The 144,179-nt window shown below is 38.6% G+C and overlaps 1 protein-coding gene and 1 long non-coding RNA gene across 3 annotated transcripts in view; one reads left to right on the forward strand and one right to left on the reverse strand.

Annotated features, from left to right (window-relative positions):
• Positions 1–290: 290 nt before the first annotated feature.
• On the reverse strand, positions 291–110,929 carry LOC118218028 (corticotropin-releasing factor receptor 1-like). 2 transcript variants are annotated; one of them, XM_035400367.1, is made up of 15 exons: positions 110,229–110,929; positions 109,773–109,901; positions 76,030–76,117; positions 63,624–63,668; positions 60,686–60,805; positions 51,637–51,722; positions 36,619–36,725; positions 23,643–23,763; positions 19,688–19,841; positions 19,064–19,124; positions 16,621–16,693; positions 8,836–8,921; positions 7,548–7,683; positions 6,846–6,887; positions 291–3,281 (listed from the first exon to the last, which is right to left on the reverse strand). In XM_035400367.1, the coding sequence occupies exons 2-15, from the start codon at positions 109,833–109,835 to the stop codon at positions 3,141–3,143; spliced, it is 1,323 nt and encodes a 440-aa protein (XP_035256258.1). In that variant the 5' UTR covers positions 109,836–109,901; positions 110,229–110,929; the 3' UTR covers positions 291–3,140. The 2 variants fall into 2 exon arrangements, with proteins under 2 accessions (XP_035256258.1, XP_035256267.1); XM_035400376.1 differs by lacking the exon at positions 109,773–109,901.
• Positions 110,930–135,334: 24,405 nt separating this feature from the next.
• Positions 135,335–144,179, forward strand: part of LOC118219556 — an 11,872-nt gene continuing 3,027 nt past the window's right edge. Inside the window, exon 1 of the long non-coding RNA XR_004763795.1 lies at positions 135,335–135,466. This is a non-coding gene — a long non-coding RNA (uncharacterized LOC118219556). The remainder of the gene's footprint in view (positions 135,467–144,179) is intronic.

A 144,179-nucleotide genomic window follows, 5' to 3' on the forward strand; every position in this document is an offset into this window, starting at 1 on the left:
ACATGTTACAGAATGTGGGTTTTATTCTTGGCCCCAGACTGGAAGGTTTTTAGTAACTTGGTGGCAATTTATGGGTGTATAGATAATCTATAATCCACACAGGAATACATTTATATACTTAAAATGAAAATACCAATTTCAAGCAAAATCTGAAATGTGATAGTAGAAATAATAACTAAACAAGAGTATGCTTATTAATTACATTCCTTTGGCTTCTGAGCTTCAGTTAAGGGCCAAATTCAATGCAATCCCATGTTCTATTTTTTTTAATAAAATCACCAGCATTTTATTTTAGCTAATTTTTGCCTGTGGGTCCAAAGACTGCCTCTTAATCATTTCCCAGAATTTGTCTTCTTTTCCGGGGACAAATAACATTCAAGGTTTAAATTTAAAAAATAAAATCAGAAGTATTTCTCCCCACAAAGGGAACTGAAACCCAGTCCAAACAGCACATTGGTCTTCACAGTTAATTTTCAGCTCTTAAACACAGAGAACAGGCTTCAATCAGCATTTGCCCATGACTTATGATAAAAATTCATGTTATTTTCATCAGATAACTTTGTAAGTTCAACAGTTACAAAAATGTCCTCACCAAAATGTTCTTGTTGAAGAACAAAAATACCTGCACTTTTTTTGGCTGGACCGCAACAGCGGGGCCAGTCCTACAAACGTGAATGTCTGTGACTGACTGACTGTCTGACTGACTGAGTGATGAAGTTACACTATTGGTCAGCCGAGTTATGAAGTTACACCATTGGTCGGCCGGATCACGTGTGTTAGGTCCAGCCATATACTAGGTTTTGACCTGGTCTTGTTTTTTTTAAGGACATGTTGATTGAATTCTGGTCATAATGAGCCCTTCTTCAATCTGCCTCGGGCTCTGTTCCCTACTAAGGATTGAATATAAACCTTTACTAAAGTTCTTAGAATGCACTGTTGCTAATGTGCAATTTTATTTTTGCAAAAATACCACAGAGTGAATAATTGTATATGAGAGTTCAGTGCATCATTATGGGCCATACATGCCAAAATGATTGCCAAGTCAATGTAAAAGGTATATAATGTGATATCATTATACTGAAACATAGATTCACACCACAGCCATTGCAATTTGTTCAGTTCTCTTATTTGATCATTAAAAAGGTGACAAAATTGTTTTAAATCTGTCTTTATATAGTTACGTAAATATAATCATGTTGACAATTGTGTATATTTATATTTTTTTATATGTTTTGGCTACACTAACCTCATTTTGACATTGGTATTCAAATGATGCATGAGAAGTTATGCTGTGCCAGTTTTTTTTATTGATTCTGTGTTTTGTGCACAATCCTTCATCTAGGGAGCAGTGTGCTGCAGCTCCATTTCTCTTTATTTGTATACCGTTTTTTACAGACACTCGCAAAAATGCTTTGTGCAAAAACACGAAATGGAAAAAATTATGCAAGACTGAGCATGAACCCACAAAGGTCAAGCAGGTATATAAAAATCTCTTCAGTAGAAAGAAAAAAACACCCAAACAATGACAAAGAAGTCGCCGGTGGTGATGAAATCTTGAGGAACCCAGATGTAGATGGGGAGCCCAGCCTTGGCTGACTGGTCCGTTGTCAGTCGGTAACAATAGGGTAAATGATAAAATAGAGGATAGAGTTTAATGGTGGATGCTCCTTCCTTCAAGTAGTTTGGATCATTCATAAATCAACAACGCTCTTAATATACCATATAAACTATGAGGGTTTTGAGAAACATTTTAAATATCAACAGTGTGCCACATTACAAAAAGAGGATTTTTAAAGAGGAATTCAGTGCTACAAGGGTTTTGGGAAAGGGCCCAAGACAGTTTGACTTGACTTTCAAAGATTTGTTGTCCTCCACCTTAAATCATACCCTTTTGTGTATTACAGTATAATCCCACATATATGTTCCCTGTACATCTGACATCCTGGATTATTTGATGTCATTTGGACATCAGTGCATTCTCCCTTCCATAGGATAACATCTTACAAGATATTTTTAAAAAATTAAAGGGAAACACTTCAATATTTATTAACATGATTCTTCAAAAACTATATGAAAAAGCATGTAATGGGAGGTACAGTACATTTAAAAACCGAAAACCTTAATTACATTTTTGAGAGAAAAGCAAAAATAAATTCTCTTTTGGAGAGAGTAATGATTAGAGATGAGCTATCTCAGCTTTTCACCATAAAGGCCATACCCACTCTACTCTATTTGAATACACATTTGACATTTAAGATATCTGCATGTTTATTTTGAATTCAGTTATTCAACTTTTCACTTTTCAAACATACCTCAGGTCCCAACAGGATCAGCTATGTGGGATTATACTGCTATAGAAAATAAAACCCTACAATATTTACAAATTCAATAATATGCTATAATAGAACAATATGGTTTACACACAACCAGTACGCTGTGGGGAAAATCCACATTAAATATTTCACCTCATTGATAGGCGCACACATGTGGTCTGCTCCTTCAGCCGATCAGTGCAAGTTACAGATTTCGTGAACTGATGTGGTCCTGTTGACCAGACTTATATAATTCTGATTTACTATGGTATGTTTTGAAAGTGCTCCAAGTAAAAACAAAACAAACTAAAAAAAAAAAAAAAAACTACACATTGGTTTTCCTAAATTAACAGGAGGTATTCTATTCAAGTCAAGACCTACCAAGTTGACTTCTCAAATAGTTCCTTTGTATCCTATTATATATACACAACACTGTCCTTTGAAGAAAGTTGTTGTCCCAAGTCAATGTTTCATTATAATCAGGTCATTCGAGGGACTGCCCAGGACAAACTCTAATCCTCCTTAAAGGAATGCAGTAAAAATCAAAAAGCAAGAGAAATCCTCTTCAAAGGCCATGAATCAGCAGGCAGAAATGTCCTTTTGCATGCCCATCAATGTTCAAGCCTTTTTGGGACTGGTCTGCTTTCCTGACATCTTAACTGGCTTACCCGGTGGCTCTGGTCCCACCACACATATGGTTCCGTAAATACACAGAACACAGAGGCCTGTGAGGTCTTTATTCTGTACAGAATAGGACGGCGAGTTTCTCTGCTCCTGTTTCGGCGACTCCAACTGACTGAGGGGGTGGGGGAGTTGGGCGTTCTGTTCTCACACCGCCGTGGATTGTTTGATGCTGTGGAAGCTGACCCGGGTGGGCGAGGTGGGTATCGACATGGCACGGGCCACCCTGGCCCGGATGGAATGCTTGTCCTGCCAGCGGTGCCAGCGCTTCCTGACTGCAGACCGAACCTGCGAGTCAGAAGGACACGAGGCTCAGCGTGGCGGTCAAAAAGTCACTTAACCCTGTGAGCGTATCACAAACAATACGGTCTGGACCTTTCATTTCAGAGATTACTATGGGAAAAACATCTTTGCTAAATTGCTTTTTTAGCTGAGAACACTTAATGTTTGATTACTGTCCTATGGGTCTATGTGGAAAAAAAGGTCTTATTAGAACAGCTCCATAGACATATCGAGATTAGAGAGACATGCAGGAATCGGATGATTTGTGTCTGCACACTACTGTGCTGTAGGGTACAAAAATACTGTTTCACCACATATCTCAACTTTAACTTTTGTTACTAAACCATTTGTATGAGAGTATCTAGCATTTGTTTTGTTCACACTGGTTGAGGAAATTCACAAAACATGCGCATTTATATATAAACAAGTTTGAAAATTAGGTTATTTCAATCGTTTATATAAAACATTGGCAGCTCTGCAGATAGTTTCCTGTGTTATGTAAAGCACTAGTGTATTGACCGTGTTGGTTAATATACAATTAGCCAAAGCCTCAAGGGTTTCAGTTGCCATGGATTTTTCTGCTTCATTGCGCAAGGAAGACTCCCCTGGCTGAGCAGGTACCTGTGGACTGACTATGTGCTTCATGGAATAAGAGCAATGCTTTAGCACAATGGCTGTACAGCAAAAAGAAACGGCTACTGGCTGAATGGCACTTTTAAGGACACAAACTAACCTGCCACCCTTGTAAATTTAAACAGGATGCTACTGTGGCAGGACATGCTTATAATTTAGACTGGAGACTCCAAAATTGGGTAAACGTAAAATTGGGGTAATTGGTGTAAATGCACGTTGTATCGAATCTGTGGTGGGTTAAAATGACCATAATTTGTCAGAAATTAAAGAATTAAATGCTTTTATGGTTTTTCTTGACACTAAAAATCACAGCTCAGTTATATTTCATATTCTTAACTGCTGAAGAAAGGAATTCTCTGTTGTGACCTTTCTATTCTCTTATCTATTCTGACCAATATAATCAATAGTGGTAAATGAAATGTTTTAAGAAAGAGCAATGTATTCATTACATCAAAGGAATGATGTGGAATGAAATGTTTGTGACATACTGTGAAATAAGCATTCATTAATGTCTTCAGATAAGCGTACGGGCACTGCATGGGAGCAAGAGACTTGGATTAATTGTAAAAAAGATCATGAGGTAAGATCAAGAGGTAGTATCGAAGCCAAGCCAAGTTTAGTCATGAAAACTAGCTTTGTTGTGAGAGTTAAAGAAGGTATTAGCTACAAATTACAGAATATCAGCAACAACAGAAGCATCATTTTGTAAATAAATTAAATGAAAGCTCTGGGGAGTTTTCAATGACAGCCTGTAAACACATACCTGTGAAGACACACTGTATGCCTGGAAAGGCTCAAAGGCTTTCACTGAGTTCAGGTCACTAAACTGAAATCAAATCCTCTGGGTAATATGAAAGATATGTTCCTACAACACATATCAGTCAAGTGGATGTATATTAAAAGTAAATGACAAATTAATTTTCAATTATGTGGACGCTCTGTGAAGGAATCAGGTCACCTCAGGAAAGGGGTATATTACCTATTTCTGTGGCTCATTACATTCATTTGGCAGACGCCTTTATCCAAAGCGACGTACAAAAAAAGTGCATTTCATGGTCGTAGACAACTGCTGAACACGGGTTCAGTAAGGTACAATACTTATTTTGTACAGCTATTTCTAGCCGAGAACAGTGAACACTATTCTGGCCTAACATCTGCAATAGCATAGCCCTTGTTTTGGCAAAACTCCGTGGAACTATAGCTGTTGAGGACTGAAAGCCTTTGAATTGCTATCAGTCCTGTTCCATTATTCTATCTGGACAAAGCCTAGCAGTTGAACTACATATTGGAGAACCAATGAATAAAAACAAGACATTGTGCCTAACATTTGAGATTAATCCTGGGTTTGTTTTGCAAAGTGGATCTCGACTAAGCCCAGGATCCATTTGGTTTAGAGAGTGTGCACTCAGGCATTTAATTTGGTAGTCTGGCAGACTGTAAAAAGCTCAGATGCTGCCCTGCACCCCGAGAAAGAGTCAAGCAGGGTAACAGGGTATTCCTTTGGGTCTCAAGACTATACGAGGGCATAGACATCTTGATGAAATAGTCAGTCCCCCCATATGAACCCCGCCTGCATATGCCCGAATAAGGATGGATAACCAGGCAGCAAGGAAATGAATAAGCATGTATAAATGGATGAATGAATAAATTAATTAATGAATGAATAAGCATGTATGAATGGATGAACGAATGAATAAGCATGTATGAATGAATGAATGAATGAATGAATAAATAAGCATTTATGAATGGATGAATGAATGAATGAGTATGAATGAGTGAATGTTTTCCCTCCACACAGGAGGTCGGAACTGAATAAGTGGCCTGATTTATGGCCATTCCGCTGAGCAGCCACCCCCCACCATTACCAAGCTCATTACTCTCAAAGATGATGATGAAAGCGGCAAATTGATTGAAAAAAAAAGATTTTTAATCATTTCTCTTGAAACGAAAGAGAATCCTTAATGAGACGCTAGACATGTTTAATTGGGTGGAGGTGGAAAACCAGTGAATGGCAATTCTATTGAAATTCAGTGTAAGTGCTCCTCTTGATTCCAGTGACATTTTCTGTCCAGTTGGATTAAGAAGCTTTGCTATTATGAGTGTATCAACAAAAATTGTGTGAAACACATAAATGAAGAATCTTATGAGGACATAAAGCTATGACGACATAAAGCTGAGCCAGCTGAGAAAGGCACTTATACCAAGAAAATACACAAAAACTTGAACAGACCAGAGGAGAACAATATCAGAAACAACTCTCATTTGCTTTAGGGGATAAAAGCCGCAACAACTTTACTTTAACAAGTTCTTTACTCTTTGCCTTTGACAGACATTTGTATCGTCAACAAACTTTATAATTATCATAGCTTGCCGTTAGCCCTGCCTGTGTCATTCTGCTTGCTGATATTCTGAACCAAGAGACATCGCTTCCTGTCAAATGGTACTGAACAAAACATTTACACACACGCTTTGGTTGATATTGGTTTGCTGGCTCATTAAAATGAGATGCAGCAATAGATCAATGTAGTGGGGAGATTCCAGGCCTGTGCTCTTGAGGGAAATTACTGCAGTCATGTGAAAGGCGATTGACCCAGCAATCTGCTTTTATTTGAGTGTTGGAGTGCTTTCCCAGAATTAAAAAAAAATGTTCTCTTGGCCCAGAAATACCTGTTAGATTTAGCTCCATCCATTAATATTTAATGACAGGACGCTTTTTTAACGTATATTGACAGAAAAATGGAGCAGGGAAGGGTAGCTCAGTGTGATCCCATTGATTCCTCCCATTCACAAGTGTCAGTCAGCCACCTGAAAAGATCATCCAGCCATATGGCCTGAAGGTGGCAGTAGGGAGAAGGCCTGGGAGAGAACATTAAGAAAAGGCCTTGGAAATCACTGAATGAGAGGTGGTGAATCAATAGAGGATATGAATCTGCTTACCTCACTGTTCAGGAAGCAATAAAACACTGACACAAAGAAGCCCTGAGAAGGAGGGAGAGAGAAAAACAATATTAAAGGAGAGATTTACAGGGTCACCTAAAAAACGTGGGAGCGGAGGAAATTACTTTTCAGTCATTCTTTTTTCCTTCCAAAAGCTAACTGAGGAATTTGATCACTTGTTGACATCAAAACCGCCAGAAATATTCTGATTCATAAATCTGTACCCACAAACTCGTAAAGCTCTTCTATGCTGCTAAGGCACTGTTTGTGCTTGTAAAATTAATTGCATACTCCTGAATTGGATAAAAAAAAAATTATGATACTTCAAACACTGCTATTATATACTCTTTCACAAATCTCACTGTACAAAACCATTTCCCCAACTTTTTTTTTCTAAATATAGTGTTGTATGGTTGTAGAACAGTTTTGCAGTGGGAGATCTGTAATAAGATATTCCCTGTGTTTGGAATGTCAAAAATTCTTTTACCACTGCTTTGATACACTTATTTCTGTTTGATGAATGCTTTATTACAGCATGCCAATTAAGGCTTCCACTTAAAACAGGCCCTGTCTAACACATGATATTAATAAACATGCACTGTTCTGTGGCAAATGTAAAATTACAAATAGATTCACTTATACTTGTGAGAGCTGGAGTCGGACACAGACAGGTGTCTTACACCATTGATAGCATTTACTCACCTGAAATGACTCCAAAAATGAATTAAAATATATGAATACAATCTGTGAGACTTCATCCTCTCCGGGGTTGACAAAGAACAACATATACGTGATTCCAAGAAGGGGAAGTAGGACCAGGGTGGCCTTCACAGCTTTCCTGTATAGGAGGATAGGAGGCCCTTTTTACATGTTCATTAGTGAGATTTTTCACACCACATAACACTCAGGGAATGTTGAGCACACTCAAAGATCTTAATCAACCTAAACATAAAACTTTTCACAAAAGATAAAAATCAATGTTGCTGATCTACCATCTACACCATCAGTGGTGTGTGTGTAAATCAGTCTCGCTTAATCCTTGACAGCAACCTGTCCCACACCTGTGTACAAAGTTCCACAGGCACTCTTAAATCACTAGAGCTTTGTGTCATCTGCTAAAAATGCCTGGCAGGTCAGGCTTCGGTCAGGAATAACAGCTAACACTGTACAACAAAGCCAGCTGAAACTTGCTCAGCCTTCTAACTAAACAACCTTTCAGTCTTTTAAGTTCTACTGAATAATAGTGGGTACACTGAAATAAACACGGTAAAAGGGTAAATATAAATCCTCTACATGTGATAGAATTGTTATTATTTTTCATTCATTTTTAAATGTTCATTCAATAGTGCGAGCAAATCAGTTCTGTGAGAAATTTCCTTTTTTACTATACAGCAGGACCCTGAATCAAAAGGCATTGGAACTCCAGAAATAAATCTTAGAAACTGAAATCACAAAGCCTATAAAAACCACTGCATGAGCTAGTAGGCTGTTTTTACAGGTGTTTCAAGGACTACCCTCCAACAAGCCTTACTGTCAACTGATACATCCTTAATATTATATTCTCTTGCCAGCATTTTCCCTCAAAAATATATGATATTGATTTTTTTAACATACTAATTAGTTAGTCATAGAACAAATTGATTTTGGTCCTTAATTTCAACTAACAAATTTTAGTTTCCCAGTTCATTGTTCTGTTCTGAAATTCAGGATGTAGCTATTCACTATTTGGATGAACAGAATTAATGTTTGTTTTAGTGCATACATTATATTGTCAAGAATGTATCTGCTTTTACAAAATATAAAAACACAAGGGTTGCATCTTTGTGTCAATCATACGGTACATCTGTAAACCTTGCCTTAAGTTGTGATACAATTCTGTAATTATAATTTAAATGTCAGATATTGAACAAAAAGGCAAAAATGCCAGCTCTCGAAATGCATGCAGTCTGGCCAGAAGTAATCCCCCAGCTTTCTCCCACAGTCTCCTCACCTGTATTGTATGGTCTCAGAAGTGGTAGAGGCTCTGAGCTTCGTCATAAGAATTCTGACGATGTTGAAGAGGAAAATAAAATTTATCTGCAGGCAAATCAGAAACATTGTTTCCATGAATATATAGTTGGTTTTTTCAGTGTTTCATTTTTCACTTTGTAAGGGACATTAGCAGGTATTGTTTGATGTCTTGAAGCAAGGGCGTAATTTTATTTTGAATATTAGGAAGGTTGAAATGTACAGACCCCAAGAACTGCAACCCTGTAGGGTTGCCCAACCCAGAATAATTTTTTTTTTAAAGAACAGTTGTGAAATTATAATTTCTAGTGAATTCTAAGGGGAAAATATTACTGATTACTGATCAGCAAGACTGGGTGTCATGGAAAATATTGGATGAAATTGTGGAGCAGTCACAGCAACGTTGTCAAAAATCACAGAAATCGGAGAAAATGCAAGTTTTTTAAAGTTTTTTTTTTTTTTTTTAAGAAAACATGAATTTTCTAAATTCATTAATAAATCTCATGCGCAGCAGTGGGATACAATTGAAATAACATACGCGATTATAGCAACAGTAACAAGTGCTTGAAGTTGTACTCGAAATGCATTGCTTGGAAGTTTAACAAGACATCCACACAAGTTGGCTGACACTGTGTTTTCCTGAGAGCTTTGGTTTGGAGCAATCTATATAAAAGCACCGCAATACCCTGCAGAGACTGTCAATATTGGATAACTACAATAATTTTCATCTTATTGTAAAAAAAACATTTAACCAGACAAGGCTTTTTGATTTGAATTTTTGGAATCGTCTGAAAAGACCAGGGCTGAATCCAGGCCTGTATTTACTAAGACTAACTCTGATTTAAAACTGGAGAGAAATTATGCTACCCAAGGCTGGGAAAAATGGCAGATATTAGAATTTGGGATGGGAAATTTGGCAGGTCATCTAAACTTTTTACATTTCTCTATTTAGATTGTGTACACACACGTGTGCATGCACACACACACCACACCCCTTCCCAGTACTCTTAAATAGTTTCCTCTCTGATCTAAAAGGACATTAAAGGTAACAGTATGGTACCAACTATCTAATTGGTTTTAACTCATAGGGCAGGGAGTATTCAATTTTCTACTATTGTTCCCGAGTCTGCCATTTGGCTATTGTGAACTTAAAATAACCCAGAACACACAATGTGCTGTAGAAGTAAAACCAGCTTTTGAGACAACCAGCCATATGCACTAAAAAAATTGTTTTTGAAAAGCAAAAATTCTGAGAAAGTGGTACACTTTCGTATTTCCAAGCCTTTGTGTCTTATCACTTCACTTCCTCTCATCACCTCACTTCTTCTGACCTCATCTCTGGATTTCTTATCTCAATAACTGTAAAATAATAGATAAAATAATGTTAATGTTACTAGTTGGCTAGCTAGTCAGCTAGAATAAAATAAACTTTCCAACTGGTTAGCTAATGTTAGTTCGCTAGCTAGTGGTGTTAGCCAGCTATCGAGTGCGAGTAGGTCACCTACAGAGTATGGCAAATTAGTAAGCAAATTAGCTAGGTTCTACGGCTTGCAACATCATCCAAAATCATCCAAAAACTATAATTTCAGCAAACCTAGTTGCTAGCTAACTTACTCCAATAATCTCAGGACACAGTCTCACAATCACACACACACAGAAAAATACAGCTGTGTGCTAGGACAGACTGGTGCCAGTATCCCAGAAAAGCAACAGCCTTTGAGTGCACAGGGAGAGGCTTGCATTCCTACTGGCTGGGTACAACAAACGCAATGTTGCGCATACGTCAGCTTTTGAAATGAATAGAAATTCAGAGCCTGAATTACTATTCATTTCAAGTTCACAAGTTGACAAATGGAGCCAATTTGAAACGGAACAGCGTCCACTCTTGATATTTACTGTCCAGACTCCATCCCCCCGCTACCCCCTGTGGAAGTATGTTTCTCCTTCATTCTTTTAATGTTTTTACATTTCTTCTTATTAAAGATTGTACTGATCAAGAATATATTTAAATGTATGTGATTATGGGATGATCACTGAAGAACAGTAGGTATTCTGTGTTATGTCTAAGAATTTGTAACTAAGGAAAGACAGTGGCCTCCTTGTACACTGATGCATACTACCTAGAGAATCTTTGAACCCAAGTTTCAGGAGGAAAAATGTAAACATTTACTTAGAGGAATTTTGTAAGTAACTTCTGTTGGGAAACAATCTTGTGCAGAAGACCTTTGAGTTGCAAGAGAAGAGAAAGGATACTGACCTAGAAAGAACTGATTTGCTATATCTAGTAAATGTATAGATTATATTCTATTAAAATGAATGAATGAAAATCAGTAATTATTAAGTAATCACAGCAACGGTAATGATATAAACATAGTTTGTTAGAACATGGTGGTGTGTATATGAGTCAATATTTCATTTGGATTACAGCATGTAGTGAATGCATTGAAAGTGCATGTACTTTGGAACTGGAAAATTGAACAATTGTTAATCATGAGGACAAATACTTGTTATTCAAGTCATGCATATACATTCCTCTGTAAGTGTGAGTAGTGAAATATCTGTCATTGATTAAAATTGAAGATTATATAATAGTTATTGTTAAACTAACTGATGAAACATAAGTTTGACCTAGGCTGGGATTGGTTATTTTAAAGGGAAGATACATCAGGGTAGGAGGAGATCTGGTTGTATAAAAAGGATGTAAAAACATAATGCGAGGAAGCTCTCTGTGTCTTTATGGTACTGGAGACCTCCCGTAGGCCTACGTACATAAAAATAAATTATTGATTGAAGAGAATAAAAAGATTATTAGAAGAAATCATAATTTCTAGTCTTTATTCTTATATCGCCGACTCACCCACCGAACCTAAGAAGAGGTTTTCCTCCACACCCCCCATTTCCAGCCCGGGGTACATGAACTGTTGGAATGGCAGTTAGAAGAATAGCTACAGAAGATTTATTCAAATGCTCATGGACCACTTCAACAAAAGACTAGATGTGGTCCTAAAGGAAGTCTGTGTCCTCAAATTAAGTTTACAGTACACCCAGGATGATGTTGATGATTTGAAATTACTCTGATAACCTATTAATCAAATGCAAAGAGCTGAGCAATGATATCACAGCAAGAAGCTCAGCACAATGAATGGGAAAGCTGATTACAGTACTTCAAATAGCCAAATCAATTGGATCTTTGAAGGAATTCCAAATACAGGCCAAGTAGACTGTCTTGGAGAAAAGATAAGAAAAATCATCTCAGAAAACTTGATCAATGGCAGGTAGTACTGGAGCGGAACCACCAATCTGGGACACCACCTGGCAAAGGAGAAAAACCATGGCCAATTTTGGTTATGTATCTCAGCAAGGATAAGCTTGCTGTGCTTGAGAAAGTGAAGAACCTTAAAGGTACAGACATCTTTACCAATGGGGACTAATTACTAATTCTGATACTGTTCAGCAGTAATGCAAAGAATTGACTAAAGAGGCCAGAAAAAAGGGGGTATTGCTTATCAAAGATATACAGTAATACAGTATATTACAGCTGATTACTCCCTAGAAGCAATAAGCACCCCTCACAAAAGCCTAAGGCATAGGGAAGTGATTTTCCTGGACAGCAGACTGAGTTAACCAAGAGGTTTTTACATCTACTTTTCGTTTATACTCACAATTAATACAAAAAAGAAATGCTGAATATATCAAAATAATATGTATTTAGGTATTTACTATTCTCTTAGTAAAAATGGTTTTCACATAAAATATAAACTTCTCCCTAAAATGACTTCCTCTACTTGGACAACATGGATCTGTGATAACTGTGCCAGTTTGCTTCCTTTCTACTCACTTAATGATGAAGACTTTTTATTGAATTGTTGTCTGGTAGTTTGAACTCAATGCATGGATGCATAGGTTAGTAGCTGAAAAGTGTGTGTTTAATCCATTTGAACTGAGCATAGGAGAGAAAAAAAGTTTGTCATGATGTAAATTCTGACCCTGATATTAATGTTTTCAGCTAGCAATATTTCTCGTTATGATAATGAAAAACAACGTTTGGATGAAATCATTTTCATGTGAATCTAATGACGAATATATCGTCAGTTTTGTCTCTTAATATTCACAGTCAAAAATGAAAAGTCTTTGCTACTCAATGATCAGCTGCTTAATTCATAATCTTTCTGTAATTGCTTTAACTGAAACATGGCTTAATGAAGAAACTGCATGACTAGGCCAATATGACTTGTAATCATATAACTGTTCATGTTCTCAGACACATAAACTTCAGATGTATGAGTTAAGATAGCCAATATTGTTTGTTGTAATTTGGCCTCATTTTGATATCAGTATTTCATGCAGGGCTAGATTTAATTTAACTAATGATTTAGACACTGCTTTGTATGCATGAGTAACTTGGCATTTTTTGTACACTGAAAATGTTTTTGTAGAGATATTGTACTCTGTTATGACTTACTAATAATGATAATGCATACAAATTTATGAACCATAAGATAATTAAATCTAGAGAGAGACACATATACATTCTATCTCCAAGAAACACATACAGTAGGTGTAGATTCAGTACATTTCTTTCCATGAACTACTAATAAGTGTAAAAGTCATATTTTTAATGGATTACAGTGTTTGTAATGGGTTATTGTATACACGATAGACCTACTAATTGTTTGTATGTCGGTGGATGATCTATATGCCTAGCTAACGTTTAATTAGAAAAGTGCCATTTGCAAGGTAGCTACAGCAGCCTAGTTAAAAAGTAGTGAACATTAGAAACACCATAGCGAACAATTTGACCATTGTCCCTTTAATAAAATCGATAAATCTGCAGTCATGAAAACCATATGGCTCCCCCTTCATGACTTTTCCTAAACATATGTATTGAACATTCTGATATAATTTGAGTAGCACTATTGCATGAGGAAATAAAGTTATAAACATTAACTTAAATGGCCATGAACAGTCATTTATTATTTGCCTGTATGATTGATAATTTTGACCGCTGTTTGTAACGTTGTTGCAAAATGACTTCAAAAGCATCCAGCTGCAGTTCTGCAGAACAAGCCACTGGCTGGGCGAAGCCTGCAATAGTAGTCCAAGGTTTTAGGGCCTACCATGCAGTCATGTTGCTATCTGAGTAATGAATAGGGTTGGGCACCTAAATCCGGTAGCATGAATTGCAACAAAGATTTTGGTGATTCATTTCGGTGCTGTCTTCACTAACATTACACTCAGTCTGTCAACTCAGTCAGTGACGAGACAGCAGGTACCTTTAGCAAGCTAGCTAATGTTATACTTAGTCAAAATGCCAAAAGTGAAACTGTATAAAGTGTGGCTGTCTTTTACACAAAAGGGTTCAAACAAGGAGATGTGTCTTTGCAATTTAAAAAAAAAAAAAACATTCTTTAATGTTGTCATTTTCTCGTTATTTTAAAGAAAGTAGACTGCTGGTTCAGGCACTGTTTAGGTACCATACTGCTTCAAATGATACCCACCCTTAATCATTAAACTATTATGTGGGGTTGACAAGTGAAATGATTTCAGAAATATGAATGAGTTTGTCACAAAGATGATACCGCTGTAAAACCAATAGTTTTTTATTTTTTGGCAATTATTAGCTAGAAAGAAATCTAGCTTCCACACAAAACAAAGATGGCAACCACTATATTGTTCTATTGGCTGTTGGCATCACATGTGCACTACCTTATAAGTCAATTTTGCTGTCTGTTCAATTATGCTACAATTCACTCCAATGGGGATTGTAGGACTGGAGCATTTGTGATGATGAAATCAGTAGGAAAAAGGAAAATAGAAAATAACCCAAGTTTGGGGCTTTATTGTGTGGATATGTGAAGTTGTATCTGAATTCTGTGTGTTTGCATGAGGACAAAAGGTACAGAAGTTAATGTTCTTGAGGGCTGAGAGTCTTTGGTTATTGTGGTTATTTCTGTGGGAAACCCTGAAAAGTTCCAGTGCTGTACAGGTGTGGGGCATGCCCTGCCAAGCCATAACTTGGTGGATGGCATACCTGCCATCCAAATTCTCATCATTATTGCTGATAATTGCAAATGTTTTTATTTTTGTGTTGGATTCTGGACAATCCATTTGTGTATGGCTAAACACATTTTTGGATTCTGACATGTTAATTTGTTTGTGACTTTTTAAACATTTTAGGTGTGGTTTCTAAATAGGCCTAACTACCATTAGTAGTTTCTACCATACCTGCACCTATTTTTTTTTCTCTTCTAATTTTCTTTTTAACTGGGCAAATAAATAAATAAATAAGTAAATAAAACATTCAAAAATGTCAACAGGTAGTTTCCAGCTGCTTGGAAAAGCCCATGAGTGAATTACATTAACTATCTGAGGCATTTAAATCAATGAATTCCATCCAACATGGAAGAAAAGATTCCTTTACTTGAACAGACCATTGTTACAAATAGAACGTGCCGAAAGTGCAGTACTATAATAAATCATGGTTACCGTGGGTCTGTTTGTTTTGGTACAACACATTGTACAAAAACGAGGTTTGAGTTTTTGATGAGTGCCTGTTGTTACCGTAGTCGGAGAAGGAGCGTTTGGCATCAATACTGTTGACCAAGGCCGTCAAACATCTGATAGCAACAGCTGACAAGGACCAGAATCCTGATCCCAGCACATTCCAGAATCTGTATCCATTGGCGCACTTTATTTCTCCCAGTATTTTAGTAATAGCCTGTCGTTAAAATGCATAGTAGCACCATAGGCTACGTTAAGCTTGAACGCTACCATCCGAAACTGCTGAAAAATCACAGAGAGCAAAAACAAATCGCGGAAACGGCAAAAAAATGGAACTCATGAGACATGGGACTTCCATAACAAACACTCAGCTTTACTGATCAGTATATCTCAGTCATAAAATCCTCATCTTTATAATATGAAACGATTTTTCTCATTATCATGGTATATCATTGGGTGTTTATTTGGCCTGTTTGGTAATATTTTGGCAGGGTAGTAACCTCCCTTTTCCCCCCATAAATTGCGCCCTTGTCTTGAAGAATCAGCAAACAGTGTTTGATGTTGTCAAAATGGACATGCTTAGAATTTGAGATTTATTTTTTGCCGTGAAGACTCTATGAAATTTAAATCACAATTAATATTCATATGTAAAGAATAGCAAAAGAAAAAAAAAAAAAAACTTCTAGATATTAACCCTTCTATTGATTTCTCAGAGAACAGAATACTCATACTAAATACTATATGTTTAGAAATAACACATTTACGACAAAAATACATTTTATTATTTTTCCTGTTAATAATTTGGGAAAAGTATGTACACATTGTTATCTCATGGCTTAAGGAGCACTTTAAATGTAAGAAGTTAATGTACAGAGTATTTAAAACATTGCTTTATAAATTGTCAGTGGGTGCAATCCACAAGGTATTTAAAACTGCTTTAAATGTCTATGGATGTATTCCTATATATCTATGTTCATCACTATAATAGTATATAAATGAAACCAACAAAAATTAGTATTTCAGAAAATAGAAATACATAGGCTCTATAACAGACTATGACATGAGAAATTGATTCTTTAGCCTCCTGAATGGGTCCATATCATTGATGACCTCACTATTGAATATAACTGTACACACATTGTTGATGTAATCAACATGTAATTACTGGCTTGCGAAAAATGTTGGGGTGTTTATGGATTGAGTGAAGAAAATATGATGAAGGCTAAAATGTAAACTGTCACAAAAATTATTAGATTAACTTTCTTACCAGTAATACCAGAATCATGGGACCTTGATAGATGTAGTCTGTATATACTCCTGCTCTCTTGCCAAACCAGCATCTGATATTTTAGACAAGCATAGTCAGTCAAATTTATTTATGAGAACAAGTTATACTTTTTAAGGGGTAAGAAATACAATTTTTACATATCAGAATAAACTTTTGCCAATTGAATATTGGGAAAAGTACAAGATATTTTTATATTATTTTTTTTGAATTATTTTTTGGTAGATAAGGTAAGCAAATTAGGTACTATATGATTAATTTGGGCATTATGTGAATCACTTTATGGACTCAGTGAATCAAGTTTTTCTTGTTTTCATGTGATAAATAACTAGATGGTAATGTACAGAGCCATTTGGCAAAATATTATTTTTTGTTACATACAATTTGAAATGAAAATGACCAAATATATCTAAAAATCTTCTGTACATTAAAAGCTTCATTTATGAAGCTGAATGTGAAATAGTGAGGCTGTATCTATTTTTAAACTTGGCATATGGAGAATATATCATTTTGAAAAACTGGCAGTTAAAGATAATTTTGTGCTTTGTGTAGATGGTCTGGTGGTAAATAATCATATAAAATAACTACTTATGCTTATTTTGCACATTTTATTAAACTAGGCTAGTAATAGAAACACAATATGAGAAACTCATTGAACCCAAAACACCCGATTCACCTGTGGTACCTTGCCTTAAAGGGTATTAACAAGCTTCTCATCCAAAAAATGTTCTGCCTTTGTGAAAAAGAGTGAGAAATGCATCCAGCAGTTTTGTTATGTTAGATAAGAGTTGTTCTGTGAGTTACAAGGCTCCAGTTTTCCTGATTCAATAGCCCCTGTTCTCTGATCTAAACAATTACAATTACATCAAACACTTGGAGCAGTGGTGCCTAATCATGTGCCAAGGAGAGCGGAGAGTATGCAGGTTTCATTCCAACCAATCACATCTGCTGATTTCACTAATTAACGCAACTACAACCAGAGAGAAGGGAACTAATTAGTGAAATCAGCAGGAGAATGATTGACTAGAATGAAAACCTGCATACACTCAGCCCTCCATGGCACATGATTGGTCTCCACTGACTTAGAGTGACCCAAAAAAGAAACACTAAGTAAGTTGCAGGGGTTCAGTCAGTTTGTACATTTTACATGCTAAGTGAACACCACTAAAGAGAAGAACAATTACAATCATATAAGTGCCACCATACAGATGTATGCCTCAAGATCTGCAATATTTGTTTTGCTTAATTGAGTGCCATGACCTAAAATTCCTTCCCAGCTCTTCCAGTGCCTCAAAAAAATCTATTACTCAGCAACTCCAAGTAAGGCTTACTATACCAGTGTCATATCCCTGTGTCTGTCAACACTGTGATATAATTCATGATAAATAAAAGGAAAGTATCTGATTATATAATGCAACTTTTTGTAATATGTTGCCTCTTTAAAAACTGAATGGCACTCGAATATTTCAATGAAATGCTTGCATTCGTGCTTCACTGATAGTATGCTTTAAAACAGGCAATTGTTTATGCTACTCTTAGTGTCGTATCCATTCAGTTCAATGGTCAGTCTGTTAATCTGAGGTGCATGTCTTAGAGGTCCTAATTTTAATGATTTAATAATTGTACACCGCAAGAAGATCATTTTCAGGAACAATTTTCATGTAACTGACGTTACACAGCAGTGTGCCAACCGGGACTGTAACGTCACTAATCCCAGTCACACACTGCCCAGGCCCTCAATACAGCTCCATTTCCACACCCAGCTACAGTAATAAATAAAATTCTTACTGGACATCATTGTGGGACGTAATATGCTCACATCATATTTTGAAATACATGTTTTAATGTACTTTGAGGAAAGTCTAATGGACAGTTGGAAAGGCACAGCCAGTTGCATTAGAGGTCCTGATCAGTAAGGTATATGCAAAATGAATGTACAGTGCATGGGCAGGAATTACTATCTATCCTAAACTATATGGTCACCTCCTGAGGCCTCGGATCTCAGCAGTGCTCAGCTGTTCAGTGTAGCATGAAATATCTATTCCTTATTTTGATGGCCAATCATCACAGATTAGCTTTACAAGCAGAGGCTTATGTTTTCTTTTCAATAATTGCATCAATCCTGGATTGACAACAGTTCAAAATGTCTTTTCGAACAGAGATATTGAAAATAGTGGCTGTACAGGATGATGCAATAGGATTTCCAACCACCTGTTGCACTGTAATAAGCTCTGGGCTAATTTGAAATTGATTGTTTAATGGTCTGGCAGAGAATGCAATTATGTAAATAATTGAAACTAATGAACAACATCCATCTCTCTAATGTCAATAGTTATGAGCCAAGCCAACGGCAGGCCATCTTTAAGAGGTCTCTGAACAGAAATACCATCATCTGTGAAATTCTGAAATACGGTTTCAAACTTACTTTTCATTGTCATAATACAGCTTTCCAATAGCCCAGGCAACAATGATTGGAAAAGGGATGCCTGTAAAAACAAATTCATATTTAACTTAAAATTTTAAAAAAAGTAATTTTCAGAAATACTTTAAATGATGGTACATTTTGAAAGAATAAATTTAATTTGTCCTTTACATCACTCAAGCACCATGATAATATTCTGTTGATGAAAGATGCAAATGTTATTTTCATAACTTGTTTATGAGGAATATCAATATCAATTGATGAATGCTTGCTGTAGCTGTCAAAATCTATCAATACATTCTTTGTGTTATGAAAGTCAACTGAAAACTTGAATGATTATCCAGGCTAATCCTGAACACTGCTCATACCACACATTTTCTGAATAGGGACATAATAAAGCATTATGGTTTTTAACTGAAATCGTGTGATTCTACATTGTCCTTGCCACCATGTATGCTTTCCTTATGCGTCTCATCTGATTAATACCGGAAAGCTGAATGGAAGTTTGAATTCAGCCGAGTGGCTCTGACACTGTCTCCTCACAGTCCTCTGATCCTCCGTCAACATTCAGTTTAAGCCATCCGCAAGCCCACAGCATATGAAATGGGACCGGAGCCATCTACTCACACCACCCGATGCAGATGAACATCCACTTGCGCAGTTTGTCCGTGGAGTACGTCAGCACAATGGCGGTGTGCAGGTAGCAGCCCTCTCCGAACATCCAGAAGAAGTTAGTCACGTGGAAATAATTGTACGCTGCAGTGACCAGCCGACACCAGATCTTGGGGAAAGAGGGAAAACCACGCGACACACAGCAAACAATACAATGCATTACTTGAGAATATGCCGCGGTGCCCTAAGACGGACAAAGCCCACCAGGTCCGATCGAGCGGCCATTTCACATGGAGATTCAATGAAGGCATAATAATAGACCGTGTATTTGAAGGACACTGCTTGCAATTGAAACATGGAAATAAAATATTACCATGGCATTCAGGGCCAGGTAGTGGTGTGGATTGTAACTGAGTAGTGCCTCTATGGAAAGAAAAGGAAGTACTGTAGTGTAAAGTATGTACTGTATTGCTTTTTAATAATACAGTTGAATCACCTAATCTGGTTTCTTGGTTTAAAAAAGGTTGATGATTTCAAGGTGAAACAAACCCGAATTTGCTCTTTTAATATTCATTTTTAAACATGTGTAGAATATAGTTGTTTATCTTTACATTGTGCCCTTTCGAGACATGTATAGTGATCAAATACACAAACATCCTCTGGCTGAGATATGATGATGCTTTAACTACACCATAATGTGTTCATATTAAAAGATCATTTAGGATTATAAGCGCTACATTTTTACACCTTTATCCAGGTCCCAGAAATAAGCTCACATGGGCATATGCCTAACATACTGTAGGAAGATGCTAAAAACAGTACTTGCTTTTTTACATTATAAAACAGCAAGCTACTACTTCTCTTGTAGTCAGATTGAATTACACTGACTTCATGTTGATTCTCATGCAATTCAGCTTATCGGAATTGAGAAGATCAAGCCATTCATGTTTTTATGTTCCCTGATATTTTATTGATGGATAGTTTCAGAGCAGTAAGTAATAGCTTTTTCCTCAGGCATTCCATTTTGTAAATTGAAGAGGCTGGCTTTGACACAGCGAGCAAAGTGCTTCATAGGCCAGAATACCGTTGCATACTAGATGTGTTCTGTGTATTTTGAAATGGTGATACGTTGCAATGTGGGAGGCTGGCCCACTATAAGCCCAGAGGACAAAGTTGTAAAGCGCTTTTATTGGGCTCTGAGTCTGGACCATCTGAATGCGTTTCACCACGTGGCACAATAATTAGGGCAAGCCCAGGGACCACACAAGCCAGGGGCTCTGTTCATCCTATTTATTTATTTATCACCAGGCTTCACCACACTCAAATCTGTCGCCAAAACATAACTCACTCTTATCACTGTAACATCCTGCTGTGCAGCCCTGGCGTAGCCTGAGATAAGAGAAGTATAGCAGCACAGCTCGGTTTAACACAGGGACTGAGGAGTGAAAATTAATGTGGCCATAAATGTCATCCCCAATCTTCGTTACACCAATCTGAACCGGCTTCGTCCCCTGCCAACACTGCTTGTGATCCTCCCACCTTCGTTTATACTGTTGGACTCCAAAAATAAACCTTTTTCACTCATATTGTTTTTGGGGGGGTGGGGGTTTGAAGCTAAAGTCGAATGTGGTCAAGGTTTTTGAGGACAATTCGGCAATTTGAAGACATAACTGGAGATGGGAGGATGTGATAGGGCTGTTTGGTTAAGGTTGGATGGAGCACAAGCTCTCTCGCCAGGGAAATAAATGCCGCTCAATGGAAAATGAGATAACGTGATTGTTGTCATTCATCTCACTGAGGTAGGAAAAGCTGTGTACTTTGTGCGTGATTGTAAATCAGTGCAGACAGAAGAGTCAAATGAGCTGCTTAATGGTTCAGGAGGGGAGCTTTGTGTGCTGAACAGGGACAGATTCTCTTAAAGGTTCGCAAACTACATCTAGTCCCTGTCCTACTCATGTGAAAAATAGGCTTAAACCAACAGCCATTATGAGATGAAAGTTAAGTGGTGAAATGCTCAACAGCAGAGTAAGATTCACCTTTTGAATTATAGCTCCTAAATGGATGTATTTTGTCCAGCAATACTTGAATATGCAGTGTTTCATAATTATGTGAACATGACAGTTTTATCTTTTATCAGTAACAAAAACCTCCAGCTCCACACCTGCCTACTGAACTGTCATATGTAAAGAAAATGTCCAGCATTTAAAGGCCAGCAAGCTATTAAAGCTATGGAAACTACAGTACCAATTCAACCAACCAACATTTTTGTACTTATTTTTCTTCTGATAATGGCTCCATAATTAACACTTCAATCCTGATCAGGCTTTTTGTATTCATTTTAGGTAGCCAGCCAACTACCCACTAGGTAAAACAGTGAGCTGGTTTGTTAATGCAGCTGTGCTTATATGAAAATATACTGTATGTGTTTGAGGTAGTGCTAATGTGTACATCTAGCTACTGCTTTAGCTTTGCCAAATTAATGTCTGTTTCCTTCATTTCCAATAAAACAACGGTAGCTTATTCTGACCCATTTTTACCCCCAATTAAAAAAAAAAAAAATCCCCTGAATTTATAATGCACAGTTTCATTTGCAGGCACCAGTATTCTGCTGCTTTTTACACTGCAGTCCACCAGCTGATCAGCACTGTCAGTCTGTTTTATGGAACAATTCATATGCGTAGCCAGCTTTTGTATTTTGGTATCACTGTAATTTTCAATAAAAATATCAAGTTTTTTTTAGAACAAAGAAAACTTTTTTTTTGTCTTTCATATGAGCTATATAAGTTAATAAGCAGTGCATAGTGCCTTCATAAGTACTACATAAACATTCATAAATGCTTCTGCCAAAAATGGCAAATGCAAATCATGTGTTGTGTCACCAGAGATGTAACATGATATACAAGATAACACACACTATATGCCCTTTTGCACCTATTGACACGAGAATGTATGAATGTCTACACAGTGTTTATGATGGTGGTATGTGCTGCTTCTGAAGTAATATAAAAGGTTTGTAGAATGTTTTAAAAATGGTATCATCCCTGTTTTTCAGATACTCTCGTCATATCTAATGAAGTTTTATAACATTATGGCCCTTCTCTGATTCATATATAAATTGATTGGTTTACCACATTTAAAGACCCTTTGAACTATATTTGCATTTACGCCGATTTCTATTTAACACCAGTGCTGTTAATGCACACTAATTAAATACATTCCAACTATGCCATTAAATGGTCTATGGAAGTGGGACTTCATTATAGTTCATGGACTGTCAGTGTCTGACAATGTGAATATGTCCTAATTAGTCCTGAATGAATTTGGGTCTTTGTGGTCTACGACTAATTGCTTCTGAGTCCATACTGTGTTATCTGTTAGTAAACATCTCCAAATGACCATTCTTTCCAAGATCTCCTGGTACCTCTATGGTATTAGGCTTCAGATGATTTAATTAGCTCACCCTAGGAGCAGTGAAAGCAGTCTAGAAGCAGTGTAAGAGTAAGCTACACTCTCATATTTATACCCAAGAGGACTTAATGAGAACTCATTGATGGAGGGACATAAGTCTTGAAAAGAGAGAAAATAGTGTAATCAAGGATAGATAATACAAGATAATTCTGGCTGCTGGCACAAATGCTATATGCAGGGCCACAGAATTCAAGTTTAAAGATTGTTTTTGTAAGATTTTAATTGTACAGTATTGTTATTTATGTGTCTGCGGCGATCATTTCCCCAGACTGTGATCACTTCCCCCTACCCACCCCCCACAAAATCCTAGAGCCAGCTGAAGGTAATACCAACCAGATCCAGGCTCATTTGGGATATAATGCCTCTCACCAAAAGAAAAAGACAGGAATATTCAAAATACTGCAGATTCTGATATGCATTAAGTCGAGACACCAACTAAGTGATTGGTGTGCAGGGGAATGTGTGAAGCTGCCAAAGACCTGTGATCCACAGCCACACTCACAACGTTGCTCTCGTGCACTTCCGGGTTCATGGTCAGCTGGACAACAAACCAGATGGCGTTTCGCAGGATAAAAGCAGTGATCAGGTTCCAGTGAATGATGTTCCGTAGACATCTGATGCTCCTGTCAGCAAGGAAAAAAAGCAAAAGGATGAGCTTCAATCTAACTGCAGCACTCACCAGCACTCACCAGTCACAGAGCACAAAATGGCACATTTAATTTGAAAGGTCTGTGCACAATGATAAGAGGTCACTGGCACTTTCTGTGGGATGCTAAATGATTTCTGGCAATTGTAAGGATTTGTGCTTGCCTCTTTTCTTCTTGCATGTCAAGTCTCTTCCATTTCATGTCTGAGGCAAAATTACTGCGTCAAGTCATTCTTTAAGAGGCCTTGCATGGGATGTTCAAATAGATTTTATAATGGGAGACTGTCCCCATGTCCTTTCTGAAATGTTTTTTTTTTTTTCAGATTTACCAGTAATCACAGAACTGTCAATAATACCCTTTTCATAACAAAATACTAAACATTTCAGTTGTGACATGTTCTTAAAGGTTGTATGAGACTTCCAAACTGATCCATCCAGAGAGCGAGAGGGTCTCTTCGTTTTATGAATCAGATAAGTCAAAGATAAGGCTTGCCATGCTCAAACTGCCCCGCAGTGCTCATAGCTATCAGTTTCTCATTGCTCTCTACAATATAAATATTTCTCTAGTCATTAATTCCCAGTCATCTCATTCATTCTAAACATGAAAAAAAAAGATTTTCAGTATATTTTTTAAGGATGGCTCAAATTAAATGAGGAGAAATATTTTATTGGTAGGTTTGACTTCTAAGAATCAAGGTAAAGCCTATTAGTATTACAATATAGTTCAAGTTCACTCTCTGTAAGTATTTTTCAGTTTATACAGGCAAAGCAGAGAGGACCACAGATAGAGATGGGATAACAGTACAGAGAAAGTACCATGGAGATGCTCAAATCCCTGGTTTAAACAAAGGAATTTTTATATGGGTTGAGAATCAGCCACGCTATGGACTGAAACACACAAATCTCCCCCAGTAGTGTAGTTTTAATGGTCAATCTTAGTTTAATGACCAAACTTTAACTGTGGGTTGTACATGTTTGCACATGATAATAAGTGAACATTGTTTAACATTTCTACAGTAAAATATTTTCATAAATAGCAAAAATATAATTCATAAATAAATAAATAAATGCACCTATCCTTGACTAATTGCTGCCCTTTAGGATTTTTTTTCCCACTCGAAACTCTGTTCTTTAATTATAGCTGAGCCATCTGTGAGTAGGCACAATGCAGCCATTATAGACCTTTCCATCCTATTGTTCCCCTTCTCAACCAGTTTTTTTTTTTTTTTGCCACAATTGTAAAATTAACTTGAGGGCTCTCTCTGTCTGCTCCCCCACTTTCCTACATGAGGTATGACAGGGGACAAATCTATTTGTCTGAATGGGAAAAAAAGAAAATATAGTACAGCATGGTAATGCCGACCTTTTAGATATAACAAGATATGCATCTTGATATTTTTTAAATCAAGTTAAGACAAAGCATCTATTTAAAAATGGCAGGCCTCATTCGGTGTATAGAAACAGGTTGTTATGCATCAAGATAGCTGGGAATCCTCAGGATTAATCCTATAGGGTTAATCTCCTTTACTCATGCTCTGCTGGGGGTGCTCTCTATGTAATGAAGGCCCACTGGCTTGTTATTTTAAGGTACCCATAGAAGAAAATATAATCTGAAGCACCAATCAGCACATTCAGCTAGAAATCACTTCTCCAGCATATCAGCACAAATAATAGCCTGGATTCAATCAAAATGTGACACTCATTTTGTGACTCAATCTTTCTCAGAAGAAACATTTTTATATATATTTTTAATCCAAGTAATTTTTTTCTTTACAAATAGCATTTGGCATGGTTGGTAATCACCAAAATTAGCAAGAAAAATGTCATAGTTTATAAAGTAAAAAAAACATTGCAAGTCCAAAGTCAAGCACAAATATTGACTGAATAAGTTTCAGTCTGTTTCAGTCTGGGTGTGAGTATGGAGTTGGATATTTTGTATTTCATATTTTTTGCTCCTGGATATCAAAAGGGTCTTGCTGTACAATAGAAATATGAAAGGCAGTAGCATTGAACAAAAGCGTGTAGTGGTTTATTTTATTGACATTCTGCTCAGCTCTTCCTTGGGAATTAAGCTAACTTCAAATGTACTGGTGTCATAAACAAACAAGGGGTGACATTCTTGTCTTATAGAAAGACATGGCATGGGATGCAATTGTGGGGGGCATAAAGGCAATAAGGGCATCTAAAAAAATATAAACCACATTGCACCCAGTAATCCACTGTGCTCTACATGGATTAATCACTAGTAGGCTGAAGTCATTTCCTCCTTATGCAGTAGCTTTCTGGCAGCTTTCAAGTTCAGTATGACACCTTGACAAGAGGACAAATTCAGTACCAAACCATCAAGATTGTGCGGGGTGGGTGGGTGCAAATGGATTGTCTTCCGCACACCTTCATATTTTGGGGGCTATAGGTTCTTTGTCTTCTGTTTAACCCCTTTGCACACATGCCAAATCTGGCCAATCCTTGCCCATTTAGGGGCTACCCTATTTAAAGCTTTATAACTCCTGATGTGAGTATCACAGAGACTTGGCTTAAATGGAGCAAGACATTTGTACCATTTACAGTACTAACTTAGATTAGTTTATATTCATAATTTAGGCACACCATAAACAACATGTGTGGTATATACACACAACTAGGTACCCAGGCATCACAAATGAGCATATATTTCACAAATGGATTGTCCAAGACAATATGACCACTTGGTCTCAAAAGGGACATCTCTATGCTTAAAACCAGTAAGGTTGTATATTTAGGTGGTAAGGTTGTATATTTATTCCATATTTTGTCGTAGATATCGACAGTAGAATGACATGGTATAATTTTTCAGTGTTCAGTGAACAGCGTTTTTCACATCTGTACTGGCATACCTTCAGCTATTGGTGGCTTTATCTTGTTGCTATGATGGAATACACATTTTTTGTGGTAAAAGAATGTTTTCATGGATGGCCAGATGGACATTATTGTCCAGTGTATCATGTGTTGGAGATGAGACTGCAGGGAGGGGGTGCTTGGTAAATGGACAACCAGCGCGACAATGGTGGCGCTTAGAAACTCCGTCTCCGTCCCATTCCTCCCTACCTCCCTGTAGTCTCTAATTGACTATGTAATCTTAGGGTTGTAGCTAGGTAAGCTGTTTATCTTAGTTGACTTAGTTGAGTAGGCACAAGTGCAATTGCTTGTTTTATTTGCATAGACTGCTTTGTTGCTGTTTTTTGTTGTGTTAATCAGATTAACCTACAGGGTCCAAGTTAAACTACACGGTCGTTCCCTGCACTTCGGACTGTACTTCCCTATAGGGTTTTCAACACGCTTGTTCCTGGTTTTGGTTATACATTTTGTTGTATGTCACTCTGGATAAGCGCGTCTGCCAAATGCCTGTAATGTAATGTAAGGTAAAAGAGGGAAAAGCAAGCAAAAGGTTCTGAGCAAATTCTTTACAAAATCCACACTGCTTCCTCTGATGGATGTGCTGCCCACTCAAAGGGCAAAAGATTAGTCATATAAAGTGAAATTCCCTAATACCTTCAGCAGCACTGGGGCATCCCACAATAGATTATTCATGATTCTACTTTTAATTCACTCACCAAAAACACTTGACATTTGCAAAGGTCTATTTTTGTCCAGATTTTTTGTCCAGTCAGTGGTATGGTCCATTCTCCAGTCTCCAGCTTCATCATTCTCAGACCTACTTGTGGAATTTCATGAATTCTAAAGTCACTGACATTTTCTGTAGTAAGTGATGCTCACTTCTACATGAAACATCGAAATACTAGTGAGATCCAGGAGTGGAGTATTAGGTGGAAACTATATTGGTACACACCTGACATGGTCTACAGCTCTCAATTAAATTAAAGGGCAGAGCAGAGGAGTCAGCTGACCAGTGGTGGAGAAGGTGTGTCTTAAAATTACCTAGAAATGATCAAAGTCTTTTCCTTGGCTTCACTTTGTGTGAAACCTTTAAAAAAAAAGAAAAGAAAATTGTAACTCCAGGCAGAACCAAGATTCTTGTTAGCTATTCTGCAGTTATAATGATCGTGAATACCCCAAAATTAGGTCACAATACCATTTTGGAAGCATTTGATGTTGTGCAGGCACCAGCAAAATGTGACAGGAGCAATAAACCTTCTGACACTATGTGGACATCAGTGCTAATAGAACAGCAAGAGGGCAGGTTTCAAATGCATTTCAGACCTCACATTACAACGTTTAACTATGCAACACAATCTTTTTTCAATCAAATAAAACATCCTCAATAAGGTGAACTCTCCAGGGAATGGAATGTAAAGTCTTTGGTATAGTCTATATTTGCCTCACTTTTCATGTACAAAAGAACAAATGGAGCACGTCTGCAATTAAAAGGAGTGCTGCGTGTGAAAAGGCTCCAGCAAGCAGCATGAATTAATCCACAGGTAGGGACATTGCTATAGTGAAATATGTGAACGGGCTGCCTATGCCTATAATAAAATACCTATTGGGTAGTGTCAGAGCAGCCTAAAAATAATAACAATTACATCTAGACACAAACAAAAGTAACCCTCAGGGATGAATGTATGCCTTGCTGATGTAGTGTGACATTTCAGCTGTCCTCTGAATCTCTCCTGTGGCTTTTTACTATAGATTAAATGACTGCGCAAAACAGATTCTCCAGAATTAAGAGACAAGGCACTGTCTATGTGCAATTTCCTGATGTAGATATTAACAACCGTTTAGAATCTGTGATATTACATAGATTGCTAAATTATTTGGCTAGCTTTAGACAAAACACGATTTAACACACTCATACCTATGGTAAATTTAGAGTTTCCAATCGGCCTCTCTGCATATCTTTGGACTGTGGGAGGAAACCGGAATACCCGGAGGAAACCCATGCGGAAAAAGAGAGAACATGCAAACTCCACACGAAAAGGTCCCAAGCAGAAATTCGAACCCACAACCTTCTTGCTGTGAGGCGAGACTCATTGCACCACCATGATTATGTGAATATAATTAATTTAATGAAGTCAACATTGAAGCTCTGTTGATGAACTTTTAAAAGTGTGGCAATAACTATACCTATGAAGGCTTTAGGAGCCTGTATACTCCATTTACCAAAATCCATCTTTTTGTTCAAAACAACCCTTTTCAAACAAGCGACGGCATGCCTCCACAGCAAACTGTTTGCAAGCAGTTTGCAAGTTCACAGACCTCCCCCTGTCTGCAATTGGTTGCATCATGTTTGACCAGCTAGGCGCAGAGTTCAGCTTTGTTTTACAGTTTATTTAATTACTGTATTGTCTTACTTGTATGTGTCCTTTATCTCAACAAAATAGTTTTGCAACATATGGTTTCATAATGTTTATGAAATTAGGCTGCTGTGGGTGCAGAAATCAATGCTGTAAAGCTAGGAAGCAAGCGGCTTGGAGTGACATAAAATTAAGTACACTGCGTTCATCGTTTCATGTTTGCCAGTGGTTTTGTTGCCATCATTTGGAGTATACTGCCCACTTTACGCCATCGGTTAAACTGAACACTATGACAAGCCTACTTTTATTTTTTCAAGCATTAAATAAACCACAGAGACTTTGAAATCATGGACGTCCATCTGTCTGCAGTCAAAGTTCATGCTCCTTTACCAAACCATTGTTGGTTTCTGTGTTTGGTGCTGCGATTGTTGTCACTTCCTCGTTTTCCGATCAGAACTGGAGAATCTGAATCGCTCTCCACTAGCCTGGAGTGTCACCAAACAAACACTTTGAAGTCGTGATGAGTGTAGGTATACACCCTACACACGTTTGTATGTGCCGCCGTGTTCGGCTGTAGTTTGATTTCAGCCAAATTCGCCTTCCGCATTGAGGATGTGAGAGCAAGAGCGCAAAGTTTCTGGCCAATGGGGTGAGCACACAATGTACACCCAGCACTCACGGGACTTGTAGTACCATGTAGTATCACCACAAACTGACTTAACTATTTTAGATGCCTTTTGTAAACTACAATTATTTTTCATACAAAAAGTCACGCCAAAATGGCTAGTCATAGTTAACGAGTTACACGCCACTGCTGAATTCTACCAGCATTTTCCGAGTGAAGGGTTGTAATGTTAATGTTAAGCCCTGGCAACAATTAAGTATTGAATGACAGCTGAAGGGTACAAAAACAGCAAAGGCTCACATCATGAACTTAGTGATGTCCAAGAGTCACAGAATCAATTTGGTCATCAAATGTAAGGGGAATGAAACAAAATGTTGACCTTGCAATGCTGTCATTAACTTTTATTGATTGGAATTGATTGGAACATTGATTGAAATTGTAATATCGTTCAATATATGTTAATCAGAACAAATGTAATCAAACAGTCATTGTTTGATTAGTTAAGAGGAAAAACAACCATTTTGCCATGACGGCCCCAATACTTTCGCATTTAACTGTATATTTCTTCATGGTACACAAACAAAAATGTAATAATTTTGACTTTTGTACATTGTATTTTAATGCATATTTAGCTTATGTCAAACAAAAACCTTTGTGTCTAGAAAGTGTTCAGATAACATAAATAAATGAAGAAGTGGGGTTGAGTAGATAAGGTGCAGAACAAATCACCCCAAGCCATGTGGTTCTCACGGTATGAATGCACTTCCGGGGTGGGAACAGCATTACTGCATATGAAATAAATAAGATCACCTTTGTATGATGTTATGAACTCAGTCAGTCCAGTTAACGGTGCCACAATAGTGTTTTTAGAATCACAACAGGGGCACAACTAATACAATGACATATAGAGCTCATTAGCCAGCTATCTAGTGAGTCTTTTGCTCTCACTCCGCTTGTCCACACTCACATGTACACATAATACCACTTATAGGTGTCACGGTTGCGGAGGGTGGGATGCAATTGCGGACCAAGGGGATCTAAAAGTTAACCCCGAGGGGTAACCACAAAACCGCTGAGCGATAGAAAGGGACAGGGGAAATACCAAATAATAGAGAGCTAAATAATCGCTCCCTCCACTCACTGAAACTTCTGTCAGTGAAACTAAAAGAAATGAAACACCGCCGCAGCACAGAAAACAAAAGGAAAACTAAAGAGACGAGGGCAAAATGTCCTCCACAGCGCGGAGATAATCAGCTCGAGAAGAAACTAAATGGTGATCAAATCTGGCAGATAGGATCAATGCAGTAACTTCTGCTGATTCTTACACCCCTACACACCAAGAGCATGACAAACAATGAGTCTGCGCTGAACCCCAGAAATCAGGGGCTAGATAAAGGCCTCCCACACCTGACCCTCATCAGGGACAATTAACTCGGAGCAAGTGCCTGTGAGGTGCCATCACCTCACCATAGCACTCACACACCTGCCCCTCGTCAGGGTCAATTAACCCACAGAAATCAGAGTGAGAGGTGCCACCACCTCACAATAGGGCCATACATCCCAACCAACTGTTACAGTTGGCAGTAACATTTATATGATTACTTAATTATAAGTTATTGAACATCACACACATACTGCTGTGCCAGTCAGAAAAGAACAATGGACTCAATGGAGAGTGTGGCTGTATGCCTCAAAGGTTGGCACACTTTTTGATTCTTTTGCCATAAGTTCTGGCACTGTTTCTTCAAGCTAAAAGAAAAATTCACATGGCAAAAAAAGGTAATCATATATATACTGTGGAGCATAAAATGAATTACTGTCCGCAGAAATATTATAAGGTAATGTGTTATAAATGTCCCTGTAATGCTGCCATTAATCTGATCTCACGTAGGGGATAGGATAGCTGAATAGCAGCCGAGGGTAGGAGGTGGAGAAACAGATTTAATTTCATATTGGGGGACTGGTTTTCACAGAAGAGTGTTTGATTGCCGTTCTAAAGGCTCCGTGGCAGTCTGACAGTGCTTAATGGGCCCTTATTCGACATAGATGTTAGAGCAAGGGCTATGCCGATATGCCTTGTTTTAATATTGTTCCCCCCTATACAAAGATGAATCTCTCTTCGATTCATTTCCCAGGATAAAAGCTATAAATATGTATTGAGGAGCATGATTCCCTGGGATGGGGGGGGGGGGTTTGGGAGGGGTGGTGGGGTGGCCAGACTGTTGTCAGCTCTGGAGATTCTGCTCGTCATGTACAAAGGTGCTTGATTGGCAGGACTGTTTGCTGCAGATTACAGTTTTTAGAGGGTCGCAAAGCTGATCGGGTGCAGATTAGGGCTTCTGGTCACTGAGCCAATCCAGCACCGCTCACATTTTCTCTTTGCTCCACTGATCCGAGGGCAAGACGGCCCGCAGATCGCTCTACTCTATTTACGGATGAGGAAGCCCATCCCGTCTCACTGGGAGGGATTAACAGATAGCAGAATAGAAGGAAACAACTGAGCTCGACTTTCATTAATGAGCCATCACCATGATGGATATGAGCAATGACAAACCCCACGAATAACATGATGGCTTGCATTATTCCAGAGATTTGTCACGAATATCATGATTCATTTTTACTGACTAACCTCTATCACTCCTATTATTTTTTTGTAATGTAGTGCATTTCTGGATAAATAGCTGACAAATATGGCGAGAAGAAAATTGCAGAGCAATTCATTTTTGTACAGTGGCCTACTTCATAGGTATGTGCTTTCTTTTCTGGTCTGTTGAACAGAAGTGGGAGAGACCATACGCAGAGCCCCCCAAGACACATGTGACTACACCTACTAAGGCAAGTAACTGGCTCTTCAATTATTCATCTGTAACAGGATAGTGCATAGCTTCCTCTCCCTGTGACCCGATTAGCTCCCACAGCAGCTCTATGGAGACATAAAGCATTGTGAAATGAACCATTAAGATGAATTTGCTACTCTGTAAAGTGTCTTTGTGACAGTTCTCTGTAAAAAGCGCTATACAAATAAAATTGAATTGAATTGAATTTGAATTGAATAGTTACATTTGCACAATAAAGGAATAGGTTCACAGGGATCAAAACGAGAAGGAGATGCATCTATAATATGCAATTTTTCAACTGAAGGACAGCCCACACATAGGTTGAATAGTTTCTAAATCAAGGTATTGTGCTAGTTGACTTCCATCCTGAAGAGGATCCCAGCTGTTATCATGCTTTCAAGAAAACTAGTGGCAGTGTGGTAAAAACCCATATGTCTGAGGAATTCTTTAGTTATATTGTCCAATGAATTGTTGGGCAGCTGCATTCATGACATAAGAAGCACACAGTGCAATTCCTTCTTGTGAAAAACCTTGCCTGGGAAGGGGGGGGGGAAGCTTTTTATGTTTAGGATGCAATAGGCAACACATTGTCTTCAGCCTTTATAGGTAGTGGGACGTGTGGTACTACTTTCCAAAGAAATTAAAATGTTCTTAATGTTCCGCACATTTTCCTGTCTGTAAAATGCAATTGCATTTCCCCAATTGATATGAGACAAGGTAAGTGGCCATCAGTGGAAAATGCTTCCACATTTAAAAAAGCTAGAAGCCACCTGGATATTATGTGATGCAGAACAGTTAGAGATTTGTGTTGAATGAGCTGAATGACAAGGAAATCAGGCGAGGGACTCACTCTTGAATCCTTCTCCATTAGGGACCCTGTTTAAAAATGTTCCACCATACAGTTGTCTCCTTGGGAAAAAGCATAGCTGTCTTTTGCTTTTGGGCCGGTTATGCTGGCAGCATTGATGCATGCACAGAACGAGTCATGCAGGGACTGGTACAGACTCTTACTCATGTTCATTGACTCTCATTCTTAGTGAACAAGAATGAGAGTCATGCAGTGCAGTTTACTAAAACAGGATTTACTGTTAGTTCGCAAATAGTTGGCACAAGTTACAAAATCATTTGAAATAGACAAAAGTGCTGATTATGCCCTTATAATCTATAGGAAATGTATTCAAAAGAGCACAGTATTTAGCAGTGTGGGACAATCTCTAATGAATGCGTAGCTTTATTGGTATAGAATCTGTCAGGAAATGCATACTGAAAGCTTACTCTTTCATTCATGTTTATTTAGGGCACATTGTATCATGCAATCAAAGAGCTGGGCTAAGCTACAAACCAATTGGTTTTCAATGCGGTCATTTTGACTGGGTGAAGTTCTGGAAACTTAGTGCCAAACACTTCTGGAACCCAATAGTGGACTTGCATTTGTGTAGAAGTTTTCAACTACAAACACAACATTTTTGAAAACGGTTAAATTAGAATCACCCCAGCCAATCAAATAAATTAGGTGGATTCTAACATTTAACTATAATAACTGCCACTGTTGCCCTGCATACAAATTGCTGGATCATTTTCCTGTACAGAAAATAACCTTCATCAATGGCCGTATAGCATGCGATCAGAAATAACTGATGTTTCACTCCTAAATCATTATCTGTAGGAAGTACCTCTGTTTGATTATACAAGAAGATTCCCAACCACCTTAAGAATAAGAGCCAGTTGACCTGTAACACTGCTTTTGCTGTCACTGGTTTCACATTAGATTATTTGTACAGTACTCCTGAAAAGCTATGAATGTCAACTGTGTCTGTCTGTTAATCAATTTTAAGCATGCAGTCCTCTTTAAATCTTTATTTGTTTAGGTAATTCTTTTTGCTTCTTCTGCCATCCAGACTAGAATCTTGAGGTGACCATGTTGTATTTTCCTGGTATGTTTAAAATTAGGCCTGCATCCTCTGATCTGCAGTTGGTCACATCTCTTTAAAACACTATCTTTTTAGAAATACAAATGGCAATGTTATGTTTCTGAACATGAAAGCAATTTTACCAGAGCGCATCACATTTTCCTATGCATTTAAACATATGTTAGTCTCATGTTATACCATAATGTATTCATGAGATGGAAGTTCAGAGCTCTATTTGCATAATCTCTTGAGTGCTTCATAATCATACTTCATCATACTGTCACAAGCACACCTTAGGAAATAGGTAAAAGAAAAATATTCCATATGAGATATTCCATCTCATGAACTTTCTAGACTTTATCATGCGAAACATGAGGAAAAACTCCCGTGTCCTCCTTTTGCAACCTCTCATTTAACAAATGTAGCTGTCTGGACAATTTTTAATCTTGGTCATATAACAAGCTGTAGAAGCTCCTGATGAGGCAATTATGAGAAGCATTTCGTCCTTCGTCCCATTTGTAAACGAGTTTTGCTTTAAATGGTTGTCAAACAAGCCCAGGGATAGTCAGCCAGATATATTGATCCAAAAATAATTGAGCATAGCAAAGGAATAAGTATAAATAATGTGTGGGGACAGAGAACAGAGCGGGGTATTGGTGTCTGAAGAGCATAGCTAATCAAGACATCTGCCATAGGCAGTAATTTCACAAGCTTTTTGCACTGGGAGAACCACACAAAATGATTTGTTAGACTAATTTCTTCATAGCTTTTCTTTTGGTCAACAAAAAAGCTTCAAGAAGACAGTAGGGAATTTTAGGATGGACAGTACAGCCCATGTACTGGTTTTAGTATTTCAGTAAAAAGGCTTGCGAATATTCAATTCTTTTATTCATGGAGATCTTCCATGACAATCCCTTGTATCATGTATTAAATTTGTGTTTTGTCTTAAAAAATATAAATACAAAATATTGTTTTGTGGGCCTGTGCAAGCTGTTGCCATGAAAAACACACCGAAAAAATGTCTTTCACATGAATTTTACAGCAAAAGTCTGTAAAACAAAAGGTACCAAAATGTAAACAGCCAAAATGTAAGTGATGGTAACCTTTATCGTGAAACACCATAATGTATAAAATATTTGTTAGATATACTGCCTGCCACTGTATGCTGAACATATTGATACCATTTTACAGTAAAGTTCTGGCAACCCAGCTGCTAATATTTTATCATTATTTTATTTATTTATTTATATTTTTTACAGTGCAGTCAACATTTGGGAAGAAATAAAATAGTTCGGAATCTGGGGTTCTGGCAGGCAATGACCTCCCAGGTTTAAAACAACCTCCACGTTAACTGTAAAACTTTAAACATAAATATAAAAGAAATGCAATGGAATATAACTCTCAAGCTACCAACTGTATATCATAAGTTGCTTCATAATCAACTGAACTTCACTTCAGAATAACAGGTAATTTTTTCAATGAAAATATTGTAAAGCAGGAGTAAAGTTCACCCAAAGTGTTCATCAGACTGGACAATAAGTTACTTGGATTTGTGTAAAAACCACTCAGTCCACCTATCACAGTGAGTAATTTAAAACATTTGGTAAAAAAGTTCTGAGTCACTGTAATGGCATATATTTGATTAGTGACTTATTGCATGGTTCCTATCAAAAATGGAAGAATAAATTTGTCTGCTTATAAACTGTGACTAAATTAGTTATGTGCTTCTAAGGAAGGCTTGTGTATTACTCAATATGGTACTAGTAAAGTACAGGGAAGAAACTTTCACCAGGAGCACAATGCAGACAGCCACTGTCTGATACAAGAACAGGAACCTAAGCATATAATGACCATATTCTTTGAAATTGCATTTTCAGATTGAATCAGCAGATATTTCTTACTGTAATAAGGAAGTTACCTAAGAATGAACCGCTTAAATAAAATAATACAATCAGCAGCATAGATGAGTAATGAAGGCTTGAAAATAAGATGAACAGCAGTGCCTATGTGAAGGCAATCTTGATTTAACCACTCTTGTGAGGGTAAGGAGAAAAACCTACCTGAATCAATAAAACAAATATTTCTGGGAACATATTTCTGGGAACAGGTGTTCACCTCCTCCCCCAGCCGGACTTGGCCGGAGTTTGGACTTCCTGGACTGAACGTATGGGGAGAAGATAGTGTGGCAGACTGAGACCGTGCAATGACAGCGGACAGTGGAGCTGGCCTCACCTCAAGCGCATGAAGAGGATGAAGGCGAGGAGCAGCGCAGCCAGGGAGATGCAGTGGCCCAGGTAGTTTATAATCACCGCGATGTGGTAGTGCAGCTTGCTCTTCTTCTGCAAGGCCGGAAACAAGAGATGTGAAAACAGTACAAAGTAATAGCAATCTTCAACCGTATTCCAGTGTCTGTGAAGTATGCAAAGTCTCACAAAATTATATATTAGTAAAAGAATGTCTTCCACCTATTTTAGCGAGCGCAACATTTATGTCATCTGTTGATCAACAAGAAATATACAATTAAAGGTGTGATACCACAAGCACAGTTTACATGATTAAAGTGCCCCTGGCATATGTCAAGGAAAACTGCTTACTGTCTCAAATGACACAGAAATGACATTTGGCCAAGGTCCTTTTCATGTAACCAACTAATGTGGTTTCAAGTGCAGAATCTAGATTCATATTAAATGCGAGCTTGCATTGGTATAGACTACATTACATTTATTTGGCAGACACGTTTATCCAAAGCGACATACAATAAGTGCATATCGAAGGTCATTGGAACAACTACAATACACAGGACCCATAAGGCACAATACTCATTATGTAACAGTTACTCAAAGCTAAGAAGACATTAAGTCCAGTTCACACAGTACGCATAGCTAGGTCAGAAAGTAATGTTAAGTCAAACTAGGAGGCACAACAACAAGCTACAACATCAAGATAACAATACGAGTGCAATATAAGTGCTGGATGCAGGTACATGTAACATGAAAGTGGTACAGGACGTACATGTGTAAAATGAAAGTGTTACAGGAACAAAGTAGAAGGATACAAGTCATAAGAGTGATCCTAGATTGGGAGTGCCCTGCAGTGTGGTGATAGCGAGTCCAAGTATAGTCTGAAGAGATGCGTCTTCAGTTCAGGCTATACCTTCAGACTACGGCGGAAGATGGGCAATGCTTGAGTGGTTCGTAGAGGAACAGGGAGTTTGTTCCACCACTGGGGAGCTAGGGTGGAGAAGCTCCGTGGTAGGGATGAGCGAGAACCATTCACCCAAAATCCATGCCACATATTGCATTTTAAAATGTATTAATGTTATAGTATTACATCATCAACTTTAAGGATTTCATTTTACCAACAGGGCTCGGTATGCTGCCAGTATTCAATTCCAGCACACTGGGCACAACATCATTAGAAGCTGAACTAGTTCACAGACAGAATACAAGACTAAAGATTTGTATTAAAATTGATAGCTCAAGGCAGCCATCAATTTCACTGACTTTCACAGACGGTATCAGTTCCATTGTCTAATTAGACCCTATGAGTGTATAACAGCAAAAGGGTTTTCATATAACATTCAGAACAACATTTTGAACTCAACAATTATTGTTGTAAGGCAAATTAAAAATATAATTACAATTCCCATAGTGCGCTGTGCTTTCCTTTCCCTTATTGGCTTGCTTCTCCTCTCAGTGAGAGGCTCACTTGTACAGTTTCAGTTGACCTTCACATTTCCTTGTGAATGTTACAACTTATTAGGACATCAGCCCCTGCCTGAACTCACAGAACAACACTAATTGCCACATTTGTTTCTCACCTCCTGACCGGAGTCAACAGGGAGGCGCAAACTGGGTCAACTGCTGTATGGATCTGCCAGTCTGAATCTTGATCTTGCGTGGAGCTGTTAGTATCAGGGATATTTACTGAGATGTGGCAGAAATGAATAAATTCTGTATTATCGTGATATCAGCCATCTTGATGTATGATAATTCAAAAATATGCCACTCCCACTGTCCTGTGAAATACCCTTTGAGTTCAATTATTGTTTCTCTATAGAGACATATCTAACTGCTGCAAGACTGCAGACTGTATTCATATTTGTCCTCAAATTTGACTTACTAGTAAACATGTATATTGCACTTTTTCCTCACAAACCTCTAATTAGTTGTAGTGATTGTCAAAGTTGCCTAGCGATGCTTGTGAGGAAAAAAACATTCTTGCTTTTACTGGTTAGTCAAATTAAGGACAATGTCTATTGAATCCCAGCTTCCATATTGAGAGGTAGAGTGGAGGAGGTGATGATGCCCACCCTGACCATCTGGGGTCTGTCTTTCAGGGAGTCCAGGACCCAATTGTGGAGGGACATATTCAGGCCCAGGGCCCTGAACTTGATGACAAGCTTGGAGGGCAAAATGGTTTTGAATGCCAAACTGTAGTCAATGAACATCATTCTCACATGTGTTCCTCTTGACCAGGTGTAATAGGGCAGTGTGCAGGGCAATGGCAATAGAATCATCATCATGTAGGCCTGTTTATCCTACAGGCAAAATGGAGCAGATCCAGAGAGTCAGCAAGTGCCATGCTAAAGTGGGTTTGGAGAAGCCACTCAAAGCGCTTCATGATGACACGTTATTGTGACAGGGCAGAAATCGTTCAGGCAGGTTTTTTAGGCTTTCTTAGGGACTGGTACAATGGTGGCTGCCTTGAAACAGGTGAAGATGACAGACTGTTGCAGGGAGAGGTTGAGTATATTTGTGAAGACATTTTCCAGTAGGTCTGTAAGAACACATACAGCCAGGGATGTCGTCAGTGCCAGGTATCTTGTGTGAAAATATTCTTCTTAAAAACTTTACACACATCAGCTCAAGATATTGTGAGTGAGCAGTTGTCCTGGGTCACAGGTGTTTTCATGGCAGGCTCATTGTCAAAACAAGCATACAATGAACTGAGCTCATCCGGGAGAGAGACAGATGCTTGTAATACACAGCAGGGATTTCCTTTGTAGTCTACAATTAGTCTTTAAGGTATACTATGTAGGATTGTGTTGCCCTTGTAGACTCTGTGTTTGTAAACCCCACTCACACATCCTTCATCCTCAACCCCACCCACATCTCCATTGAGGACACACCCTTGAGCGCTACAAGCAAAATGTCAAGCGAAGAGGTGACATGGTCAGAGATATTGAAAATAACATTTTTAGCAACATGAATGATTCGACATACATGGTAACAGTAATTAGGCAGTGTTTTAACGATCTATATACTGAGCAGGCCATAGGCCTATCATAGCTAGCCAATATACTTGTAAAGTGAAAGACTTTTTCATGAAGTTATCATAGCCTTTTCAAAGTGGTTAGCAACTTTGTTAGCTTTGTTAATGAAGTTGGCTACCTGTAACGTTTGCTAGATAGCGTGCACGCTGTATCAAATTCATCTCTCCTGATTAAAATAAAAGCAGGTGAATTACCAAACTTTGCTAAGGTGCAACTATAAACAGTTACAGCTAATCCCATTGGGGAGAAAGACAGCTTGATGGAAGAACATAATTTCATACAAAAGCCCAACCTCGGGCATCTAGCTGCATAAGATAACTAGCTAAAAGTAACATTACTTGCAGGTCCAACAGAAAACAGGCTAACTCCATATTGCTTTTCATCCCCTAGGCATTCTTCAGCTGACGCCCCAGAAGAAAAGTGATTCCGAGGTTGACTCTAGTTTTTAATAAGTCCTGTCTCCTTTTTTGCTTCACTGTATCCAGGCTTCTTAGCATCTGCCATTGCAGCAGCTGACTAGCAACACTTTGTTGGAATCTGATCCCAAACCACAGGCTCAACCCCACCCCTCCCCAGAAATGTCCCGAACACATTTTAGAATGAAAAAATACAGGTAAAAGGTGCACAAATATGGCTAGTGTGTAAAGACTGAAATTGCCAGTGCATCATAGATATGCCTTAGCATGGTTCTTTTATCATGTTCTCAAATAAAATATTCTGCATACAGTAGTATACCTTTAAACCACTCCACATTTCATGCATTTGTGCCATGGTAGTGTGACTCCATTTTGCTTCTGTATTGTCTCTTAGCATTTTTAATGGATTTTCACAGCTCATATCTGGATTGTACTTGTCCATGTGTTGCAGGAGTAATTTATTCAGTCGTGTTATATCTGTCTGATGCTTCTACCCTGCTCCATGGCTGATGTTCCCTCAGTGTGTGTTGACTACTAATATTAAAGAATGCACACAACTGTAATTTTGTTATTCCACTGGTGCATATTTGGAGGATGTGATTGGAATCTTGTGCTCAGCTTGAATGCATTACCACTCATTTTAATGTTCCAAATCTTTCCAATAAAGTGCACATTTACTTGAATTGGGAAAGACTGAGCCCTGAAGCAAAGAAATGCTATGATACATGTGATTCATGAGGAACAGAAACGATGCCCTCTAAGAAAGTATGTATAGTGTGCAGTTTTAATTTATTCAAGTTTTCAAATAAAAATTCCAAAGTTTATTGTTTGATATAGAAAACAGACAGTCATGATGGTGTCCGTATTCTTTACCTAAGCCCCAGAATGAGTCAAAAAATCATGGTTGTTTTCATAGAGGAATTAACCCATATATCACAGCAGGGGTTAATATACATTGTGTGAAAACATTTAAAAAGTCTGTAAAAGCCAAACTTCTTGATATTGTCCGGAGGCAAGTGACATGAAAAAGAAAAAGGAAACATGTTGTCTTGAATTAACAGAATGGATATCATCTTGTCCTTTTCAATATACTCTGAAAACTGAGAATGAAAGGACTCATCTGAGATGAGAAGTTATTGGCTGGACCACAACAGCGGGGCCAGCCCTATAAACACGAATGTCTGTGGCTGAGTGACTGAGTGAGTGATGAAATTACACCATTGGTCGGCCGGATGAAGTGTGTTAGGTCCAGCCATATACTAGGTTTTGACCTGGTCTTGTTTTTGATTAGATTGCTTCAATTCCCCCCAGTGTAATTCTATGGATTAATGTGAGGTTGTGCCTGTCGGCTCTCAGATTAAATCATATGTACACTATCAGTGCACAAGCCTGGGACATCTGTCCTCTTTATAAGATCGCATTACATAGGCATTCTGACACAGGCACTAATATTAATGTCCAAATGATAGCCATTAACAGAAATATACATATTTTGACCAGATTACTGCAGGCAGATGTGCTACACGCAGACAGTTTGGAGCTCCAGTCGGTCTGCTACACGCAGACAGTTTGGAGCTCCAGTCGGTCTGCCCCCCACTCTGATGTTTTATTAAGCAGCTCAGTGATGCAGTGCATGGCAAGGTGCATTACGAGGTTGAACTTTCATATCTTGCATCCACACGTGTGTGAACGGACAGTATGCGCAATGTTCATGAGTTGAATATAATATGGTGCATTTCAAAATTGCTTGAAGCATCCCTGTCTGATGACCCATCTCTGATAGCCTTGTGTTGGAGGGATGCATGTGTGTTACGTAACAGGGGGAATCGCGGAGTCGTTTCCATCAGAGGGGACTGGCTGATGGTGCTCCTCTGTGTTAGAGCACGTGGCTTGCCATCCTGCTGTCAAAATATGTTGCAGATTTTCTCTTTGCATCACAAAGGACACCAGAGAAACTGCTATTGAGGCCCGCCTCAGAATGGTAGGCTTTCATGTGAAAGAAAGAGAGAGGGATAGAGAGGACAGAAACAATACTACGCTCCAGTTCAGTGTGAGAGCTATTTGGCTTCAAACCAAGCGTTTCACATCTGCGTTAGGCAGTTAAGGGCCAGGGTTTAATGTAATGCAGTGTCTTCTTTACAAACAAAGACTGGGGAGTTCAATGAATTATTTACAAAAATAACTTGACAAATTGTGCTTAAGAAACAAAACATCAATTTCTTTTAGAGGTTTTAGTCCTCTGCTATAGCTTATAAAGTCAAGAGAGTGAATTAAATGAGACATTATACCAGGCAGTTTAACTGCACGCAAGATGAATTGCTCTGCATTAAGCAGCATTGCTTTTTAACAAACTCCTCCGAAGAAGTCCTGAATGCAAGAAAATATATTTCAATTTAAAAAACGTATATACAATACTTGCAAAAACAGGTTAAATCATGTGAGCCACAGTAGCCCTGTAAAATCTCTATAATCCAAGATTGACCATAAATGACAGGTCATCACTTTTGGGAAAAAAAAAATGTATTGTTTGAAAAAATGTTTGTCACAAGCTTCTATGGATGCCTTAGAATAATGACATGCATACAATTATATATATATATACATATAATTATGATTACAGGGACATTCAGAAAAAAAGCTAGGATTCTTGCATTGTAAACATAATTAAAAATTGTAACTCTCCATTCATGACATAACACAAGCAAGCCAACAAAACAACACTGTGTTCTTTCACACATTGGCATTTCAGTGCAGTCTGGGATATCTCTCAACAAGACCAGGTCAAAACCTAGTATATGGCTGGAGCTCTCCGGCCAACCAATGGTGTAACTTCATAACTCGGCCAACCAATGGTGTAACTTCATCACTCACTCAGTCAGTCACAGACATTCGCGTTTGTAGGGCTGGCCGCACTGTTGCGGTCCAGCCAAAAACTAACTAAATAAATAAAAGTCCGCTGCTGGTGACTCAAAAAGTCTAATGTATATGCACTTGCTATAATTAGCAATAATACTAATTACAGTGGATCTTTCAATGACAACAAGGGGAATGACGGAAAAGGGACAGCCACGATCAAAAAAGTGATAAAAATGAATTAATCCTGACAGTGCCCACAAAATCACTCTAAAACATCCTGTCAAGACTTGGCTGCAGTAGATGGATTTTATTTTAATGGGAACTGACAAGAGTGATCATCGTATCTCAGCCATTCTGAGGAATGGGTAGACAGAAAAGCCATTTTGTTAGCTGGTTCCTTATTGCGGCAACAGGATGCTAAGCAACAGCTCTGTTTATGGTTCCCTCAAGACAAATTTGATGAAAAATGCTTAGAAGTAAGACTCTCTTTGATTTTTCATATACGTGATAATAACACAACTTATTTGGCCATTAATATTTAGCAAGGATATAATTGACTATTTTGCTTTTATTTAATGTGATGTGAACCAGACCAGTTGTGGGTAGTCAACTGATTTACTGATGCTTAAATTGTGAATCTTTTGTCAGCACTGCAGAGTGTACTGCTGATATAAGCTAATGAGCGAGGGTCTGGGCCTTGCATTTTGTTTATCTGCAGCTCATTATCTACTATATAGTAATTGTGTGGAAGATGTGAGGTCAATGAAAGGTCTGTCACAGGTCACTCTGAAATTGTGGGAATGTTTGTTTTTGAGTAAACATTACAAACTGATAATGACCAATCCATTCAAACCAGAAAATATGGACTGAACCAGTAGTAGAGAGAAAAAAAGAGGCCAGAAAAGCAAGAGAGGGTTTGCGTCAGAGGATGTCAGCTCATGAACGGGCGGTTGTGAACCCCATCGTAAAGTTACTTCCTCCCCCCTGACACAAATGTCATCGCGTGGGCATGGACCAGCTTGACACTGGTGAAACAAATGGAGATGGCGTCTGGCAGTCATGCTGGGCCCCTCCGCATCTCACCCCGCTGTGCTGAGGTGGAGCGTCACCCCCTGCCCCAGGGGAGGCCTGGGAGAGCTCCCAAACAGGCGGGCTGAGCAAAGAGATGGGAATTACTCTGACAGGTAGAAAGAGACCTGAATACCTTTGATGTGCCTGTCCCTTTTCTGAACTCCTCTTTACAGACTCAAGGTCTTCGCTGAGTTTATTAATATGAATACCGGCTAGGGGCTTTCTGGGAAGCTCCCATGACATTAGAGGCACTTCATGATGAATCTATTTTTTACCCTTTTCTATTTTAGTTATGATCTTTCACATGACTGTTATTTTTTAGCCTTTCCTCCACATAGAAGGACTGGTTGACGCAAAACCCATTCAGAACATTTTCCTGGCTATGCTGCCAAATATTTAAGCACAAGGGCCATTTCTCTGTTCACCTGGGTCCAACTGTTCCATTTATACACTCTTCCTCCTTTGAGGTCAATTTCAACCAAATCATTTTTTGAACCTGGTGTCTGTTACACACGTCATTTGCCTCTGACATTCATTGCACGTGTGGGAGCAATTAACAATTTTCTATACTTGTTAACGTGGCCCTATCCCGTGTGTAAAAAGATGTGCGGTGTTTGCACGTCCGGGGTTCGTACAGTCCATACTTTGGTCTCGGGAGTACTTGGGTAATTGCCCAGTGCAATCCCGTGTAGTAGCTTGGTAACACTATACCACCTCCTCCTCTGATGAAGTCAGCGGCCCTGTGTTTTTGCGAAGTGCTTTTCCATGTTTTGTGAGTTTAGAAAACTGCATGCTGAAGGGTATGCACGCAAGAACTGTTCCCTGTTCCAGTGCAGATGAGCAAAGAGGAGCAAGGTTCCTCCAGGGTAGGGACAGGGAGAGCAGGTCAGAGAATGGGGTCCTCTGCGGAACTTGGTGGGACATCCGGCACTCTGGTAGGCCTGAGAATGTCGCTGTACTGTACAGTACCATGAAAGGCTATTTACCCTCTGCCTGGTTTCCTCTATTATTACATATTTGTCACACTGAATGGTTTCAAATATTTAGACAAAATGTAATATTTCACAAAGGGAACCTGAGAAAACATGAAACACATTGTGTTTAATTTATTTAATGAAAATTTATCAAACACTCATATCACCCATGTGAAAAAGTACTTGCCCCCTTAAGTTTAATAACTGGTTGCACCACCTTTAGCAGCAATAACAGCAACCAAAACGCTTCCTTTAATTTGATATCAGTTGTTTCACATTGCTGTGGAGGAATTTTAGCCAACTCTTCTTTGCAGAACTGCTTTAATTCAGAGAAATTCATAGGTATTCGAGCATGAGCTCATTTCAGGTCCTACCACAGCATCTCTATTGGGTTCAAGTCAGGACTTTGACTAGACCACTCCAAAACTTTAATTTTGTTTCTTTTCAGCCATTCAGATGTGGACTTGCTTTTGTGTTTTGGATCATTGTTTTGCTACATAACTCACTTATGCGTAAACTTCAGCTCATGAACAGATGACTAGACATTCTCCTTATGAGCAGAATTCATGGTTCCTTCAATAATGGAAAGCCATCCAGCACCCAAGGCAGCAAAGCATCCCCACACCATCACTCTACCATCACCATGTTTAACTGTTGGTATGATGTTTTCACTGTGAAATGTTGTATTTGCTTTACACAAGTCATAATGGGACCCATATCATCCAAAAAGCTACACTTTAGACTCATCTGTCCTTTGAACATTATTCCAAAGGCTTGGGGATCATCTGGGTGCTTTTTTGCACAACTCGTCTCTCCAAAAGTAATTCCAAATGTGCCAAGACTAAAGTAAAAAAAAACTAATGGTCAGCAGAATATTTCAAAAAGACCCTGGATAAAATGTAGGACTCCTTCTCCTTCCAACTTACTAAAAACTTACTAAACACTAAACAAAAGGCATACCTTTTATATAGTCGAAACGGTCCTGAGGACTGATTTCTTCTCTTTTATATATATAATTATTGGTTCCGTTCAGTTCAGCATCTTTTTAAGGTTATAGGGAAATTTACCATTTCCTAGTAAGCATTATGGCGACATTAAACATTTTTGAGATCTTTTTGGGAGGGACAGCTCTGGCTATTATCGACATGTTTGTGAGCTACTATGTGGAGACACGACATCAAGTGAAAACAAAACCAAGTTACAAAGCCAGCAGTGAGACTCTGGCTTCCACTTTATTCTGGTATGGCCTGAGTCAGAATGTCCAACATAGTACATGTAGGTGTATTAACCAATTTTTAATGTACAGAATCCTAAGAGCATGAGGAATTCCAGCACAGGGTTTCTCAGGCCTCCCTTGTTGGCTCACCCACACTAGTGCTCACACACATTTACACCTCAAATGGCTACTCCCACCCCCCAGTTCCTCTGCGTCTTATCTCCAGGCCACTTGGGCCGAGCCCTCTGAAGTTTCCTAGGGTCCAGAACAGGCCAAACGGTGAATTAAATGTCTGACAAAGGGGTAGGTTTACTTTGTTGAAATCAAATTAATTAAAGGGCCCTTTCCACAATATTAGGAGAAGATACAATAATAATGAAACCGCTTGCCCCTTTGCAGTATACGAAGGGCATCAAATGCTTGCCCCAGGTTTTCAGAACTCTCCAGTTCAGCACTTTTATCTCTTCTCTATCTGGCAAAGGTGCAATTCCTTTTTAAAATTCAGTGGGATGCACCTTAAGTGTCACTTTGGAGCATGTCCAAAAGAATATTCTCTGCCAAGAAAGACTCATGCTGGGCAGTTGTAGAATGCACTGAGAGGGTGGGCATTTTGAAATGTCAGTTGGGCTTCCATTTCAAATGTAATGACCACACCTCACGCATACATTGGGTGGTATCCAATTTTTGATAGCGTTAAACCATCACCACATTTTACCATTGTATATGGTATTACCGGCTGATTTAAAAATAATGTTGTAGGGGGTTGGAGGGAGCTGTCAATTCAAAATGCTGAATGTGGTTACTGCTATACCTCTTCAGCTATAAGCTCTTCAACTCATTTCAAAAAATGATTCAACAATTTTATTCTCTGTCTGAAAAATATCAGAAATAGAATAGCAAACTTCATATTTACAAATTTTAAAAAAATTGAAATTGAAATAAATAAAATGTTTACAGCAGTAACAATATTTATTCACAACAGATATAAACATTATGTCCAAATACAGCAGGAAGCTTAATGTAGCCTAAATAAAAAATTATGGAAGGACAGAACAAGGAACAGGAAACTTTGAAAATCACAAAACGGTTATGTTTTTACACATTTAAACAACAAGGTGAGTGGGTGGACACTATTTACGCTCTACCCAAACTATCGCCAAGATAGGCTTTTAAATGTAGTGTTGCCAAAGCAGCCACAGAGCAGATTTCAAAAGCAAGTACTGTGCCTTATGATGAATAATACAGAGTGGACAACTTCAAATGCGTTGAGAGGATACAACAGTAACAAGGTGTCGGGTACTGAAAAAGATATATATATATATATATATATATATATATATATATGAGCATGTGCTGTTTCATAAATTCCCTTTTCATTAGAACTTTTATTAAGAACAAAAGTAAAAGGAATTCAAGAAAAGTTTTGTGAATGATGCCCATTGTTCAGGCTCACAAACGACACGATTCTTTTGAAATAAAATACTGCCATGCGTCATCATGCATTGTGAATTCTTCTGTCTGCCAGCCAATTAATGTCATTTTGACCAGTAACTCTATGGTATGGGTGCAGTTATTAATTCACACCTCGTTTTCCAGTCAGAAGCAGATGGTAGCGGAACCATGTAGTCTGCACGCACCTGGCCAACAATGGGGGGCTTTGGACAAACCTGAAAGATTCATGGAGGGGGAGTGTGAATCTAGGTATCATGTATCCTTCATGCAGTAAGCGGCGGTGACTACCACTCTCACTTCAAAGCCCGATTCCAGCTAGATTATGAAATGCTTTAAAAAATGAACCATAAATTATAAAAGAAAAGTCTCAATCTTCCGCGTCAGACTAATTATTATCACTGCATCCGCCAAACTGCTGGAATGGTTTTGATGTCAAATATAACTCGGAGTATATCGGTGAGGCACTTTCATTACTATTAGACTTTATTAACTTTTGCCCTGGCACCTTCTCTGATGCCTGTCACCCTTGGGGACAACGTCCTGTGTAACGTCCTCACTGTACTCAAACTTCAGTGTAGTTAAATTGTGTGGGTTTGCACTTTGGATGTGTTTGAGGTACTAGACGTTATGAGTGCAATAAGCTAATGTCTCGCCAAAATCAAACTGTCCCTCTCATCAATCTAATTTGGCAGAGGATGAAACATTAAACAACAAAAATATAGTGTCCCAAGGACACTGGATTATAGGGAAACAAGAGGGACAAATTTGCTTTTCCAAATTTTAAATACTCGTTACATTATACAACTGAAGCAAGATAAACAAATATATCCAATGTATTTAATGCTCCATAACTTGCAAATTGCATTTGAAAAGTCCTGTAATTGTCCCCAGCGGCCAAATCTGAGGATGTCTCCTGAATGTCTCCATAGAGTCATCCGGACATTGTTATGATGTAATGGGTATGTCCCCCTGTAATGTTCTAAATAAAGGGCACCATAGAAAAACCTCCAGGGGATGTCCTGGAGGCACTTGCTTGAAACATCCTACATGCCTCTCAGTGACATCAGGGGGCATCTCGAGGATGCTATTTCATAGCTGGGTGATTGCCCACACATCATGCTTCCATAGGTTAAAATGTCTTCCAAAAACAACCGTAAATGTATGCAAAAAATATTATGCTACACATGTAAACATAAACTACTTCACAACAGTAACTACATTTGTGTTTATGAATGCACAAAAATGGATGATCATTCAACAATTAAAAAATCAGTGCTGAAATGGAACACACTTTGGACTTCCACCTTCTAAAATCAATCCCTCCAGAAAATATGAATGCACAAGTGAATTAATATTCTCCACCAGGAAAGGTAAGATTATAATAATGTCATGTTATATTTTGCATCCAGCAAAAGTCATCCATGTAATGTCTGCCAGCTTATGTCAAGATTTTGTGTTGACAACTTATTATGCCCATACATTTGGCCTACCTAGTCAGTGATTTAGAACCTGTTTCAACAATAAATGAACAAGCTGCTTAGCTATCTACATAATATAGCTGTATAGCTAGACAAACATTAATGAATGTACATGCTAGCTGACATTAGTTAGATATTGTTAGCTATATAGCCATCAATGAATGAATACACTATCCAATGTTAGATGGATAGCCATCAATAAATGGTCTGGAAGGTTACCCTGTGATGTTTGCCAAAAGAAGAGCTGAACAAGGAATTAACTCAATAATACCACATGATATATTTGCAATTTTCTTGTCTTTTGTTTGCATTTACTTTGTTGAAATTGTCCTGTTGTTGCAGCCAGCAAGTTAGAGCGCTGAATGCTGAAAGGGCATCCCCCCATCCCATTACATCATTATCGTAACCGTGAGAGCACTCTGGCAATGCTTCAAGGGGGGTACTGTAATGCATTGGTGAAGAAGCAGCATGATATAAGCAATATCTCCACCCCCCCAACACCTTTTGCTACTCAGCCCCCAGCAGTGCAAGCTATGTAGGCAGAATCAGTAGATACAACAAAATGTATCTCTTGGGTAGAAAGGATTCTGGTTTCTGTCTTCTTAATCAGTTGTGGCCAGAGGAGTCTGCTGTGCATCAGCCAAACTACAAGAAGGGGCATTCAAGAGAAGACTATGAAAATATGAAACCATCCAACAGGGATAAGTTTGTCAAAGGAGACGTCATGCAGTGCAAACACGTTGTATGGATTATTGCAAATGTTCTGTAAACACGAGATCTTGTTTTGTTTCAACCTCATGAAAAGCAGATCCCTCGCTTAAATTTTTAGGAGACTGAGACAGAACTGAAAGGCACCATCTCGACTCTGGAAAGAGCTTGTGAGGCACCTCTCTGCAGTGGAGGGACACAAAATCATGTGAAAGTTGTTTTGTGCACCAACAGCTCAGCATTGTAGTTGTAAATAACCATCCAACACTGACTTGGGGTAAGTGCACATGCATAATTTAAATGCAACACATTCCCTGAATGGGGAACAGAAAGGGATAAATCTTTAGGCTGTGACACAGCTGTGTCTTGCCCCTCTGTGGCAGGTGTATCCATTTGCCTGTCACAGATAAGGATGGCAAAAATCATCCATCTTTCCAAGAGCAGAGAGTAAAGGAAAACTACAGCCTTAGGAGCACTCTAAGAAAATGCCATTATTGGCTTAGCTTGTGATCCAATTACTGAGCTGTATAGATTTAACTCCACACGCTAACAGCTAACATCAGGTCAGGTGAACCCCCCTCCCCCCCAAAGTGTGTGTGTGTGTGTGTGTGTGTATATATATATATATATACACACATATACATACAGTATAGTATACACTAAAGTTGCAAGAAATGTGTCAAAGAAGGAGGAGTTAGGCTTAGATGTACAGGGTCAAGTAAACATTGTGGCAAGAAGGTTCATCCCAATGAGAAATTGCTTGAAATTTACAGGTGCAGTGTTCAGTACACACTCAGAGGGTTCCAGCTAACATTCTTTTTGGCCTTCACAATTTGCCACTCTGAATCACGGTCTTACTGTCCAGAAGACCTTTTTCCTGAAATCTGCTGGCTCTTTTAGGTACTTCTTAGCAAACTATAACCTGGCCGTCCTGTTTTTTAGTGGTTTGCATCTTGCAGTGTAGCCTCTGTAGTTTTGTGTGTGAAGTTTTCGGCAGACTAAGTCTCTAAGCTAAGTCACCGACACATCCACGCCTGCTTCCAGAAGAGTATTTCCAATCTTTCGGATAGGTGTTTGGGGTTTTTACTTCATTATGGTAAGAATTCTTTGGTCACCAATTGTAGAGGTCTTCCTTGGCCTACCAGGCCCTTTGTGCTTACTGATTTCACCTGTGCTCTCTTTCTTCTTAATGATGTTCCAAACAGTTAATTTTGATAAGCATAAAACATTGGCCCATGTGTCTGACAGTTTTTTTTTTCTTTTTATTTCTCAGCCTCATAATGGCTTCATTGACTTTCATTGACACAACACTGGTCTTCAGATTGACAAATGCCAATAATAGCCTCCATTGTCAATCAAGAGCCTAGAACCAAGGCTAGATACTGAAAGCTGTCTTATACCAGCAGTATGAAACAGCTTTCAGTAATAGGAATTGAACACACCCGACTGATCAGTCACATCTCAGACCTATGAAGCTGTTTGTCCCAAAAATGATGGTGTACTGAAATGGGGGACTATGTTTAAAAAGTGCTGTAATTTCCACATGACGAAACCAAAACATATAAACATACCCTTAAATAAAAGGCCTGATTTCATACACTCCATATACATATATATCATGTCCATATACTCACAATTAAATGGAATTTTCTTAAAAAGTAGAACAATACCCCAGTCATAATTAAAATTTCTGACTTCTAGAACTGTATTTTTAAAGATAATTAACATTTTTAAGTCAAAGCTAAGAACAAATGCTAAGCAGAGGCCTATAAATACAGCAGCAATACTCAAAACTTCACCTTACCTCTTCGTTCAGTATGGCCTGGCATTGGGAGTAGTTTCCTTTCATGGCCCAAGTTCCGTTTGAGAGACATTCTCTGTATACACTATCTGCAAAAAGAACAGAGTTTCTATGGAGAATATTCTTGCCACAGACAATAGACAGTCAATTGCCACCACATTATTGATGAATCGTCATGATAGTTCATTCCTCTCTATGATTCTAATGGATGTGGTACTCTGCACTCAAAGACCTTGAGTTGGATTCAGTCAAAAACATTTAGACTGTTTAAGGGCATATGCAACTCAATCAGATCCTCTGGATTAATCCAGCACCCTGTCCAAATAAAGTCTACTGTGCTTGCTGTACTGAGATACAGGGACTGGAGGTTTGTACTATTGAAAATGAGTTTTCATCTTATGATTGACACTCCTGATTGTGATTTATTGGTCTACTTTTAAAAAGCCTTTCCCTTGTGCTAGAATCTGTCTGAGCTGCACTTTTTCAAGAATGCTAAATTTATCTCAACGTTCTGAATAACACAGGAAGGTATCAAGCGATGGAAAAATAGACTGTTGCTAGTCAAGTGAAGCACAAGACCATGTTTTAGTACATGTAGACCATTACCATTGGAGACCATTACAATTTACAGCAAAACCATTCGAATTTCTCTGTTGGTTCCTATTTCAGCAATCTTATTGATCTAAGTGCTAAGTGCATTTGATTGCATCTACCCAAAATTTCTGTATTGTGATTTCATTGCTTGTGTAGTTTTAAAAAATGGTTTAATTTTCCTCCAGCAAGGTATTTTGTTAATGACATACCTGTACCTGCAGCCATGCAAGTGAGGTTGTTGATATTTCACAGATATGAAAACATATCAAAACACCATATAGATAACAGCATAAGCAACTAATCGAATTGATTTGGTGTACATAGTCAAAGCTCTGGCCTTCTGCCAGGACACCACCATTTTCATGCCTCTTTTCCTATTTATTTTCCGGTCTTAAATAAAGTGTAAGGCCTGTATGATTGAATATGAAACTACTTTAAATTGCATTGCATAAGCACTTAAACTAGCTAAATGCATTTGATTAAATCTAGTGATATGGCTGACATGTGGCCACTTTGCTTTTGGAGAATGGTTGGGGTGAGTAGAGTTGAGAACTCTTGATAGGAAGTGTCACACTGACATTCCGTGAGAAATGCTGTACTTTCATTTTTATTTGCACTGTTCAGTGTCCTCTATAGTACCTCTAGGGTTTCAGGGATGAATCAATTTTCAAGAAATGCAGAAAAAATAGTCTGAACAATGCATTTAACCACAAATCTGTGGGAAGGAAGCATTCTAGGGCACATTGAGTGAGCAGAAGCAGGAATATGTGATACTATCCAGAAATAAAACAAAAAAAAACAGCCTAAGAATGCCTCACAGGCAAAATATTTCCCAAGTTTTGGGATGAAAGCATGTCTTTTGAAAAACCCAGTGGATCCTGCAAAGTAAATTCAAATAATTGTAAATGAATAGCAAATGTAATGAGTCGGGTCCTGATGCCTCCCTAAGCAGTGAAGTGAAAATAGTAAGATTCTCTGCCGTGTGAAATTTTTCATTAAGTAAAAATAGCTTCCATAGCACAACTCAGAGAGAATTAATTTGTATAATAATAATAATAATAATAATAATAATAATAATTTTTTTAAGTGCTTCATTCAGAAAGCACTATTCATACATTATGTTTTATGCTGCTAAACAACAAAGCCCATTCACTTTATCTTCATTCAGTATGGCCTGGCTTTGGGAGTAAGATTAACATGAATATGAACATGAAATTAATATAATTAAGCAATATAAAAGTCTCTGTGGTGTCAGTTTCCCACTGACTTAAAAAGCCAAAACTAAATGGTCTATTAGTCTTTTATTACAGGGACCTGAATAAGTTATTTCATCAATGATGATATTGTGAGCTGTTGCTCCTTTCTATGTGTTTAAGGTCTGAAGCCTTATAAAATATTGTACTGGGCTTTATTCACAAGGGTGTGAACCTTATTCCAATTCAGATTGTTATGTCTGTGGAAATGTCTGGCCTCTATGGGATCCCCTGGACACTTCCTCTGTCCCTTCAGATGCCACATGTGTAGAATAATGTTTGTAGCATATCACTACCAGCCATAGCTTACACCATGTCCAGTTTATTGCCAATATATTGCATGTTAATATGTGACAGGCTACAGTGTGGATTACTGCATCAAGTCCATCTGCTTGCTAGAGCCGTCTGTATTAATAGGCCACTGGTGTGGGGGAGAGCAGCTGCTACCTCTGCCCCTGATCAATACCAATCAGGAATCATAACTATAATTAGGTTGTTATTTAGGTCCACCATAATGCCTTGCCACTGTGGGAATCTGCCATGTGGTAGGTTGACCTGCGGAGAATCTACGCTGTGATAGGACGACTTACACGTGGGGCAGAAATACTCTGCTGCACAGATGTCTAAGCCCATAATCCATCTCGTTGGCCGTAATATTTTTTGGATCATGTGCGGGGTGGGGGGGGTTGGGGGGGTTGATTGCATAAGCCGGCCCTGTCTGCAGTGTTATGTTGTCTGGTTAAAACAAACAAAAACAACCCACAAAAAAACAGAACATAGGAGCATTTCAGGACTGCGGCTCTGAGACAGCCAGTGAAATGAATGGGCAACAAGGGGGATGTTATGAGCAACAATCAGAGTTCCTTGTGACCTTGAGCACACTGTCATCACTGCCGTCAAACCAGAAAGTTTCCACTCTCTGACCAATAACGATTTCTCACTCATTACTATAATAAACAAACCATGCTGTGAATCAGACAGAGTCGACGTAGATGAACAAGTCACTGATAAGATAGGATAGACAGCCTAGCATTAGCAATACTTGTGAATGCTGTCTAGACCAAAGCCAACCAATCAGAAGGCAACTTGAGTTAAAAATATGCCTTTTGTCATTCTGCAAATGTGGTGCCTAATTAATTTGACTTGTTCAAAGGCAATTTCCAAAAACTCCAAAGGCAACCACTTCCAGATATTTATTCCTTAACACTTAACGAAGCATACACACCTTCCTCTGAGGCAAAAGGAATTTGTTACGTTGTGTCGCACATGTTGCTAAACTTGACAAGACCTCTCTCAATGTATATTAAGAATGATGTGCTTTGATGGGCATTTTCTTTCTCATTCTTTATGCCCTATGTGTATTTGTGTTTATTATTGAGCCGTTTAATTGGCCATCGTCAATTCTTTGTGATTTTTGATCTGCAGCAGTTGTAGCATAAACCAGTGTCTTGGTCTTTTTTTCCCTGTTCTTAAGACCCTGAAGTCCAGCTCATCCTACCAACTTTTATTAGTATTGTCAGGTGTTGTAAAGGCACAGTTAATTAAGAACTTCACGAATGCCTGGTTCCAAATGTGGTCGTATCACCTCCTATGGTCACATGTCTTTCCTCTCTGCTGTCAATTACTTGAGTTCCACACATGGATGAGTCATTACATTTTGAACCTCCCACGCAGCAGTTGCTGACGGACGGGTAAGCATTGGATGTGTGCTGCATCACAGCCCCCATCGGCAGGACACAGAGTGGCTTGATATGAATTGTGGTGTGAGTGTTTATCATTAAGGAATTAACAGGGAATATGGGTGAATATGAATGCAGCATCCTGCCAGGCAAGCTCATGGTAAAGTCGCACAGGGGCTTTTTAGATCACTGTACAGCTCCTCGGGGGGATGGTTGCATGATTATCGCGCTGATCCGTTTTCAGTATCTTGGCAGAAGCTACGGTTCCCCTCTTGAGTATATCAGATAGCAGGTTTAGATAATACTCTGGAATGCAAACATGACAGGTACCAGATGAGCACTTGGACTGTGAAAGAGAATTAGCCTGTACCAAACAGCTATAGTCCTTTGGGCTTTCCCTGTGATCCCTTGCTGAGAGAGAGAGAGAGCAGGAGGGAGAAAAGACGAGCACCGAATCTGGGCACACTCACAGTGTAGGACAGACGCTGTGAACCTCACGGTAGCCTGGCAGCAGACCGTACCTCAAATCCTCTGTCCCTGTTTCTGTAGTTCTCTACAACCCTGTCAGGGTAATATTAACCCTAACCGTCTAGGCTGGCCACTTACTCTATTTTCCTTCACTCTTTTGAATGGGAAACTTCCCTGTGTTCAGAGCACCATGGCGCTCCACCAAAGCAGATTCAGGTCGAGACTGATGAATGCACTACTGATGAACTGGATTTCTAAAAGAAGACCTAAGGTCACGGTTAAGAAAGTACAGCAATGTTAGGAGTTAATCATTAATCATCCTTGTAGTTCTCCCACTAATTTGGGACTTTGTTCTCAGGAGTCTTTTAGTGAAAAACACTTTCAAATTACATTTTCAATTTCTGCATTTATCACCATTTTTATTGATGTACCCTCAGATTCTCGTGTATACTTTTAGATGTTAAGCAACAGATTACTGTACTCTATTACATCAACAGCATTGTAGTATTGTACATCACTGCAGCGATAAACAATATATATATCAAATATAAAGCACACAGTTTCTATGTTTTCCAGTGTGTGTACACTGGTTCATTTAGAAGACTGTAGGGCCTTTGAAATGACCTCCTGTGCTCTGATCCATCTGGGTATTACTCTTGTCATTCCAAAGTAAAAATAGATAAGCCCTCAGACTTTGCGTTTGCAAGACATTTGCAATCCTTGCCTGGTTTAATTTCAGTATTTTTAGTTGGTACAGTCAATGTATTTTGTGTTCATTACAAAGTTTAATTGTATAAAATGTTTGCTAATACAAATTCCAAGATTTTCCAGAAGCTGCACATCACAAATTGGAAAATGGCATGGTTAAGTGTATACATATTTCAATAAACCATTTTAGTCAAATTGCATTTCATTAAGCCCAATTGTAGTGTTACTCATATAAATCATAATGTCATTTTATTATGAACATTCAAATCACATAAATCCACCAAACACGATTAAAACTAAAAGGAGAAATGTACATTCTATAGTTATAATACATACACAAAATCAATATAATCTATTATATTCATTGTCATGCTTTCTTCCACCTTGTATTTTTATTACAGTAACTTACCTCCAAGCACACTACTGTTTTACCAGTCTTCACTTGTAGGACTACGAAAGTTAATGCTATCTGAAAATCCCATCAGTGGGTGAAAGGTTGCAATAGTTAGATTACATTACACTACATTTATTTAGCAGACACTCTCATCCAATATAATACAACATAATGTTAATTATCACTCCATTTCCAAGTTTATTAATACCTGGTGGAAACCCACATATTAGATTTTCCTGAGTTAAAATTTATCACAGAAGTAATTTAATAATAATAAAGCAATGGAGTTATACATTTGCAAAGACTTTATCATCAGATATGTCATGGCCCTGGCTCTGATCAGCTGATCTAGGTCATCCAGTTATAGACATCCATTTCCTGGAGCTAGGTGCTAACACAGATGGTCCTGGCAAGACTAAATATAGTTGCAGGGGATATTTTTATACTGCTCATTCGCACACAATGCAATGAAGGCAATGTTCTGAATGCAGAACCATCAGTCAAAATAAACTTGGGCCTATTCCCACAACACTGTCACAAGGGCAACTTTACCTTTGAGTGGTGCGCAATTAACTTGCCTTTCAACATCAAGAGGTTCCCTTCAGGAAAAGATCCAGGTTGTGAGTGGCCCCATTAACCCCTTGCTAAGTGATAGGGAGACTCAACAAAACTGTCAAAGGACATTCAGTGCTACTTATTCCTACCCCCTCATGTTCACATCGATACAAACACATCTGCTGCCTTTCCAAAGAAGTGTTGGTATCCTTCCAGGTTTTTAGTGTTCATCACTAGCTACTACTGTACATTGACAGAGGTACCCGCTATATCAAGGACATATTAACCTCGATTCAGGCTGCTACATACTGAAAAAGAGGGATGGCACATCCATCTGACACCTGCGACATATAAAAAGTGTTGACTTGTTTCTCTACCCAAATGCATCACTTTCTGCCTCCCTTTGTCATTGCCCAGTTCTCACCACCAAAGGTGCTAAACCTGCCAGTCAGGTCCAGCACAGTTCCCTGGACATGGGCGTGTCAGGCCTTCAGAGGAATCAGAAAACCTACTCCTCATCAGCAGTTAGAGATGGAATCTTCTGGGACTCTTTGGAAGGTGTGGCCTGTATTTTATATTTATATCTAAATATATGAAAGAGTTTTCTCGAGAAAGGAAAAATATACACCTAAAATAACCGTGGAACTGCACAGCGGAGACATTTACGGGATCTGTCACCGGGACTGCAGGGTTTTTTGCTAGAGCTATAATGAAGTCTTTTTTGAAAGAGCGGCTGCTTTTAAATGAGATTTATTGCAGCCAGAGGACCAGTAATACTGCAGATCCTGCAGCGCCGACTTCACAGATGATGATAATGTCAAGCTTGCTGACAGCAAGATGTCTGGCTCGCCACAGTGGCTCCATGGGCCTGCGGTGCGTATTGAGCCCTATCAGAGACTGCACGTCTAATACATACCCATGGGATGTTTGGTCAATATTCTTGGGGTGTTAATAGTAATAATTATTTTTCCCCTGCAATAGTCATTATGACTAATTTACTTCTGGGTAACTCCCGGTGTTTACATTTAACAGTACGGCATGAAAACAAACATTTAATTACACAATAGCGTCTCAGTGTTTCTTACAAATCTTAAAGACTTAAATTGTGCAAGTACAAAAGGGGTGCTGCATCCTGGCACAGCTCATCCAAGAAAATTGGAAGGTTTCTATTGCGTAAAGGTCAGTACCAGTGAGAAATAAAATGGTTAGGTCCTGACTCACTGTAGCCATTAAAGATCCCATAGTAGATCACATTTTCAAAAGAGCATTCGCTATTAACCAAAGTGGCCAAACTGCAAGTGCATCTACTGTATATTTCATTTGTTTCGGCTACATAATACAGTTCCTTTGGATTCTCCAGCCACTACCCTAACTCGGGTTGAGTTTTCAGCTGACCTGCCCGGTTAAATAGAGATTGAATGGAGTGGATTGGATGATTAAATGTATCAACTCCACGTGGACATGGGAGAAATATCTGTACAGTAAGTGTAGTCTTGGATTGATTTATATATTTTTCATGAACAGCACAGCTTGTGGGCAAAAATAATAATAACACATACCATGCGCACAGCACTGTGTATAAATACGTCTGCTTGTTATGTGTCAGCTGTATCAGCAGGCCAAAAAAGCATATATTATTCATGACTCAGCAGATACCGTTCTCCAGTGTAATTCCCATTGCTCATGTTTTCCATACTATACCCCTACACATCCCTATATTTCCATTGAAGCAAGAACTTAACCACAAGCTCACAATTCTGCAATTCTGTACATTTAAGGAAATGATTGGAAATTATATTGAGGGATTAATATAGCAGATACTGACCTTCTATATTAATTAATGCATTTGTTTTCAATGTGCTTTTTAAGAAATGATGCTGGATGTTCGAGTGCTGAAAATGGTTTTGTGAGCTTCCTGTAGGATATTAATCTAATCTGAACTGTTAACTACACCAGTGACTGTTGTGTCAACATCATGAACCAGTCAAAGTCCAGATGTAACTGTTCTTGAAGTGATAGTTCACTTTCTCTAGTTTTTAATATTATTTATGTTTTAGTGTGAAGTTTTCAGTTGGCCCAGACAGTTTTTTTATGTGCATGGAAGATTATTACAGATGTTTCTTATAACGTGTCCGCTTCACCATCTCTGCTATGGTGGCATTTGGTGTTTGTGGTATAAAGCAAAAATAAAAACTGTCCTCTTGGGATCTATCACTTCATTCCCTGAAGAGGACAATATTTTCTTTATTTTGGACTTTTCTATTCCTTCAAATTCTTATGTAATAGATGCATTATTACAAAATTCTTATGAATAGATGCCTATGATTCCACATGCCATGTCATTGTCGTTTCCTCCGTTTACTTTACAAAACTGTGAGTGTACACCTTAAGAATCAAGACAGCGCTTCCCTTTGAAATCACTCGAAAATAAAGGCAGAACTTGTGTTTTCAGATGAATATCCCTAACCTTTCTTGCAGGATAGACACTTACTCACGGATTTATTTGTCACCAGGAGCACTCTTTATGGAAATAACACCTCTAAAATAACTTAATATTTCAACTTTTAATGTTCAATCCAAACTGGATTATTTTCCCACAGAAAACAAGAAAAAAACATGAACATAAGTATGCTTGCACTCACACACAGATACACACACACACACCCACACACAGCCACAACCACAATCTCTAATTGCAGCCGGCCCTGCAGGAGAGCCATTATAGATTTGCTGAGAAAGAAAGATGTTTTGACCTCCTGCACTCTGGTCACCCAGAGATGCTTTTTCTCTAAATGGCCACCCAGATCAATTTGCTAGACAGGAGTCTCCACAATCAGTCATTTGTGCAGCAAGTGAGGAATGCAGGCAGTCTTCTGGGAATGTGAACCACCTTGCTTATCAGGGAGACAGGGACACCTTGTTGTTGCCTACTAATCTGCACTAGCAGTAATGTATCTGGAAGGAAGACAAGGGATTCCACCACCGGGACCTGTCACCAGTTCTGAGCTGAGTGTACTCACAGAGGACTCTGGGAGTTTTTCAGTGCAGGTGCAGAGGTAACTGCATTTAATTCTGAAACTGATTTAATTCTGAACCCCCCCCCCCCCCCCCCAAGCGCGCGCACACACACACTCAACCCCACCCCAACCCTACCCCACACCCACCCACAGTTCACAGTTTTTGATCTGCTGAGGACCAGGTTGTACTATGCAGTGGTGGACAGATGTAAAGCAGGACACCCTTCCACGACATAAGCCGATTAAATGTTGGTGCTGCTAAGTTTTCTAATGTCACCATAGTTCTTCCATTAGCGCTCGTTTGACTCATACCTCATACCTCATTCTGTCTCCCATAATCAGTCCACAGGCAGCCCAGCTCCACAGACGGGTTCCCTCACTCACTTGTAGTGTTGTATCTGACTCCGTAGAATTCCTCCGGACATGGCCGCGATACCATCTCTCCGGCGCTGCTCCTGGGCCAGCAGGTGCCGATCCCATCTATCGACATGTTGCAGTACAGACCTGGATACAAAGGAACAGCGCAGTGAATGGGCTGTTTCATTATGCCATGCCTTTTAGTCTGTCAATGTAACCTATAGCTACCAACAAAAACCCTACTTCTTTTTTTTTACTCAGTTCTGCCACAAGTGCAGCTGCCTCTCTTCAGCTGATAAGAGGATGTGAGTACACCTAGCTTAAACACCAATTCTGTCATTAAAGCACAACCTGATTTAATTTTCAGTCAATATTTACTTTATGTATTATATACTATTCAATCCTGGTGGAATTTTTTCCTGTGTACATAAGTTCCATGAACATTGAATTGAACAACTGTCATATGTATATTTTCTTGCCTCAGGCTTATTGGCTTTTATGTATTAAATACATTTTCTGTACATGATTGTAGATAAAAGACACACAATGTAAAATAGCCTTTTGAAGGCTGAATTGTAGCATATTAAGTTAAATACTAACAGTTAGATCATTTAGGAGGTCTATTTGGGTTCAATGGCCATATATTTATTTAAAGTATCATTTAAAGAAAATAAGCAAGATTTGTTTTTTAATAACTTATTTTTTATAGCACCTTTGTACAAAATATGCATCACAATGTGATTCACAAAATAAAGGATCTAACAGAATAAAAAAATAAAAGTAAATGAAGTTACAATAATAAAAAGAAAGAAGCTTGTTTTTAGTTTATAATTAAAACTGCTAACAGATAAAGAATCTCCTGTGAAGTGGTAATGAGTTATACAACTTTGGTGAATAAAAACAAAAGGTAGACTCTGCATTTATATTCCACACTTGTAAAGTAAGCTGGATCACATTTGCAGAAGAGAGTGTTGGCAGAAAGGTAGTTAGACAGTCACTAATTTATTCAGGTGCTGAACCATTAAATACTTTTAAACCCAATGAGGGAAAATCAATTCTAAAAGTTACAGATAGGCAGTGCAGTGCAGCATTCGCGATATGCTCATGTTTGACTTTGAATACAGAGCCAATTTCAGGTGAACTTGAATAACTGATTTTGAATAATGCCTGAGTCTTCTTTGAGAGCACACACATCAGATAGAAGAAAATATAATCTCTATGGTCAACTAGCGTGAAAACTGTTTTAACAGCCCAATTTTCTGACCTCTTTCATGACCAACCTAAGCCAACCTAATGTTGATTGTCTTATTTTTTCTTATATATCCCACCAAAATTTGGAATGGCCAATCACCTGCAACAGCAGCCACATACACCACTGCCAATTCAAGAGAGTGTAGACATCCATGGTTCTCCACGAAACACATGAGGTCGCCAACGGCTTCTTTTCACATCGTAGACTGCAGCTAAGCTTGCATAGAGTGAAGTCTGAGGAAGACTTTTGACAATCTGTGGCTGCCCGTCCAATCAGCAGGGGCCACTAGATAGTGATGAACACAGAACCCTATTTGACAGAACCCTTCCATTCCCTGGGTGATGCAATTGGCAATTGTATGGATCTGTCGGTCCCATCCAGCCCTGATGCGAGGTGTTGCATGGATGATTAACTCACATCATGAGACAATTACAAAAGTTCAGATTTTTATTATGGATGCTTATTATGGACGTCAAGTCAATCTTAAAGGTCGCAATATTATCCAATCATCTATAATACAGGAAATTAGTGTGTCCTTAAGGGAATATTTCCCCACTGTTCTCATGTTGCAGTGGTCACAGGTCACCATTACACCCACGAACACTGACAATAACAAAAACTGAGCAGTAACAGAGAGTGACAGAGCAGTTATACACAGTTGAGGGGCATGGAGGCATGACTGGGAGAAAATATAGCCGCAAATGAGAAATAGATGTTTTGTCAGGTCTGTTAAATCCATTCTCATATTGGAAATGTCCTTTAAAGCTTTTATCTTGAAAGTGGGGTTTGCACTGAGGAGTTCTGTTTTTTGTCTTCCCATTGTAGCTTGTGCTTTTAAATATGTATTTATATTTTCATCACTGCAAGTGCACAAAACTACCTTTCTGTGTGCATGACCTATCCGGTGGAATCACAGGCATGCAATGAACAACTGCAGGCTATTCTGTGATTTAATTTGTTTTACCCCAAAGCAGTGGAAGTGGCTGCATATTACTGCACAAACCTTTCAAATACAGTTACAATGCCATGATTAACAAACATCAGCAGCTTAGATACATGTATAAATGAACAGAAAAGCTGAGTTGTTTTTAATTATATATATGTGTGTGTGTGTGTGTGCGTGGCAAGTCTAATTAAAAGGTATATTTAATCCAAAATGAAACATTTTCTAAAAATCATTTGATGAAATATTACGACCAGTCAGATGAGGGATATAAGGTTAATTACTGACAGGCAATTTTGTCTCTGATGTTTTGGCTTTTAATAATCAATAAGGGGAATGCTGAGGATGTTTTCATAAAATCGTTTCAATTGTGACATACATCCTCTTTAGGAACTTTGGCTATGTCTGTTTAATTCTGGTTAGTTTGCTACCTCTGAAATTCATATGCTTGCTTTGTTTGCCTCACTATTACCTGTTCCCCGCAAACTTAGTTCAGCATGAACGTTTGTCATCTTTAACGCACGTCTGGTTTGATATCTGGCCTGCCTTTGTGGACTGTGAATGCTCAAGCTTGACTTTTATTTCATAATGTAGTTACTAAATTCTGACATACATGTATTTTTACAATATCTATTTACATATATTTTCACGGTACCTTAGTATCTCTCAATAATAGTGGCTCTTTATTAAATGTATAAATACATATTTGGTTATAATTTCTGTAATTTAATTTGCATTTACACCCCATACTGTTATAAGACTATACTTACCTGTGGTATTGCTGGATGTCTGATTCCATGATGCCAGTGAATTTACTGGAAGTGGAAAAAACAAAAGCGACCATTATTTATTATTTATTATTGTCACTTAATCTTCCTTTTTTTTTCAGTTGAACTTACTGTGCCTCCAAACAGTAAGGCTGCATTCAGACCAGATCAGGCAATGCGGCACCTTCCCGCAGGGTTGTGCGGAGGTGTGGACGTGTCACTACATGGCCCATGTGTGTGACGTCATGTTGTGAACTTTAACCCCCCCTCCATTTCCTGTCCACTAACTCAAACAAATGGACACAAACCGGAAGCTTCTTGCTATCGTTATTTTGCAGCGTAGACTGCAAGCCAGACGCAGACGTCGAAGCTGGGTACACAAAATAAACCAAGCGAGGACACAACTAGGAGAGTATCATCCTTTGGTCCATGAACTCTGCCTGGATAGCGCCCGGTTTCAGCTATATTTCAGTCTCTCTTCCATATCTTCACAGTTTCTCGGTAAACAAGGCTCTTCTTCCCGTGGGCGTCTTCCGCTCTGATCGCTGGCTTACGTGATTGGCCACCGCAGCGTGACGTCGGGTTGTGTTACGGCAAAAGTCGATTCTGGTTCTATTTCTTCCCACACGGCCGCAGCGTTTTTTTGCTGCACCCCATGCGGTCCTCACTCCCGCAGCCTAAACGCACTACCCCCATTCAAATGAATGGGAGGACTGCCGTTTTTCCCTGCGTTGCCTGATCTGGTCTGAATGCAACCTAATAATGTTATTCAGAATGTTTACCAATCTTGCTTACAGAAATACAAATACACCAAAAAATGCAGCAATTCATAATGACCCATATTAAGATCACTGCCCATATTCATCAGGTGAATGTATACTCTTTTTTAAGTCACTGAACAAGAGCATCTGCTAAATGAATGTAAAGTAACACATGACAATTATTTTGTTGATATTGCACAAAATGTCTACAATGCAGATAATAGGTCATGTGATAATATGTTACTAATTCTACATAATGTGTCAGAGGTGAGTGATGTACATGGCCACAGTAAAGCTCTCTGCTAAATGAGGGCCACTCAAATCTGTCATTGAGCACATTAGTGTACACCACAACTATCTTGGTTGAAGATACGGTTAATAAGGTTATGTATGAGGATATGTAGGACGATTCCCATTACTTATTAGAACATATCCAATATGCATGACTGATTTGAAAAGATTTCTAAATGTGCTGAAGCTAGAATTACACTTTAGAAAGAAAAGGCCAGCACTTACAAAAATGTTCACTTCTTTGTAAATATTTTTTGATTTTTTATTATCCTGAAGCACTAATCTTCCTACTGCATGAACGCTTCATTTATTTTCCATTGGAGCATTCATGTGCTGAGGCTCTGGGTGATGGAGAGTATTTCGAGGGGACACACTGTCCCCTGATTGCACTCATTCTGCACAAGCTACGTCCTGCCTGTAAATTCCTTTGCGCTTGAGTGCGTGTGCTGGGAGATCAGCTGGCAGCTGATGCGGTCATTCATATCTATTCATTATCCGGACAGAAACATGTCTCATATAGGAGAGACTGAGTGGGGATGATCTCTGTGGGTGCCAAGGTCTCTGTGCTGCAGAGCAGACAGCCGCACCGTGAGGAACACTACAGTTGAACACACTTATCAGCGGCCAATCACACCGAGCCCATGGTAGACAGACGGGACTCAATTACCCAGAAACACTTTTCAGCGGAACTTCTGGTTCTAGTTGATTTTTCAGGGACACCCTTTCCCAAGTAAACGGAGAAATGCTTTTCTAGTCAGGGGATATGTTGAACATTGCGCAAATTTGTATCTAACATTTCTACAGCTCTTATGAGTGACTTCCCCCAGGTTCATTCACGCTTGAGCCAATATAGTTTGTGTCAGGGAAAAAGATTTACTGACAGATCTGAACAATAGGAATGTCAAATAGAACATGAGTGAGTCCAGCCAGAGGCTGACCACTTCAATAAGTTTATTTTTATTCCTTCATGTATGACCTGGCTCATTCCTTAGTGAATCCTTTGTTTGCTTAGAATTCTCAGTAGTTCAATATCCCAGCATGCCATCCACTTACAGAAACTCTGGAAGAAATTCTAACAAGAGATACAGAAACGCATACAAATGTACGCCACATAATTAGCTGCTGAGAACAGTAGTGGATCTCCCACACAGGACATGAACTGTGTCAATGGTTGAACCTTCTGACCTGCATTTGGATTCTTCCCCTTTGGGGAAGGGTTAGGGTTAGCCTGAAATTTTTCCTGTAAATATGCCTGTGGCAGGGTTCTGTCTGGGAGAGGGAATCTGGGCAACCTGGGGCCACGCCTACTGGATAACTAGGCTTATGCACCTGGACTGCATTTTATAAGCAGTTCAAGGTTTTAAAAGTGTGCTTCTTTTCTCAGAACGTGTCTGAGCTGGGGTTTTTCTTTCCCACGCTAGGATCTGAAAAGCTGTCTTTTGGGTTGGGTTTATTTTAATTTTGTGGTTTTAGTTGATTATTTTTGAAGCCAGAATCCCGTGAGGGTGAGCAGTAACATTTCTTTATTATTTGCTCTCTCTCTCTAAAGAAAATAAATTTGCTGGAGAAATGTTATTGCATCTCCCTGTGTCCGACTGATCAGCCCATTCCAGGGGTGTGTCATGGCATGTGATAATCCCTCAACAAAAACCACCTTTTCTCCAGACGGAACACATCAGTATCCTGTTTAAAACTGCTGGAAATCAGCCAAATCACTGCTGAAACTGATTTCCTCAAATAATTTGAAGACATTTTAACTTCAAGCAAATATGATGTTTGATGTTTTAGGAGCTGTTATATGACAAGATTTACTGTTTTACCTGTTCATTTAAAAAATTTTCCATTTTTACCTTGATTTAAAAAAAAAAATACACACCTTGTCCTACTCTTGAATGAAAACGCAGACTGATTTAAAGCTTAAAACTGATGGTCAGAGTCAATGCAGCCATACTGGAATAGCTCTGAAAGTCAATGTTCTGTAATAAAAATAGTTTAACCTCCTGGGCTGTCATGTGGGACAATAACCAGTACCAGCATACCAGCAGAGGAAATGGCTTGGGGTAGAATACACAACAGCAATACTTCTGTAAAAAGTACACCAGTCCTTATTGCTTTACATAAACGCAGTTCTCATGCATGTAAAATAGCAGGATGCAATGATGTCAAAGCAATGAACTGAGCAGGCCCCTCTTCAGGGGTGGGACAACCGAGTATGCTGTCCCGAGCCTGGGAGGGGGGGGGATTGGGGTGATGGTCTGTGAACCTTAGATAAATATTATTTGTCTCGGGCGGGCCTGGGAATAATATAATAATATAATTTTATCCCGGGCCCAGGAATTTCACCCACATGCCCTGGAGCTGAACCCATCAGTGGGAGGGTGCGTACCATTTGTCATCTTTAAAAGCAGGTGGCTGAATTAAAGCCTGAAGTCCCGGAAGAAAGAAATCCTCCACATGAGAACAAACATACTGTTGAACAATTCAGCGATGTTCTGAAAGGTGTAAAAGCCCGCACCTGCATCCACTGTCACATGGGTGTGATGTGTGAAGAGTTAAGGTCAGTTCTGACAGGCAGAGCTTGGGGTTCTGCCGGGGCCTCGTCCGTGCTTCTGTTTGAAACCTCCGATTCACAGTCCTGAGGGACTGGTGAACGAATGAAAAATGGTCTTGAATGCTTCTGTTGGCACCAGGGTGAAGGATTTGCAAGACAGGCCACAGGTGGCATGGCTGGGCATTCCTCTCTCTGAATGCAAGGAAGCTTTGGAGGTCAAAAATGTGGGACTGTACTCTAGCAATTTCCTATCCAGCAGCACTTAACTCCTTAACTATTTAACACAACCTCTGCTCTGGAAGATGATCATGATTGCCATTTACTCTGAGTAGTAAACAGCAATCAGAAACTTACCTTTAAATTGCTAATGAACCTAAAGCAGGCTTTTGATTAGTATTACCTGATTAAAACAATGCTAATTTAAATAAAAATCCACACCTAATTCCTTAATACCTCATTTTGTCCTTCATACATTGAGGAGGAGTTTGAGCGGGGTTGCAGAGATTGATTAATGTAACCGCTTGTTACGTAAAAGCAACAGATCCTGATATTGGCATCTCCCGCTCGGAAATGACCTCTCTTTGTTACAGGCGGCCTGATCATTCTGTGGAGCCTGGCTTTCACAATCAGTGGTCATGTGACCACATTACATTGAACACAGAGATGGGAAGGTTTGACTAAATAGGCACAGAAGAATTGCAATGCATAGGTTGTAACACAAAAACAGTCTTTATGAAACACTTTTTAGATACACTATTTTCTTCTTTAAGTCAAGATTTCCTGTATTCCTGTAATTTACAGCATCTTTCTACGCAGATGGCATCTGAATTGTTACTGTAACAGGCTTTATCAGTCTTGTTCAATTACCCATTGTGAGCAATGAATTTGGTGTAAAAAAAAGACAGCTAAACAAAGATACATTTAAAAAATTTTACCTTTAAGTTTATTTCTAGGCCTCATATATATGCACTCATGTGCTTTCTCAAATTTCAATTTAAACAACGTGCCTCACAGCTTTTTCAAAAAAAGAAAAAAAAAAGAAATTCATATGCTGTTCTTGGCACACGCTCAATACTCCCAGAATTTTCTCTTACACAGGCATACTATTACAGGTGTCATTATTAATAATAACGGAGAAATGGAGACAATGTGGTACAAATTAATAATAATTATAATAAGAATGATAATAAGAACAATAACTCCAGCTTCTTTCAGATTTCTGCACAACAATTGTTTCAGCTGTTTTGCATCTTTCTGGGTCACAGAAGTCTCTCATAAGCATATAAGGGAAGAATATTCATATCTTTTTATCTACTGTGCTAGTTAATTGTAACCGAGTTATACCAAGTTTTGGGAGTTTTGGGTCTAAATTGGTTGCTGATCATTAGCCCAAAAACCACCAGCCCTTTAGAGCCAGGGAAGCAGACCCCTGTACCAAACAAGCTGTTACACAGTGCTTGCTTTGTAGTCTGATATTCCAAAAACAAATAGGAATTTCATGCATAAGAAAGTAATCATGGATAATTACCTAAAGCAATTTGATGTGCAAATGTATCCATCAGATAAAAAGTTCATCCAGTGTCTGTTTAGAAGAGAGCCTTGTGCACCCCATAGGAGCTCCGTTTTTCAAATATCTGCATTAAACAGAGGATACACGGATACATTTGCACATTAATGACATTTTGATCGTTGTTCGATTAATATCTGTCCAGCGTTTATCAGAGAAACTTTAACTTGAAATTGTGTCACCATGAATTTTGTCTCCCATTTTGAGTGCAGTCATGTCGACTATATTTGTGCTTACTGTGATCCTTGCTGCTTTCATCTTCAGCAGGTGACATCACCAGCTGCTTCTTTTCAAACTCACAAGCCAAGCTTGCACAGATATGAGTCAAAGTATGACACCTCAGGTGCCATTTCAGAAAGCTTTTATCTGAATGTCACTACCATCAATCATGTGTTGGCCTGCAGGGCACAGTTGGCACTGGCAATATTGGGATTGGATCCCAGATAGTGGGCCAAATCAGTGCAACAAACGCTAGACTAAACCAGTGCCTCAACAGGATGAGCCACGTCGCCGCCTGTTTATAACAACCTAAGGTTTCTATTGGTTGGTTAGCCAATACATTCTTACCACAGGAATGATGAGGGTATCCGCATACTAGGTGACACTTTTGATGGGTTGTACTCATTCAAAGATATAAAAATTCACTTTAACCTTTTGAAGTCTACAGTCATTTTTGTATTTTGAACTGTTGGTAAACCCTTGGCAAGTTCTGTATAGTAACAGAAGTCACTGACCAGGAGGAAGTCCATTGGTCATATTATCCATTCATTTATGTGACTGTATTCTATTGGTTGAGCGATTCCTTTCCATACAGCTCCGCTTGTCATTGAAGACCGGCATAGTAAATGTTTCTCTAGCCTGGAGTCTACACATTTTCCCTCTTGTTTCTATGTCAAAAAATGACAAAAATATAGCTAAAAATGTAACAGATGTTTTTTATTTGCACAATACAAGACTGTACATACAAATATTATTTTACATAAAATTTTAATTATATCTATGCTTCTACTTGGTCTACATGCAAACATGTGGTACCATCCATGTAAAAGCTCCAAGTCTGCACATTCAGGTTTTCTCTGCTTGTCTCTAGGTCCCACGAGTGAGAAACTACGCGTCCCGAAATAGCACATGCTGAATGCTGCTGTCAGCGATAACTCTACTCCACAGGCTTAATTTATCTGCGTTATCTTTTTCATTAATTTTAATATATATCTGCTTTATACATGCTTACGCAGTGCCTTGGAAAAAGTTATCAAGATCATCACTGAGACTTTTAGGGGAAGTCATGTAACTGAACTGAACTGAACTGAACTGAACAGAACAGAAGAGAAGAGCTAATCTATCGCTGATCTTGTAAACCAGTCTATCATATCCACTGTAATTTTTCTGGACAGTGTATTTGGCCCCATGTAAAAACTATTATATGAAACTGTTATCTGAAAAAAATGAACTTTCTGTTCCCTAAATAATGTCAGGCCCTTGGTTACGTCACGGATATGGTTTGGATTTGTCTACAAGTAGTTTCTTTGAAGATTGTCGTGTCAAACATTTCCATATTACGTTCGTGGACCATGCCTTTTAATTGATGTGAAATGTAAATAAAGCCTTCTGCTTGATAGCATCATCACAGCAAAGAAAATGATTTCTGCACATCATTTCCCTCTAACAATGGCTCCTTAGTTTTCAAGAGGTGGTGCATATGAAGTTGTCAATGGCATGTATACTGTACATGGTGCTCAGGAGAAGGGGGTGGGGGTGTGTGGTTGTATATGTAATTACGTGCTCCTTGCATCATGCATTGTTTCTTGCTGTGATAAGACATTTCATCACAAAACCATTTACCAGCTATGAAAGACATTTTACGAAAGACCCTGTATATGTACACTTTTACAAATTCATGAACAGGAAAATTTAAAAAGTTCCTTTCGATGTAAAATCAAATATTTATGAACAGGGGAGCTGGAGGACATTACATTACAAGCATTCAGCAGATAATCTTACACAGATTTTTATACACAGTATCCATTTATACAGTAGGACATATACTGAAGGATGCAGGTGAGGTACTTTACTCAAGGGTGCAGTGCCCTACCTGGCAATCAACCCTGCAACCTTTCTGTTACACAGACAGTTCCTTAACCATTATGCTTTGTGCTTCTTCTGCAATGAATATTCACAGATTCACTTTAGACAGACACTCGCTAAATGGACTCACATTATAACGCTGGCTAGCTAGCAGGACACGGAGAACTATATGGAAAACAACACTGACTGACATAAAAAACATAAAAGCCACTTGAATCAGGAGTAGGATTGGAATGATTCATACATTTTTAAACAAAATTACTGCAAAATGGCATACCTCCACAAGATATTCAAACCCTACATGCCAGCCAGACCCCTCCGTTCTGCTACCTCAGGACGCCTGGCACCTCTCCCTCTTCGCACCTGTGCTTCCCGAACACGTCTCCTGTCTGTTCTGGCCCCACGATGGTGGAATGACCTCCCCGTGGAGATCAGAACAGCTGAGACACTGACCCACTTCAAGCGACGACTGAAGACTCACCTCTTCAGGCTGCACCTCTCCCCATCCCTCCCTACCTCCCCGTAATCTCTTAAATGACTGTAAGCTTAGGGTTGTAACTAGGTAGCTGTTTCGTAGGTGACTTACTTAATGCACCAGTCTTAACTATTGCTTGTATTTTTGCATAGACCGCGTTGTTGCTGTTCTCGTTTGTGTTAGTGTTAATCAGTTTAACCTTCAGGGTCCACGTTGAACTATGCGGTTGTTCCCTGCACTTGGACCGGTACTTCTCTCTAGAGTTTTCGACATACTTGTTCCTGGTTATGGTTATACACTTTGTTGTACGTCGCTCTGGATAAGAGCGTCTGCCAAATGCCTGTAATGTAATGTAATGTAAAATCTCAACAGCACAAATTCTTCACATTATTTATTTTCTATTATTTATATATAATATAGCAAAAAAGATTATTTTGATTGCACAGGGTCTTTAATAACAACAATTTTAATATTCTTGCTGCTTGGACCCTATGTACAGCCAGCAGGCTGCTAAGAATTGTTTTGTGACAAGCACAAAGACTGCATAACTCTTTACAGAACTTGGAAATTATGATAATGAATGACGGAATGGCTCATCCCCCCATTAATACTTTAAATTATGAATCATTGCAGAGACATGGATGAGTACATTATACAGTGTATTTTTTTAAAATGAATGCAAATCATTATTTATTTGAAAGCTTTATTTTAAAAATACGATATTTTACATTACATTAGCTTACACTAATTTTGTGTTTTTTTTTTTTTTTTCAATTTCTTTCTGTTTTACAGAATCTGAAGCATTTCAGGTTAAGCACCTTGCTCAAGGATACAGTGGCAGTTTGATGAGGGAATCGAACCTACAAACTTTCAGTTACAAGCTGAGCTATTATTGTAGATACAGTAATGGACAAATAATGTGGATGAAGCACAAGGAGTTTTGAACTTCAAGTTCAGTTTCCACATAGTTGAAGTTGTTTAGTCATTTAAAGCACACTTCAAACGCAATCGAGACTAGCTCAAGGACCTAATGAGCACACTACAATCAGGACTGCAATAGTTTGGTCGTGATCTTGTTCTAGATCTAGGAAATGCATGTCTTGTGTTTAATCTGTGCTCATCTCCAACTAATAAACAGTATCATGTTACAGAAGGAAAAATTCAAATAATATATTTTTTTGTAAAATCAATGGGTTAAAAGATAAACGGGTTAAATGGCTTAAAAGTTCCTTATTTAACTACCAATACCGTTTTTGTAACCAGAACATTCCCAGAAGGTTGCGGTTAATATACCAAACATGTCCTGGATGACCCAAGAACATTATGTTTAAATCACACTGCAGGAATGTCATTCAGCTGTATTCCAGTTCAAACATCATTTTAATTGGGAATGGTTAATCATGCTAATTTAATCAGGAAAGGTAGCCACGCTCAATGCATCTGTTTCAATATTTAAATTAGGAACATTCTTAGAAGGCTTTTCATGATGAAATGATCTTGCAGGAGATGTTACCAGCAAGTCTGTATGCCATAGGCCAGGCATATCTGACATCTGTGGCTTTGAAATGTTCTAATTACATTAGCAATTGTATTTATATAACGTTCTAGGTCAGCTCCATGTGTGTTCATACAAAAATTTTAAAAGGTCAGTTTTTTTGTCATATTTTCTTCCTATATTTTTTAAATTCTCTTAACTCTAAGGAGATTAAAAAACATGACAATCAAAGGCACAAAGCGCACTGCATTATTTACGATATTAATTAAGAATTAATTTGCCCTTGATTTAACCTGCAGCTAGTCCTGACTGTTTGCCTCTTTTAAGCATGCAGCACAGTATTTAGTATCCTCTTTTTGTATTATATTCTGCTAATTGTACAGTAATGTATATGAATATGAACATTTCATTTCATAATTGATTACAATTATCTTGAAAATAATGTTTTGTATGCAAGATGATGAATTAATTCACCCAGACAGGGAGAAAATAAATAATATAATATAAATAATAAATAATAATAAATAATTTGGTAGAACAGTTCATACATAATCTCAGTTGACTGTCATGTTAATGTTTGACCTTTGCTGTGCAACATTACACAGCCCAGTTACACAGCTAAACCAGGTAACAATACATTACAATGATACTACGCCATGGATTACTGGTGCCCATGAAAGGAATACATACAGTAACTGTGAAAATAACTGTCTATGGGAAGACTTTATAAAAAGCACTGTAATTTCTACATGGTGAAACCAAAATGTATAAAAAATACCCTTAAATAAAAGCTGAGAATGTGCACTTTAACAACATTTAAATTGTTAGAGTTGAAATACAGACTGAAATCAAGAAAAAATATGTATCTATATATATACAGACTCAGCCACTGAGAGCATGCCAGCATTAGGCAGAAATTAGCCTCGCGAGCCAGTCTCGTTTTTCACTCAGTTCAACAGAGCCTGGCCGATGCCTTGACGTTCTAGGTATAAACGAAGGAGGCAACCTTCCCGGGATAGTTGTATTTTCCCAACCAATCAGACTGCAGAGGGGCGGCGCTCCAAATGTGGTGACAATTCTGGCCAGGCAAGGTCTGAAACGTGCACCGGAAAAACATTACCGGAGGCAAACTTTTCCACAGACCCGCATCAGTTCGCCACAATTTGGGAAAAATGGCTAACGTTAACGTCAGAGCACCGACCACACCATCGAAGTTTATCACCGAGATATGCAGAGTCTGCGGTTCGAGGTTCGATAATAAAAGAAACAAACACAATTTATGTATCGGCGATAAATTGTTTTATTTAATTCCTTAGTTCAACAATTCCACTTGCTCCTCCATTATTGATTGTAACGGGCAAGCAATCAAAACCATTGCTTCTTTTCTAGGTATTTATTTGATAGCAGACTGCATACTGTAGGCCACGCTTGAAAAATGAAACTTTTGCCAAATACTGTTGGCAAGCAAGCGAGTACATCTCTGTTCGATAACAGCATATCCAAACACATGCGCTGAAGGTCCTTCAACGAAGTCACGCCATGTATTTGGCAAGTCTGTGATACAACTAAGAATTAAAGAATTAAAATCTTCTTCGAATTTGTTCATAATTCTGTTTTTAGCAGATAATTTGGGTTAGCTCGATAGCTTTGACCGTTTCGCTGGTGTGTTTCAGTCGGGACTTACATTGCAGCACACACGGAACAGAGGGAGTGTTGAGGGGGAGCGAGGGAGAACCGGCACACTGAAACAGATAGTTCGATTAACCCGCCGATTAACCTGGCTCCCAGCGGCAGGCGACTCCTCCCATTTGCCCCGGAAAGTACATGCGTTCGTCCAGACTAGGCAGAAATTGACATTGCTGTGAGCGTTCCGGGAACATCCACTGGTGAAATCTGTCAGAATATTTGCTGTAGGTAATTTGCAGTGATTAAGTAATTACGGTGATTAAACATGTATTGTGCATGCGGTGCGAACACTTTAGAAAATCTGGACCTTGACAGATTTGGTGTTGGAGCATATCTTTGATGTAGTTCTTCTGAATCCATCCAACTGACAGAGATTTGCAACAACTGGTTCACCACTTTTATGAACATCAAAACCAGGCACCTGGGGGGTTTGGAGGCTGCCAGACCACACATGTCGTTCAGGAATATAACATTTTATAGCAGTGAATTATCAGCACCATATTGAGAGCCTTGTACACCTTAAAAAGCAAAGGGGGGAAGCATTGGCCCCAAGGTGGTTTGGACATCCCCTTTTCTGGCAACCCTGGCCTTTAATAAGGGTAGGGTGAGAGGATTCATCATTTACAACAATGTCACTAAGAAATAAGAAGTATTATAAAATACAGCTTGGGGTCCTGTTGTGTAAAAACATGAATAAGCAAAACTGACTTGTAGCCTATGTCATGTGTGGCTTAACGGCTTATATATTTGAGAACAGAATACTGCAGCGTACAATGCCTTCTATTTATGGTGCATTAGCAATTTTTTAATCACATCACCATTTATTAAAAATGGTGATGTGATTTCATTGTGAACAATTCCCATCACTGTCTTCCTCCTGAATACCAGTGTCAGCTTGGCAGAGGGTTGCAACAATTAGATTACCGCTTTTATGACCATTAAAACCAGTATGCACTTACAGACCTCAGGTAAGTAAGAAAGATCTGACAAGTGCTTTTTCATCATTACCCATTGGTTTTCAGAAAAACCCTATTGATGGGCAGATATCTCTTAGTAACTAATATTTGCACCAATACCATTTTAGGATTAAGTAATCAACAGCAGCAGGCTTTATAAAAGTTTGAAATACAAGCAAATTTGTATTAAACAAAATCTATCGGCTGAATTCAGACTTAACATAACAGGAAGCACAGACTTGATTGATCTTGGTGAGGGAAAGGATGTGTTAGGAGCAGTGATGTCACATGTACCTACCCCCACCCCCTCTTTGTGAAAAGCTCTATTGAAAAGAAAATGATAGTCAACAAAGGCCCACCATTGAGAGATATTATTATTGCTACAGTGATCTTTTTTGTTCCATTTCAAAATGATTGATGGCCCCCCTACAACAACAGCATTAGTACACTGCAGATGTAAAGTAGTGCTTTGAAGTCTCGCCATGCAACGTTCAGGAAACCACCAGCACATGCTGCTCAGGGAGGGAGAGTGACAAACTTACTGGAGATGTTTCCTGAGACCAAGAGCAAAGTGTCACAGGTCAGGTCCGCCGCTGCCCTGGAGATGCATGTTGTCCAGAGGGTACACATCTGGGAGGGAAAAGGAAACTATTATTATGAAGCCATAGCGGAATTACAAGCGTCCGTACTCATAGATCTCAGGATTGCCACGTTTGCAGGCAAGCCGGTTTCATGCACACCGCTGATGAATGTCAAACCATCATTCTTAATTTGGTCTAACATACATTTCTTTAGCTGGCAGCTGACAAACACTGGCAGGACACACAGAGAGGAAAATCAGATTACAATACACTCCCACACTTTTTAAACAGAATTCAATATTAATATTAATCCCCTCACAGAAATCTTTCTATGAGTTATTCCTAACAAATTTCTGACCTACATTTTGCAACAGCTTAAAAACAGAAGCTGTCTATGAGGAAACAAAGGCTTACATTTTATAGTTTTTCTTTTATAGACACATATGCTGGGCTATGTTCAGTATTGCATTTTCATTTGTTATTCTCAATGATCAAGACACCTCTCTAATGCACAATGCGGGAACCACTTAAGAATGTCTGAGGGGGTAATTGATTTCTCCTCCTCCATGCCATGAGCTCATAATGTCTTTCTAGCAGTGACCTCTATATCCTTTCTTTTCTTGTATTTTCCCTGTCACAGCCACTACCACCATTATGTGCAAATATCTCGGGAAATTAAACCGAAACTGCACCTCAGAAATGGTGAAGCCGGGAAGCCAAGGCTTGATGCAAACTATAAACTGTTTGTGTGTGGCAAAAGATACAAATACAAAGGGGTTACTGAAGACTTGAAGCTGAAGAGAGTTGTTTACATATTACCTGGTGACATTATAACAATAAGGATGAGGAGAACTGCTTTAAATAACATCTATCCACAAGTCTGTCTAATAGTTAAACATCTGACAAAAGGAAGAAATGGGCAGTGATAATGATGCAAGCTTTCGTATTGCTGTGTGCTCAGTGCTCTTGTATCATTTAATCAGTTTCATGAATTACAAACACTTATTACAGTTCATCAGCAATCACTTTATGTAACAAACAATAAAAAAAATCTGGAACCTCTGGGAAATATTTCTGACTCTCAAAAATAACGAAAATACTACATTTATTAACACTCATTGCTGAAATGAGTTTGTATGCTGAATTATTGAAAACAAAGAGAGAGACGTCAAGTTACAATAAGAGGAGATTCTGGGCTTCATAGTAAAACATAAGCGACTGTCATCTCTCAACATGAGGACAAAATAAGTGGCAATGGCAGTAAAGCAGGGCATAATGGACAGATGAGAAGAGTATCAACCTATACCAAAGTGATGGAAAGAGGAAAGTGTGGAGGAAAAAAGGAACTGCTCATGAACCAAAGCACCCCCCTCCTCTGTGAAACATGGTAGATGTATGTTATTGCTTGGGTATGTATGGCTGCCATATAAAAAGTGCTGCAATTCCCACATAGATCTCCTGATATGGATGAAATTAAAGGTGACAGTCTACACTTAAACCTTGTATTGTATCATTTCAAATCGAATGCGCTGAAGTATAGAGTCAAAACAACAAAATGAAGCCCTACATATAGCCTACTGTAGCCTACCTCATAAATGAAAACAATTGGCAATAGTTTATATCCAACTTCTCACTATTTTCCAGCGCATGCATTGGTACAAATACACCTTCAAGGTGAATGTACAGACAGGTGACAAATAAAAGGAAAAACCAGAATAAAAGAGTGAAGAAACATAAGGAATGCAGAGGCTTCCATACAGGTGTATTGCATGATACAATTAACCCATTTTCTTGGTATGGTTTGGGTCCACTTGTCCCCTTAGAGCGAAGGGTGACTGCAAATCAATAGAACATTATCTGTGAAGAGTGGATACAAATGCGTGTGGCTGTGTCTGGTGGGCTGAGAAACACAGTCACGCCACAGCGACAATGCAGGACAAATCTTGGTTCAAATTTTATGACAAAATATCAAAAATAAATTTTCTGCAATGTCAAGGTGGGGTTCCAAAAAGGAAGACCCCAAAAGGACACTTGGTAACCAAATGATAATGTGGCTTTTTAGAGGTGTAAAATACTATATAGTGTATACTATATGCTCCTTGAAGAAGTGTACTGAAATGAGTTCCCTTCCCCCCTGCCTCCGCCTCCCAGTCCCTCTTCCTCTCTACTTCACTCTCCTTGCTCTCCTCTTGCCACCTCTGGCAGCAGCAGGTCTGGATGATTATGGGAACAAATTACATGAGCTATCTAGTTTACTAATCCATTGATTAAGGTCCATTGATTGAAGTTTTACTCAAAGTCCTCACCCCCATCTACATGTCAAACACATCCCACAATTTCATAGGCCTCATTTATTTCACAGGCCTACTTCTACGGTGTGGAGGACCGGCGTTCTCAGCATGTGTACTGATAAAGTTATGTTTTGTTTATGCAGGAGAAACAATCCGTATTCTGTTATGCAAACAAACAAAACCTGCTCCAAAATACCATTCAGTCATATTTTAATGTTGATTATAACCATAATAATATATTCATCCCACATTATATTCATCCAATGAAAATAAATTGCAACTGGACACAAGAGTGCTGGTTACACTGTGAAGTGACAGGCTGCTTAATTACTTTCACTGACAAAAGATGGGGCATTTTTGATTTTGTGATGAAGTCAAGTCCCTTGGGAACAAAACCAAGGTCGTTTCCAGTCAACAGGTCCCAGGTCAATCCCTGGAAATTAGACTTGGTGAAGTCTGATTTGGCCCAGTCCCAAATTTATTATGTTGTGTATTTTGGAACTTGTTTCACGTTCCCTGCTACCAAGACTGGTTCATCTAATGGTCATAAACTTTAAAGCAAGTCTACCTAAAGTCATGTTATTCTTACTTTGAAATGTATTAATGCTAGAAGGTTTTTTGGATTATATTTTCCCTGCTAATGTATGAAAAAATGTGTTGATTGTCTTTATTCCTCATAATAAAGACAATAATTTTATAAAGACATGTATTTTAACACAAAGAAGTCCTTGAAACAAAATATGAATTCTTAAAATAACTTCAAAACATCCTCTTTCCCTACCCGAGAATGTGAGCAGGGCGTCTGTCCTAGGCATCTCTAATCTCAAAAATATTTTTCTATATTGATTCTAAAGCAGTGCAAAAAAAAAAAAAAAAAAACAATTAATACAATAATGACACTTCTTTAATAAATGCAAATCACAGCTTGCTATTAAGCTACACATGAGTTGAAAGTTAAATCAGTCTAATAAGGAAAGGAAAGAGGCCATAGCATAACAATAGTTCTTTTGAGGAATATGGTTTCCTTATAGGCTAGTAAACACAAATAGCTTTTTATTAATGCAATGCTTGTTTGTTAAATTTATGTGAATCAAACAAAAAGGAAACACAAGTAGCCTAGACAACATGCAGTATATATGGACATTGTGCTTTTACAGAAAAGGCCAGTCTATTGCATCTGTTATTAAATTGGTTATTTTTAAATTTTACAGAAAATTGGCGCTTGAAAAACTTGTGATGGAAAAGTGCATTTATTGCTTTTGTTTTTATAGTATACACAATATATAACAATGTATGTCAAATGATAGGTAACCTTGACATAGCTAATCATAAAACTAATAGGCTACAATTACAATGAAACAAGATTGAATTGATGTTGAGGCATGCCAATTTCAGTAAGACTTTAGGCTGCCTATAATTTAATTCATTCAATATAGGAGGAATTATGAACTACATGTGGGAACAGGACCATATCACCGCATTCTCTCTCTTCATTCCACTCTTTTGAATATAATTCTACAGTGCACCTATTTGTCAGCTTCCTTAGAAAATAATTAACAAACAGCTGAGAAAATTCAGTTGATTACTTGCTACGGGGTACGAGTAGGGAAAATGAGGAAGCAGCATAGGCCTACTGGGCCAAGCTCTGTCTGCTCATGTGTAAAGCTTGCGAGTGAGCAATATTGGAATAAAATTGGGGTGAGGGAAAAGACCAATGCTCCATCCTTTGAAAGCCCACTCCGTGCTCCACTAAAATGAAGACCGCTCTTCTTCTCACTTCGGTTGCACTCCGCACCACTCACAAGCTCTGTTCCCTACATAACCTCTGACTCTATTCTTTATGAGTATTGCCACCCGTTTTTCTGTTTGTTTCTCACATAAATGGACTGTACTTATATAGCGCTTTTATCCAAAGAACTTTACAATTGATGCCTCTCATTCACCCATTCACACACACACACACACCAACGGTGAAAGGCTGCCATGCAAGGTACCAATCAGCTTGTTGGGCGAAATTAGGGGTTAGGTGTCTTGCTCAGGAACACTTCCTGAGCTATGTTGCCCCATGTACCTCATGTACATGTACCTCAGTCCTCCAACAACAAGAGGCCAATAGCTGATAATTAAGCACAGATGATGACTGACAAGCAAAATTGCTTACAAGCAAGATTTCTGTTAAATACAGTTTAGTGATGGATTTTCCTTGAATAAAAAATTTAATGTGTCAAGCAAAATTGTATGTTCCCTTTGTTGATTAGTTTGTGACCACAAATATATTGCCAGTTGTATAGATGAGTTCTTTAATTTTGATTTTATACAAAATAGTCTAGAGTCCATACTGCCAGGCTGTTTCTTGCACGCTTCTTTAAAAATGCATACAATTTGATTCTAAAAGAAATGTTGCACTCATGAATGCATCTGTGGAACCTGGACTGACATTCAGCTGCAGCTTAAAGCTGTGTTTTCCCCCAGCTGACATTCAGTTCCCATTTTGTACTTATCCCAGGACTTAATGAATGTTTTTCTTTTTAATTGTCCGCCTATTGTTTAATCTTTGTGTGACCAGAAGTTGTGCAAAATAAATGAAATCTGTGGACAGAGTATCAGGTGAATACTGTTGCACTTGTATGTTTAGACATGCTTTTTGTGTATTTTTTAACATTCCATCCATGTTCACTTACTTTCACTCATAGGTTAACACTTTTTACAGAGTAAACATTACAATTATCCACTCAACTGTATAATTAGTCACATGACTGTTGTTCAAATGGCTACAGGGACCCCTGGAGGATAACAATTTAAATCATTGCAGGTCGTATGATAGAGACAAACTGGAGGCCCTACTAATGACTTCTGTCGAGAAAAAGGAGGAGTTAATGTAACAGTGTCTGAGTGAGTTCAGACGGCTGGAATTATGGTGTTTTAGAATGTCTTTATTGAACTGCTAATCCCATAATCCTCTGACCAATTGTCCTTCCAGGAACAGTGTTACAGTGGATGAGAGACAAAAACAAAAGCAAAAAACTGATAAGGATCGTACCTACAGACTATGATAGAACTGCTGGGCACAAGAGCAGAAACCATGAAAATCCCAACTTGTTATAATTTACACCTACTGAATAACTTCAAGAAATAATTGTCACAATGCATCTGCAACAAGACTTCTATTAACTGTCTAAATCAAGTAGAGAGGACAGACACACAGGACTGTTGCACTGTAATCATATTGCATTGTATTGATTGCCATTTAACATGGTTTAATCTCTCAAAATCAAATAGTAAATACAACAGTTTTCTAAATATATTATGTATGTCCATGATAGCCAAAAAAGACAGGGTCAGTATTTCACTTTGATACAATAAGTATTTTTGTCATTGTGACCCATCTTTGTTTCCTATATTTAACTTAAGGTTAACTTAACTTGAGGGTGGAAGAAAACTAATACATGCATTATGTGACAGCAGGCTTTTGAAGACATACTTATACTATTACAACTACAAACTGCTGTTTATCTGTGCCAAAAAATTAGAAATAATATTTCATTGATAGTATAAAGCCCAAATATTGCTAAATAAATTGAATATGTCATGTTGGTATTTTAATAGAAGCTTTGAGCAACTGACTGAACATTATCTTAACTCCAGTAGCTTGGTGAAACTAATAAACTAGGACTGTTTATAGTAATGAACTGGAGTGCTACACGAGGAGGCAGCGATCGTGGTTCTGTGCCATTAAGAATGTATCCAAAAAACCACGAACTGCTGAACAAAAGCAACCTGTCAGAGACAAACAGTTCAAAGAGTTCGTAACACCACTTCTACAAGGAAACTGTTAAGTACACACTGGAGGGTGTGTGAAAAATACAGGTTTAAATTTGCATTCTGCATTTGCATAATAATGATCCCCATTAAAAGAAAAAACTATTTTTGGCATGAGCTTGAGTGGCAATAAAAATATAATTGAAGTCTAGAGATTTCAGTCTCTCTTTATGCCTATCACATAATATACCAGGTGTAGAACAGGAGAGGGAAATGGGACTAGATTAACTTCCCACAAGCAATTTTTTAGGTTTACATTGCTATTCACATACATTGTAATAAATATGGCATAACAAATGGAAAGGCATACACAATGTAAGTTCAGTCAGGACAACTCACGTATTCAGATAAAATATATTAATGAATATTCAGTTATTTGGTTTGGAATTTTTGGTCAGGCACTGAATGGATCAGCTCTAGGTATGTCTGTACATGCACTATCCTATCAAACAGGGATCACAATACATATCCCCTACTAAGCAGGAGAAATACCAAAACCCCCAAACAGCAGATAACCCAAGTGACATGCCCTAAACTATGAACAGCAGAGCACCTGGTGTTTCCCAAAACATCAGGGGACTGTACCAATATCCCTCCAACACGGAAAACACAAGCTGTGATCCTGGATTAGAAATGTGGCATACCAAAATTATGTGATATTGATATAAAAACTATGTGTGCCACAGAGTGCCTACTGTTTCCTGATAGATCAGGCGACCATACCATTGACTGTAGAAAAAATATGGAGCAAGTCACGTGACGTCACACATAGAGTTTCCATGGGCACTGGACTGTTGGAGGGGCATTTTATTGGTATGTCTGGGTCGTCCACTAAGTGCATGCGATCCAGTGACTCAACAGTGATGCAAACTGTCCCTGATTCATCCAAAAAATATTAAAATCTAGTCCAAATAACACAACGACTTAAATTTACAATGGAAAAAAAACACCTATGGGAACTACATTTTGTTGTGGGAAAAGATTGACCTTTTATTTTGACCATATTGTTATCATTGACTTACAGTACAAAAATCACATAAATGTTGTTTTTGCCCATATTATACCTATTCTTGTAAATAATGAAAACTAGCCAATGTTGCATTTAGTTGACAAGCTCTTACTTTACTACTACACTTTGTTTATATACATAGCCAATAATATAAAGCACATATGAAGGACTTCACCATAGGTTAGGAATAGAGAGGTTAGGTCTGAATAGTGTTCACTGTGTGAACTAAACTGTGTTCTTGGCTAGAAATAGCTGTACAAAATAAGTATTGTACCTTACTGAACCTGTGTTTAGCAGTTGTCTATGACCATGAAATGCACTTTTTGTACGTCGCTTTGGATAAAAGCGTCTGCCAAATAAATGTAATGTAATGAATAGGACTCACAGCAAGATCATTTACAGCTTCAGAAAACACATTTCCACATTTATATTTATTTTGGAAGTCACTTGTCTATCTCCATAAAAATTGTAGCTAGCTAGCTAGGCAGCTACGATAACACAGAATGGCTGATAAGGCATGATACTTCTAGTTAGTCTAAACTGTATGATTTCAATTAGTCAGAAGTTGTAGCTAGCTTGCTCACTAGCTATTATTACTTATGCTAGTCGAGTGTCACCGGATGTTTGGATTATTCATTAATGTTACTGTTTTATTTTCTGCTATCTGGCTAGTTGTACCTATCCAGTTAGAAAGCTGGATAATTGGCTTGTCAAACATTATAGTTATTTGGCTGGCTAGCCAACCACAACTTGCAGAAACGTTAGAAACCACATTAGATATGTTCTTGTCACAAGTCACTTGTTTTCTTCTATAAAATCATGTAGCTAACTGGCAACTAGATGCAATGTCACAGTTTGTCAGATGACTTGACAGCTTTCGCCTAGCGCTCCCCCACAGGTTCACATCATTGCTTGCGTCATTACCAGTTTACCATGATCCTTCACGTTAAGGTACCCAGTGCACATGCTCTGATGCCAGAAAGCCCCATAGTCAAACATCGCAGCCTCCATGAATTGGCTTTATGCACCAGTGAGCAGCTCCAATAGGAATCCATGGAACCGGTCAGCAGATGCTATCTCCATATTTTTTATATCACGATGTCCGAGTGTTACAAGGTGTGCAAGTTTCCATGCTCAGCTATTGAGCGTGAGCAGATTTGATGAAAGAGAGAAGCTTGTGATAAAATATAGTTGTGCAAATTTATAGATTGTTCAAATTGTAGTTTTTAAATTGAGGGTAGTATGGTGAGAAGGAGAGGTTGTAGGAGTTCTTTGTTATTCATTTGGAGGAGGCTGGCGAAGTAACTTTTTTCCTCATTACTAACGTTAGCTGACGTTATCTAATATTAGCTAGCTAGTAAGTAAAAAAGCCTATAAGATAACTGCAAATTTATTGATTGTAGATTTTTTAAATTGTAGTTTTTAAATTGAGGGTAGGGTGAGAAGACACCGTGGTTATCTTTGTTATTCATTGTAGGAGGAGCTTGACACAGAAATGCATTTGTTACTAGCTCAAATCATTTCATATTAACTAGCAAGCCAGCTACATTAGCCAGCTAATAACACTTTACTTTAACTAAAAAAATCCCTTCACAGATTATGTCAGGTGTGTGCCAATACTCGCAAAAATGTATCCTCCTTTCCTCTACTGCCACCACGTCTCCTCTATGCCCCAGAAACCGATCTTTGTGTCCTCCCTCCTTCCAGTGTCCCAATATTGAAGGCAAGCAAAGCAGCTTCTAACTCGGCACAATCTCTCTGTTTTTCTTTTTTTTTTTTTACGGTAAATCCAGGGTTCTTTGGCATATTTTTCAGAAGGATAAACTGCAGTAAATTCACACTAGTGAATTCCTCTGTATTTCAAGCAATACGATTTGCAGTTGGGTAATAGGAGATTAACGACGGCCCACATAGAAAATTAAAAGCTAAAACAGGCACTTAATCCCCTTATCTGACCTGAGAACAGGGCATAGGAAAGTTACAGGACTGGAAAGTCCTGTGATGTTGCTCTTTGTGACCTTTGACATCAGGGAAACTGCTTGCAATCTGTTTGTCACATGTAAAACCTTTGACCTGGTAATTTGTGATTGAGAACTTGTAGAAACAGCGTATGTGGAATAATAGGCGGCAGGTGATTACTCCGACAAGTTCACTACCAACCAAAGTATGTCATTAAAGCAATTTCATTGCCTGTTGTGCTTTAGTCTATTAGAAGATGAATTAGACAAAACAAGATTATACACCATGTCACTGAAGGTGTGATAATTTGCAGGTGGCATGCTCAAAATACGGTTTTAGTTAAGTTGTTCTACTTAAGAGATGCAAACCTTAGAGTCATGGACTGAGCAGTCAACCTAACAGTGTTTACACGACAAAATTGTGTAAAAACTTTATTCAGAATAGAATGCTTCGAGTAATGCAATATTCTCAAAGCATACATTCAGATTAGCTGTGGTAAAATAATCTGTTAAAAAGACAAGTCACTAGAAGTCATGTGTCATATGTTTTTTGTGTGTGTTATTCATAATACCTGACTTAACATGTGGCCAGTTTAGAAGAATGACTTCAGACTTCAGTTAACTGTAAAAGTACTTTTTTCTCTTTGTTACATTTTTTAAATCTAGTTCATTGGCATGTCATCCCTATCTTACAGTATGGTGGAAACCATCTCTTGACAGAAACAACATCTCTTCAAACTGCAGTACATTCTGAATATGTGTTCAATCATGTAAAAAAAGCTATTATAAATTGAGTTCTTTGTGCATGTAAGCACAACAAGAAGTCTGAATGTATGCTTTCAAAATTTCATAACATTATCAATATTCTCTGCATGCAACATTTAATACTGGCTATCCATCCAGTCAGAACTGACTTACCCTAGCAACAGTGCCATTTCAATGATAGCAGAATACAGTGGTCCCAGTCTATAGTATACAGTGCAATAAAGTTCTACAGTTTTATACCTTAAAATGTAAAGAAGAAAAAAGCAGACAAAATAAACCTCTGAGGAAGCATCTCTAGAGTGCAGATGGATACTTGGTATTAAGTCTAACAGTGGACAACTCTTGCATAACATGTCTGAAACATTGGCAGCCATTGTTGAACCTTGACAGGTATGTGGAGGAAGCCTGTGCTGGGCTATATATGTTTATTTTTTTGCTTGCAGTTAAGCCAGCAAGCCATATTCTTCCTTTGTTTCTCATATAAGGCTAGTTTAGAGACATAATTTAACAATAATACTGCAGTCAAGAGGTATATCATGTCCCACTACTTCAGATAAAATGGAGGTTATCCTTCCAAAATTCATTTTTTTCATGTTCCTAAATTTCATGGATGAATGTAGTGTACCAATTTGCTAGTGGGGGTCAAAGTCATTAGTCTTTAAGACTTTAGTCAGATATCTCTTAAGGGCTATCTGCTACGACTATGGGCAGCTTCTCATTGGCTGTTTGTAAGAAGCTGTTTGTTTATAAACTTTATAAATTCTCTTCTGCATGGTCTAACCCTGGTAATAAAAAGGTCAAACACGAAAAAAGTAAACCTAATTCTCTCCCCATGTCTCCCCCTCTCTAACACACACAGACACACACACTGACACCACTGACTTCTCAGTCTGTAGCTCATCTATGCCACAATCTTTCATGCCTGCGCTTTTATCTGAAAAACCCCTCAAATGAACCGCATAATATAATAGCCTGTCTAATGTAATATATTGCTTCCAATTAACCATAGTTATGTATTTCATTTGACCATTATTTTATCTTGTGAAAAGATCGAGAGAGATTATTTGTTGTCAATGTCAAGTAACATCTCATTAAATTAGTATCAAAGCAATACCCCAAACAAGAACAAAGACACTCATAATGTATGAAGACACTTCAAAGTCCTGGAGTAATGAAAACCAAAACATCTGAATAGTTATTTGTTTCATCAAAATGTTTTTATAAAAGTTCATAAACTTTAAGCTAAATCATGCCGCACCATTCAGGCATATATTCAGGCATAACTGTATTGTGCAGTCTTTATCCTGCACACCTGCCAGTAAATGATTTGGTCTTGCTGGAGGTCATCATACAAAAAAACACTATATTAACTTCAAGCTTGCCCGTTCACTAGAGGCATGGTAGATCAGGTTATATTTCAGGCGAGGAGCACTTGTCTGTGAGGTGAGTGAGATTTCTTGAGAGGGAAAAATAAAAAGGACACTCTCAAACTTACTTCACTAAATGCACAGGTTTCACTTGATACACAAATACAGATTCAACACTTCAGAAGCCAATTTTAAGAAAATTTTAAAAATGTCTTCTATGAAAAAATGCATGCAAAAATTGCAAACATATATTGGGTTTTTATAGACAAAGTCTGAGGTATTTGTGCAAAAGGGAAACCAAATACTCAAAAAATATTTATGCATTTGTAGAAATAAGTGCACATTCATTTAAATGACAATTTATAAGACACAAGATGAGATTTTGTTTGTGTATAGTAAAACAAATTTGAGATGTCTCTTATTTATGGATTATGATACACACATTTGTCAATAATATGAACTGATCTCTGTCCCTAGAAATAGACATTTAAGATCACAAAGCGAAGTGATGTAATGACTATTATAACACTCCTCCTTAAGAAAGACTTGGGAGATTGGGTTAATTAGTCGCTGCTGTATTTGTGTGTGGCAAAGGCAAAAGACACTTTGCCTAATCCAACTGCTAACTGTGAACTAAGTTTCAGTGGCAAACTAACGTTAGCAGAATAAAATTATGCACACTTCCCCAACTTTAACCACCAGCCAAGAAGACCAGAAGAAAGAAAGTGCTCAATAGAAGAAAAAGAGTGGAGGCTTCAGGAGCCGAGAGACTTTCATCACTCCAGAAAACATAAAATTCATCTAGGTGCAATCTGGCGTGAGATTAAACAAATGGCTAACCTCTGTTTAGCATTCGCAAATTTGGATGCTGGTTCTGTGGCACTGAGAAAGTCAGCTCACACCTGGTCAATTTCACAGCTGTGCTATTTAGCTGGCAGTGAAAACTGTCAGCCTCCTTTCTCCATTGTGATGGACATGCAGGATGTATCATAACGTTCACAATACTTGTACAAAGCTACTTCTGTGTGCCTGTGAAGGCCTGGGGCCTCATTTATAAAATGTTTGTATGCACGGATAAGCTTCACCTTCTTACCAGACATGTAGAGGTGGGTGAGCTTTTGGTTTTCTTTCTATACATATTAGCAGTTGAAAAATAAAATCACTGGTAGACTAGAGATTAAATTAAGTTTAGATGTAACACTAGTTACCTCTGACCATCATGTATGGGCCACATGATCACCTCAAGACACACTTTCTATGACTTCAAACAAATGTGGTCACACTATTCAAAGTCTTGCTGACATGAAGAGGAATTTCTTTCCCAGTATATGTTTTATCACCATATACAGAAATTAATACAACCAATGGTGAAGTGGAAGTATTTGAGAATTTGTTCATTTGTTATGACTGCTAATATCAGTGACCATTTACAGTATGTCATTTAAATTTCTTACCACAGCTCATTAATGCTAAAATGCCCCCATTCTATTTTTCCAGATGTGAAAAGCATTGCTTTCAGACATACAACACAAAAACAAGCCAATCTGCATTGAAGACTTTGCATCCACATCCGGCCATAAGACACATTTGGTGCTTTTCATCTGATTGAGCCCAGGCACAATCCCTTATCCTTTCATTCGCTCTGTGACTTAATGGCTTTTTCCTGAGCACCCATCCTTTTGTTATACAATTGGTAGTTATGCGTTTTTGCATTTTGCTTGGATTCTGTTGAATTTGATAATTGACAGTTAAAAATATACAAACTAATTGAATGGAAACAGACCCATAACTAGGCTCTTGCATGCGCTGCTGGGTGCTGGGTGGCCATTCTTTCTATTGCCTATTTGTGAAGGGGAGGCAGGAAGATTAGTCTAATAATAAGGGTAATGGAACTCAGTGCTTTTCTCTGAACTGAATGGCCTATACTGTCACAGTAATGATTCTGAGAAAATTGACTGCCAAGCTACACAACTATATTTGAACTCTGATTTGATACTATTCTAATGCTGTTTTATAAATGCGGAACTGCAACTGTATTGTTTGTTTTTATAATGTAGATCTATAAAAATTACCTGTAAATGAGGCACAAGTAATATTTGTAATATTGAGAAAATTTAATTGTTTTCCTCACCATTTGATTGTGTAAACAATTTTCAAATGCTCTACGGGTCATTGTAATATTTGTTTCATTCTACAGCCTGCAACCTTTGTGTCTGTCTAAAGAATGATAATGGTGGTATCTGGGCATGAAGATTTTACTATCTTTATTATAAACAAGGCAGTGTAATGTTCCCAGAAACTCATGTTTTCTATTTTCATGTGTTGCACATACGGAAACCCTATGCCCTGACTGCTTGTTGTAGAACAATAAAAACAGAAATTGTTTGGAAAAATGAGAAAGGCATTGCTATTTTTAACTGAAATGTTGTTCTATGCTGATGTATATGAAATGTCTTACGGTACAAATGATCCTTTGACAGGCCTTTCCTATTCAGTTTATTAATTAGGTGCTTGTGGATAAAACGATAAAGGTACTGCTTCATTGTAGATGAATTTAGAATTAGGTGTCCAAAACCAACTGAACTGCATTAACACAGTCTCCTTTGTTCAAAAACGTATAGTAAATAGACGGATGACAAACTACAGGAATAACCAACATAATGTGTCCTAGTAAGATGTTTGGGCCACCTCGAGCCATCAGAACAGCGTCAGTGTGCCTTGGCATAGATTCTACAAGTCTCAGTAACTCTACTGGAGTTATGGAACAGCATTTTTCCACAAGATATTCCCTCATTTAGTGTTTTGATGATGGCGGTGGAAAGTGCTGTCCAACATGTTTGTCCAAAATCTCCCAAAGGTATTCAATTGGGTTGAGATCTGGTGACAGCGAAGGCTATAGCATATGATTCACATAATTGTCATACACATCAATCCAATCAGTGACAGCTTATGCCCTGTGGGTGGGGGCATTGTCATCCTAGAAGAGACTACTCCCATCAGGATAGAAATGTTTCATCATAAGATAAAGGTGATCACTCAAAATAACTTTGTATTGATTTGCAGTGACCCTTCCCTCTAAGGGGACAAGTGGATCCAAGCTATGCCAGGAAAATGCCCCCCACAGCATAACGTAAGAGAGCCACCGAACCCCCTGATTGTAGGGGTCAAGCATTCAGGCCTGTACTGTTCACACATGCACTTGCCCACTTGTTGAGAATATGGTGAAGGATGACTCATCTGACCATATAACCTTTTTCCATATCTCTGTAGACCAGTGTCTATGGTTTTTGCACCACTGAACTCTAAAATGTGCACTCATCTTTGTAATAATGGGTTTTTACCAACTATAATATCCTTCTATATGTACTTGTTGATGGTCTATTTCTTGCAGTCTGATCACATCTCTTCTGTTTTTTCTTACATATCGCACAAATGCATGAGCATCACGGTCATCGAATGTGCACTTTAGGTGACAATTTTTGACCCTATTTACTGATGTCTGTCTCATAGATCTAAATGCAGATGTCACTATAGTCATTTCCGTTTGAACCATTATCCAGGTGAGCAGTCCTTGTGACTGAAGCTCCTGCCATCCGTGCCCCAAAAATGATCTTTTCCTCTTGCCACCTTGATCCAAAACCAAGGTCAACTGGCCTATGCATACCACAGAGCATGTTAGGATGTTAATTGCTTAATTGTATCATGCAGTACACCTGTATGGAAGCATCAGCTTTCTTTGTGTTTCTCCACTCATTTATTCAGGTTTTTCCTTTAATTTGTCACCTGTCTGTATATATGAGAGAAAGAGAATGTGGAGAAAAATGCAAGATGCTTCCAAAATGCTTTGACTCTCATGTATTTATATATTCTGCATAATATTACAATGTTAAAGTGTTATTTATATCCTAAATCATGTATTTATATTTATATAAAGTCTTCAGAATTCATTTTCCAAGACACTGGGTTGAGCTTCCCAGTGAATAGAAGAACAGCCTTGGTAATTACTTGGACCAGAGTTCCAGGAAGTGCCTTTGTTTACAGTAACACAAATGTTCCCATGTTTTTTATGTCGAGGAGTTTTTTGACTATGGGTTATTTGATTTCAGATCAGGGTTGACTAAGTACCTATCAGATTTGGATTCCAACCAAGTTCAACACTGTCTGTTGTCATAGTTGCTATGTCTCCATGGATCAATGTTGTAGTGTAGATTCATTTGGGTTAAAATACCCTCCCTCAATATTTTAAAAATCCCAACACCATCCTTTATATTTTTAATATTACAAAATGCTTTAGTGTACTTCTATGGCAGCACAACAGGAAAGATCTTTAAAAAAATGTGTTTACAAATTAACACATGACAATTTCACTTATTCTATAATGGGACAAACGTATGGAAGGCTGAAGACTCCTGAATATAATTAAAAAAGACAAATGGCAAGCTGTAGAGTTTATTTTATGTATGTCCCATTCATACAGCTGAATATTTACTGATGTAACTAACAAAGCTATGATACAGCCAAAGCCAAGACCCTTAACCATTACAGCACAGTGCTAACCTTGCTTATTTCTAAAGGATAATGGTATTCTCATTACAAGTGAAGGAGTAAGATATTTTCCACATGCCACCTGTACTAATTTGTAAAATGTCCCTCTCTAAAATACATTCATGCATTTGTAATCATGTTATGTACAATACCCAAAATTATATGCACAAACTACCATTGCATGATGGCACCAGCATTGCAGTTGGAGGACAAAGTGAAATGAAATGGATGTGAAAAGCATAAAATTGCTTGAATGCCTGTAGATGATCCTCTGACATATGTTCCCCCTTTGGTTGCAGTTGGAGGCATTTCCTCCTTTCCACCTCAGTTGAGGTCAAGTGTTTGATCGTGATGCTCCCAGCATGACACTGGGAAGTGAAGCAGGTGCGAGGAGATTGGTACTGCTAGCTTGAGCCTGTGTATTTAAATATGCTCCTCTGGATGACAGGTTGTAGGCCATAGTAAGATCTCAGGCAGTGTTATAATAAGTACAGTGAATTAGCTAAACTCTGGAGTACAGGAGCATTTTTCAACACTGAAAAAATAATACTTAAGCTCGATACCACTGTAGTGTAAGCCACCAAGCCCCTTGAAGATGAGGCTTTACTAATTGTCTTTGAGAAGGAGTTAACTCACAGCCTGAATACAGTAATGTAAGAACCGCCTCTGGAGAAAGAGGCTATTGAACAGCTGTTTGCCGCTCTAAAATGAATTACCACCAAGACGTGCCACATTGCACTAATTACATTTGTGAGGACAGATCTATGAGCACTCCTCAAATCAGAGAAACTTTGCCTGGACCTGTGCCAGTGTCTCAGGCAGAAACTGGTGACCTTCCAGAGAGAAGAAAGAAATAGCTTCATTCACCGATGACACAGCACTATGTTTTAATGAGAGCAATATCTGAAGACAGGAAATGAACAGGAAAGATCATTACTATTTGGCCAAAAGTGATGGAAAAGGAGATTTCAATAGGCTGAATTCAATTTCCAATTATAAAAGAAAAGTCTCAAAGAGAGTCCCATTTTTTTTTCAGAATGAGGCTGAAAATATGGTCGTGAGCATTGTATGCCTTCATGTAGCGAAGTATAGTACCATTTCTCTCAGAAGCCAAATATCACTATGGTTGCTTTCACATCTCTACTTTGTAAAAACAAGCAGCATAAAGCCTTGAGAGAAGAAGGACCTAATAACCACAGACATCAATCGGATAACCTCAATATTCAAACTGTGGCAAGCAACACACCTTGTTGATTAGTTACACCTGGGCTGATTAGTTTAAAGCAAACCCAGGTGCATGTGCTCTCTCCACCAGCCAGCGCAGCCAAGACCAATCCGCTCTCCAGCGGACCGAATTCTACAGAGGCATTTTGGTTTGGTTATGTTAATTCATTGCTACTGAAAGAAAATATATATTTTTTTAAATTAAGAAAACACTCATCAAGAGTGTTCTATGTACAGAACAATGCCAGCATTGCTACATTCCTACATTGTGCATTCACTTTCTTGTTGGACCCTTTACATTTTTTAATTGTAACTACTGGACAAAAATGACAGGGAAGAAAACACTATATACGGTGCTGCATTTCCCCCTTACAGATTTCTTCTATTATTGAATATTTGTCACACTGAATGGTTTCAGATCTTTAGACAACATGCAGTATTAGACAAAGGGAACCTGAGTAAGCACAAAACACATTTTAAAAATTATTATTTCATTAATTCAATAAAAAAGCCACCATATATGCAACAATAAAACAATTTCCCCCCTAAAATTTAATAACTGGTTGTACGACCTTCAGCAGCAATAACTGCAACCAAATGCTTCCTGTAATTTGATATCAGTCTTTCACATCACTGAGGATAAACATTAGCCCACTCTTCTTTACAGAACTGCTTTAATTCAGACAAATTTGTAGGAATGTGTGTAAGAACTGCTCATTTCAGGTCTTATCACAGCATCTCTATTGTATTCAAGTCAGGACTTTGACTAGACCACTACAAAACTTCAATTTAGTTTCTTTTCAGCCATTCAGATGAGGACTTGCTTTTATGTTTTGAATCCTTGTCTCGCTGCATAACCAAATTACACTGCCTTCAGTAACAGCTCAAAGACAGATGCCCGGACATTCCCCTTAAGAACGTTCTGGTACAGAGCAGAATTCATGGTTTCTTTAATAATAGGAAGTCACAGTGTCCACACACCATCACATTACCACCATCATGTCTGACTATTGGTATGATGTTCTTACTGTGAAATTCTGTATTTGCTTTACGGCAGACATAATAGGACGGTAGACCCGTGTCTTCCAAAAAGTGCCACATTTGGCACATTCGTCCATAGAACATTATCCCAAAAGGCTTGGGGATCATCCAGGTGCTTTCTCTTAGTTATCAGTAGTTTCCGTTTTGATACTCTCCCATGAATCCCATTTTTGCCATGTCTCTTTCTAATTGTGGAGTCACATACACACTGACCTTATCTGAGGGCATAGAGCAGACTGCAGTTCTTTGGATGTTCTTCTGGGATCTTTTGTGACTTCCTGGATGAGTTGTCACTGCACACTTGGAGAAATTTTGGCAGGCCAGCCACTCCTGGCAAGATTCACCAGTGTTCCATTTAGAAATAATGGCTCTCACTGTGGTTTGGTGGAGTCTCAGTGCCTTAGAAATGGCTTTGTAACCCTTTCCAGACTGATATATTTTAACAACCTTTTCTCATCTCTTCTGGAACTTCCTCTGATCATGGCATAATGTGATTTTAGAAACTCTGCTGACTACTTACTCTGACGGTATGGTTCAATATGAGTGTACCTGAATCGGCTGAATCAAATTATTAAATAATGGTTAATTGGTTTACAGAGTAACTAAGGGGGCAATTACTTTTTCATGTGGGCGATATGGTGTTGGATAACTTCTTAATTAAATAAATGAAATAATAATTTTAGAAACATGTTTGTGTTTACTCAGTTTCCATTTGCCTAATATAACATTTTGTATTAGGATCTAAAACGCATTCGGTGTGACAAATATGCAATAATAAAGGAAAACGGTAAACAGTTCCAAGTCCCGTCTTCATTTGCCCTTTTCTCCAGATCATCACTGTAAATCCAAATTGGTTCTCAGTTGACTTATCTGGCTAATTAAAAGTAAAATAGCTAAAATATAAAAGTAAACCAAGGTGGTATTTCACAACACTGTGTACAGTATGTCTGAATCTGAGAGGTGAATTAGTTTTAATTAGGCTATTGTTGGCCAGGTCTGCCAGAAAGTGAGATTTCTCTCATTGGGACTTCCCGGCGGAAAGATAAACAAAATTATTCAAGCAATGATGATGATGATGATAATAATAATAATAATAATAATAATAACAATTATTAAAAATTATCATAATAATAACTGCAACAAGTTATTAACAGGGTCCAAGCAGAATGCAGCAATTATGAATTTTTAAGGACACATATAGGATGAAGGTCACATATAGTACAAAACTTTTCAGTCTCTGTCCCAAAATTTATACAGTACAACTCATGATGATCTGCCATTGCTAAGCCTGTCACATGCCCACTGACAACTGATTGGCTGATGGCAGTCATATTTTTTCAGATATTAATTTATGATTGTAATCCATGCCATGGGAGACGGACTCAAAGGCTAAGCATGCAGAGTTTCAACTTGACTGGTAAAGCAGCTGAGGAGTTACAGGTATTTTTATTTATTTTCTCTTACAGCACCAGCTATTGGCAAAAGGCCACCAAAATGAGTATGCTGCCTCGGGCAACTACCGCATATATATGCCAAGTTTCATGATGCTTCAGCATTTTTAGTAAAAATTGGTACGCCCACAACAATTGATTTGCATACTGCACCCATTCTGTTTTGAAAAGTCAATAATTGAAAAGCGTAAATCTCGTCCTGATCGGTAAAACCACTGAAGTTAACAAAAGAAATAACGAGGCAGAAACCAGGTTGAAATTGACACCCCAGGTTGATGATTACAGTATTTTATAACATTACAGACATTTAGTAGATGCTCTTATCCAAAGAGACTTACACAACTTTTTACATAGAATTTTACATTGTATCCATTTATGCAGCTGGATGTATACTGAAGTAATGCAGGTTAAGTACCTTGCTCAAGGGTACAATGGCAGTGTCCTACCCACAAATCGAACCTATGACCTTTCGGTTTCAAGCCCAGTTCCTTACCCACTGCGCTACACTACCGCTGACATTATAATTCAATGTCCGCAACAAGTCAAACAACTGCAAATGCTACATATTATAAATAATATTGTATCGCTAAAAAATTCCCCTATGATCCCTAAGCAATCAATCTGCTCTTTGTATACAGGCTAGCAAAAGTCTTCATTCATCATGTGTTGTTTCCATTGAGCTGAAATTGTTTTCTTGAGCATTTGAATATCAAATACGAAAAGTGCAGTTTTTCTAACAAAGCAACTTCTTACTTACAAACAGCAAAAATTGATCTCAATTAGACATTCCAGTGCCGAGTAAATTACCTAAAGGCAAGCTACTACTACCCACTCTAAGATCTACCTATCATGACTTTTGCCCCTGCGTGAAAACCCCATATACGTTACAGTAAGCATATAGTGTCCTGTTCTAATTTTCATAGATTTTGAACATAGCTTCAGGCTTCCTTCTAGCTTCCTGCTGGCTTAGCTATTCTATTGCGTACCAACTAACTTCACTTTGTGTTTTCGCATAGAGCATAAGTGGAAGCTTAGCACATGCTTTATTGGAGCTTTGTTTGTTCACCGGCAAATGCTTGCACAAAAGACATTACAGTAGTGTATTTGATTTTATATTTTTGTCGTTTTTGATTGTATATTTTTGTCGTTTTTGATTGTATATTTTTGTCGTTTTATGAGCTGTCACTTTTGTGATCAGGAGGCTTTCTGCCGACAGGCCTGATTTACAGCAGTCTGGCAGCTGATTGCAGGCCAGAGTACTCAGCAAGGTAAAACCAATTGGTTTGATTGTTTATAAGTGAATTTAGCTGGTGTAAAACTAACCATTATGAACACATTTAGTACATAGAAGTTCTCCAAAAGGACAGCATTTGATTGAAATACAGGGCTTAGTCAAAAAGAGAGAATGGGTAAATAAAGAATATTTGTTTTGTAGTGTTCCAGAGGTTACCATCGTCAAGGGAATTAGCATTTGGAAGTGGAAAATGGCTAGGAAAAAATATATACACATTCCATTTTGGAGAGGTTTGTGCCTTTTGGTGGAGAGGCTTTTTGCAGGATTTGGGCCCACCTTTGGGAAAATGCATATCAAATTTTACTGCTTTGTTCAGTCCAGAAAGGCTTATCAGTCTCTCTCTCTTTACTGGGAATTACAAATTAATGTCTGGTTTAATATCTTCTTTTGCAAATGATGAAGTAGCAAGTCTACATTCATTAATGAATGTATGATTTTAATTAATTAATCAATCTAATTGGCCAGTCCTGTTGTTCATTTCATTAAATTATTTAATCTTTAAGGTCTCATATAATGCTATTTCCAGCTATTTTATATTATTCCACAAGGTCTACTAAACATGTTAAGTTTTTTTATGTAAGAAATGTTGCAATACATTTTTTAAAGTTTCTTACCCTTTGTGCTGATCAGGCCATTTTGGGTGGGCAGTCCAGGTTCTTTCCCCCCACATGCTCTGCATTTACTGGTTAACTGATCAACAGAATGACACAAACATCCCTCCCATCTCCTGCTCACATTGCTGCTCCGGAAAATTGAACAAACAAACATGCCTTCCGTAAATCAGCCGGCACACTGCAGGCCATGTGTTCGAGCCGGAGTCAGATCTTGAATTTACAGCCATGGAGGAAGACCAGGAGCCGGTTCAAAAATAAAGGGACCTAAAGGAATTGTCCAAATGGTAAGCTTATTATATCTAATAGCAAACTATAGGTTACCTTGTAGCCAGAAGTATCTCTGCCATGGCATACCAGGCTACAAGTCTAGAGAGCAATAAAGCACATTGACAGCTTATGTCCAAGCTCTTATTATTTATTGTAGCTGATTATACTTGTAGCCAGAAAGATTTAAAATGCCCAGACACAAAGTGAACTGAACAGAACTGGTGCCTTTTTCTAGTCATGTTTGAAATCTCATGCTCATTCTTTTGTAATTATACTCGATGGCCATTGGTCATAGATGCTAGATCATGGAAGAGGCTGACCCGGAGGGCAGGTTTATGCAAATGACGTAGTTAAAAATGATTGGTTGTTTTCACAGAAGTTCAGCTGTGATGTATTAACTGGGGCCATTTCTGGACGGATCATATAGCCTGGTGTTTTTTTTCTTATACAACAACAAAAAATGTGTAGTAGCGGGTTCATATTATAACACAAGTATCATGCCACACTGCACAATCAATACCAAAACTAGGCAAACTCCGATTTCTAAGACACAGGACCTTCAAAACCTCATAGAGTTTAGTGGTTCCCCAAGAAATCATGCTGAAAAATGGGAATTATTTTCATATGGGGGAAAAAGAGATGCATGCTAAGGAGAGATACCAAACATTTGTGCAGTATATACTAAACTGTTTTCAACCCATGAGATTCTGGCATGTACCACCTAGTAGAAGTATTTTTAGTCAGGGGTTCAAGCCCGAAGGGCTGAAACCCTATTGTTTTTGCTTTTGTGCTGGTTCATTATTAATCTTCTTCAGAAATGTTTGTGCAAATTCCTGTGAGATGGTAAATGGCAGAGACATGAAATTCTGCCCATTGATTGGAAGTTGAGTGCAAGTGCGGCCCAAGAAATATGACCCCAATCGGCCTGATGGGGCACTATAATTAAAGGTCAAAATTTTGAACTTTGAAAAGTCATAATTCCTACACCGTGAGTCCGATTTACACAAAACTTGCTACAGACATCCATCTGTGCTCACTCTACAAATCTCCCTGAAGAACCATTAATTAACTGACTGAGTGAGTTAGTGACATTACCGGTCATAAAGGTGCTTCACATCTAAAAATGACCATTCAAGAATGTAAATTGGAACTGGATTTAGATGGAATGAGTATATATGGGTATATCATTATCCTGGTATTATGTGGCACCTCGAGTGTACCAGTAAAATAAATAACAATTACAAACAGAAATATAGCCATTAATTGTAAGTGTGTTGAAGGCTCCCTTTTCTCAAACCCGATATCCATCATTAAATAGTTTTCATGCAGACACAATCAAACCGTCATTTATTTATATAGTTCTTGTATGATATGAAGACTATTTCTTATAGTTCTCGTATGACATGATGATGATGGTCCTATGCTACTGTTAGTTTGTTGTGCAATGAAACCTTTTCATTCATTCATTGAGAATGAACATATTGTGTCAAGTCAAATTCCTTGTATGCATAAATGGACTTGACTATTACAATTACTCTGATTCTGACTAGTTCTTATTGCACTTCGCAGCTTTAACATTCTAATGGTCCGTGTTGGCTTGAACCCCGGAATCGCAGCTTGCGGCTATATTATTTGTTTATTATTCATATTATCCAATCACATCAATTCAGCCTTTATTTCAGAGAGAATTTGTGACGGGTGCTGGAGAAAAGGTCCGCAAGTCGCAAATCTTGAAATCGCGCTAGGAGGCAAAAAAGGTTTTTTAAATTTTTTTTTACTGTTTTCCTTTTTTTCATATTACGAAAGTTAAAGTGTTGAAGAAGTCACTCAATAGAATAAACAACATTTTTACGGTCAATAAATACTTATAATTTGTCAGCAAAGTCGGCTTGTTTTAGTGATTCTTACAGCCGGGTTTTGGAGGCGTGATGGGGGTGCAGTTTAATTAGCATGTTTGATTTCGTTGGCTATTGTCACTTTGTTTCGGTCAAGCCACCGCCCATAAATAAAGCCGTGTGGTAGTAGCCTATGTTTGTTTACTGTGTGAGGTTGCTAAAATGGCGGACGCTCAATCAGTAGGTGAAAGTATAAGCTTTCTAACGATGTATAACATGTCTAATTTTGCTTTTGGAATAGCGTTTTATAGGTTAGCGTAACCGAACATTTTCTTACCATGGCATTCGCTCTATATGGTACGGTAGCATTAAAAGACGTTGCACCTAACGAAACCTTGTCAACGATTTTTCGTAATTCCTTGGAAAATACCATTATTATTGAGGACTTCTGGGCATAGCTAAGCCATAATATGTTTGCTGATAGACCTATCTGACATCGTTTTCTGGAGCAAAACAGAAGCGGATATAACTGTCATTGATTTACTGTCTCTGTCTCCATCTACTGAACATAGATACGATTTCATCATTGCTATGTAAGTATTACTGCTCAAAATATTTCAGTTATTACGTTATTTTAGAAATTGAGTGTCTTTAAATAGGTTAGTGGTATTACGTAATGTGGATATTTCACACTGTAATGCAAGCGTTAGTTAGTATTGTAATGGTTTTTGTGACGCATACAACAGTGATGAGGAGAGTGTTGAAACATTGCCAAAACGTGGTGGACGGCTGAAAAATGTTTTTATATCGTCCCATTCCCATACAAGAAAACATAGGAGTGTACAGAGTATAGAAATAGGCTACATACAAGAGTTAATTATTACACATTTAGGTACTGTGCAGCATTGTGTGACTATATGTTTGCATTATGTTTAAATTATATCTATGTTTCATCTTAAACCTTCATAAGGGGCTCATATGCTTTACAATGGACAAAAAGCATTATATTCCTTTTTGGAGAGATTTTGGATTTGTTTCTGGACCCTTAGCTATTTTAGACCAGTGTTAATAATTTAGACATTGTGGGTAGATTTGGAGATGCTGGGTACACTGCTTAGTTTTTGCTTCATAGATCTTTAGTAGTTCTACATATCCACCCTTAGATTTTATGAACTTGTGGTCAAGAAGTTTTTGATCCAGGACATGTATACTTTAACCCGCAATCTCCCAGTATTTCATTGCAAACTAAAAAAGGATTCAAATTCATTTTATTTTTTGCCTTGACCATTGCATTTGTGGCACTTTATTTCTTACAAAATTATGAATATAAAGTAATCTAAGCTAGTATTATAAATGGTACAAATGTATTGCTTCACTTAAGACATTTTTCTAGTCTCTGTGGTATTCACATCTGGAGTTATAAAGCTTTAAATAGGGTAACCCCTAAATGGGCAAGGATTTACAGGTACTCTAGTGGGGGAGTGGTTGGGGTGGAGTTAACTAGCTATTGTTCCCACCCATTATCTCCCTGTGAGAAGTGTGAAAAGTTCAAGATCTTTCAAGGGGATTTTCTCTGCTACTTGATTTTAGGAGTACCAACATTCAAATAAGCATATCTTCTTCAACTATTTTCAGATTTAAATGTATGACACATCATTTGAAAGCTTATAATCTGCACTTTCATAATCTGTAAAAAACTGAAAAATGACCTTGCCCTACTTGCGGACCAAAACACCAGCACCTGTCACATTTTTGGTCCAAATTCATGTCAACATTTCTCTTACATCTGCAAAATCCAATAACATCCCTACCAGAAGTCTTGAATGTAATAAACACATTTTCAAGCTTTTCAGTTTGATGCTTTTACTTGGTACCAGAAAAAAGTGATGAATGCAGAGTCAATATTTTCTCTTCGTATTTGCCTTGTGAAGAGTAACAAAGCCAGCATTTCCTCTGCAAATGTTTCCCCCTTGAGAAAATGCATCCAAATGTAATGTTGGAGCAGTCAGTAGATTCATCCAGATGCCAGACTAAAACACTCCGCACTTTCGCAGTTTTTCAGAAATGAAGATAAAAGATCATCTGAAATGACTTCTACTCAAATTCCCATAGTTGAATCAGACAATTGTAGCTTAGATATTTGCATGATTATGTCGTCCTTGTTCTTAAATTTAGAAAACTGTGATTCAGTTCAGTCCATGTACTCTCCCTCCCTAAATGGCTTCTTTGATTCTGCAAGGCTCCAGGCGATTTTAAACAGGGCCTACGTAACATTGTCACTGCTGTTTACAGGATTGTTTACATGGATTTATCGGCTCAAAAGCCATCCAGCAAAAAACATATTTTGAAGCTGTTCATGGTGGCATTATACAGGTAGATTTGCTCACTTTAATACAGCAAAGGTTTTTGACAAAGGAGACATAAATGTTTTCCATTTATCACCTTAAATGCGAATTCCATTTCCCATGAAGGGTTGAAACCCCTCCTTTCATCATCCTTTCCTTTTCTTCTTATAATATTTATAATGGTGTCTTCATAACACCTTTTCTTTGTCACCATTATAAATAAGCTTGGGAAAGGTGAAAAAAATTAAGAATATAATCAGGCTGTATTGGGATGTGGCACAAAAAAAGCAGAGTGTTAAAAAAAAAAAAAACGAAACAACAAAAAAATACTTAAGGCTGATTTTTTAAAGGCTGATTATAAAGGATTATGGATTACAATCAGGCCATGTGGGGGACTCAGAATAAAAGCCCAGAGGCCGTATGCAGCCCACAGGCCACCTGTTGAGCACCAACAGGTAATGTGTACAATATCCTGCTCTCAGTACATTTGTCCTTAATGTTTGGGATGATGACAAAATCCCAGGCTTGTGGAAACAAAAACTTTGCTCTACAGCTATCCTGCAAACGTATTCTAAGACAAATATTCTTTAAATCTGACTCACAACAAACAAGTGCTGGTTTATCCCAAGCCACAGTGACCCAAAGGAATTCCAAGAGGTTCGGGCCCTTCTGTTTTTCGCAGCATCCTGTTTCTCATGTATACATGCCTTTTGGTACAGTGATCCCCAACCGGGCGTCAGACCACATATAAATCTGTTGGAGCCAGGGAAAGCATACATACAGGAGCGAAGATTAGGCGTGCGGAGAAAAATACGGCTGATATGTCACAATACTAAACTGCCACAGGTTTATTGATGGGGGTGGGGGGACTGCTGCAGTAAGCCTGATAATCCTGAAGTGCCCACTGTGTCAATGTTTGTTTCCTGCTTTATTTTCAAACAGCAGATAGAAAACAACTGAGTTCCATGGCAAGAGAGGATTATGGCTGACCACTGGAGAGAACGAGGGAAGGACCTGTCATGGTTTTAGTTGATGGCACTTTGTAATGGCGATGAATGTGGTGGCAGTGTCCTTCAGTCGTTCTCATATTTCATTTTTTTTTCCCGTAAGATCATTTCGTAGTTTGACCCAATCTGTGAATATGAAAGAACAACACATGCTTCAGGATCAATTATTGTCAGGACAGACTCTTAGCTTCCTCTTCGCTCTCTAGCAGTGTGCAATTGTTTAGCGTTCAACCGCAGGCCTGTCCACACACTGTGTGCACATGATGCGCACACATACTGTAGATGCGTATGTTTGGTGCGTGCGTGTGTGTGTTTTCATGATAAGAATTGAGTTCAGGATGATGGATGGACTGCTGTGATGCGCAGTGTGTCTCGTGCATGGGCGGGTCGGCTTCCCCAGCAGCGCGCGCCACCTTGTCGGCTTTAATGCGCAGAGTGCTCACATCTGGGCACATGAAACCAAATGGGGGATAGGGCCCTTAGAACAAGGGGCAAAACACAGATATCACTTTACTACTACATGCCTACTACGGCCATCCAGGCCCGACACAGCCAGGGATCCAAAAAAACAAAACAAAAAAAGAAAGAAAAACACAGAATGCAGCAGCTCGAGCGAACCAAGAAAAGGATTAGGTGGACAGTGGAAGGGAGAGAAAGGACAGATGAAGGTTAGGTAGTGGAAGAAAATAAAATTGTATCATACCAGTTCATTTCAGTTCTGAAATAAGCCGTTCTCTATTGTGTATCTTAAGGCAAAGTTTTGCGATATGGGTTTCCCCCTTCAGTGAACTGGAAATCTGAAGATGGTGTTTTCAGACGTGCGGTTCTCTTTGAGGCTGATAGCTCATTTGAAATCAGAGCAGTAATTCACTGGAAGATAACAGATAAGAGAGATAATAATGACGCGTGTGCTACTACATCAGACTGTCGTGTGATATCTGTGACATCCTTAAGTTTCACACTTCAGATCATGGCACGAATGAACTTGCTACGTACGTGTGAAAACCTGTCAGCAGCTCAAGACCGAAATGAATACAGAGTAGAGCAAGGCCGAGGGTTCAGAGGTATGTAGCAGGTGCATGGCAGCCTCATAGCCTGGCTTTGCACGGCTGTTTGTTTTTCTGTGTTCACAAAGTGCGCCCCTAACATTGTTTCTGACCTTGAGCCACGGTGGTCCCGGGTGCTCGTCTGCAGAGTGTTAATCGCCATAAATAAAAGTGTCACAGGCACCGTGTTGATGCAAAAGTCAATATTCTTCATGTCTACCATTGCAAAGTGCTTCTGTCTATGTAGATAATTAGCTGGAGATGTTTAGGCCTGTTATGAAATGAGAGCAATAAAACACAAATGGCATCTTCTGCCATGAAATTTTATTAAATTCTTCTAATCCACCCTTCATGCATTCTTATAAATTAGTTCAGGAGTATTACGCTTTAGGGGCTTTTATCTCTTACAAATATGAAAAGCTAGGCTCTGGGCAGATAATGCTTTACTGTACTTTATTGGAATTTAGCAGTTATTCTTATCTGGTCCTTCTGACAATGCAAACACAAATGCAAAGACCAGGGATCTAATTATATGGGGAAGGTATAGTTCCAAGAGAGACAGCAAGTACAAGAACTGCAGACTTGATTGACAACTTATCGGTTAAGAACTGCAGACCCAGCAATGTCTTGACAAATCTTACCCTAAGAGTAACAAAGTGATGACATTGTTTTCCTTTTATGTAACCTCTAGAACTATTATAGGGAAGAAGAGTCATCCACAGTGAAGAGTGGACATCCGAGTCCTCTGCTTGTGTCTCCACTTGTTACACACGTCAGGGCTTTATGAGACAACAGTGTTTATGGCCAGTGTACAAGGGTTATCTGGCATCAGAGTACTATAAATGTCAAGATACAAATGCCATAGCTTTTCACTTTACATCAGAGGTGCAGTGGAAAGACAATGGAGAGATGCAAGGGTCATCTACTGCAGGAAAAATCATAGTGGCAATTAATCTATTAATCATGAGGTAAAAGGGCTACACTGATAGTGTTTCATTTGTCTACATTTACGGAAATAACTACAACATTACAGTGTCCAACATTAAAGAAGGAATCAGTGAATAACCCATATTAATACATCTACTTATGCAAAACAAATATTTAAAAAAGCTCACCATTAAAAATATTTGCACCATCTTCCAAATTATTCTTAAAATTTGATTCTTTGGAAATTCATACAGGTTTCATAGTAAAATCAATGCTGTATTTAGTCCGAATTGAACCGCTGAGTATCAAGTATTGAATTTCTATGAAATGTGTATGTATGCCTCCATGTAGGAATGATTATGTGTAAAACCATATGGTCATGATTTGGGATTAGTTAAGTCAGTCAACACAGCTGGTAAACTATGTAAAGGTATGCTAAAATAATGATAAACAATGCATTAAAGGCCCAGGAAACTTAAATATGTGAATTATTTTCTGGTGTGTTGTTTTCAGGATTTTTTAGATTCCAAATGATCCAGAAATATTTTAAAAGCTTTTACCAAGCCAGGCTTGCTTTCTTCCTTCACTAAAATTGTATGGCAGGTGAAATCCTTACTGCTTGTAATATGTAAATGGTCCTCTTGCCATTTTTTGCAGGAAATTGTTGAAGTTGGAAAAGCCTACTCTGGATAGAGACCAATCCACTTTTTTCTTTCCCAAAAACATCCCATAAGAAATGGGATTCATATCTGGAGCGCCATGGGCACTGCAATATTGCAATTACCAAAACAGTTAATATCTTTAGTGCCCATTTTCACGAGTTCGACTTCATCAACTATCTACAAAAACGATGCGGCTTTGACCAGAGGTCTACTCAGCCTTGTCAGCGAATAATAGGAGGGTAAGCTGGCAAGTTCCGTTTGCTTTCTAGCAGCCACTCAGGGCCACACCTGCAGCTGCACACACCGAGAATATGCTGCCCTTGTCATCCTCCAACATGTTGTGATTGGTGCGTCTGCAGTGTGGAAGGTAGTGAGAGTATCGGATGAACCATGTGTCTGCAATCTCCTCCTGAAGTCTGCAGAAATGATAAGCTAGTTCTTCCTATGATGAGCCTGAGCCGGTGAAGATGCCATAATGTTGAACACCAAAAGTAGTTCAGTAACTCAAAAACTATTAAAGGTATCAATAGTAACATCATGCTCAAACAAGAGTCCATCCCACATTTGGAGTATGAATCCTAAAACATTTCAAAAGAGATGCATTTAGATCTTTGGAACATTCAGTTCATGGATTTCTATATTTTTCAATTAGCCTTTGGCAATTTACAACAATAACAGTGAACTTTCATTATTTTTGACTTGAACAGAACTCAATACTTCGCTGTCCTCCCAGGGGATTCAACACACACCCAGCAGGTTGGAAGAACAGAGTCAGCCCTGGTGCACTGTCCCAAAAGAAGTTTAGGAGTTACAAGCCTTGCTCAAGGCAAGAGAGGCTACAGTTGAAACAGCTGTTTCTCTGAAAAATGAATTTAGACTTACAAATATGTTTGCATTTCTTCATTATTACAAAAAAGTATTTTCCACACACTTCTTAATTTGAGCATAAAGAATATAAAGCATAAAGCAAATGTTTGGTGAGCAATGTTTCCACCAGGAAAATAATTAGTGGAGGTGAAAGTCTCAGAGGGTAGGCAGTGGCAGCGTGAAGTGGCAAGCTGTGGTATTCACATGGTATAGCCTACACCTGTTTCTATGGTGAACATGGGATGGATAGGCCACTCCCTGCTTTTGCATGACCAAGCACCACCATGCTTTTTTTCACCTTCCATGGTGACCTGATTCGAGAGTTTTTATTCTCCCCTGATATTTGCCGAGATGCTCTGTGAATTTGGTACAGCACTTCTGCTATTAATACATGGGGAACACCCTGGCAAACTGATGCCTTTATATTCATATTGGTGAAAACTATAGCAATAACATTGATACTCCCAACAAAATGACCCTCCCATGAGTCATTTGTTATTTAAAAGGCCAATGATCAATTAGTAATTCTGTACTTAATCAAGCTCTGCACATTCCTGGTTTCACTTGCAGATTGATTACCCTTAACATACCTTATACGTTTGCTGATGTGAAACAGCTGTGGTGCCCCTGAACTGGATAAATCCTTAAACACTAAAAGAAAGCAGCACAAATTTTGTATTACCAAGTTCAAGTTAAATCTTTTCAATCCTGTTCATGAAATCAAATCACCTTCAAAAATTAACACATTCTCTAATCCCCCCTGGTTTAGCCTTTAACGGCACCATTCATGACTCAGGCTTAAAATACCTTAATGAAGCAGAGGGTATTATGCTGTTCTTTCGGGGGAAATGTGAGAGAACAAGTTGTTGAAAGCAGCCAATTAGACTGTCAATGGGTGGAAGTCTCTTGTGTCTGCTTTGGCTTTCCATCGCGTGTAAATGGAGAATCTGTGTCACATTCTGTATTGCCAGAAATGCAGAGCATGTGCTCGCCTGTGTGTCAGTGGCGAGCCTCATGAACTTTGGCTTTGTCCAGTTCCCCCACACTGCGGGACATCCTGGCATTCCTATGGCAGTGGTTGGTAAGGGGCTGAGATGACCCTAGGGTTTTGGTGGCCAGAAACAGGAATGCTGTTCAGGCCCCAAAGTGTTCAAGAAACAAAAAAACTCAAGTTGTGTGGCCAAGGGATGGTTACGGCCCTAAACGTCTGCATAGTGTTTATGTAAGCGGGCAGTTCTGGTAAGTGTACTGTATATACACAGGCTGGGAATGCAATGCTTTGCTACAGGACTTTTTCACCAAACAGGATAAGCTGCATGATCAAATCTCCCTTCAGGTACAGGAGTGTGGTAGTGGATTGAACAGAAAGATCCCATTGGAATTCCAAGTTAACCCCATAAACAATGTCAGTTTCTATGACTGTGTCCATCATTGGCTTTCGTAATGCCCACATTGCCTCAGAATTCAGAGTAGTGCTGAGTGATTATCACTTTTCCATTTAGATAAAACTTTATTTATTTTTTAAATCCTAATTTTTTTATTTTCTTTTTTACTTTTAAAAACCACAAAAACGTAAGCTTGCATGTAAATACAACGGTTTATTTGTTTATTATTCAAGCACAATATATATTTTTGATCACAATGTAAAAAGAAAAAATTTAAGCCACAACTAAAGCTAAGCTATGGCTCAGATCTGGACAAAATGAATATAATAAATTGTTGTTCCATTTAAAAAATTGATCTAAGGGATTTCAGCCGGGAATATTTTTTTATTGAGTTCTCTCATTTGTGGTCCACCTCCTTCAAGATGAAGCTTTTTTATTATAAATTACCACAGTAGCACCCCAAGCTCTTGACAGCAATAATGGCTAATGAAAATAACTGAATTCACCAAATTGGTGCATCTTCATGAGCAAACAGAAGCTACTGTTTAATGATGTGCACATTATCGTATGGTGTCCAGTTTGTAATTTGGATTCAATTTCCAACCATAAACGGCTCATAAACGGTTGTGACTTCTCCCCTTAACATACATCAGGTCAGTGTTTCTGTTATGTTACACAAATACACCGTTTTCAAAATCAAAACATTCCCTTCACAAAATCTTAGAAACTGACTTTTTCCCAGGTTTGTTGTTCAGAATTTTATCTTCAGTATTTTAGCTTGTTGTTCATATTCTTTATATATCTGCCCTTCTCCACTGTACAGAACAGGGAACAGGGGATTAATCTGCTGTAGCCTAATAAACGAATGAAATTTACATCTACAATTTCGGTTCGTAGGTATCCAACAATTTAATGGAAAGTGTATATAACACTTTGGCTGTGCAGCCCAGGAAGCCGAAAATAAAGAACAGATTCTGTAATAGATTCCAAACATATAGAACGGCACAGAGTCCGCGCCGCGTTCTCTTCTAGTGTAGTAGAGAACCTCTTTCATTGCCGTTACTTTAGGTATGCTTTCAAACAGAAGTAGCGTGCGCTAAACCACGCTATAAAACTAGACCAGTTGTGCGATTAGCCTTTACAATGCTAGCTGGAAGTTGGAGAGCGACCCTACCTGACATGTTTAGGGTTCTCAATGGCAAAATATCCAGTCTGACAAATTCTGAACAATGAATAATTGATAAAATTCCAATCAATTATTAGTTTCACAACCGAAAAGATAACTGCATTTGGCATTTTTATTATAATGATCAGCACTAATCCGGAGACGCACTTGATTTAAACTCCACTATAGCCCTCAGCAGGTCACTGTCTAATTTTAATATGCGTAGCGGGTTTAAGGAACTGGCTTGTTTTCCATCCAGTGTATGCTTTTGCGATCTGGTACTTCCTCGTTAGGAAATCTACATCGTCTTAATGACAGCCCATACGAATTAATACACGTGTTAAACGAACCACCTCGTATCCCTTCTTACTGTAAACGCAAAGCAGGGATTTGAATACAACTACGAATTGATATCTAAACCAATTGCATTTTTGCAGAGGCTTATAGCCGGAGCGACTTGTTTGAAAGCACATAGCTAACGCCACGAGAAAAGTTGGACATACAAGTGGCCACCGACAAGGTGGAAGGTGTGTGCCTCAAAATACATGAAGAAAAGGCTCAACGATTTGCAAAACCGTTCAAACCCAACATAGCCTAAACGATGGAACGGTTATGACGAATCTTGATTAGGATTAAGAAATTATATATTTCGGTAAACAGCGCGGTTTAAGGAACATACAGACATTTTTGAAGTTCCTTTCTCTCCAGGAAGAAAAGCAGTAACTTAGTATAAAACGAATAACAGTTTAAAAAACAACAGAAGCAGTTCACTTTTCAAAACAAAGTTTCAGGGCAGATGCCCCTTCTCACGCACACTCACCTTAAGGAGGAGGACGCAAGACATTTTCCGAGCGTTTCTTCCCATATCGTTTAAATTGCACATATACTTCCCAGTAGCTGTTGCTCCAACTGACAAGAGGTGTTAGGCTGAAAACATACTGACTGTTTCCTAAGCGGGATATAACACATTTGAGATTGTCATTTGTACGCTAAATACTTTTGAATCAATTACAAAAATACATTAAAAGCCACAATTGTTTAACGTTTAAAGCGTTTCGCTAAATGTATCGTTAAAAAAAAAAAAAGTATAAACCACCGGTAAGGCCAAAATTCGGAAACAATCGTGTAAACCCAAGTATATATGTTTGAAAAGATATCTTCCAGTTGCAGCGAGTTCTTTTTCCGAGTAATAAAGCTCCACTTTGTGACGAAAATTTCCAAACAAAGCAGGAAAACTGGTTACATTCTGTTTGCTTCAGAGATCCAAATAACTTACATTTAGGATGCGTAACTCCGGTTATAATTGATCCCCCAGGAGCTTTACCAAAGTCATTTTGAGAAAATACCATCAGCACGCAGCTCACCGAAACACACTTCGTTGGGATGTATTTAAAATGAATAGCCTGTACATCTGGCAATATTACAACTGCTTCAGTTTGTTTTTCACCTTCCCTCTGAATGTTGAATGTATTGGAGCTCCAGTGTAGCAGCCTGGTCTTTGCGCTTCAGGTGTAGTTTTTGTCCTTTCCTTTCGTCAGTCATTCAAATCCTTGTAGGCTAAGTGTTCATCCGGTCGCTGACGCAGAATGTACTGCACACATCCACTGAAAACAAGGGACAAATCCAAACAGATCATAAATTTCGCCTCACGGTTTCATATTCTTTAAGATACTTTTGATATTTGCAGTATCATGTGTCAGTGGGTGCACTGATTCTTTTTTATTTTTTTTATTTTTTTTACACCCGCTGGCCAAGTTGGCCAACTATGCACACTTCTGTCCGTCACTAGCACATCACCACAAGTTACTCCCTTTACAAAGACAGAGCTTCCGGGCGATATCACAAAACTATGTATCCAGAGATGGCACTGTCAGATTTAAGTCTTTCGCATCGGGCACGCGCATCACCTAGGAGGCTCCTAGCGCTTACTTGGAAAACCGTCGGATATCCAATGGTTGAGGCGAGTGTCACCGCGGCTTGCGGTCATTTATTTCCCTTTGCCATATCAGTGGCGTCTGCGGGGGAAATAACATCACACCTGCTTACGTGTTGTTATTTATTTATTTGTTTATTTATTTTTGAATACTCGTTTATAATGATCCCGAAAACAGATTTACGCGGAGATGACGAATGGGGAACTAAGCATTTGTGGAAGCATTTGCTGTTTTATCCTTGTCCTCATCTTTTTGAAGTTTTAACCAAAGGCAGTACAATGTTTGTGTCATGCCTGCCTGGTCGACGTATATGCAGGCTAATATTTGCATTCGTCTGTTTCGGTTCGTTATCCCTGTACGTTTAGACACAATTAATGAAAGCTCTACTGTAAATGAAATAGAGCATACAGGAGTAAGTGTCTACCTTTAATGTGTACAGATTGATGCACTTCGGGGAGGGTATTAAAACAATGCAACATCTTGGCTATTTTAAGTGCCAACTAAAATAGCCACAGCGTACAAAATAGTTGTTTGAGAACTATTTAAACGCAATGCTTTTCGAGTAAAATAACTTTAGGCTATAAGATGTTTAAGATATTTATAAAATAACTGGTGTGGTAACATAGTTATGCTTTTTATCACAACTTGTGCTGTTCTGATCCTTCGGGTAATAGAATTCGATCTGTGTGCACTTATTCTGCGACGTTACGATGTTAAAATCTGTAAACGGGACGTTGAAATTGGCAGCTCCCGATTCGAAATTGCTGGTCCACCTTAAAAAGGTTACGCTGCTGTATGCTTTCACAGACGCCCTTGCCTGCTACAATGTTCAAAAAGTGAGCAACATCAAATGAGAAATTGAACGACGGTGGGAATGCGACTATTTTTTTCCTTTTCAAAATTTAGTCTACCTTCACTTCGCATGTAGATGAGAGTAGGTATAAATGTAACAGTTTTTAGATTTTGCTAATTTACTCAGAAAATATTTACCCGTGCACTCCGTCATTTTACTTAGAGACTACGAACATGTCAAAGCTTTTATATCTGTTCCAGTCACGTTCAAAACTCAATTGAGTCTAATACAATTTAAACGAAATTACAAGTAGTCCAATGTTACATTCATTTGACCTAGTCTGTATAATTGTAACAGAGCAGCGGAATAATTGTAACAGTAACTGAAATTGAAACTGAAAATTAAGGAAACTCAACTTGTGCTAACATAAAAGTTTATTAATGAGTTTTTTTGTTTAACCAAATATTAAACCTCATTTAAAATGAACTCGTAACACATTTTTACTCACATCTACCAAAAACAGTTTAAAAAAAAAAAATTTCCCACAAAGGTTGTCATGTTGCTCTGTTCTTTTGGCATGTGGTAGAGGACTGAATTGCATGTGTACAAACTTGAAGTGGCTACTCTAGCAGCAGTGTACAAAAAGCTATTGACCATGTTACATTAATGATGCGTTATTTTTACCGATTCTCCCCTATTTGAGAGGTTTTAATACATTTTACTTTTATTAGTAAAATGTGGGAACCAAGCAGATCTGTATAATTTAAGAAATACCGGTGCCCCCATTAATTTTGATCAATGGTCCGTAAGTATAAAGTAGAAAGCCATCAACAATAACGACACCCTCATCCTCTCACTGGAGGATATTCAACTGTAGCTTCTCTCTGCACTCACTAAAAAGTCTCTGTGAAGTGAGCTGTGGAGAGATAGCGAGTACAGGAAACACTGAAGACCCACGAGCTGTGTTGGCGAGTTTTCCTAGGAAAACAGCTGCTGCCTGCTCAAGAAGTTTCCAGATTTGTTGCTAGGCAGTTGCTAAAGTGGTCTGAAAACTTCATATTTGCAAAATCGTAACAGCGGCCTGAACAACTGAAACTGAAAACCTGGCGTTTACTCAAGAGGGAAACCAGGCCAATCTCATCACAGGCTTTTCTGTTTTTTTGTTGCAAGAATCATAATAAAATATAACTGGGCCTTTTGTCAATGCAAAAAGTATTTTAAAAAACACACCAGCAAAGAATTAACAAATTTCAGTTTCCCAAAAACCTTTTAGGCCAGTCGTAGTTGCCATTTCACAGTAATCAGGGGAACTGGTTTCTCTATAGTTGCATTTAGGTCTTCCTGTAGTTGTAGTGCAGTTTTATGACAGTTACTCTTGCTAGACAAGACAAGATTTGTCTTCTGCCTATTGATCTACCGGGTCTTCTCTTGTTAACATTATTGCCATTAGCTGGAACCTTTTGAGTATGTACTGAACACTGCACCTGGAAAGCATCTTTGCAATTTCTCACTCGGAATAAACTTCTTACATTACATTACATTTATTTGGCCGATGCTTTTATCCAAAGCAATGTAAAATAAGTGCATACCGAAGGTCATTGGAACAACCACAATACACAGGTCCGATAAGGCACAATACTCATTATGTAACAGTTATTCACAGCCATGAACACGTTAAGTCCAGTTCACACAGTAAGCATAGGCTCGGTCAGAGAGTAATGTTAAAGTAATAATCTCAAAGATTTTCATTAAAATAAATGTCTTAAGTCACTATCTATCGCTGCATTGGGAAACACAATGGTGATTGAGCCCATTTTTATATTAATTTATACTATTATTATTATCATAATTCATGATTAAAAAATTGGTGTCTGTGGTGACATTCCCGGGAAAAAAATCACAAGCGGCACACAGTTAGTGACGCGTTTTTCATCACCCATCAGTGGTTGGTCCGCCAGAAAGGGTAGGTGGAACTAACGCAACTTCAACTCACTTGTGTGTGAGCGGCGTACTGTTTTTTTTCCGGTGTCTGCATGCGTTACAATAACAGAGAAAGGGGGGGTTGGGGGAGTTATGGAACCCTAAAAAGTTTTTGTGTAACATGAGAGATCATATTATTTGTTGATGTAGATTTCGTATTACATTTAATGACAATGTAACTTTACTAAATTACATAGCTATTTGCACAGCTAATGCTAGCTACCGGACCATGTCAAGAAAGACAACATTAGTTTAGACACTGTTGCGCACAGTATCCATCTCTCATATCAGGTAACGTTGCGTTAGCTAGCTAGCTAATGTAATAAACACAATCTACTGTCGGCTAACAATTAGAAAAAAACGCTAGCTAATGCTACCGACCGGTACCGACCTCGCAAACCGTCTCTCGAATGCAATGCTACCTTGTTGCAACGTTGCAGTGTAGCTAACTTAAGGCCAGTTCAGATCAATGATTCGCAATGAGACTAGGTGCAACTTGCAAAATTCCAAGGTCTGATTGTAAACATTCTAAAACTGCACTTGGGGATTTGACAAGGACGGTCTTTTAAAACTTCAGGGCAGGCAACGGCTCTGCTACTAGCCAGTTCACACCGCTGCAATTTTCTCTGCAACATTCTAAAACCGTTTCGCCTCGTTGCGAATCATTGATCTGAACTGGCCTTAACGTTACCGTTATTTACATTGCCATCGAGTTCACCAACATATTATAATGATCGGAATAAAGCCGAGGTATGTGGAGCAGAGCCGGGTCTGATTTCTGAAGACGTCATGCAGGAGAAAACTAAATAAAAGAATACGGCAGTATGGATTAGCATTGTTATTATTTTATTACACTTCCTCATATGTTCTTTCAGCCTTTATGCCCTTTTTGATGAAATCTCCTTTGTTTTTGTTTTATTCTTCTTGTTCGGATTGCTAATTTAACACCCAGCTCAGCTTTATTCTCGAACAGTTTAGCTAGCAAAACCAGAAACACCAGGGGTAACATTTTGCTAGGCAGTTGTTTCAAAAATACCACACAACAATCATTCACGAAAAAGACTGCTTATTGTGCACGAGATACATAATTGCACGAGCCACAGCGAATCCCCCAAATTCTTCTCTGAAGTGTAAAGATGTTCATACCGGGCAAAAGGTGGATAAAGAACGTTTGCAGAAATTGATCATCACTAATTCTACCCCAGGTTTGCTACGGCATTTTAACCCGGCTCGGCAGTGTAAAGACATCTTGAGTTAGCCTAATTTTAGACAACGAATGAGTTTGTACATAACGTTACTTTTATAACAACCGTTTTTTATTCAGTAAATAGTAAGTGTTATAGTTGGCGTGCCAACTGACTGACGTCACACAGGCGACACGGGTTGGATCCGGTTGGATCTATGGGAAGTGAGGTCCAAAAACACACCTGCAATTACCGCTTCTCGCCATTGGCACCGCCATAGAGAACGAAACTGAAATCTTCGAGATTCTCACTTTAAGCCAAACTAGGAAAACAAGTTACAACATCAAGATAACAATACAAGCTCAATATAAGTGCTGGATGGAGCTACCTGTAATATGAAAGTGGTACAGGAGGTGCATGTGTGACATGAAAGTGCTACAGGAACAAAGTGGAAGGATATGAGTGATAGGAGTGATCCTAGATTGCGAGTGCCCTGCAGAGTGGTGATAGTCCAGGTATAGTCTGAAGAGATGTGTCTTCATACCACGGCAAAAGATGAAAACCTTCTTGCCACAATGATTACTTGGCCCCACACATTTAAGCCTAATCCCTTCTGTTTTGCCATATTTCTTGCAACTTTAGTGCTTGTTTTACTTTCACCACAGGCTAAAGGTATTAGCCTTCCTGGGGTTTAAAAAACAAGAAAACACTCAATTGAATTACCTCTCCACCTCCTTCCAACCCCCCACCTCCCAGTTTGCAAAATGATTGGACAGAAAATGTTTGTACTTTGGTATGTTATTCAATAAATGTGCATATATTAACTTATTTCAAATTTTTATTTCTTTTTATTCTATTTACTTTTTTAAAATTATTGATGGCCTAATACTTTTCGCCTGTTCTGTATGTATATATGTATGCATTTATGTTTGCATGTATCTATGTATGTATTTTCAGAAAGGTGAGGATTAATTTAAATATGTTTAATTTTCTGAACCGAGTGGTTTTAACCGTTAACACCCTCATTTGACGTCCGGCACTCTGAATACTGAACACAAGAGTATCAACAGTTAAAACACCTCACACTTACCTAACATGTAAAATATATTTATTTGATTGAATTTGCTAATTATTATCAAATATATGAGTCATCAATCAAATCGCTGAATTTGTTGATAGGCATAGCAAACTGTTTGGATCAACCTTTATCAAAATGTACAACTCACAACCAGATTAAAATGATGAAGTCTAATCTAAAGATGACGTTCAACTACCTTAAAACAATGCTATGCAGGCAGCAGCAGTCTTCACCCAGTTCAGGTAAACACATTTCCTGCAGTTGGTCTAGATGTGCTGTCAGCCATCCACATCCCAGAATCATAGTTGCCATGTAAAAAACAGATAGCTCCTTGATATAAAGACAATTCAGCCAACATGTAGGAATTCCTGGATCATCTGCTTTAAACAGTAATTCAGTTTATTTCAACCACCCCTTTAACCGATGTTTGTCAGACTACTTCCCAGACTCCTCTGAATATAACTTCACTTAAAAAAAAAATCACAGGCAACGGGTTGCCTTTAATTCTAAAATGAGTATTAAAGTTTGTGTGTTTTAACACTTGGCAGGTTTGGAGCCAACAAATACAAGTGAATAAGCCTTGATAAAAGCTCTGTGCACTGCTATATTTCTTCTTCAACTCAGAATATCAGATCAGATTTTACTCCCATGAGTACTGTTACTTTGTCAGAGCAGTGCACCTGTGCAGAGGAAACGTGGCCAAGCTGATGGTTTTATGATTTGAACCCCCCGCAATACCAGAGATGTGCCAGAGATTACTGGAAAATGGATTATTGACTGCCACCCCAAATTGCTAAATATGTATTCTGTCACAGTACTTGTTCCTGGCTAACAGATGTTGCCATTTCCCTATTCTTAGTCTCTTGTTTTCATTTGATCTGTCTCGCCTGAGTTTTATTGGTTATTGTTTGTACCTGTTTTCCTTGGTGTTCTCTAGTTCTGAAGCTTGTTGTTTTCTCTGTGTTTTATGTCTTTAATAAAATTATTTCTGAGTACTTACTTACTTACATCTGCCTCCTGAGTCATTCCCTGCCCCTGTGTCCTTTAACTTGATTACTGACAATAAGACTAAGCTAAAACACGGACCCACCGGAGATTAATCAGATCCGTAGTTCCCTGTCTAGCTAAGGGACCACCAACAGTCGCTATGAGTAGCTACAGTACTCCAGTCAATCTTGGAGAATCTCCAGACTTTCCCTGAAGCCATCCAGTGTACTCCAGCACCGGCTACTCCCAGAGAAAACACATCATCGACTGCTGCATCATACCCTGCTCAGACTGCTAGCAGTCCTCATCTTCCCCTGCGGGAACCCCATCTACTACCACCTGAGTGTTGACAGTCATCTAGGCGAATACCGAGGTTTCCTGACCCAGTGCTCCCTAGCCTTCAAGCTCCAACCTTCTTCTCTCCCTACGGACAATTCCTTCACAATTTCCTACACTCTGGCAAGGCTCTTGCAGTGAGTGAGCATCAGTCTCCTACTTATTCTGACATCTAGTTATTTTCTCGAGTATTGAGCAACGTTTTTTGCTATCCAGCAAGTGGACATGAGGCAGCAAAGAGACATCAGACTCATCAACCTCAACTTTCACATCTCCAAGAGCAAGAGCATGAGAAAGAAGGAATTCCACATTCCACCACCAGACTGAACGGACTTTTGGCTTTACATGAGGCATCCCAAGCACCGTTGAGTCTTGCTACACTCGTTAACTTGACCTAATACCTCCTTCTAGCTCCCTCAGCTCCATGCCCACTGTGTCTTCAGCTTCCCAATCTATGCCTACTGATTTGGAAGAGCCTGGCCTCTCCCATGTGCCTCCTGAATACTAAGACCTTCGGCTTGGTCTTCAGTAAGAAGCTTGCAAATTAATTACCTCCTCATTGGTCCTACGACTGCACAGTTTAGCTTCTGCAAGGAATGACTGAGCCGGGGAAGATTTTTCTGTGTTTCTGTCTGAGACTGCTGCCATGGAGAAATACATCCCTCACCACCAGGCCCAAACACAATTTCTATTTCTATCCCTTAACTCTGATGTCCTCTGTCTTTGAGTCTCTGCATGTGGCTTCAATCTTCACCAAACTGGACCTGCATAATGCTTATGACTTTGTGTACACCAGGAATAGGGATACATTGAATACCGCCTTCAACACCCTTACTGTGAGTTCCTGGCCATGCTGTTCAGGCTTATTAACTCTCCCACTGTTTTCCAGGCCTTCATTAATCACATGCTATGAGAGATGCTGAACCGTTTCCTCTTTGTCTACTTAAATGACATTCCCGTGTTGTACAGAACCCGTCCTGAATATTCACAACACAACTTCCAGGTCCTGCAACAACTACTGAGACACCAGCTGCCTGTAAACCTAAGAAGTACAAGTTTCACAACTTGGTGTAACTTTCGAGGTGGCATACCTGGCATCCCTAATCTGTTCTATTCTATATGAGGTGGTGGCTATTGGGCTACTGTATGCAGTAAGCCTCTCTTTTACCCATCCTAATGTACCTGGTCATGTTGATTATGCAGTAGATATAACAAATGTTACTACCAATACAGATGTGTTACAGACAAGAAGCAAACTACCAGTACAGTGCTTTACTTACAGTAAGTGTCAGGATTGACAGAAGTCAGTTGTTGTGACATAATTGTGTGGCACAGGTGACTCGTCAGACCAGCACAGGATAAAAGCTTAACACCCACCGTGCTCTCTCTGATTAGGGACAGGGAAAGGGCCATTTAAGATTTAGTATGGCACTTCTTTGGGGTACACAGTGATATTCTGTCATAGGAAAAACTTTTTTTAGTGACTAAAAACAATGAAAAAATATCCTATGGTTGGCAGTTTGTCACTAGTAGATGGATGGTAGAGAGTTCATGTTCTTGATTTGCTAAACTTTTGTAGCTGGTTGTTTACCTTTTTGTTAGATAGATGATGATCCAGTAGATTTCTGTTTCTCCATATGCCCTCCCAAAATTGCAAGGTTTCAATAATTTTAATATTTATACTTTTATAACTGATTTACAGGCTGAATGTGATACTGTATTATAAGTACTATTATCAGATATCTCTTAGGATGTGAAGAGAAATTGGGAGAATAATTAAAAAAGGCAGTCCCTACCCTTGGGTTGCAACTGTGATGAGTCATTTTGCATTTATTATTTGCAGAGAAATACATGATTATAGAAGATACAGCTTTTTACAGCTTTAAAGCTTTATACAATATAAGCCTTTGAGGTCAGTCTATAAAATACACGGAATTTAATTAGTCATAGACCTCATGGGGAACTTTATATCGATTCCCTATTTTAGTCCATGAATACATGCATTTGAATTTCAGTTACCTAATGGAACATCTAGAATTTAATATAGTAATCACACAGGGCAGCCTATCCAGTGATTATAGGGCTAATATGAATGTTTTTCAGTCCAGTCAATCCCCTTGATGTCTATTAGTCTAAACATTTAATTACTTAATTGTTCTGTCTATAAGGAGCGAGTTATATTTTCATGGCAAATAAATATTTAATCTGGGTCACATTTAAGGTGATCCAAGGTGCAAAGACTTTTGTTTCATCGGTTAATATACCTGTGCTGATAAATCAATATACAATCAAGATAATTAAGGTCCAATAAACCACAAACCCTGAGGATATTCCTTTGACAGTTTTAAACTTTTGTCAGTTTTGGTTCTGAATAAAAGGGGTGCGTGCCCCCATATATATCTGAAAGAGTGCTCTAAATTTCCACTAAGCATCTCTTAAAGCGCCATTGATGTTCAACACCACAGCACTCAAGGTATTATCCATGATTTCAAAGATGAAGAGAAGAGTGGTATTGGAGACCTGCCAAATGTAGCTCTATCCTGCCCTCTGAGGCCTTCGCTTATTAAGTTCTTGACTCATTATTCTATCAATCAATTATTAATGAGTCCTCAAGCAACTCTCACTGCCAAAACTCGAGCAAGACTAAACATTCATAAAGTGTCATTCCTGCTGAAGGTCACATATGCACACGCACACACACACACACATTATGGTATTTTTTCCACATATTTTTGTATATAGCACACACACTCAGTCACACATAACTCCAGTGGAGACCACTTGTAAACATAGGATATGTGATGAAATTGAATGTACTAATGAAAATCTGTATGAAGGAATTGTTCCTATAGAAATGCATGTGAATCTGGATGCACATAGCACATTTCTGGGATTCAAATATCTGGAGACAAAAAAGGTTGAAATCGTCAGATATCTGGAGTTTATATTCTGTACTCCATCTTGTGTTCAGGGTTCATCCATTGCGATGTATTATTTTGGTGTTCATTTGTAGGCATATATGAGCCTGATTCAACTCCACACCCAGCTGAGGTTTGATCAGGTTTACTGAAGTTAAAGTCTGAGGATACATGTTCCTCAAAACAGCTGTCAAAGGGAAACAAATCAGCTTGGTTTATTTTGTGTGCCATCTCTCTCTCAGTGATCAGGCAGAGCGCAGGTTGGGACGGGCAGCAAAGTCCATCAAAAAGTCTTTATGGAGTGCATCTGGTCGGTTAGACTGTCTTTACCCCCAGAGCAAAGCTGGTATGTTTTGATGGGTTTTTCTGCTCAAATGTTACAGACATGATGGAACCCCATGTGTGTTCCCTGGAACCAGACTGGTAGATGATTCTGGGTACCTGAACATTTGATTAGCTCATTGAATTAGAACTGTCAATCCAACACTGATAGTAAACCATTTACGACTGCTTTAATATTTTAGTATACTAAATTGGGCTCGCCATTTTCTTCTCAAAGGGGGTGTTCATGCCCAAACTGGTGCCTAATCGATAAAGCAGTGAGCTCATTACAGGGTCACAAGGAGAAGGGGACAGACACTTCATTATGCCTCGGCTGACCAGAAAGGTTAGTTGTGAATGTGACTCAGCAGAGGGCCCAGGCCCGTGGTCAGGGGCCCAGGGGCCACAAATGTCCCTGAATATCGTTACGCTTGTGTTGAATACACCTCTTGTGCTATGCTGCGCCCAGTGAACTTCAGGCGGTCTTCGTGTTGTGAGACACTCCGGATAAAAGCGTCTGCTAAATGCCTGTAATGTAATGTAACTTGTAAGCAGCACAAACTGGCATTTTGATGTATTACGTATTATAAATGTACAAACACTGAACAATGTTAATGGAATAATTCTGATTAAAGACCTTGTGCAGTCAAAATCATGATTTTAAAATGCTTATATTATAACCAAAGACTATAAGGTTAGATACACATTGATTTTAAAAGTACTTCATACATGTATGTAATGAATTAGATTTTTTTTCCTAAAAACTATACAATGCTCGACATTGCCGCCTGGCGGAGTATTTGGTATTGATGGTTTTGAGCCCAAATTTGTGACGTCGTGAATGTTTCTAATTTGCATTGACCAATGTGTGGTGGCCAAAACATTCACCCAGTATGAATGTTTATGTAGTGTGCGCTCCCAAGTTCAAAGCTGGTTGAACGGACCGGTTCCAGTAAGCATCCATTCAGGCTAGATGACGTTCTGCTATTAATCGAATCAAGCCTACAAACTATATCGTTACCGTTAACCTCATCTCCCCAATTCAGTTGCTGTCTACTATCGATAATTTTGCTAATGTAGCAATGAGCTGTACTTATCTTGTGTAAATATAGCTAACGTTAGCTGGCGAGTGTAACATTACTTTATTCTCCAGATTGTTATAACGTTACTGCCACACAAAAAAAACAATCAATATGGTAAATGGTAAATGGACTGCATTTATATAGCTTTTATCCAAAGCGCTTTACAATTGATGCCTCTCAATAATGTTATGTGCTAACGTAGGTTATCCTATAACGTTAGGGTCCTATATTGTAGGCTGTAAGCGATGGGCTCATACATATACGGCTCAATATTTCTAATGCTGTTTTTGCTGTACTCCATTATTACGGCAGTATGATAACTAGCTAACGTTAGCTAACAACTGATGTTACGTGGAGTGAGTGCTGATCCAGGTCAGTGGGAGTGAGCAGCCCGGGCTGTCAATCAAAAGTGAATGCATAAATAATTAGGACAGAACTGACATGCCCAGCCAGTCTTGAGTCCGTTATATTAAGAAATTCAGGTTTTACATCGAAGCAGGTTTTTTTTTATTTTTTATCTTTTCAAAGTCTAATAAGTACAAAAAATACATATATATTGTAATTTAGTAACTAAACGAACAATTTAAATGTAAGAAAAGGGAGGCTGCACTGGGAGTTTAAGGTTAGCAGTATTCTTAACTAATCGGGATATTTCATAATATTATTGTATTTAAAAGATAATATTTTAGTCAATTTAACTACCCCTCCACCTCCCTCCTTTGTTATTCAATAAATGCACATATATTAACAAAATTCTTCTCTACCTAATGTTTTTTTATTTTATTTTTAACTACAGGTGGCCTAATTCTTTTGGCCTATACTCCATGTACTTAGATATTATTTTTAGCTTTATTGTGATACTTTCTGAAACTACTTCCTTTTCATTATGATTCAAGGTAGACTCAACAGGGAGGATGATAGCATTTTTGACTCCAGACCAATGAGAAGTCAAGGGAATGACAGGATAAGATTGAATTGTTGGTAACATTGGCTGTGATTTTTCAGGCGTATCCTGTTATCTAAGAATACAGTTGAGCAATTGACGGTGCAGGCGGCATGGTGGTGCACTGTCGCCTCACATCACCAAAGCCACGGCCTTAATGTGTGTTCTCCAGGTACTCTGGTTTCTTCTCTCAATCCAAATACATGCAGTTTAGGCAAACTGGAGACTCTAAATTGCCTGTAGGTACGAGTGCGTGAGTGAATGGTGTGAAAGAGTTCATGTTAAAATCAATCAAGAGTAATATTTTACTCTGTTTGGATGCAATATGTTAACTCCCACAAGAGTTCAGTTTCAACTCTCAGAAAGAGTTAAAATATCAACTCCATCAAAGATTCAGTGGTCACACACGTACACTCAAATTCCCAGAGAGTTTACTCCAAAGGCCAAAATTTGCTGTGTAATCTAATGATGCCTGTCTGTACTTGCTCCACAGTGGCGGAGCGAACTTCCCACAGTGATCAGGACAATACTTCATTTTGCAGTGGGACTGGACTGTTTTTCTAAATGAAAGTCTGGTTACATGACTATTTCAACAGTTTTGGAGCATGGAACTTTGTTTGGACAAATGTGTTAATTTGATTAATAAAAACTGTAAATAAGCTTGTATTCAAAATTTGTACTTCAGGCCTTAGTTAGCATAATAACTTGCACTCGTGCTTTAGTGATGTTGCAACATAGTCACTGGTCTGGGAATGTTGCACCATGGCTCATTTTAAACAGATGAATGTGCTTATGTTTTTTCCTGCAATGAAAGTCGCTCTGTGTAAAAGTGTCTGCTAAATTAATGTAATGTAATAATAACCCACTCTGTTTCTAAGAACAGGCTCTGTGAAAACGTAAAACAATATATTAACCATATATGTCATGTGATTTATGTTCCCTTTTCTTTCCAGCACAAAAAAGGAATATATAAAAGGCCTTTATATTTTAAATCATGTGTACCTCTTGCATAGTCAACCCAATCGTGGACTCACAAAAAATGTTTTGATAAACAAGGTCATACAAACTACACATTACATTATAGTACAATAACTTGGTGGATGATGTTATGCACAGTGACATTCAGTGTTACAATGAAAGCAAAAATGTGGTAACCTGAGAAACCATTTGTATTATAACAAAAGAATAAGAAAGAGAAAGTATATCTTAAGGGGGTCAGGGGACCCATGGTGCAATCTGAAGAGGTGAGTCTTCAGTCGGTGTCAGAAGATGGGCAGCGGTTCTGTTGTCCTGAACGTAGTGGGAAGCTCATTCCACCACCTGTGCAACAGAACTGACGGACATGACCTGGAAGTGTAGGTGCATGGAAGGTAGGTGCCGGACACACAGAGGTAGCAGAGCGAAGAGGTCTGGTGGGTGTGTAGGGTCTGATGATCTACTGAAGATAAATAAAGGGGCTGTCCATTTATCTGGCTAGCACAATGGTTTTGAATTTGATGTGAGCAGATATAGGTAGCCAGTGGAGGGAATGAGAAGGGGACAGACAGTTTTTGTCCAATAACACACCAAGATTCCTAGCAGATGAACAGGATGACACTGTGGTGCCATACAGCACTGGGGGAAGGGGCGCTCAGCTGGGAGGTAAAGTATCTAACTTTTAGCCAAATGAAAGTGACATGAAGGTCATATGAAGGTGTCTGTTCTTCAACAAGGTATCAAAAATAACGATTCTGTCTGCCAACAAAAGCATTAGCCTGCTTCCATAGTACAAAAGTTTGAAGAGGAAAAATTAATCTGCTGAGTCCTCCAGTCTCCACTTCCAGAACTTATAAAAACAGGGATAAAACTGTGCAAAATGAAGCAGTTGGAAAGGAATGATCTAACAGAACAGGTTTACAATGAGGAACATTGCTATGAGATTTCTGTCAAATCCCAAAATTAAATTATTGAAAAGTTTAATTTATATTAGTAATGTGTATATAATCTACAGTAGTTACAGTGCATTGTTGTCCATATGTTTACATGAAGTTGGAAATCCAGAAACAAAAAATTCTTAGAGGGATATTTCACTTTGGAATATCAAGTAACACGTCATTTTGTAGAGCTTACCCCATTGTATTTGCGCAGCATGAATACTATGTTTCTGTTTTCCGTTACGGCAGCGCCGTTACACCCATTTTTCTGGTTCCCATTCACTCCCATTTATGTTCGCGACCTCGTCTAAATGAATCATCCTAAAACACAAACTAACTATGGAGGATAGCAGGTTGATAAAATACATTCTTTCTCACAACTGTGACATTTAGTCTCGCAATTGTGACATTTTTTATTGCAATTGTGAGTTTTTCTCATAATTCTGATGTGGATGGAAGAAAATGGCAGTGTATCATTCCTCCTGTTTCACATAACTGAAAAATGCGGCACATCAACACAAATGTTCCTTCTTAAAAGGAAATACTGGCTAATATCCATCTAAGACTTTAGGTCTGAAGTGTAATGGGCCCATTGGTAACAATACTGGAAACTGACATCTGGAACATTGCTAGCTATGCTAGGGGAGAACCGGGACGAAAGAAACGGGACGAAAGTAACACATCGATTTCCGCCTAAAACTACGGAAGCCCAAATGATGTAACTACGTCAGTACGTGCAAACTGTGTAACCCACTTGCTCCAGAAAAAAACAGTCATTTTTGACCAATGTAAGTAAAATATCAAAACCTGAAGTGTTTTTTGAGTACAAGTACAAGTGTGTTTATGTCTTGAATTTTCCAAACATGCATAATTTACATACATACTGTGGACTAAATGACAGCATAGGTTTCGAGTTTCATGCTAGCAATTGTTGGCTGCTAGTCAAGTTGAAAGCAAGCGAGGGAGGGGTGGGACGAAAGAAACACTTTGTTTCTTTCTACCCCCTCAGTGTTTCTTTTGCCCCACTGCAGCTTACAATCAGGGCCGGCCACTGGCATAAAGTTATTTGTTTATATATTCTTCATTACCTTATTTATCCCCAACCCTGAAACTAGTGTTATTAATTTACTATGGAATGAAAAGAGAATATTTCATATTATTATTATTATTTTATTAGATAATTGTAACTCATGATTCACCGCAGCTTACAATGTATTTTTTTGGTGTATTTTGCAGAGCATGCCCCGAGTTAGAGTCAGGAAGACCAGCAGAGGACTGTTTGAGCCAGTTGTGTTTGAGAGGGCGTCACAAGAAGTATTGGTAGGAGGGAAATCTGTCAGGAGTGTCGCAAAAGCCTACGGCATAAACCACGCCACCCTGTTTAGGTTTTGCAGGCGAAGAAAATGGTGGGCTGCCAGGATATCGGGCACATAACAGAGTGTTCACGGACGAGCAGGAGTGTAGTCTACACCAGTAGCTACTCGGAGCTTCTGACATATATTATGGATTCAGTACTAAAGAGGTAGGCATTGTACCCAGTTAGCAATAACCAATGAGTTATTGATTTGATCTCACAATGAAAAAGTAATTCATGGCAGTTTATTCAAATGAGCAATACATAGATAAAATACATATAGCCTACATTAGAATAAATATATACAATATATACAATATAAATAGGCCTATAAATAGACAAATACAATAGATTAAAAGTGTTCAAGAACAATTCATGAACTATATATAAATTTCATTAGACAATAATTTGTATAAAAAGTTCATTAGCTAATTCATAATATACACATATAACAATTAAAAATAATTCTAAATAGCATATATATTATGAAAAACTCTTTACCTCACCCATCCTTAACCTCTTAGCGCAAAGCCCCTAGTGGTTGGCACACTGGCATGCCTAGATTACTGAACTCAGACATTGGGTGCAACTGCAACCAAAGTATGAGTTAAAAACAGAAACGCGTTGTTTTAGTTTCATTAGTAGACAATACAGGACAACTATGCCGAATACAAAGTTTCGCAGTGCCACCATTGTCGCTCTGGTCGTTCATTTAACACGCCCCCCTCCCTGCAGTCTCATCTACAACTACACCTCACACCCATGACATAATGGGTAATATTGTCTATCTTGGCATTCATAAAAATATTCTTTTTCACCACTAATAAATCGTATTCCGTCATAGCAACAAGATAAACCCGATATCCCTAAGATATGCCAATACAGCAGTGAAAACGCTGCTCACTCAATAACGAAATAAACAAGAAAATGTTTTTAAAAATGATACCATGTCATTTTACAGTCAATATCTGGGACTAAATATTGAATAAATATACAACCTCACCATTGGTTTTATGCGTAGAGATGTCCCTTTTGAGACTGAGTGGTCATATATTGTCTTGGACGATCCGTTTGGGAAATATACGCGCATTTGCGATGCCTGGGTACCTTCCAAAATAGCTGTGGGTTACACGTGTTGTTTACGGCGTTGTCGCCCTTTTTAGCACAGTCTGGCTTGATTGACAATTCATTTATTCAGTAGGTGAGAGTATAAGCTTTCTAACGATGTATAACATGTCTAATTTTATAGGTCAGTGTAACTGAAAATTTTCTTATCATCACATTCACTTACACATTCACTCTGTGGTAGCAGTAAAAGAAGCTGCACCTAACGATTTTTCGTAATTTCTTGGAAAATACTATTATTATTATTGAGGACTTCTGGGCATAGCTAAGCCATATGTTTGCTGACAGACCTAGCTGACATAGTTTTCTGGAGCAAAACAGAAGCGAATAGACCAGTATAATTGATTTACTGTTTCTGTCGCCATCTACTGAACATAGATAAGATTTCATCACTGCTATGTAAGTATTACTGCTCAAAATATTTTGGTTATATACGTTATTTTTGAAATTGAGTGTCTTTAAATAGGTTAGTGGTATTATATAATGTGGATATTTCACACTGTAATGTAAGCGTTAGTTAGTAGTGTAATAGTTTTTGTGAAGCATGCAACAGTGATGAGGTGAGAGTTGGAACATTGCCAAAACGTGATGGACAGTTGAAAATTGTTTTCATGTCGTCCCATCACTCCATACAAGAAAATACGAGAGTATAGAGTATAGAAATACATACAAGAGTTAATTATTACACATTTAGGTACTGTACCGCATCGTGTGACAATATTTTTGTATTATTTTTTAAATCTGATAGCAATGTTTCATCTTAAACCTTCATAAGGGGCTCATTTATATGCTTTATAATGGACAAAACACATTTTATTCAATTTTGGATAGTTTCTGGACCCCTAGATATTTTAGACCACTGTACTGACTGAGAGTTTGTAATTCCCACAAAAGTGAGTTTCTTGAGTAAAAACAGTTTATTTGTAGTGAAATACGTGATTATGTTGTGATTTACAGCAATGCATAATCTAGACATTTTGGATACATTTGGAGATGCTGGGTACACTGCTTATTTTTTGCTTCACACATCTATAGTAGTTCTACATATCCACCCTTAGGTTTTATGAACTTGTGGTCAAGAAGTTTTTGATCCAGCACATGTATAGTTTAACCTGCTGTATATATGCAATCTCTCAGTATTTCATTGCAAACTAAAAAAGTGCAAATTTATTTTAGATTTTTTGTCTAGACAATTGAATATAAACTAATCTGCGTATTGTAAATTGTACAAATGTCTTGCTTCATTTAAGCCAGTTTTCAAGTCTCTGTGGTGTTCACATCTGGAGTTATAAAGCTTTAAATAGGGTACCCCCTAAATGGGCAAGGATTGGCAAGATTTGGCATGTACGCTAGGGTTTAAGGACTGACTCTGGATCAGCACTAGGCCTACAGAGCTGCATTGTTAGGTCAGCTCCATGGTGCTGATCCAGAGTCAGTCCTTAAAGATAGGTGAGGAAAAGAGTGCTCCTGTAAATAAAAAATAATTGGTAGATTAAAAAGTTTATATTTATTTCATATTTTCTAGGTGCGTCGGTTTGCATACCAGCTGGCCCAGCAATACCACTGCACACACCCAGAAGTAGGGGTGTGCAGAGATGTCATTATCTGTATCTGTATCCGTTCAACCAACACAATTATCTGTATCTGTATTCGGATAGAATACCGGAAGTGGGTGTGGTTTATACAGGAAGTCACGTTCAATCAGGCAAATGTATTTTCTAACCTGATATTCATTGGCAATGCAATGGCATATAATTAATTATGAAATATATTTCCACATCCTCATACTGTACTTTTCATCTCTCTCTCTCTTTATTTTTAACTAAACTAAGTTTTATGAACTGTCTGAACCCCAGCACCCCCCCCCCCCCCCCCCCTTTAACTGGGGTACACTGAACAATCATAAACAGAAAAAAATGTTTTATAAATCGAAAGATTCTGTTTTGCATTGGAAATAGAAACTATTTACAGTAAAGATATATAGAAACATATCCTTCAGTTGAAGGGAATAATCTTAAATTTCAATGATGCTGCGTTCGCGTTTCTTGATGTGTCAAGTTACTGCAGTTCGCTAGGGAAACGTGAATTACTACTTTACAACAGTAATTACGTATAACAGTAATAGCCTACATTAACTGCAAACCGATGTCCTCATATTTTCCCTTGGTGGCAACTGCTACCATGAATGGATTTCGTGTTCATTATAAGACATATGACTGATACATACAGCATGTTACATCTTAAACGGATGAATATTGACTGGAATACAAGGTAAAACGTCGTTTTTTTCAATATTTCGACTGGGTTTTTTTAATGGAGGAAATTAACACATGCAGCTAAAAACTACAGGTTCTTGTGTCTCGCTAGCTCCCGCACCTCCTCCTCGATGCGAGAGTTTCCCTGAGTGATAGCCGGGAATGGTCAGCTTACAGCCTGCTGCCTGCCTGTGTAGTAAATGAAACGACTAGTTAGTGAAATCAGAGTCCTATGTTGCAAACAGAATGGGCATTTTTATCTAGTGGCCATCCACAATGATATGAATCGATTTGAAGAAACATAATGGCTGATGCATAGAACTTATTTATTAAACGTTTTTCAGCACAGTGGCTCAAAGTTTGTTGGTGTGTGTAACTGGTGCCTCTCTCTCTCTCTCTCTGCCCGTGTAACGTTAGATAGAGGCTATGAGAACTCGACATGGACTTTTTTTTTCCGAATAATTTTTCCGAATCCGAATAATAACAAGCAACTTCAGGTAGAAGAAATATCTGTTTCCATCGCATTATTCGTGCTTTCCCGAATACAATATTCAGATTCGGATACATCCCTACCCAGAAGCATAGCATGTGAAAAAGATGGCTGGCAAGGACTGGTTCAGCTCCTTTATGGAGCGGAACCCCAGCCTCTCAGTCTGCCGGCCTCAAGCCACAAGTCTTTCCCGGGCTATCAGCTTCAACCCAACCAACATGGCCCAATTTTTCACAAACCTTAACTCCATCATGGGACGGTATGGGTTCCAGCTTGAGGCTATATGGAACATGGACGAGACGAGCACCGTCACAGTCCAACTCCAGACAGGATTGTTGCAGCCAGAGGGAAAAAGGAGGTGGGGGCCATGACGTCAGCCGAGAGGGGGACATTGGTGATGCAGGCAATGACCGTGAATGCCCTCGGCAACAGTACCCCACCCCATTTCATCTTCCAAAAATATTTTGATCATTTCGTCCAAGATGGTCCCCCAGGCTGCATGGGCACTGCAAATGGCAGAGGGTGGATGCAGGAGGGGGATTTTGTGGCGTTCCTGCACCACTTTGCCAAACATTCTAATGCCTCCCAACAGGCCCCCCAACTCTTACTACTGGACAACCATTCATCCCACCTCTCTCTCCAAGGGATCGAATTCTGCAGGGCAAATGGGATTGTCCTGCTCTCATTCCCCCCTCACTGCAGCCACAAACTTCAGTCCCTGGACCAAAGCGTCTATGGCCCGCTTAAAAGGTCCACCAACAGCACCATGGACTGCTGGCTGAAGATGCAACCTGTGAAGACTGTCACCATCTACGACATCCCCAGAATCGTTCAGATGGCTCTCCCAGTGGCTGCAACCCCAGCAAATATCATGTCCTGGTTTCGGTGCACCGGCATCTGGCCACTGAACCCCAATGTCTTCACAGAGGTGGACTTCTCACCTGCTTATGTGACGGACCGTCCTACCCCCACCGTCACAGGGGAGCCAGCATCATCAGGGGAGCCCTAGCCCTAGCTAGTGCTCGGTTACTACCCAGCTCCGCGAGCCACCAATACATACTGTATTGTCTTTGATAGCTGTTCGCTAAATGGGTGACAAATATTATCTTTTTGCTTGGATCTTTTGACCAGTGTTCCGTGCCAGGCAGTGCATATTTCAAGCCAAAATTGGCGCAGATCCAGCACTGAGTACATGCTATCTGGGTAGCCTGCTTAAAATATGAAAGTGAACAAGACTTCTCTTTCATCCACTCATCTCTAGCTAGCTAATGCATTTAAGTTGCTTCATTCAAACTCCCTTTCTATACCCAAAAAAGGTACCTAGCGGTTGCTAAAACATGCAAGTAGGCTATGTGTACCTCAAAGGCAGGCTTTGCTAACTCGATTCAGCTAAGCTATCACCAGAAACAAGTTAGCGAGCCGTTCCTCATTTAAAATTGCTCCAGCTATCATCCAGCTAACGTTTGCTGCAGCACACACCCCTGCTTACAACTTAGCTACAAGAGAGGCTAGTACAGGCAACTTAAATGAGGAACGACTCAGCTAACTTGCTGGTGTTAGTTTTGTTTACTTCCACATTTTAAGTACGCAACCCAGATAGCGACTCCAGGCTGGATCTGCACCAATTCTGGCCCGAAGTCAGCACTGCTGGCCCACAATCTGTGCAGAACACTGGTCCAAAGATCTAAATAAAAATATAAAATTATTTATTTAACATTATTAAACATTATAAAAGATAATGTTATTAGCAAAGAAAATACAGTATGTAGCAGTGGCTAGAGGAGGTAGCTAGCAACCGAGGGAAAGAGTGTGTGAATGTTTTGTAGACGGTAGCTTAGCTAGCCATAAAACATCTTGTGCTATATGTTCTGGATGTCACAGTTTCCAGTACTGTAATCATTGGGCCTAATTTCAATTCAGTTCTGAAGTGATAGATGGATTTCACCTATATATTAGCTAGTATTCTTTTTTTAAGAGGAGCATATTCGTGTTGATGGGATCATTTTGTGCAATATGAAATTGGAAGAATTGATACACTGAATTTGTTTACTTCTGTCCACGTACCGTGAGAAATAGTCAGAATTACGTGAAATAAAGTCAGAATAAAGCAAACATTTTTTTCTGTGGCAGAAATGGGCTTCCTACACAGCAGCAATCTGAAAATAGTTTCTCTATTTATAAACCTGAAAACAACTTGTCAGCTTGAAAATCCTCAGACCATATGACCTTCATACTCTCTCATCAACCAATGATCCTCTGTAGTTTTAAAAACTGTGTTTTAAAACCATTAATTTAAACGAGGTCGTGAAGGGAGTGAATGGGAACCGGAAAACTGAGAGGTACCATGCTGCCTTAACAGTCAACAGCGGAATCTGATGTTGCTAGTATTCATGCTAGTGTAAGAGTCTACTGTATTATCGACTGGGTGTGCGCAATAGACAGCAAAACGTAAACACATTTGCAACTGTATATAAAATTGGCAAAATATAATTTACAATCTTTATCTAGTTATGTAGAAATGTTCCTGTTATCCTCCAGAGGTTATTTTTTCAGTACTTTTCAGTAACTTTCACAGATTTTTTTCTGTGCGGCAAATATGTCAGAAGTATAGAATAAGAATAAATATGATACAGTCCAGGACAGAATTAACATTTTAACAGTTAAATTGTTTATTCAGAATATTAAAGATATAAACATAAATAAATAACTATTTTACATATTAACAGTATTGCATTGTCTTCCAGACAGTAAATGGATAAAAGGCCACAAAAGCAAAGTAAATAGAAAAGTGCTATGTACAATATTCACAGTAGTTTGTACAGTACACAGTACAATGAGGTTTTGTTCCTAAAAAAATATAAAATAAAATGAATACAAAAAACAAAAACAAAAAAACAAATAACCATTTAGCTTTTGACTGGTCACTTATGTGACTGGTGGGCAAAAAAGTATTTGTGTGTGGGGGGATTGGCTCCATATATGAAGATATTTTTTTTTGCATTTTTATAAACTTTAGCCATAACTTCAGGGTCCAAACTTAACTTTTTGGCTTACCTGCCAAGGTGGCTGGTAGATGAAAAAATTTACAGGCCAGACAGATTTTTTACCAGCCAAAAATAATAAATTGCTTTTTACTATTGCTATTATTACTATTTAGCATGTCATCTTGGTCTCATATGTGATTCATAATCAATATTATAGTAGTGTGCAGTAATAATAGTAGTAACATTAACTGTATGCAGAAATATTAATTCAACTGTTTCAACACTCGTGTAATACATCTGAATGAATAAATTCAGTGGTATTCGCCTTTAAGTGCAAGAAGGATCATTTATTAAGTTTATTTATTGAGTTTGAGAATATAACAATCATATCACATTTGCCAAGTCAAGACTTAAAGTTGCAATCTCGAAGATTTCTGTTTCATTCTCTTTGGCGGTACCAATGGCGAAAAGCAGTAATTGCAGGTGTGTTTTTGGACCTCACTTCCCAGAGTTCCAACCGGATCCAACCAGTGTCGCCTGTGTGACGTCAGTCAGTTGGCACCTGGGCCACGCCAACTATAACACTTACTATTTACTGAATAAAAAATGGTTGTTACAAAAGTAACCTTATGTACACACTCATTCATTGTCCTAACATTAGGCTAACTTAAGCTGCCTTTACACTGCCAAGCTGGGTTAAAATGCTGTAGCGGACCTGGGGTAGAATTAGTGATGATCAATTTCCACAGATGTTCTTTATCCACCTTTTGCCCGGTATGAACATCTTTACACTGCAGAGAAGAATTTGCGGGATTTGCTGCGGCTCGTACAATTATGTATCTCGTGCACACTAAACAGTCTTTCTCGTGAATGATTGGTGTGTGATATTTTTCAAACAACTGCCTTGCAAAATGTTACTGCTGGTGTTTCTGGTTTGGCTAGCAAACTGTTCGAGAATAAAGCAGAGATGGGTGTTAAATTAGCAATCAGAACAAGAATAATAAAACAAAAACAAAGGCGATTTCATCAAAAAAGGGCAAGGCTGAAGGACCATATGAGGAAGCGTAATAAAATAATAACGCTAATCCATACTGCTGTATTCTTTTATTTAGTTTTCTCCGGTTTGACATTTTACACTGAAATCAGACCTGGCTCTGCTCCACCTATACCCCTGGTTAATGCTCTGTGTAAAGACGGCTTTATTCCGATTGTGATAATATATTGATGAACTTGATGCCAATGTAAATAACGGTAACGTTAAAGCTAATTCAGATCAATGATTCGCAACAAGACAAAACGGGTTTAGAATGTTGCAGAGAAAATGGCAGCAGTGTGAACTGGTTAGGTGCAGAGCGTCTGAAGCTTTTATATGGTCTATGGTCAGAAGCCATTGCCTGCCCTGGGGTCTCAAAAGACCCACCTTGTCAAATTGCCAAGTGCAGTTAGGACATTTACAATCAGACGTCTTGGAATTTTGCAAGTTGCATCCAGTCTCGTTGCGAATCATTGATCTGAACTGACCTTTAGTTAGCTACATTGCAACGTTGCAACAAGGTAGCATTGCATTCGAGAGACGTTTTGCGAGGTCGGTACCAGTCGGTAGCATTAGCTAGCATTTTTTCTAATTGTTAGCTGACATTAAATTGTGTTAATTACATTAGCTAGCTAGCTAACGCAATGTTACCTGATATGAGAGATGGATACTGTGCGCAACGTTGTCTAAACTAATGTTGCCTTTCTTGACATGGTCCGGTAGCTAGCGTTAGCTGTGCAATTAGCTATGTAATTTAGTAACGTTGCATTGTCATCAAATTTAATACGAAATCTACATCAACAAATAATATGACCTCTCATGTTACACAAGAACTTTTTAGGGTTCCATAACTTTCTCTGTTATTGTAGCAGACACCGGAAAAAACAGTACGCCGCTCACACACAAGTGAGTTGAAGAGCGAGCCTGTTGCGTTAGCTTCGCCTACTCTCTCTGGCGGACCAACCACTGATGGGTGATGGAAAACGCGTCACTAACTATGTGCCGCTTGTGATTTTTTCCCGGGAATGTCGCCACAGACACCCAGTTCTTTAATCATAAATTATTATATTAATAATAATAATATAAATATATATAATAATAGGCTCAATCACCATTGTGTTACCTAATTCGGCGATAGATATCAACCATCTCTTCGAGATTATTACTTTAAGTTTTTTGTTGATAGATGCTACAGCCAGTAGTACTCTTTAATATTACCAACCAAAGAGCACGTTCTTCACCATGTAAATTTCGTTTCATTGTATATGTTTCACTGATATCATTTAACGTTATAGTCGAGGACATTGTTTTTGTCCATATGGTTAGTTTAAAATTTAGTGCCAGAAGACAACCATAACAATCTTTTTTTCTTATTCACCTTAATTTATTTCAAAATTTGATGTTGAAAACATAGTTGAAAACTGTCTAATGACGTGGTTGTTATGATATCCTGAATGCGTTTCCCTTAGCTAACGTTATATGATAGCTACGTTAAGCTATGATAGAATGATAGCTTAAATGTTAGCTAGCTCGCTAATTATTGGACCCACCCAGTCTAGAGCTGACTTTTTGTGACCGTTTTTCCACCATTTCTACTGCAACATTGCATTGTTTTGTCGTGTCCACAGCGACAGTCCACAGCTCATCAAAAGATGAATCGCTGCTACATCCTTGTAGTGTGTGTTGAAGTGCCTCAACTAGGTCTACAGCCTTAGCTAAATCAAGAGAAGGTGCCTGAAGCATGTCTGAGAGCAACTTTGCTTCCCCAAGAATTTTCTTGAAGATGACAAGAAGACCAATAAAGGTGAGGTCTATTTGTGTAAGTAAGCCCCGTGCGTCTACAGATCTTTCCCCACTGTTCTCAGAATCTAGCTTGTGTAGTACACGTAATACAGCAGGTAGTCTGTCCATGAGGTTTCTACAAGCCTGGTACCTACATGCCCACCTAGTGTCACAGAGTCTCTGTAGTTCCCTGGGTGCACCTTGATGCGTGTCTTTTTGCACTGAGAGCCATTTCTGGTGCACGTAGGAGCCTGAAATGTACACATACAACTCCTACAGTAGAGAAAAGAAGCATTCAGCCTCAGGAACTGAGCTCACTGAGTCAACTAGGACAAGGTTGAGACAATGTGCATTACATAAAATGCATGTTTGGCCTCTGTCTTAACCCTAGCTGCCACTCCAGAGTGTTTCCCAGACATTACAGATGCTCCATCATAATTTTATCCAACCAGATTAGATTTGTACTCGAGCCCATACCTTTCCCCTTTCCTCTACTTTTTTTTTTGGTATGCTGTATTTATGGTATCTAGCATGGAGGAATCTATCAAAATCGTCTTTTTATGTTCACTCCACGCATACATGGCATTGACATGGTTTTCAGATTTTTCATGTGCCTTAAACCCCCCATCTTTATACATTGCCTTTTTCCAATTAGTGTGTCCCTGCTGTGATGTGAATAAAGTTTCAGGAAGTACCAGGAAGGGCAAATTGTCTGAATGGAAAACAGTAAGCAGAGTCCTGGCTTTGGGAATATTCCAGTCATTGGTTTTGTGCATACCATGTGTCGTTGAAGGCCCTCTTCTGGTCACCTTGCATTGTTCTGGGGAACAGCGTTAAGTGCGGCTGTGCTGGCCCTGTTGCCCAAGACTGTGAAATATCTGCAAATAAAAAATGATCCAAGTTCAGCACTTAGGGCGTAATACTTTAACATATGGTTGTCATGTGGCAATGCATTCAGCATCATAAAGACCTTTTCACACCAGGTCTGATAATGCAGTTAGAACTTGACCATTAAGATTAGTATCCCACTGAAATATGTCAATAGATAATCATTACCGGTGTTTGTTACAGCTAAGTTTGAATGCTGTCAAATATAATATTAGGGAGGAAAGTACCATGGGGTCCACGTGAAATGGGACGCATTGAGGTGCTGGGAGCCTCCTCTCTGTCACTCTGTCGTCTTCAGGATATGACTGTTCACCCCCAGTTAAAGTGTATACAGACACAATGGATTATTCTATTAAAGCATCAACAAGTTGGATATTATTAGTTACATGAGTGTCAAACTTTTAGCTACGCCTTTTTTGAACGTGTTTATGCACAGGTGAGATATTGTGGCGTTTTGCTTTGTAAAATAGCAAAGGAGAGGAACATTTTGATCATTGTGAGTGTAAATTACATCTTTTGGTGATTGTTCAAAATCAGGCTATAACATGGAACTGGCAGAACTAAACATACCATAATGTGCTGGTGGGGCAGCAGATGATGGATGCTCATCATCACTGTCTGAATGCTTCGTTCGGAGTAAAGTGCCTGAAGAGAAAGTTAAAATTTCATGCAAGTATTTTATCAATGTGGGAGTTAACATCAAAGTAAAAAAAAATGCAGCAATTGTTTTATTATTATTTTTTTTTTACTTTGATGTTAACTCCCGCATTGATTACATTAGTGACATTTTCATGACCATATGAAATGGTTCAGTACGATTTTGGTATTATATGCTGGACTACCGTTTTAGGTTAGACTTTACATTTGATGTTCAGGGCTTAAAGACTATTGTATCCAGGATGTGATGTTTTAGCTACAAACTTCACGACTCCCTGTAAACTAGGCATACCTTGAGTTTCTGACAATTCAGTGGACACTGATGGGTGCTGCTGTTCATCGCTGCCATCACTGACATGCCTGTCTGACTGCCTTGTTACACTTGTACTGGTACTGGTTCCTGCTTCTGCTGACTCTGTACTTTTTGTTTTCTTCAGTGCGAAGTAACTTTGTATGTCTTGAGACATTTTCATTGTACCTGTTCTGTCCCTAGGTCCCTGCCCCTGAATAAATAATAATGCAATTATCTCAATGACTTGCTCAAGTCATAACAAATACTGTCCTTACTCAGCTATGATTTACAGCAGGCTAGTAAGAATATTTGAATTAGCTAGCTGAAAGCACAGTTCAAACAACATTACAGTATATTCAAGGCTTCAACTAAACTTATACCAAACACAGTCCAGTTATAAAGTTACGTCAGGGCAAACTAACTTTTTTGTCTACTGGCCACAGTGGCTGGTGGACTCCAAAATCTACCAGCCACTTGTACTGTTGCATTTTAATCGGGTGATCAATAATAGGTGCTCTCACTCAACGCAAATAAAAACTCTACAAAATTAAATGAAGTGAAAATTTACTCACTGTCCCTCGAGAAAGCTATGGGTAAGTCTGTTGGTCATTCTCCTAAAAGGACTAGCAACTTTTGTTCATTAGTCAGGGAGGGAAATTTGTTTTGGAATTTTGATATTTTATTAAAATATGTTTTTCTAATGTGTGAATATTTTTTGAAATGCAGAAGGAAGTGCATCCTTGTTTCTACCTCCCCTGTGTAGCAATTTCCACTTTTGTGTTCCTCTCTGGATAAGCATGCTTTTTTGTGTTTTCCTTTTTCAATTGCTTCAGTGTGGTCACTGAGGCTGTACTTGGTTAGGATTTGTCTCTGCTTTATCTCTGACAGTGGAGAGCTACGTTATATTCTTGATTTATGAGCAAATAGCACTTAAATATGATTTGTGTTTTTGTTTGATTATTCCGATGTTTCAGATCAGCATCTTTTTTATTATTATTTGATTTTCTCTCATTTCTGATTGTAAAACAGGGCCTGTCTGACTTAAATCAGTGTTAGGTATTAGTTGGTTAGTAAGTCTCATGACTTTTTGGGGTTTAGATCTTGAATTTTCAGTGCTTGAAACTGCAGTGTGTCTTGAGGACTTGATTTGAGATGATTATAATCAATGGGTATCAGCCAATTCTGCTCTGCATGTATTGGGTGTTTTTCTTTGGATACTTAGTTTAGTTGTAATGACTGAGTGGGCCCCATACTTTACTTCCATATAAGGAAATTTTGGTTCGAAATTGGCTCGAATTTTATGCCAAATACTGATTGTCTATTTTGTGAAATTTTCCTTTAATTGCATAATAGGCTCTACAGGTCTACTGTTAATTAAATAAATGAAATAATAATTTGAAAAATGTTTTTTGTCTCAGTTTCCCTTTGTCTAATATTATATTTTGTCTGTAGATCTGAAACCATTCAGCATGACAAATACCCAATAATGCAGGAGATCAGGAAAGGGGCAGATACTTTTTCATGGCTCTGTATCTATGGCTGTTTTAAAAAAAATATTTTCTCATAATGGCTTTCCTCATAAAAGCTGTCTTATACATACACTAAGGAAGACATGGAACACCCCTGACTCATCAAAAACACCTGTGAAGCCATTTGTCACAAACGTCATGGTGCCTTGAAATGGGGGGACTATGTATACAAAGTTATATCATTTCTACAAGGTGTAACCAACGTCTATAAAAATATCCTTAAATACAAGGTGAGAATATGCACTTAATCACATGTGTATTGTTTGATTACAAACAATATAGAGCCAAACCAAGGAAATATTTGTCTTTGTTCCAAACATTATGGAGCTTACTGTATTATGACCTGATTAATCTGCATAGTTTGGTGGGCTCAGACTGTTGTTTTCTGTTCTACATTCTTTTTAGATATACATGTATCTGACTGTGGTCTGGTACTGGTGTCTGTGATCTGACGGCGAGTGCACTAATATAAGAAGGGTCCATGTCAGTGATTACAGTCAACTACACTAGTCCCGCTATGTGGTCCTCCCTAAAGAGTCCCCTTTGACCTAGGGAGCAACAGAGATGCACTAACTCTTCCCCAGATTTGTTTACAATACGGTCAGGATTATTTCTGGAATTCAAATCTTCGAACAAGAGGACATTACCCTGTACCTGGTAATGTATGACCTTTACAGAGATTGTAATAAAGTGATGACTCCAAGAGGGGAAGTGTAGGCTGCACATATGTTTAGGTCATTATCACATTTTATAATATCTTTAACTTAAGCCAGATGTGTGTTTTTGCCCTTTTCAGTAGTTCTAATTGGGTTGACAAGTAATCTCTATACCATATGTTATTCCTGTCTGAATCTTCTGCCTTGTCTTACATTTTTCTTTTTAGGGATGGCAGTAAGATTTTTGCTAAGCCTGGAGGACTGAGTATCAGTCCCATCTTGGCACCATGTCTCTAACAATATTGCAATGTCTTGGCCTGAAATCGATGAGATGGGTTTGTGGTCTTTGGTCCAAAGAGTTTATGCTCTTTGCTCCAAAAGCCAATGAGTACATACCCTGGATATTCCATGAACTGATTGAGAGAGATTTCATTAGTATTTGATTACATGGATTTCTGTACAGTGACAAGCAGAAGTATGATCACATTTACATTCAGTATGTTCAAGTAATTAACAAAACATGCTTTTTTCTTTTCAACTGAGAACCTTACAGATGAGCTGTTGCAACTGTTTCACCTCTCCAATGTCTGAACGGTTTGACACTACTTGCGCATAGGTAGGTTGCCTCTCATGGGGTAGGATGGCTTTGGTTTTGCCGTGCTGTGTTCCTGTGTAGGGCTTATCTCCGCTGGGCTGGGCTCTGCAAGGTGGGGTTCTGTTCTCCCTTGACGGGTATGGTGTGTGCTGAGGTCTGTGGTGGAGTTGTGCTGTTCCTCTAATAGGTTGTGGGGCTGAAGGACTTACATTGGCTGTTGCCTCTCTCTGGTTTTCTGCAAACATCCATATGCTGTCCCGGTCCAAGTGGACATGATCATACCAGTGCTTGTGTGTCAGAGTCGGGTGATGGCGATGTTTATTTTGGTCAGCTATGTGCACTTTGTGGTCATTTGCCTGTTTATTTTGGTGATCATGTCAAAGGGGAAGTCGGTCCGTGGCAGCAATGTGGAGAAGGTGATTTTGGACTTGGGTAACTCACTGTGTGCTTTTCTGGCCAACTTAACCACTGCTTTGGATACCTTCCGTCCCTGGTGATGCAGGTCATTCTGCCTGCGTGGATAATGATGTTGTCAGGGTCTCCCAGGTGGTCATGGATGAGGAGTTGGCATGCGCCGTCCATGTGGGGCACTAGAAATGACCAACTCTGTGATGTGAGTACAGCTGTCTGTGGTTAAGGAATTTAGCATTGGAATCAATCAGGATCGTAGTTGTAGGGGGCTGTTTACAGCGTGTTGGTCTCTGTTCCTCTGAAGCTGGCTGTGTAGTGGCCGGGAGAGGGGCTGTGTGTGAGGCTGGAGGAGCAGTGGTGTCCTTCGTGTCCAGATCGATCTGTGGCTCTGCCTGGCTGCTGGTCTGTGTCTGTGAGCCTGTGTCACTGGTCTGTGTCTGTGGCTGTGAGGGGGACTGCTCCGCTGCCAGAGGTCACATTGAGCAGCTGCTCCCTCAGACTGAGTATGTGTGTATCCTTCTGCTTCAGCTCATCTCTCACTTTTAAACAGTTCATGTCTGAGAGCCTCGTTTGCTTTATGAAGCTCACTCACATTTTCACTGACCAATTGGTTTCCTCTTTAAACAGTTCCTTGTAATCATTTAGCTGTTGAATGGAGTCCCTCCCTGAGAGTTTGTTTTCTTTGAATTCTTTTATTTTCACTTCTAGACTGAAGACGCACTCCTGAATGCGCAGTGGTGTCCTGGGTGTCTGAGGGCTGCAGTGGGCTCTGTGTGTGCTAGAGCAGGCTGGCAGAGGAGCCAAACAGGGCAGCAGATGCTGTTTTACTGTTCTTTTTCCCATTAGAAAAAGTTTTCAGTCTATCAAAGTTTCTTTCAAACTAATCTAGTTTGGTTTCTGGTCCCTGAACCATTACAGTGCCAGTATTGCAGAAATTAATGTTAAATTTAGGTTCAATGTCCATATATACCTGCCGAATTGATTTGTTGCCAATCATTTTCATTTGACTGTATTCTTCATGGACAGCAGAATGCCTCTCTCTCTCTCTCTCTCTCTCTCTCTCTCTCTCTCTCTCTCTCTCTCTCTCTCTCTCTCTCTCTCTCTCTCTCTCTCTCTCTCTCTCTCTCTCTCTCTCTCTCTCTCTCTCTCTCTCTCTCTCTCTCTCTCTCTCTCTCTCTCTCTCTCTCTCTCTCTCTCTCTCTCTCTCTCTCTCTCTCTCTCTCTCTCTCTCTCTCTCTCTCTCTCTCTCTCTCCCTCCCTCTCCCTCTCACTCACAAAGATGAACCTTCCTGCAACAGTACAGCTGCTAACTGCTATAGGACCTGGAGAGGGAATCACCATTCGCTCTCACAAGTGGGATTGTAGTAGTGGGGATGTCTTGCTTTACAAGCAGGCCACATTAAATAGGGTGCTCATTGCACTTCCGTTTGGCCCCTTGCAGTTACAAAAGGGCAAGTTTAACCCTTTACAGTCCTGCGTTATTGAAACAGGCTTGCTGGTTGAATTTGTTTACTATGCATGGTGTAAGGCTGAGGCCCTGGTGACTAGTAATGGATTTTAATAGTGGGCTGGAGCCCAGCACTTAATGGTAGTGTTTTGTCAATAATCACATTGTTCATAATGTTGTTCATCTTTCAGCCTCTTGAATGTCCAGGCTAATCTAATAATCTGAGTAGAATGGGTTAAACCGTGAACATGCTCTGCTCTTTTTCTCTGCCTCTGGCGGCTTTTATTTCAGGGAACAATGGCTACAACATTATCAGTAGTGGCCATGTGTGCTCATCGCTCTGGAAGAGTCTTGTATGTGCAAGTAATTTCTCTTATGAACAAACCCTTACTCTTACTCTGGCCTTTCAAGCGCTAGTCCCTTAGCAATCACTGTCCTCTCTCCCCTGCCACAGACTCAGCCCTTTATGGACAAAACCTTGTACAACACCGTGGGGGTGGTTTGCCTTTTGAGAGAGAATTAGTGCCAGGCAAAGGAAAAGACTGTTATATGTTATTCTTGTCAGGAAAATATACAGCAACGATTTTAAAAAACAATTACAGACCACAAAATAAAAAATACTGTACATATTTGTTCCTTCTGTATATAAAACTCACCAGTGATGTTTCTCATTAATGAAATATGATAACTTATGATACGCATTAGAGCAGGAAAGCAGGATCAGTGTTTGTAACTTACATTTCTTACTTTATAAGGTCAAGTTGGAAATTTATGGAATTGTCAAGTTGACCTTAATAATTTAATTTTGAAGCTATTATATTTATATATACCGAGGTGAAAAGTAGGTAATTTGGAAGTGCACTTAGGCAGATTAAGGGTATATGTACCTCAATAAAACTTAATTGTCTTCGATTCAATTAAACAAACTTTAAGTCTCTTTCAGACAAGAAACCAGGAAAACATGTGGTGCCACCATTTATTTAATACAATCCACCCTTAAAAGACTTTGGACAGTTTTTTACATGCTAATTAAAAAGCTGCCCCAAGTATTACATATCAGTTTTATCAGAAGTCTGGAAACCAAAATCTACCAAAAAAATCTACTTCTATGAGTTAGATAATCATAAATAGCAGTTCAAAGCAAAAAATGTCATTTACGTTTTATGAAAAAAAAAAAATTTTGTAATGTATTTCCAAAAGTACATGTCTCACCACAATGAAAACACCCTGCAATGTAAGTCCAGGGTGTATGTACACCAAATATCATGTCAATTGAACTTGATGATAGAATGTTGATAGAAATATGTTCTTATTCCAAAAGCACAATTGAAATATATATATATATATATATATATATATATATATACACTTTGAAAGAAAACGAAATATAAACCCGCTATCCCTGCTATCTGCATGCACGTTTACCGTATTATTTATTTAGACATTGGCCGACTACAGCATAATTTGCGTCTTTTGTTTATATTCAATTCAATATTAGTAATATTAGTAAAGCTGTAGACACAAGAAAGTTTGTTACATTATGGTAGCAACGGAACGATCCGGATTATATATATATTTACCGTCATTGTTTTATTATACCAGCATGTTTTCGCGCGTTTGCAGAGAAACGCAAATACTATCAATAAAAATGGTTTAGCAATTTCTCTGCATAATGACAGATTCAAAGACTAAACGAACTCGCCTGATATTGTCTTCAAATGGATCCATGCCAAAGAAAAGTAATTATTCATCCTCTCAAACTAACAAACTTTAGCATGAACAACGGCACTGTCCGGGCGTGATTTGTTAACATAGTTAAAGCACTACAGATTGCACCTGAATGGTTAAAGATACATGCCACGCAACGTTCAGACCCTCCCCTTGATGGTAAATAAAGAAAACTGAATCAGCTTTGGAAATTATGGAGATTTTCGTTGACGACGAATTGTAGTGAATTATGACGCCAAAAGGAGTCATCCGGGTTCATGCAGTTAAATAGTGAGTTTGCCTTTAGCAAAAAATATGTTTTTCAGTCTCCAACTTACTATCCTCACTGTTTAATTGCAATTGATAAAATATAATCAAATTAATAACAAATAAAAATAACAGTGAATAGAGAAACAGTGCACTCCATTTGTACAATATTTTAGGTATGAAGCTATTATACATCCATCCATTATCTATACCTGCGTATCCTGGGCAGGTTCGCGGGGGGTGCTGGAGCCTATCCCAGCCTGCATTGGGCAAGAGGCAGGAATAC

Source organism: Anguilla anguilla, chromosome 2, assembly GCF_013347855.1.
Source record: "Anguilla anguilla isolate fAngAng1 chromosome 2, fAngAng1.pri, whole genome shotgun sequence".
Lineage (NCBI taxonomy): Eukaryota > Metazoa > Chordata > Actinopteri > Anguilliformes > Anguillidae > Anguilla > Anguilla anguilla.

What these genes read in the sequence shown, in the direction of transcription:
- LOC118218028 (XM_035400367.1), bottom strand. Translation starts at nt 109,835, where the DNA reads ATGTGCAATTTAAACGATATGGGAAGAAACGCTCGGAAAATGTCTTGC. An exon ending in AGGCCATACTGAACGAAGAG is followed by an intron (nt 36,726 to 51,636) that starts GTAAGGTGAAGT and finishes CCGGCCTTGCAG; the next exon opens with AAGAAGAGCAAGCTGCACTA. An exon ending in ATTGCTTCCTGAACAGTGAG is followed by an intron (nt 3,282 to 6,845) that starts GTAAGCAGATTC and finishes TCTGACTCGCAG; the next exon opens with GTTCGGTCTGCAGTCAGGAA.